We start from the raw sequence: 116,616 nt of genomic DNA on the forward strand, positions 1-116,616 counted from the left end.
TCTCATTTGGAGCACAAAGGAAAGAGCTAACTTACAATTCCTAGCATCCCATCTCTTAAAGCAACAGGGGAGAATATCGCCTACTTCTAGCACTCTAGGTAAAGGCTGCCTAGGTGGACAGAACAGAGTTTTTCTGCTAATAATATGATGATGATGATGACTTCTGATAATCTGCTCAACATCACCAACATTAAGCTTTCCTTTGGGAGGCCGTGCAGTGTGGCAGTTAAGATGCCATGATAGGACCGGGAAGACCCAGCTTCAAATTTCTGGGTGGCCTGAGGCCAGTCATGCTCTCATAAAGTTGTTGTAAGGATAAAATGGGATAACTACTGAGAGGAACAATTTCACCTCCTGTCCTCCTCAGTAGAGTTTTGCAGCCTCTGTGACTATTTTGTCACTCAGGTCTCATGACTAAGAATGATCCTTCAGAGGCAGGGGGCAGGAAAATCTTAGCTCTTTCTGGTGGGGTATTCTTGTTAGAATAACAAGCCAGCCTTGTTATTCAGAAATGCAGCAATTTTCTTTCCAAGTGTATATTTAGCATAGTACTTTGCATTCACACTAAAATAGGAGGGGCACGAGTAGCATGAATTAACATATCAAGCCTCCGGGGGGAGGTGGGATATAAATTTAATAATAATAATATTTTAACTACATGTCAAATTAGAGGGACTTATCTGTATACCAAATGTTCCAGGCTAGCCTAAACTTATCAGATCTCAGAAGCTTATGCTGAGTCACCCCTGGTTAATACTTGCATGAGATCACCAAGGGATTCCAGAGTTGCTACAATAGCAAATCACCTCTGTATATGTCTTTGCCTTGAAAACCCGAAGGGATCACACTAGGTCACTTGTGACTTGATAGCAGTGTTTGAAAAAAATACATAACACACAGATTCATGTAAGAAAATGTTTTCTTTTAATAAATTCAGAAGGAGATAGTAATGAAGAAGGGCATTTACCACTTTCCCCAGTGACTGCTTTTCTGCTTCAAATTACTTACTCCAATGCCTTCATCCTGACATTTCTGATGCACATTCAGCTCCCAGTAGCTTTTTAGCACAGAAGAGGTGACAAGCACACTTTGCTTACATATTACTCAGCTTTGCATGCAGCTCAAGAGACTGTTACTCATTTCCCTAGTTTGGTTAACGTGGTTTTGAAACTTTACCAATCATCAGATTTCAGTCGGTTTTTCACAATCTACTCATCTTGCAGAGATAGTATATCTGGTGAGAAAATAACATGGATGAGAAAATAGGTTACCTGCTATCCCTGTGGCTGATTGGCTCAAGTGGAGCTGGCTGAAGTCAAATCCAGCTAAGACAGATATCCTTTGGCTGTGGAGTCACCCCAGATGGGATGCTAAATTCCTGACACTGGTGGAGCCCAGCTAACAACTTTGGCAACCATTAAGAGTCTGGGTGTGACTCTGGATGTTTCCTTATCTCTGGAGGCCCAGGTCACAAATGTCACTCGCTAAGTGTTTTACCACTTTCATGGGGCGCAACAGGTAGCACCCTATCTTTCAATATCCAACCTAACCACTATGCTAGACTATGACAAATTACTCTACACAGTGCTACTCTTGAAGATGTTCTGGAAACTTTAATTGGTCCAGAACATAGCTACACAGGTCCTCACCAGGACCAAGTGGAGGGCCCGTATTCAACGTGCCCTCTCCCAGCTATGCTGGCCTGAAGAACAGATCAAATTTAAGGTTTTGGTTTTAACCTTCAAAGCCCTAAATGGTCTAAGACTGTTGTATCTGCAAGACTGCCTTTCCTATATCCTCCAAAGAATGCATAGGTCAAACAAGCAAAATCTGGTTAAGATCCCTGCCCTCAAAGAAATTAAACTGGCCTCAACATAGTAGAATGCTTTGCCTGGTGAGATCAGAACTATTTGGAACTGTTTAGTATCCTGCAGGGCCTGTGAGACAGAACTATTCTGCCAGGCTTATGGTTGAGGACTGAGGGACATAATTCCAGCTGATCTCTCTGTTCATATCCTGGTCTATACTTATATCTGTCAATCATATAAACCTATTTAGGAACTGACAAAGGCATTGTCCCCACCTCTTCTCTGATTTAATTGTGGCACTTGGTATCTTTATACTTTTTAGGAATGTATTTTGATAACAATTAGTAGGATTTTATTGTAACTCAGCCGGGCCCAAGAGCACCCTGTAAACCTCATCACTGAGCAAGGAGTTGAATCGATTTTCCTAGTCCAAGTCCTTGTACCAAACTGCCTGTCTTAACATTAACCACACAACACACTGAGGAAATAGTAGGTATTCCAGATTAATTCAGCTGGTATGAAACGTTATGAGGACGATTTATCTGATGTCCCCTGCAGAGCACTGCAGTCAGCCAATACCAACCAGTTGTGGGTCCCTGGCCCCCAGGAAATATGCTTGGCCTCAACCAGAGCCAGGGCCTTTCTGGCCATTGCTCCCACTTGCTGGAAGAAACTCTCAGAAATCAGGGTTCTGTTGGAACTTATTAAACAAGATGGAGCTTTTCTGTCACTTATGGTTGAGGCCAGCGGAAATACATCTAAGACAGTTGATCCCCCCCCCCCACTGTCCCCATCTCTGGAACACCAGTTGGAGCTGATATCTTATTTAATTTTTAGCATGTCTATTTTAACTTATTTATTATGAATTTTACTGTTTTAAATATTATGTAACCAGTCTTAGATTCCCTGTTGTACACCACCCTAAGATGGCTAGCCCAAGAGGGGCAGTATAAAAGTTGAAATATAAATGAAAGAATGCCTGCCATGAGAACAGTTGCTTTTAAAAGGATGTCATTTTTAGTACAGCCTCTCCTAGTTCAACTAAATACTTCTCAAACGTTCTGCAAAACTTACACTTTCTACAGTTTCCTGTCTGATGTTTATATTTGTGACCTAATTTACCTTGCAATTTAAGTTATAAAGATCCATTACCTCAGCAAGGATTATATAATAACTTTGGGAGGGAAACTGATAAATAGGAGGGTGATTGTGTAAGAAGGGAGCATTAGATTTGTTGACATCTAACTCTTTCAAAACAAGAGTGATCAACCAGTTGTAAAATATCCAGGGAAATTCCGTCCCATTTACTACAATATAAGCATGATTTAGTGTCAAGCTTCCAGTTGGAAAACATCCCATTCACAGACAGTCCTGGGTCCTGTATAGTCTTATGTTGTCTTCTTACAGTGTGTGAGACAGTCTAATTTCAGAACATAGGGCTGCTATAGTTTGTCTTGCAAGGCTCTTGTGCTTTTAACAGCTGCATGATAGCCATCCAGCAAACATTTCCAGTGTTAAAATGCTGTGATGGGGAAAGTTGCAGTGGTTAAATTCAACAGTTAAAAGTACGAAAACGCTGCCAGAAGTAAGATATCAATCTGCTAGAGGCCTGTGTTTTTGATGGAAAGTTGAACTCTATGGAAAAAACAGCTCTCTGTGTTTCAATACACATTTAAACATCAAACTAGTATTAGAAATATGAAAATACATAGAAACATGTCATACCACAATACCATATAATGTAACTTCAACCTACACTCTCAACCATCATATCTGAAAACATTTACAGGCAAGGTTCAGTCACAGTGTCTAGACTCTGGCAAGACTATTCAACTTAGTGGCTAAAGCTGTCGTCCTGAGGGGATTGCAGTGCAATCACTGGAGCCTGACAGGGGCCAATTGTGGAAGCAATTGGCAGAAAAGAGGAGGGGTACGCAAACCCCACCTCACCTTTCTACCCAGGAAGTCCTAGGGAACTCTTGGGGCCGTCTCCAATCCTTTAGGGAATTTATCTCCCAGGATTACAGGCTGTCAGCATTTCAGGTCAAGAGGACAACCACCATATTCTATCTTGGATTTTTCTTTTTCTTTCTTTCTTTCTTTCTTTCTTTCTTTCTTTCTTTCTTTCTTTCTTTCTTTCTTTCTTTCTTTCTTTCTTTCTTTCTTTCTTTTTCTTTCTTTCAGAATCTGCCTTAACCCTCCACCACGATTTACTGCAAATGAACGCTGTGGAATGAGGGGAGGACAGCATCTATCAGCCTCACGAAAACCATCAATCAACGCACAGAAACTCCAAGCTAACTGCAAGTATTTCTCCGTTTTTTCGTCTCTCTCCTTCCTCCCTCTAGCTCTGCCTGAAGCAAACTCGTTCTGAGGCAGGCTAATTCTCTTTCTTAAGGAGAAGAGGGCTTAAATTAACTCAAATTAATTAGCAATAGCTCTTACTGCAATTGTTTTGGTTTTCTGAGATAAGAGATAAGAGCCGTGAATGGGAAGATCCCGCGAGAACTCTGTGCCAGAACGAGATTATCTGCTTCACTGACTTCAAAACATCACTTACTAGTGCCAGGAACGTCGGAGGACAAAATAGACTTTTGTTCTCGCCTGGGACTATATAGGACCTCTACTGGCTATTTGTAAAATTGTCTGAGATTGGTTGCTGACTTACAAGCCTAAAACATGTCCATGTTAAAAAGAATGGCTCATCTAACAGAGAAACAAACCCAAGATTTGAAAGCATTCACAGAAGGATTGCTTAAGAATATTTTCAAGGAGATCCAAGACGGCAAGGAAGAAGTTTTTAACAGGAATGATGGATCAATAACAGTGGTTGATAATAGCTCTAAACAAGGTGGAAAACCAGCAGCAGAAGAGAAATCTGAAATTTTGGAGATGGAAAAGGGGATGTCGGAGCCTTGCAGCCTAGATAAGGACACCCTTCTTAAAAAGACATACAGCCATTTCAAAGCAACAGTACACAAGAATCAACCAAAAGATATATGGATCTGCTTTGAAAGTAATGGATTTAAAGGAGCTTTTCGGGAAAAAAATTGTATTGATATTGATATCGGAATCCAGGAGGTGCAACTGCCTCAAGATTCATCGATGCATACTCTGCGAGAAAGAATACAACTGCACTTTCTACGCCAAAGGCCAACTGGACAGAACATAAGTCTACGGGAACAACAAGATGCAGTAAGCCTCGATATGAGACCCCCTTAAGAAGACCGGGGAAGGGAAAGGAGAAGCAATGTTTGAAATTTCTTTCTTTCTCTATTTTTCTTCCGTATATTTCTAAGGCAATATAATCGTAAGTGCTGGAAATGTCATGATAAAACAGGGGTTTCACCCCTTTCTTCTTTATTAGTGTATTGTTATAGGGCCAAAGTTCATACTGTTCTGCAAAAAATGTTCAATGTTAAGCATTTAATTCAAATCTGAAAATATATCTGTCAGGATGGCTCTTAGAATGTGTCAAGTATAAAATGTTTTATAGATGTATGTGACACCAAAAGTGACTGTAAAAATTACTAAAAACCATGTTAACAAAGGTTGGAAATGTGGTAACAAAGTAGGCTCCTTTTTCTATATGTGGCGGAAATGTGAAAAAGCTTATTAGTTTTGGGCAAAAGTTTATACCATTGTGTAGTTAACGTGGGGTCTTAGATTTCTTATGTAAGTTGAATCTGTATTATGGGAAAGGAGAAGCAATGATTGAAATCTTCTCGTTATTTTTTTTTTTTGTATGCTCTCAAGGCAATATAATTGTAAGTGCTGGAAATGTCACAAAAAAGTGGGGGGGTTTCCCTTTTTTTCTCTCTCTTTATTAGTGTATAGGGGCAAAGTTCATATTGTTTTACAAGAAATGTTCAATGTTAAGCATTTAATTTAAAAACGTGGGGTCTAAGATCTTCTAAGTAAGCTGAATCTGTATTATTAAATATATCTCCGCAGTGCTTCCCAGCCTAAACTTAAAGCTTAACTAAAAAGAGCGAGCAGAGCGAGCTTAACATCCCTGATGACCACAATGGGGTAGTTACTGACCTGGAGCCAGACATCCTGAAATGTGAAGTCAAATGGGCCTTAGGAAGTCTGAGCAACAATAAAGCTAATGGTGGTGACAGCATTCCAGTTGAACTATTCAAAATCTTAAAGGACGATAAAGTAAAAGTGCTACACTCAATATGCCAGCAAATTTGGAAAACTCAGCAATGGCCACAGGATTGGAAAAGGTCAGTTTACATTCCAATCCCAAAGAAGGGCAATGCCAAAGAATGTTCAAACTACCGCACCATTGCACTCATTTCTCATGCTAGCAAAGTTATGCTCAAAATCCTACAAGCTAGGCTCCAGCAATATGTGGACCGAGAACTTCCAGAAGTACAGGCAGGATTTCGAAGAGGCAGAGGAACTAGAGATCAAATTGCCAACATAAGCTGGAGAAAGCTAGGGAGTTCCAGAAGAACATCTACTTCTGCTTCATTGACTATGCTAAAGCCTTTGATTGTGTGGAGCACAACAAATTGTGGCAAGTTCTTAAAGAGATGGGAATACCAGAGCATCTTATTTGTCTCTTGAGAAATTTATATGCAGGTCAAGAAGCAACAGTGAGAACTGAACATGGAATCATGGATTGGTTCAAAATTGAGAAAGGAGTTCGGCAAGGCTGTATACTGTCGCCTTGCCTATTTAACTTGTATGCGGACCACATCATGAGAAAGGCGGGATTAGAGGAGTCACAAATTGGGATCAAGATTGCAGGGAGAAATATCAACAACCTCAGATATGCAGATGATACCACTCTAATGGCAGAAAGTGAAGAAGAACTAAACAGCCTGTTGATGCGGGTGAAGGATGAGAGTGCAAAAGTTGGCTTGAAACTCAACATCAAGAAAACAAAGATCATGGCAGCCGGCCCTCTCAATTCCTGGCAAATAGATGGGGAAGAAATGGAGATAGTGACAGATTTTATTTTCCTCGGCTCCAAGATCACTGCAGATGGGGACTGCAGCAAAGAAATTAAAAGACGCTTGCTCCTAGGGAGGAAAGCTATGGCAAATCTAGACAGCATCCTAAAAAGCAGAGACATCACCCTGCCAACAAAAGTGCGTTTAGTCAAGGCTATGGTATTCCCAGTTGCAATGTATGGCTGCGAAAGTTGGACCATAAGCAAGGCTGAGCGTCAAAGAATTGAGGCTTTTGAACTCTGGTGCTGGAGAAGACTCTTGCGAGTCCCTTGGACTGCAAGGCGAACAAACCGGTCAGTCCTAGAGGAGATCAGCCCTGACTGCTCTTTAGAAGGCCAGATCCTGAAGATGAAACTCAAATACTTTGGCCACCTCATGAGAAGGAAGGACTCCCTGGAGAAGAGCCTAATGCTGGGAGTGATCGAGGGCAAAAGTAGAAGGGGACGACAGAGAATGAGGTGGATGGATGGAGTCACTGAAGCAGTAGGTGCAAACTTAAAAGGACTCCAGGGAATGGTAGAGGACAGGAAGGCCTGGAGGATCATTGTCCATGGGGTCGCGATGGGTTGGACACGACTTCGCACATAACAACAACAAAAGGAGACACCTAATGGAGTGGGTTTAAGTATAACAAATGATGACTATATTTTACTCTTCTTTGTAAGTTCATACCATTATGTAGTTAATGTGGGGTCTTATATTTCCTATGTTAGATGAATCTGTATTATTAAATATATCTCCGCAGTGCCTCCCAGTCTAAATTTAAAGCATAACCAAAAGAGGGGTGTAAATGTAACAAATGAAGACAATATTTTACCATTCTTTGTATTAACAACTTATACTGTCCCTCTTTTATATTTCTATCTTTATGAAAATAAAATATATATATTAAAAAAAGACTATTCAACTTAAAATGCCAGTACGAGGGTAGGTCCCCATCTTCCCAATCTGTACACAGAGAGTTTCTAACTTTTAATGGGGCTAGTGTTTCTTTTTAAATTATAGTCACATTACAACTATTGTTTTCCATCTTCAGTTGTTTTAGGCTGGGTGGGGACCTGAACCCCTTTCCTCCTCTCACACCTAATCTAAATCAGATCCCTGTGGCATTTCAAATTAAAGTTTCCACTTGAAGCTCACAGTTGGAAGTCCTGGCAATCTTGTGTTACATAGAACCCAGGCCCCGTCCACAGCAGCCATCTTCCTGAGTTAGAAGAGCTGCTTTATATACCCTGTTTTTCACAACCTGAAGGAGATTTAAAGTGTAAAGTGGCTTACAGCCACTTTCCCTTCCTCTCCCCACAATAGACATCCTGTGAGGTAGGTGAGGCTAAGACAGCTCTAAGAGAAACTGCTCTGTGAGGACTATGACTAGCCTAAGGTCATCCAGCAGGCTGCATGTGCGGGAGTAGAAAATCAAACTTGGCTCTCCAAAATCAAACTTGGCCTCCACTTTCAACCACTACATTAAACTAGCTCCTGTTTGTAGAAAAGAGTCAACTCACATTCATTTTACGAATGAAACTGGGGACAAGTATGTGAATAAATGTGAGGTTTAAATCAGACATACATTGCACATGTACTAAATGTAATTGAGAACAATGTACATATAAAAAATTTAATGAACCCAGTATACAGACTACATGTGCATGGTAACGATCAGTTATAGTTCTTTCCTTCTCTCCCGCCTTTCAAACAGGTCATACCAATATTTCCAAGTATAGTTAATTATTTGACATGAGTTGTAAGTGTATCAATGAACACAAAAACTGATGTTGATTTATAATGTTTACCCCCAAAACCTACTTCAAAAGGCATGAAAAAAGATTTTTTTGTCATTGATGCCTATTTTAATAACTCTTGAAAACACGAGGAAAGGCTTAATGGATGTATCAAAATTATTTAACTCCTTTCCTTCTCTCTATCATTTTCCTTCTGCCAGCAGGCAAAATCTTATATTTTTCATGTGATATTACTTTACTGATCCTCCTTCCTGTGTATGTGTTTCTAACTGTATATGTTACCCTTAAACCAGATGGTAATACCGCACAGAAACATCTTTACACCGCTCTGCGGGAGCGGTATAAATAAAACAGTAAGGGGTGTGGGGGAGGGCTCAGTCCGGGATGGGGGAGCCAACGACTGGCCCTTTCCCCCCGGACTGATGAGTCGGGAGGTGCAAAGCTTCCCTGCTCCCTGCCACTTCCCTGCCCCCAAACACACAGCCACCCTTCTCAACTCCCAACTCTTCCCCCCCTTGCCACTCACCCCTGCGCTCCACCGCCACCACTTCCCTGCCCCCAGACACACAGCCACCCACCCTTCTCAACCCCCAACTCTTCCCCCTGCCCCTCGCAACTCGCCCCCACCCAACCTGTGGACCCTTCCCCCCCTTCATTCCACCCCTGCCCCGTCCCCTTTCATGGCACCTGCCTGCCTTTCTTCCTTCCTTCTATCCATTCAACCACCCACCCCATTAGCGCCCACTGTATTTTTCGTACAGCGGGCTTAATTTCTAGTTTTAAATAAATGGCTTAACGTGCATACCTTGTTACAGATTACTACAAACTCTGATTCACCATGACATGATATGTCTCTTTTAAAAATAACATTTCCCCCCATCAAATAGTTCACACAATATATTTAAGAGATACAATGTTAATAAAATAACAGTGCAATCCTATGCTTAGTTACTTTAGACTAAACCCACTGGCATTAGTTGGTTTAGGCTACAGCAAATCTGCACAGGATTATCTTAATCTCCAAATTTGCAGACATCTATTAAAGAAATCTATTTTGCCTTGTGTTAAAAAATAGTGGAGATGTACCATATTCTTAACTGGGTCACTTGTTCAGCATTGAGAACCACCAACCAGGCCGATCAAAGTATGTGTAGATGCTAATCTCATTTGGTGGAAATGTGCACTAAATAGACACTGCTGCTCTAAATTCTAACAGAATGCTTTAGGAGGGTTCTTTGAAGTTGCTGTGTGAGTTGAACATATTAATAAGTCATACATTTATTAAATAATTTACAATCTGCATATAACTCATCTATGAATTTACAAAAGACCTAGGTTAGAGTATGGTATCTAGATACCTCTTCAGTCAATACTTTCTAATTTAACTAGTCAGCATAAGGTTATTTTGGAAAATCTTCCTGCAGTCATTGGTTTGAACATATAAGATGGCAAGAACTGATGTAACTTTCAGAGGTTTAATTAATACCTGTATATGCCAGTCCTCATGTAAAAAAAACCCAAAAAGTTTGGACTGTGTCACATGAAAATTATTTAATTAATAGTTCAATCTTCCTGCAATCCATATATGCAAGTATTTTTTCTTGTGTTTTCTTTCTAACTCTTTGAAAGTTCAGGCCTGACATCATGGTACCTGCATGAACAAAAAGCCACAGAGGGGTAAAGGAAGGAAGGAGGCAAAGCTTCTGTTGGCAGAGCTACATTGATGGAAGAAGCTGAAGGGGCAATTTTCTGCCATTTCTCCATCTCCTCACTGCCAGGGTTGGAAAGGACTGCTAGAGAGAAAAGGCAGCATGAATAAGTTGTGTGACTGTCAGCACTTTCTGCTAGCGGTTCATTGGTTCCAACCCCATAACTCTAGCAAGACTACTAGTAAGATAGTGGATTGTATCTAAATTTTATGTATATTACAGAGAAACAAACCAATGAAGTCAGGCCAGTGATATTTTTTAGGTAACTATTACTCCAAAGAAACAAACTGTTAAAACAGATATTACCTTTTTTACTCCATGTATCTAAAATTTAACAGTATTTTCAAAATTACATTTGCAATTCAGATCCCCTGCAAAAAAACAAAACAAAACAAAAAAACACACAAAAGGCCAAGACTTAAATTTAGTTAACACCTAAAATATTGCTAAACGAATACTGACTTCTGCATCACTAATCTTATTTTTACCAAAAGTGAAAAACCTTTGGCTCCCCATACAAAGTTCTAGTATGTTTGGGAGAGATCTGATGGGACACACCACCCTGGCATCTAATCATTTATTCAATGATGGCTTTCACTAGATATTGTTGATACAAATACTACAAGTCTTCTGCAAGTCCTTTTAAAATAAATGGAGATTCTGTTTACAAATGTACAAGGAATTGACAATTTGTACAGCATCTTTTAAGTGAACCGAGATACTTTGGTATGGAGAAGAGAATTTAAATTGATGCAGGCGGTGCAATTCACAATATGTAGTAGTCCAGAAGCTGATTAAAGAAGATCCGTGCTCAAAACACACACATACAATAATTATTCAGGTGAAGAATTCTTAACCCAGAATGTTCCAAAACTTTAAGCAATGCTTCTGGAACAGTTTTATTATGTAGTTAGCTGTTTTTTTTAAGCCATGCTAATATCTATTTAAATATTTCATTAAATTAACGAACAGGCACCTAGCTTTGAGTGACAAATGTTTAAATCTAAAAAAATAGGTTTAGAGTTAAGGCTCATATTCCAATTTTCAGAAGTATCTAGTGATCTTGATGCACAAAGGCTAAACACCCAAATTGCAACAAGGGGATAGCTTACTAAAAGTTATGTGGATTCACAGTTCAAACACCAAGATCTTCTAATATACTTCAGGTCAGGCATCCTATCTAGTTAGTTTAGAAATCCTTGGCTGATATTCAGCGATTATTGAAATAACTTTTACAGGTATTACAGAAAATTATTATTGAAATTGAATGATAATAAGTTCAACAAAAAAGCAAGTTGAATTTTCTTCATTTTTCAGCCAAAAACCAAATGGTTATCATACCAATGCACCACATCTCCAGTTGTTCTCTTTTTCAGATATTCTCCCTTATGGATTTGTGTAGAAGAAATCACCTTGGTATATCCACTGCCTGCAATGGGTCATCCATCACCTTCTGTGAAATGTTTAACAGAACTAGATAGCAATCTTCAATGCTACACTCCAAAACTAAATATTTGTTCAGTTCTTGTAAGTTCAAAAGCTTTTCTCCCCATCTCCAGCTCCATTGTTTTATTCCTTTGAAACACAAGGCACAATTTTGGAGGGGGATAATACAGCAGAGTGATTGTCTTATATAGTCTACAAAAATTCTCAATCCAACAGATTAAGATCTCTGTCCTACAATCAAGCAACATCTTCTAGATAATCCGCATCACCACTTAACTGAGAAATGGTAAAGTCTTGTGTGAGGTCTTCAAGCTAGGAAACAAAAATGAAAGTGTTATTATTTGATTTCAAAATCTTTTATAGTTGTTATTTATAATCCTGCCATCTTTTAAAAAGTATTATCAACAAGATCTTAGTTGTTTTTGAATAGCTACTCTAAATTTCCAGCAAAATAAGAAAACAGGACTCAGAAGCATCCTACTACAGCTCAAAGGAAATTCTTCCAGCCTTGGCAGATCTTCCATTGAAAGAAGAACTATTCATGTTGAAGGAAGGCTTAAAACCTTTCCCAGTGGAGTGATTGGATACAGGCCAATGCATTAGAACATTATTTTAACCACCATACCAGAGGCAGATTACTCAGCAGATAGTTGAAGACATCAATTAAAAATCCCATGCAATCAAATACTAGGTTATCCATTAATTTTCAGCAGTGGCTAAAACAAGGGAAATTAGAAGAATGTTGATCTCAAGCTTTATTCAGAGCATGTGACAATAGACAGGGACCCTATTCAAGTTTTGGTTACTGATGCAAATCTCAACCACAAATCTCTGGACATATGCACAACTTTACCACACGGCAAAGCACAGGATGTGCTTAGTTAAATGCTTTACTTCACACTCAAATTTCAATTTAGTGAATGCACTTGAGCCACCTAGGAGCTCACTTTACACATTACTTTCTTTGCCCAGTTGGGCTCTATGAGTTGGTATTTGCCCTGAAAGAAACAAGCAAACTGAAACAGATATAATATATCCAAAAAGAGAACTACATGTCTAGTTGCTTCATGGGAGTTAGCTGTTTTAGCAAATTTGTTACTATTCACATCTTTTGCTTCTTCTACATTTTTATTGTTACTGATAGGAATTTGTCAGTTCCTGAAAATGCGGCAAGCTCAAAGTTTACTATATTTAGTAATAATTCATTTTGTAGAAAGGATTACAGACAGATGGAATAATGATTAGAATTCTTTTGATCAATATAATTTCTCAGAATGCTTGCAAGGCACATGTAAGAGAATCAAGACAAAAATAAATATATAACCAAATGGATATGTTATATGGTGACAATGGCATGTCCACCCATGCATAAAGTAAATTCATACTTTATCACTAGCATTGAACTCCTCTAATTCCACAGAAATATCTTCTATTTCTTCACCAATACTGGCTTCGCTTTTTTCTGATCGCTGACTGGCACTAAGGGGAAAAGTTCAAATAATAGAAACAATCAATAATTATGTGTCACCATATTCAAATTACTTGTTGATTGAACCAATTAAAAGGTCCAAATAGAATAAAGTTAGCAAAATGGTATCTCAAATCCTAGACATCTTTCTTGGAAGTACAAATGATCACAAAGTATACTTCCATAGTACATTTACTGAGTATTGCTGAAGTAAATATTTAAGCAACTGTAACTGCTGACTTCAGAGTAACCTTAGTAATAAAAAGCTATATCAGACTGCTGCCTAAAATGTCAACAGTAAATTTTACATTGACTGGTGTTACTGAGGTGTTGCATATATGACTATATGAAGCAAAATGAATGTCAAGAAATTAGTAGACAGGTAAATCTTTCAAGAGTTCTTTAAAACTCCATTTGTTATTTCTGTAAGATGTAACTGTATGGAAATAAGAGCACTTCAGATATAGCAGAGATTATTCTAGCTTAATCTAGAGCTAATGAATTGCTTGCATGGAAATTCAACATTCCAGGAATTAATGTTTTCTTCTCTCTTACCTGTTGAAGTCATCAATATATTCCTCTTCATCCCCTGTTAGTAAATAGAGGATCATTTTATTAAAATACACACACACACACACACACCAAATACAAAGTATGTAATGGCTAATATCTACTAAAAAAAACAGATTGTTGGGGTGTTTTCTAAAGAAAAATGAGAAATTCAAGCATAAGGCTAGTGGTGACACCAACCTGAGCTCACATGTTTTTGTGAAGAAAGGAAACACAGAAGTGTTTAATACAAATTAAGTGAGAGGTGCTTTCAGTGTGATGCAAACAGTGCAGCAAATTTTGCGGCACCTCACAGCACTTGAGAGCCATGTTTCAACAATGCACTGAATTAAACATTTTTACCCAAATAATTACAGAACATTTGGAAGTCATGTCAATCCAAAATGAAAAGTTCAGCATGCTGTCCTTGTGAAAAGCTACTTGCCAAGTTCAAGTGATCCAAGTTTAGAATTCATCATCTTTATGTCTTTCAAAATTGAGTTGGCATCTGCAAATCAGAAATAAAAATGATTAAGTGTGCTTCTTACACAGTCTGCTGAACATTTAACTAGATGTAAGAATGAACATGTTATGCCTCCTAAATTATACTATTACACTATCTAGTTAATGTTATATTTAAGCAGTCACACTGTTACTTTGTATAGTCTTGGAAAACATAGCTACTTTATTGAACAAAATTAATAGCCACAATTGAAAAGTTGCATTTTAAAATACACCAGTAGTAAACTGGGCTTCTATTTTAGTTTAATGGATGGACTTCTTAAAATTCAATTTGTAGTCCATTTTCATCTATTATGTTGGGAAAGGCAGAATAGAAATGTAATAAAATTAGTCGTCATTAAACTTTCCAAAACTAATACAAACGATATTTATTTCTATCCCATTTTACTGACCAGTCAGAATCTTAAGGTAACTAAGAATCCTATAAAATACAGTATTAAAAGGACAATTACAAACAATAAAATTAGAGTCCAATTTAACAAATTGCTTCAAATAGCCATCCCCACTGTCACCTACAAGTCTCACACTGAGTCTGACATCTGCCATAATCATTAAACTCCCGATCCCTTTTTACTCTTAACAGATATCTCACATTTCTTTCAAAACTCAACGCAGGTATCTCACATTCTTACGAAACAGGAACTCAAAGTCCACCATTCCTACTACACAATTAACATGCTGGTCTCTCGATTCATGAAAATTTAATATTGTAACACAAGTTTTATTATATTTAATTCATGAGAACGTAATTTCTTATTCCTGTATTCCTCTCCAAATACAAAAAGAACTTAAACATTATACTTACTGTCAGGCTCCTTTAATGGAGATGCTCCAGTTAAAGAATTAAGACCACTATTTATGGGTGGCGCATCAGAAAGAGATGCAATATTTACTTCTTTGCTAGAGTCATTTTTCCTTTAGATAAAAAAAGGAGCAGTGAGGCAATAATATTCCCACCATTTACCTTTCTCTTATAAAGTATCATTCAGATCAGCAAGCAAGCTATACATTTGTATATCAAGCCAACAAAAGGACTGCTAGTAATATCCAGTGAACAATAAACAATAGCTCCTACTACCAGCTCCTACTGCTTGTTGAAGCTCTGCACAGGATTCTTACCTCTCCCATGAGTCCTGACTGCCTTCAGTTACAGGCAGTTTATTGGCATCTTCCACAGTATCACTATTCATGTCAGAGGATTTTTATAAATCCATTAAGTGAGAGAAACAGCCAAGAGGAAGAGATTCAGATGCAAATATGAAACTGTATCTTAACCAATGTTTAATTTTGAATTAATTTTATTTCAGATGAATAAGCAAATCTAAGGGAAGACAAAGTCTAGGAAATATATCACTTGAAATTATAGAAAATGCTCTCCACAGAAATCTCTCAGTTTGAGCTGGAATCAGCTTCTGAAGCACTCAAGGCTTCATTTAGAAAAGAGGTCATATGAACTGCTGAATGCATGGAGCTTACTAGCTAAGGCGATGGCATCTGGTACTGGCAACTTGTGCACACACTTCGAAGCCATTAAGACTTCCATATGATCAAAGTCAACTTCACACATAGTAATGGGATTACTAATTCTACATCCTAATGTTTCTTGTAAGTAGAACATTATTTCTTAATTTTGATTTTCCATGACCTAGCCAAGTGAAGGAGCACATTAATGGGTAATTGCAGGAATTTCTTATTAATCCAGCAATCTATTCATTTCTGTTTTCTGTGCAATACAGAATATCCTAATACAGATATTATGTTCCAAGCGATGAAATAACAGTACTCTCCAGCTTTAAAATCCTGACAAATTCATTGCCTATAGGAAACATTTAAACAAATACTTCACTTACCAGCCATATGGTTGCTCTGGTTTTGGTATGGGATCATCAAAGAAGGGATCTTCTTCTGCATTATCTTCCTCTTCACCTAGATTATTCTTTTCTTTGGTTTTTAGGTCTCTGATTGGTTGAGAAACTAATTTTGCTTCATTAGGTAAGAAGTGAATAATGCCTTTACTCTTTGTTTCTCCAGATGAGATGCTTGTATCGCTTTGACTGTTTTCAGTAACCTTAAAGAAACACACATTCTCTTAAGTCATATAGTGTTTCTCTTGAGCTGTAATCCATTTAAAAGTATGGAACCAGAATGCACAATCTCAATGTATTTTCTAACAACCTGTTAAAATTCTAGAATCTTGTAAGGAAACTTCAGGGGCTTAATGAATTTTAGTGCATATTCTATCCCTGGCCAAAGATTTCTAGATTCCATTGATTTCAGTAGGATAGAGCCCTTAACTAATCTATCAAAGTTGATTTTAGATCACTTAACTTTAGCGGAGTTGAAACTATTTTCTACAAACAGAAAAACTGTTTTAAAAGAAAATAAGTATTGCATAAAACCACCTATATATGCAGTCAGATAAATAATTTGAGTACAGTATAGGAAACTGTGCTATGCACATAAGACTATGGTTACTATACTTACTGTAATTATTTATTGCAAGTCTACTTATTGTAATAAGTACTTATTGTACTAGAGCCTCTTGTGGCGCAGAGTGGTAAGGCAGCAGAAATGCTGTCTGAAAGCTCTGCCCATGAGGCTGGGAGTTCGATCCCAGCAGCCGGCTCAAGGTTGACTCAGCCTTCCATCTTTCCGAGGTCGGTAAAATGAGTACCCAGCTTGCTGGGGGGTAAACGGTAATGACTGAGGGAAGGCACTGGCAAACCACCACATATTGAGTCTGCCATGAAAACGCTAGAGGGCGTCACCCCAAGGGTCAGACATGACTCTGTGCTTGCACAGGGGATACCTTTACCTTTTTAACCCCCAAATCCATTTTGCATGACAAACATGAATACCCCTAATAGGGAAAATTCTATTTATGAATCATCCTTCTACTATATACGTGCCTGAGCTGATGTACAAATGTATCTTTAAAATCTACTATTCAACAAAAGTGTAATTAAAACAACTTAATTAACAGTAAACTTAACAGAATACAATAATCAGTAAAATTGCTGAATTATCCTAACTGTATTTAGGAGTTTCAGCTAGAATTCAACAACTCTTAGTGCAACTTCTATATAAATGAGTTTGGATTATTTTAAAACAACATTAAACACTCGACTTTGCTATATAAAGTAGGAATGCACAGATGTTTCGGGGGAGTGGGGGTGTCAATTTTCACAAGGCTACCTCCCTACGGAGAGCCTCTTGTGGCGCAGAGTGATAAGGCAGCCGTCTGACAGCTTTGCCCATGAGGCTGGGAGTTCAATCCCAGCAGCCGGCTCAAGGTTGACTCAGCCTTCCATCCTTCCGAGGTCGGTAAAATGAGTACCCAGCTTGCTAGGGGGTAAACGGTAATGACTGGGGAAGGCACTGGCAAACCACCCCGTATTGAGTCTGCCAAGAAAACGCTAGGGGGCATCACCCCAAGGGTCAGACATGACTCGGTGCTTGCACAGGGGATACCTTTACCTTTACCTTTACCTCCCTACGGAGAGAGGTGGCATTCTGATTGCTGTCCTTGGGAAATTTCTCTATTGCATTCCAGGAACTTGCATTTCCAATCCCCTAGATTCACACAGAATGTTTCCTATGGGTGGTGGTCAGAAAGCGGCAACTGGGAGTTCTAACCTCACTCCTAAAACAATTTTAGGGCTGAGGTGGAGCCAGGTACCAATGGGGAGGGGGACTTCTGAGCTCCAATTAAGATCATTGTATTTTCCTTTTCACATTGATTTGAATATAACATGAAAAGCAACATATTGTTCAAGTACACCAGTCTAAAAGTGAAAAAACTGTAATGTTCAAAATTACTCTGCTGTTCTTCCAATAATACTGTTTTATTGCAATCTACTTCCCCACAGTCCACCTCCATAAAGCAACACACCCTCCCCTTCAGGCCTTCTGTGAAGGAAGCTTCTAATGTCCACTGACTGAGGCGAGGGATGTGTTTCAGTTGGCTGACAGGGAGGCCACAGAAAAGCCCCTTCTCACTTACAATATTGCTGTGGTTGATCTTGCTCCTGGAGGGAACATGTAGCCTAGCCATGTGTGTCTCTTCTCTGCCACTCTCTGAACATCTAAGGCTGTAGGCCTGGGTTGTGGTGCACATGAAACTGGATGCTACTGTGGGAGCTCTTTTGCCTCCTGTTTCATATGTACAACAGCCCTGTGCAGTAGGCCTCAAGTGTTTCATCTCCACAACAACCTGTGTTGGAGGCCTGACATGTTTCTTCTGCACAACATCCCTGTCCACCCCCCAAAGTAGCTGTTTCTGCCTTGACAGCTGATCTTTATAGTATGGAGATGAGCTGTAATTCCAGGAGATATCCAGGCCCCGCCTGAAGATTGGCTACCTGAGTTGAAAATATTCCTTCAAGCTTGGAGGTGGGACCTCCATCCTCCAAAGTAGCATTTCTGCCTGGGAAGCTGATCTTTACAGTCTGGAGATAAGCTGTCATTCAGTTAAATCTCCAGGCCCCACATGGAAGTTGGCAACCCTAGAGTTGGAAATATTCCTTGTGATTTGGGAGTGGGGCCTGAAAAGGGTGCTATGCCTCATAGTCTACTGACTGTCTGCCTGCCCTTGTATGTGTCATGCTGAGGGGCAGCCATCGCCACCACTCTTCCAAGAGCAATGCAGGGGGTGTATATGGCCATGTGCATTCCTTTTGAAGGGACATGCATGAGGGGGGAGAGCTTTCCCCTTCAGCCTAACTGCCTGGAGATGAGCTGTACTTCTGGGGGATCCTCAGATCCCACCTGGATGCTGGCATCCCTAAACTTCAGTGGGGTAAAATGCTAGAGTCCTCCTTCCAAAGTCATTTGCGTGGGGACTTTATAGTCTGAAGCAGTAATTCCAGAAGATCTTCAGGCCCCACCTGGGTGGAAAATATTCCTTGAGGTTTAAAGGTAGAGCCTCCAGAGTAGCGATCCCCAACCTGTGGGCCGCGGACCACATGTGGTCTTTCGACTAATTGGAGGTGAGCTGTGAAGGATGCCTTCTCCCCCCCCCCCCCCGGCCCTTTACAACACACTTTGGGTGTCATTGTCTCCCATCACTCCCAGATGGGACTATCTCGTTGCAGAGAAACAAGCTCAGGGTTCCCATTGATTTGTCATTGTCATGAGTTAAAATTTCCATGAAAATAAAATGTTCCTTATGTTCATTGTTGTGGCGTGTCTGTATCTTATTTTGAAGGGATGTTTAAACATTACCATAGCGATCAGAGAGCGTTAGGGCAGTGGTTGAGTAGAGGAGTAAACTACCCCCCCCCCACAGGGCCTCAGTAAAAAGCGTTGAGTGGTCCCCGGTGAGTGGTTCCCAGCGTTGAGTGGTCCCCGGTGATAAAAAGGTTGGGGACCACTGCTCCAGAGGATATAATGCCTTCACAGCCACCCAATCAGCCACACAGCACTCCCTGGTCTATTTTAGGTCGCAAAAAACATTGCAGAGAGGAGGTAAGGTTGCCAGGTAGATGTAGGTTCATGTTCTGGCATTCCACACTTCCTAGGTGTGCTTGAACCTGACTTGGGTCAGGACTGTTGTGCACAAAGAGACCACCCCATAGGGTTGCCAGCTTCCAAGTGACAATAAAATATTCAAATGGGATTTATATAGAGTTGTCTGTCTTCAGTAATTCTTTTATTCTTATTTCACACAAGTCCCGACGTGTTTCGCCTTACAGCTTTTTCAAGGGACAGTCCCTTGAAAAAAGCTGTAAGGTGAAACGCGTCGGGACTTGTGTGAAATAAGAATAAAAGAATTACTGAAGACAGACAACTCTATATAAGTCCAATTTGGATATTTTATTGCCATATTGTTTTCCCAGTGCGTCTGTATTTTTCTATATTTGTTTCTTCACTAGGACCCACCCCTCCCAGTTCATTATTTTAGCTTCCAAGTGAGGCACTAAACCCACACCAAACCATGAGCTAGCACCAACTGCATTATATCACACAATGGGCTTTACTACTAATATTATTGTTGTTAGTTGTGAAGTCGTGTCCGACCCGTCATGACCCCATGGACAATGATCCTCCAGGCCTTCCTGTCCTCTACCATTCCCCGGAATCCATTTACGTTTGCACCGACTGCTTCAATGACTCCATCCAGCCACCTCATTCTCTGTCGTCCCCTTCTTCTTTTACCCTCAATCGCTCCCAGCATTAGGCTTTTCTCCAGGGAGTCCTTCCTTCTCATGAGGTGGCCAAAGTATTTGAGTTTCATCTTCAGGTGCTGGAGAAGACTTTTGCGAGTCCCTTGGACTGCATGGTGAACAAACTGGTCAGTCCTAGAGATCAGCCCTGACTGCTCTTTAGTAGGCCAGATCCTGAAGATGAAAAATATTATAGTACAAAATAATTAATTTTAATTATCTCACTAGACAGTTGAAAAAATATTCTTGGCCTATGTTTCCCATCTGATATTTAAAAAAATGGGACCCTCAAGTCAGGAGCACCTCAAGCCCATGCCTTGATTCACCTGCAGTGATACTGAAACAGCTTAGCAGTGGTGTGGCACAAGCCCTTAAGTCAACACACAGAGGCACAATTCTTACCTCATGTTAAGGGTTCACATAAATCAGTGGTCCCCAACCTTTCTGAGGCTGGGGACCGGCAGGGCATCGGGCCACGCCCGCGCGGACCACGCCCATGCATCGGGCCGCACCCGCACTGGCCACGCCCACGCATTGGGCCGCACCCGCACGGGCCGCGCATGCGCGATGCGCGGTCTGGCCCTGATTTCCTCTCCCTGCCCTCCCGCAGTAAGAAGCTTCCCAGGCCGCAATCTTGCGGCCTGGCAAGTTTTTTACTGCGGGGGGGGGGGCGGGGAGAGGGAGCCGCGGCCCAGCGCCATGGCCTTCGCGGCCCGGTACCGGGCTGCGGCCCGCAGGTTGAGGACCACTGACATAAATGCTCACTATACGGCAGAAAGGAAGAGCATGCTCCATTCCTTCACTGGCTATTTCAGTGCTATTCCAACTGCATTATGAACTGGGCTGTCACTCTGCATATGTTTCCTTTCTAACAAGAGAATGTAATCATCTACATATAAGCCCCACTTGGCCTATTTGGGAATCCTGTGCACACTTGTTCCCAATAGCACAGAATATGAAAATAAATGGCAGCACTTGCCAGTACAATAGAGGGGTGAGGGGCAAAAACCCACGTGTAATGTAAAAACATCCAAATGAACACACAGTTCAAGTTTGCAGTCTCTTCAGAAACTTGAAATAAGTACGGCTGATGGTTAAAGTAGAGTGTCAAAGCAGGACTACAGCTGAACAGCAAGATGACAGAAGTAATTACTTGGTTCCATCATCAACCAAAAGGTAGACTGGAACCAAGAAATCTTGAGACTGATAGTTCTTCTAAAACGGAACTAACTACTTGCAGTTTTTCAAGGTACTTGTATTAAAAATCATATATTTAAAAAAAACAACAACTGCTGCCCAGTACAGAGGACACTTTTCTTTCTTAGCAAACAGGCTTCTTGTTGCAAAAAGTCATGGGGAATGAATTTTACAAATGCCTGGCAGCCCTCACACCATCTAATACTTTTCCCTAGAAAATTGAAACTCAAAAAGTGGCTAGAAAGTCATAACAGATTGAGACTAATATTAATATATTTGATTTTGCTCAAGAATATTCAAAGATTTATAACAACAACAACCATTTTTATAGCCCACCCTTCCTGGTTGGCTCGGGGCATGTAACAACATTTACATTACTTGATTATTTGCAATTAGACAAAATATTCAATATTTACCCGCGTTCCATGTTTCTATTACTTGTTCATTTATTAAGATTAGAGGCATTAAGTGTGTTTTAAAAGTGTTTTATTTGACAATCTCTGCCCCACAGGCTTACGGTATAAAAAATAAAGAACTAATGGCCAAAGATTCATAATCTTACCACCTTCCAAAGATAGGCACTTATAGCCCCAGACGCTAGATTCTCATTAATGGCATTTTTCATAGCCAAATCTAAACACTCATCAGCAGCAATTATTAACTGAAACAAAATTTAACCAATTCAAAACTAGCAGGTCCTATCAATTCAAAACAAATGATCTTGTTTTTTAAGTAGCAAGTAATATAATAGGAGGTTGAAAATGGTACAGACTCCAAGAGGAGTACTACTTGTCAGCCAGACAGTACTTCCATATATTAGGGTAGCAATCCCGCATACACAAAACCCTATTACCAATTCCAAGAGGGCTTAATATTATTCAAAGAGATCTATGCTGCAGTCAGTTTAATGAAAGCAAAATATCTTCAGAACCTTGTCTACTCTTCCAATACAGAAATACATCTGAAGTGCAAAATAAACATAATTTGCACATACATAAAATGCTGGTGTCTGACCCAAGCTCTTGGCAAGCTGCTTGAATGGCTGCTAGCTATGACTGGATAATGGTGTTTGAGGATGAATCATTCTTCCTCCCTGGTCTTATAAGGATTAAAAAGTGAAAGACTACTGATCAGCTTCAAATGCTGCTGCATGATCCCAGCCATTAGTCTTTGGGCTGTTTCTAGTGCCATGTGTAAATGACCACTCAAATAAATAAACAGAGTAAATAAACTAAGCTGATCTATTTAGAGCAGAGGCCCCCAATGTGGTGCCCAGGGATGCCATGGTACCCACCAAGTTTTTTAAGGAAGTGGGTGAGGTAAGGCAGAGGTTTTGCCGAGTAGTCTGATTGGCTAAGTAGATTTTTTAAATGTTGCTTTTGAAGCTGTCATCACCACTGCACAAGGATCTGCACTGTGTTACTGAAGTTAAGATGTGGCATCCATCCAAATGTGCTCGCAGGCTCCACAAGGTTGGGGAGCCTAGATTTAGAAAGCAAAATACTGAAGAAAAAAATTATATTATCTTACAGAATGTATTTAAAGGCCACAAGGGCCAGCTGCAATCTCTCATACATATGCAAACACATACATGCACACTGAGATTCATAAGGAACAAAACACAGACATGGTTTTAGTGAGTCTTTTGTAATTTTTGTATGTTATTTCTTGGAATACCCTGTGGATGTTTTAATAGAAGTACTGTATTCTTTAAAATTAAGCAAAAGTTTTAAATAAGTATATAAGTTCTCAACCTGGCCAAATCTGCGGATACTTAAATTCAAACATTGTAGCCATGGAAATTCAAACATTGTAGCCAACACTACAAACATGAAAAATGCCCCAGATACGCAGGAAAATGTGAGATCTAACCTGCCCACCAAACAGCAGCACCTGTAGCTTTAAGAAATTAATGCCCTCACTAGCTGTTGCTAGGCAACCACAACGGTATCACCAGCCTTCAAACCTTGATTTCTAACAGTAAAAGGCAGAGGGGGAATGCCCTTTCCAGAATTGCTTTGGTGTTTCAAAGATGATTCACTGAGACCAGGCCCACCAACCACTGGGTGATTATTACCTCTGGACTCACCCAAGCCTGGCTGCTTGCTACTGTTCAACAAAAGCCACTACATGAACATAAGTGTGGTACAGCAGTTAGTGTTTCAGACTGGGAAACCCAGGTTTAAATCCCCATTTGGCCATGAAGTATACTGGGTGACCTTGAACCAATTACACAATCTTAGCCTAACTTATCTCACAGGATTGTTGTTAGGAATGGTGGAGAGAAGATTGATGTAAGCTACTTCAGGTCCCTATTGTGGAGAAAGGCAGAATATAAATGAAGTACATAAAGAAATACAGTTGATGATGAGGCGAACAAGTAGGTGGGTAAGAAAGAGAAAGAAGCAAATAAAGTGACGGTATACCAAAGTGAGGGGAAGAGGAAATACTGTGAGGAGAGGGATACAGGGAAAAGGGAGGTGTGTCCCAGAAATCCTTGCAGGTTTCCTCCTTTTCAACTGTATTCCACCTAGTAATAAGCACCATGCAACTGAGGCACAGACTGCCATGGGAAGGAAGGAAAGCTGAAGACCAAGGGGCAAATGAAGGTAGACTGGCAGGTTGGTGGGAGGGAAAGGATATCATAGAGTATTTCAGGGAAAAGAGAGAAAATAATGGGGGAGAGGAAAATGAAAAACCCTCCACAATTCCTTGCAGGTACCCTCCCTGTTTGGCATTGCAATACTATTAACATTATTTGGTTAAACACTGATGAAGACTTCATTGTTGAAGCATGTTTGTTTAAAGTTTGTACATTTAGTTATTTTACACAATCACAGTATTTGAGATTTTTAGATTTTTTTTTACACATGCATTCTATATTTTTTTGTTTCAGACCAGTTGGCCCTTCTAGTTTTTTCATATCTTGTAAATTAAAAAAAAAATCTTCTTTCTTCAATATTTTTGTTTCTCTGATTTTGGGGTTAATTGCAGGTTTCATTTCCCTTTTTTTACATTATTTGTGCTTATATATTCAAAGCATCCAAATGCTAAGTCAGTTTAACTGCTCCATCACAACATCCAGGAAAAAGCAGGCACGACACTCCATGAATATCTGTAAATTTGATTTAACAAGATGGTTTTTTTTGTAATATACACAGAATTGTGAATTTTGTGCCTTGGAATCCATGTTAGTTCTGTATATGTATGTAATTGGTTTAACAAATGCATTGAGTCAGTTGCATTGATTTTAGTGCAAGCTGCTCTTTCTGAAAAGTGTTAAGTAGAAACACCTGCCAGTTTCTTCTCCTCATGCAGTTTACCTGCTCAGCCGTGTCCAAGAACTGTTTCTTTTTACGATGTCCTTTATACCTTGGTATCTGAGCACAAGAATAAAATAATGGCACAAAAATGAAAATTTAAATGTGGTTTGTATTGCATGAATCTAGATTCAATCAAGTTATATATAAGGAGACAGTGTAGACATATTGTTGAAGCTTTGATTCTCTTTCTGTTTGACCAGCAAAAGAGGTTAGAATATCTTCTTAACAGAAATGAGTAGCATTTAAAAGAAACCACTGTCTTAAACATACACACAACATATATAAAGAGGTGCTGTAGATCGGGGGTCATCAACCCCCGGTCCACGGCCCGATACCGGACCGCCAGCATGCCGGCGACACAAACGCGCATGCACACAGTTGCCACACATGTGCGTATGCGCTTCCTGGTGGTGAAAACATGCATGCGCGGTAACTGCGCACCTACGCGTTTGCGCACAGCTGCCGCGCATGTGCGCGGCATCCGGGCCGGCGGCTCTCCCCTCACCCCTGGAGGCGGTCCCTGACCTCGGAAAGGTTGGGAACCACTATTATAGAGACTTGAGCAGACAAAAAATTTCAGGAAGCCTGATCTACACAATTATCTTGCAAAGTCAATGGATTCCTATTTCATCATATACTTTACAACTCAATCAACTTTGCTGCATATTAGTTGCACTAAGATGACAGCATTCATATTTGACAGTGATACAGTCACCTTGCATATGATTTCAACCCTACAACTTGGATAGTTTTATTCAGGTATATCTGTGAACTGTGAATAGTTTTATTCAGGTATATCTGTGATGTCATTGCAAAGCTATATGAATAGCAAAAACCTTGAAGGATATGGACAATGTCACCTTAAAATGTTCTTAAACTTTATCAGCAAAATCTTACCAGCCACTGGATATTCCAACTACACATTTGTCTTCCACATAGTATTAATATCTGGCCATGGTCAGAGGTACAAGCCAAAGGGCAAGAACCCCATACCAATGAATTAAGCTGATCACTGGGTTAAGAACCTGTGAATGGATTGACTTTGTATTTTCTTATGTTTAGTCTGCTTAATTTTTGTGTATTTAAATAAGATATTGTGTAAACCTCTTTGGGCCCCTATCAGGGGAAAGGCAGGATTATCTTAAAAATGATTTCTAAGGGGAAATCTTGAAGCCATCTAAGATATAGTTATTCTGCTAGCCCATCAACTTCTGCTGATACAGCTATGAATTGTATAAGTGAGGCAGTACAAATATGAAAGTGAACAGCTATGTCGGAATTACATCGTTGACCAATTGTAGAATTATACCTCATGGTTACTAGACAACAACTGGTAATCATTATTCAAAGTAAAAATATTTGTTACCCTATAGCAGTGGTCCCCAGGCCGCGAAGGCCATGGCGCCGGGCCGTGGCTCCCTCTCCCTGCAAGCTTGCGGCCCGGGAAGCTTCTTACTGCGGGAGGGCGGGGAGAGGGAATCAGGGCCGAAATCGCGCATGCCCGGCACTTTTGCGATTTCGCGATGCGCGGGCGGGGCAGTTGCCCTGCCGGTCCCCAGCCTCAGAAAGGTTGGGGACCACTGCCCTATAGCATTATTTGCTTTACTTTCCTAATAAAACACTGCTGTATTTCTCAACTGTGTTTCTCAACAGGATGTGAAATTATTATATAGCTTTCAGCAATACTTAGAGAATCCCTTTCACATGCTAACTCAGGAATATTCAGTTGGATTATTGATCTGAAAGACCCAGGTCAGAAACTCATGCCAGGCCATACCTAACCAGACTATTTCAATAAAACACTCCTATCATTCACTATAAGAAGTCATGACCATAAAGCTAGATGCAAACTGGTTTATGCAGTTTCATGTTAAATGACTTTAGTGCAAATGTCACATTACAATCTCTCACCAGACTGACTGAACATTACCACCAATTGTTTCATTTTTATTGCCAATTTTTCACATTTATTTATTTATTTTTATGTTTGTTTGTTTATTTGTTTATTTATTTATTTATATTTATGGGCCACCCCGCCCGGCAAGCCAGTGTTAACAACATAATAAAGATTACATAGAGTTAAAAACTAACAAGATTATAGCATTAATGAAAACAAAAGGGATTAAAACATTTCTTTAAAATTCTGTTGCCACAATAGTATCTGAGCAACTGCCAATAAATATTCTTCATTTCCAGGGGAGGTTCATCACAGTACGGGACCAACTCAGGATGATACTGATGATTGGTTATTGGCTCAAACCAAAAGCCTTTTTGCAACAGTTCAGCATCTTCTAGCAACCAAATGATCGATTGTATATCCTTTGTTCTGTAAATAAAAGCTTCTTGCAATCTATGGTGATTTCTTCATTAAAATGTGGCCATTTAGCCATAACCCTCCAACATTTGCATGTTGCTGACAACTGATTGCAACATCTCTTACTTCCAGAAACACAAGCAGGAAAACATTACTAGCACTTTGGGAAGTTTAATCATCATTGTGTTCCCAATGAGTTGCAGAGTAGTAAAAATGACATTTATATTACTCGCCATAAATGTTCAGGGCCCTCAAACTGAAGCATAAAAGGAGTGTTGGGCAGTCTTTTCTCTGATTTTTGAATTTTTCAAATGTACTGCCACCTTGCAGTTAATATTTTTACCACAACAAGCAGCTTTTTTCGGAGGGGAGAAATATTTTATAAAGAACTTAAAATCCTTACGTGCTGTACAAAAGTGCAGCTTATTTTGTAATTCTTGCCTGCAGGCTTACAAAGTACTGATCGTATATTAACTAAGATCTTCACGTTCATCTGGATCACATAAAGTTGCTCAGGAAATAAAGGAGGAACAAAATCCACTTTGTCCTCCATAAGTACATAAAGTTTTCTGTGTAATGGTACTCCAGGTAAAATATAGATAACAGAACCATATTCTACAACTTCCAATAACTGAGATTCATTAAAGTCATATCTAGCAGTCAACTGCTATAACTAAAATTATGTCAGCCTCTTCAAAAAGACTAGGGACAATGTCTCTGCAATAGGGTTGTGAGTGTCCTGCATAGGGCAGGGGGTTGGACTAGATGACCCAGGAGGTCCTATTATTCTGACTAGAAAATAAGCCCGCTGTACTCGCAATACAGCGGGCGCTAGCGGGGCTCGGGAGTTTCTCGGGGCAGCTCTCCGGGTGTGCTGGGGCAGGGGCCGGATCCGAGGCCGGGTGTGGGGCAGCTTGTGAGCCGGTGGCGGTTTGTCCTGACCCCCCCCCGCGTCGCGGCCTACCTGGGCGTGTGTGGGCGCCGGAGGAAATGTAGGCAGTGGAACAGGAGGCGAGGACGCTGTAGATGGGCCGGTTGTTTGGCGGAGGGCGGAGCCAGCATCACGGGTGGCGGCAGCGCGGCCTGCGCCTCGGCAAGTGGTCCCCAAGGCGCCTCCGCCGGGCAGGCCGCTGCGTGACGTGGGCCGGGGGCCGAGCGGGTCTGTGTGCGGGCGGGCGCCACCGCCATGTCCTCGTGCAGCAGCGCGGTCCACTCCCGGCCATGCGGGCCGGGGGTGAGGTGTTGTGCAGGCGGCCGCGGCTGGAGGCGGCGCCATGGCTGGCCCGTCCCGGCGCGCGGCGAGGCTGCGACCTACTGTCTAGAAGGCGAGGCAGTTAATGGCGGCGGCCAGCTGCATTTGGGCGCATTCACGGCTCACAATTGCCGCCGGACTGACAACTGGAGGGCCCAATCGGCACAAAGCGCTGCCGATTGGGCCCTCTGATTGTCAGTCCAGGAGAAGGGGCCTATTGGTACCCTTCCTCATCTCAGACAGTGCCCGCCCTCGGGGCCTTTATTGCTTTATTTAAAACGCTCCGCTAGGAGCGGTTAAAGATTCATTCATTTTTAACTTGTACACAATAAAAATGTAATTCGTGAATAAATTAAACATGTTTTAAAATGATTCATAATATAGATCTGTCAGGGAGCCAGCATTTAGCCACAGCCTCTTAACTTGTGCATGCCAGCTGACAAATGATTGCTTTGGGGCAACATTTATAATAGCCCTTGCTTGTAGGAACATGGTCATTTCTCTTCCATGCAATGGGATGTGGCTAGATCTTGCACTCATAAGGCTCAATCTCTTGCGTGACACAGCTGGCAAAAGTCATCTCATCAAATATCTTCTTCCTTTATTCCTACAAAAATAAAGGTAGTTTGCTTTGCTCTCTATCCCTTCTTCAAATATAAAATAGATTACCACTTTTCCCTGTCCACAACACCTTCTTCCCTACCACATGGCAACACTTCCAGGCACATCTTCCAGTTAATAGAAGCATGGTGCCATTGTCTCTAAAATACAGATTCTAGATCAATTGTTTGCTATCCTTACAACATTTTTTCTCTGATTCCTTTCGCTCTGGGCATAAAGATTTCTTGACCAACAGATCCAAGCAGCAAGCATCTGTCTGGCCACTGCTGCAAGAAAATGCTGGATGCAGCAGCCCGGGGCCTGATAAAGATCCCTTCAAGAGATCATATTCAACCTATCCTCCAGCAGCTGTACTGGCTACCAATCATATTCTGGATCAAGCTTAAGGTACTAGCTTTGATCTTCAGGGCTATACGTGGCCCGGGCCCTGTGTATCTAAGGGGCCGTCTTTCTGAATATGTCCCCAGAAGAGCCTTGCGCTCTGCCAAAACAAACAGGCTAGTGGTCCTCAGCCCAAAATAAATTTGCCTGGCCTTGGCCTCATTGCCTGGAATGAGCTCCCAGAAAACACCAGGGCCCTGTCGGATCTCACTAAGCTCTTCAGGACCTGGAAAAAGGAGCTCTTCCACCAGGCCTACAGTCAAGGCCAGTACAATAGTTAACATCTATATTATTAGATTAACCTCCCTCCTGTATTGCACCCCACCAAGGATTTTTGGCTTTTATACTTCTGGCTGAAATGTTAGAATTCTTTTAGAATAGTTATAATGTGATTAAATCGTATTGTGTACATAGTGTCCAATGCCCTGAATCCGCTGCAAGGGAGAGGGTAATTTCAAATTCAAAGAATAGAGACCGATTCAGCTTGTTCAGGCTGTCCCCCCTGCCCTGTTTCCATTATTCCTATTTTAGGTACTAGCAAAGAACCTACATATTCTAAGCCCTTTCGAATCTAACCTTTTATCTAAACATTTGCTGAAACGCATATGTTGCTAATTCATTTAGCACTCAAAGTTCTTCAAGCTAGTTTATTTATGACATAAAGCACATCAAAAGAAGAAAGAAGCTAGTTTACTCTCTGCCTTGGGTACCATGTTAAATTTCCACTAATGAAAATGGAGGACAATTCCTCCTCCCACATCAGACTTGTAACTCACCCTTTATGCTGATCCTAGGAACCCCCTGTCCCCTAGGAGGAGCATTTCAGGCTTCAGTACGTAAGCAAGACCCATTCCAACAGAAATGCCTTTTGCTAGCAGAGATTTATTATAGGATCCAAGCCAACGTGTGGTGTCTTCACACAGGTCAGTAAAAAGAGAAACAAAGGGGTTATACATGAACACACCAAGCCACCAATATTTACATATGTATATTAATAAATAGTTAGTAAAGAAATGCACCTTGCATCCCACCCCAATCCACCAAGCACACATTTAAATAAGCTAGTCTGCTGGGAGGGCGGTATAAAAATCAAATAAATAAAATCAAAGAGAAGCATGAGTTGAAATGCATTCCTGCTCTGTATGTACAAAATCAAATTTGCTGCTGGAGAGCTTAACAAGATTTGATTTAGCCAACACAACAAAAACTTGACACTTATCTTGTTGTAATCCGATGCTCTGGACAGGCAAGATCAAGATCTGCAAACCTCACCTCCTACAACAGAGCTCACTGACCATGTAACTCCGGGAAAATACCAAACTTGTATTACACGCAAATACATAAAGATGAGCACAGCTCATCAAAATCTTGATACTATGCTGACTTTATTCATTTACACATTTCTATGCTGCTTTTCCACCCCAAAGCAGGAAGATCATATTACAAAATTACAACATTAAAAGTAAAGTGCTGATTAAACAATTCAGTAAAACACACACAACACAACCATGGAGAAGGACCAGCAACAGTTAGTGTGAAAACACCAAAACAAAACAAGTCTTCACCTGTTGGCAGAAGACTCCGACAGACAAATCTCCCAGGGAAGGGAGTTCCAAATTTCAGCACCACAGCCAAGAAGACCTTTTCTTGAATTCCTGCCAATCTAAACTCAGATCGCAGCATCACCCAAATCAGGGTCTCCAAAAATGAATAGAGTGAATGTGCAGGGTCATATGGGAGTAAGTGATCCTTCAAGTATGCTAACCAAAAGTCATATAGACTTTCAATGTTCATTACCAGCACCTTTAATTAGGCCTAGAAAGTATAGATGGAACAAGACAAGAGTGATATAATCCCTATGACCCATTCCACTCAACATTCTGGCTGCATCATTCTGTATCAGCTATAGCTATCAGCTGTATAGGTGTACTATAGCAACCTATGTTACCAAGGCTGGCACCAGAGTGGCAAGATTTTTCCTGCTCAGGAAGGGCTGCAGCTGGCTTACTGCCAGGCACCTGGCGGGCTCTTTGCTGTCCTGAGGGACATGGTTGAGGGGCAAGGGAACATTAAGTGGCTGCTGGGGGACCTCAGAGAAACTCTCTGTCCCCCCACAGCCTCTCCTGCTTGCCATCCAGTGGGGGTTGAATGGGGGTTGCCACAGGGACACCCTGAATAGCATGGGTGCCCTACTGGGTAGCACAGCTGGCAGTGAGTGAAGGGCACCAGCACATCCATTCTTGTCCATCATGGGTCAGATGAATTGCATCCAAGGATACTAAAAGAACTTGCAGATGTAATCTCTGAACATTTTTACACTTCTTGGAGAACAGGTGAAATGTCAGATGATAGGAGATGGGTAAATATTTCCCCATTTTCAAGAAAGGGAAAAAGGTGGATCCGGGTAACTATCGACCCATCAGCTTGACATCTGTAGCTGGCAAAATTTTTGAGAAATGACTACCTTGCTGAATCAGGAGAAAGCTGTCGACATAGTTTATCTGGATTTCAGTAAAGCTTTTGATGAGGTTCCATGATATTCTTGTTGACAAGTTGGTAAAATGTGGTATGGATCCTAATTCTGTCAGGTGGATCAATAATTGGTTGACAGATTATATCCAGAGGGTACTCGTTAATGTTTCAGCACCCTCTGGGAAAAGAGTGACAAGTGGAGTACCCCAGGGATCTGTCCTGGGGCCTGCGTTGTTCAACATATTTATAAATGATTTGAATGAGGGATTAAATAGGATACTTATTAAATTTGCAGATGAGGGATAGCAAACACAACAAAAGACAGAATCAGAATACAGGATGATCTTGATAGGCTCGAGAAGTGGGCTAAACTGAATAAAATGAAGTTTAATTGGGACAAATGTAAAGTTCTGCATTTAGGTAGGAAAAACCAAACACACCAATATAGGATGTGGGAGACTTGTCTTGGCAGTAGTATGTGCAAAAAGGATCTAGGAGTCTTAGTAGACCATACATTGAATATGAGTCAGCAGTGTGACTCAGTGGCTAAGAAGGCAAATGGGATTTTGGGCTGTATCAAACGGAGTATTGTGTCCAGATCACGGGAGGTGATGGTATCGCTTTACTCTGGTATGGCTTCGGCCTCACTTGGAGTACTGTGTTCAGTTTTGGGCACCCCAGCTGAAGAGGGATGTAGACAAACTGGATCATGTCCAGAGGAGGGCAACAAAGATGATGAGGGGTTTGGATACCAAGACATATGAAGAAAGGTTGGGAGAGCTTGGTCTGTTTAGCGACTGAGAGAGGATTTGATAACCATCTTCAAGTACTTAAAAGGGTGCCATATAGAGGATGGGGCAGAGTTGTTCTCTCTTATCCCGGAGGGACGGCCCAGAACCAATGTGATGAAATTAATTCAAAAGAAATTCCGTCTGAACATCTGGAAGAAATTCCTGACAGAGCAGTTTCTCAGTGGAACAGGCTTCCTCGGGAGGTGGTGGGTTCTCCATCTTTGGACATTTTTAAACAGAGGCTAGATAGCCATCTGATGGAGAGGCTGATTCTGTGAAGGCTCTAGGGGGTGACAGGTTACAGTGGATGAGCGATAGGGTTGTGAGTGTCCTGCATGGTGCAGGGGGTTGGAATTGATGAGCCACGAGGTCCATTCCAACTCTATTATTCTATGATTCTATGTCCTTTGAGATCCCTGGTTGCTCTGTATGTTCAGTGTCCCTGTGGGTTAAATAGTTGATGCCCCCCTCTCCAATGACAGGTGGCCAGGGCTTCTAATGAGAGATGTTCCTTTTGGGAGTATGTGTGCTGCTGACCCCTGCCAATTACAGATGCTTGATTCAGTCCCCACAACTCATGGCTCCAACTGGCCTTGCCTGCCCTTTCTAACAAGCCACCCCCACCTAGCAAGAATGTGGAGATGTAACACTGCAGCAGAAATGCCATGGATGCAACTGTGGAAGTGTCTGCCTACACTGATGGAGCACCTTTTCTTCCCATTCAGCCACCATAAAACTTTCCCTTTAGGGAGATGACTAACGGTGCCATCACAGTGCAGGTATTAGAAGATTGCTCTGTTCTTACTGCTTAATTACAAGACCAGGGTGCAACTTAACATCTCACCCTGTACCAGGAATTTAGGTATGATACTTGATGCCTCCCTTACTATGGAGTAACAGGTCACAAAAATAGCTCATCTGGCATTTTCCCATCTTTGCCAGGCAAGGCTACTGATGCCCTAACTGTCCTCGGAACATCTTGCCAGTGATCCATGCAATGGTCACCTCCAGGATTGACTTCTGTAACTCGGTCTATGCAGGCCTTCCCTTGTTTTCGACCCAGAAATTGCAGGTGTTGCAAAATGCAGATGCTAGGGTCCTCAGAGCCCATAGCCAGCTGGTCCTGAGGCAGCTACATTGATTGCCAATATGTGGATATAGTTCAAGGTTCTGGTGTTAACTTTTAAGGCCCTTCATGGTCTGGGACCCACATATCTGAGGGACCGCCTATGGACATGTCCCCCATAGGGCATTGTGCTCAGTGGGTATTAAGTTGTTGGTGGTTCACCTGGCCTCTACCCGGGTAAGGGCCTTTTTGGTACTGGCCCCAACCTGGTGGAATGAGCTCCTTGAACTGAGGGCCCTGAAGAAATTCTCGTGGTTCCACAGGGCCTGTAAGATGGAGATCTTCCAACAAGTCTTTGGTTGAGGCCAAAGCATGGAATATCTGGGGCCCTTCAATGCCTAAGAACATACTTAAGAACAACTTGTGTCAGAATGGCTGGCACACTGAGAATCCTGACCTGAAGAGTTTCTTGGGGTTGGGAGGAGGTGAGGCCTGTATTACTTTTTATTCACCACGGGGGTATGCTTGGGCTTTAACATTTTAAATTTTGGGGGTTTGTGACCCACTATGAGATGATCATCAATAGTGGCACATAATAAATCTAAATAATAAACAAACAAGCAAGCAAACAAATACTATTTTTACAAGCAGAGTCATAACAGCAAACCTTCACCCCACCCCAAAAGGGGAGCCTAAAAGTTGCTAGTAAAGTGATAGTGAAAAATAAATTAACAACAGCTGGCAGAAATTTCACCACACACAAAGTAGTTTATCTCTGTTAATGCTTTTATCTCAGGAGTGTTTTAAAACTGCAGCATCATTCTCATTCAATCCATTCCACTTGAATTTTCCAACCATGATTTCTTTAACCTATCCCCAAAAGCCTTACTCTCCCTCATAAAAAGAGGAACTATGGCCATTCTATGAAACCTTCCTAATTACACAGCTCAAATTCACCTCAAATGCTTTTGAGGATAAAATTGACACAACATAGCATTACAGATTTTACCTAAAATGTTATGCCACCTGGCATGATGCTAATACAGCACATTTTCCAAATTCAGATCCACCATGTACAATGGTACACGGGAGCAAGTTTTCAAGTTACATTAAAAATAAACCAACCTAATTACACTACGTTCTAACAAAAAGTTGGATGCTGTGCACAGTTCTAACCTCTAGAACAGTGGTCTCCAACCATTTTCGGGCTGGGGACCGGGGGGGGAGAGAGGGTGGTGCCTGCAAATTAGCAGGCGCTCCCCCCCCCATGGCACAGTACTTGCTGCACCAGGAGTGATCAGCCGCCTCCTGGTGCAGCGAGCGTTGAGCTGCAGGGAGAGAGGCGCTGGCGCCTGCAAATGCCCACCGGCGCCAACGCCCTCCTCCCCCGCAATGTAGCGCTCGCTGTACCGGGAGGCGGCAATCACTCCTGGCTCAGCAATCGCTCCTGGCGCAGTGAGCATGCACTGCAGGGGGGGGGAGAGGCATGCCTGCTGGCGTGCTGCCGCGCCTGCTGGTGCGCCTACTGGCGCACTAGCACCAGCGCCTCCCTCCCCACTGCCTCGGCCCAGTACCGAGGTCTTCGCAGTCCAGTACCGGGCCGTGGCCCAGTGGTTGGGGAACACCACTCTAGTGCATTGTTCTGTGGCTGCTGCTAAGTTACTAAAATATATTTTCCCTACAAAACTAAACAAATGATTCTGAGAGTTTCAAACTGGAAAATTTAAAACACGTTTCTTTCACTAATTATATTATGGTTCATTTTTTTGTAGATTTCACTCACCTTACTTGGCAATGGAGGTAAATTAAGCCTTCCATCTGATGATTTTGGAAGAGAATGTACGATGCCAGATATTATAGGAGCTACCTAAACCAAAGTTTCAGAAAAGAAAAACTGATCTGATTAGAACATGCAACAATTAAGAGTAGATATTAAACCAATGCTTTACAAATATTATTTAATAAACCTTCCAAAGTTTATTCAAAGTGCCTACACTAAGACATATAATTTAATTAGAAACCAAATCAAATGCTGTAAGCAGGTAACTCATGGGATCACATCTATCCTTTCTTGCTTGCTTGCCTGTATTGCTATTGCCTATCCCAACCTGGCTCCAGGGTCAGTAGTGACTTTGGCTTTTGCTCCCACACACAAACACAAAGGTAGCAGCTCCATAGAGACCCATGAAAATATTCATGGGAGAGTCTTTTATTTTCCGCTATTTGTTCTCCCCTTCCTGACCTACCCGACCGTTTTGCCTCCTTACATGTTCTCCTCCCTTGCACTCTGCCTGCCCAATTCCCTCCATGCTGTTCTACAGGGGGATAAGCAACTCCTATTCTCCCATCTCCTCTCCCACCCACCTTAAGTGCCACCATCTCTGTCCATCTCGCTCATTCTGTGGCCATTCTCCCATCCCCATCTTCCACTTGCATAGACAACCTTCCAGGACATAGTAGGGTGTGAGCTATGGATCACTGGCTTTGACAGTTTTATTTCTGATATGTCTTTGTGATCTACAAATGGGTTTGAGAGGTCTGATTGGCTGGTTTGGCAGGGAGTTATCATGTGGCTGTGTGTAGATTCTGTGACACAGTTTACTAATGTAACAGAATTAACTTTTGCTTACATATTCCTACTGTTATGATGGTCAGTTCTTAGTTTGATGAGGAGTGCTTGCACTCGAAAGCTCATGCCTTGAATAAATCTTTGTTGGTCTTAAAGCTGCTACTGGACTCTGATTTTATTATTGCATAGACAATGTTCCTTTGTTTGGGGTGATTCCCCCTCCCCAATTTTTTTTACTTCCCAGATTTTTCTGCAAACCTCAGCGTTACCTTAGATTGTTAAAATATCTCTTCTGGCTCCAATCTACAGATTTAAATATAGATATATTGATGTACTTTACAATCCTTACTTCTCCACTATTGGAAGCTTCTTTCTTCTGCTGACATCTTCTCACAACTTCCAGTAATAAGGGCCCATCTACTGTACCTTCAGCTTCAATTATTCCCAAATCTTGAGCTAAACATTCTCGAGCCTCAAGCCCATTTAACTGCAAAAAAGAATCATAAGCAGCAATACTTCAAGCCATCAATGCGTTACACAAACTTTTATTAATTTCTTTGTAAAAGGCTTAGTAACAGATCATCTGCAGTACCAGGAAGAATGACAAAAATTCTATTTCCTACCTATCTATGCAGAAAATCATGTGACTTATTTCTCCAAATTACAGTTATTATAGGTCTTTATATTTTATAATAATTGGATTGTTGTCAATTTCTACTGAAAACTGGGTTGTTATCAATTTCTATTTAATTGTTTTAAAACTCCATTATAAATACAAAAAAGTTCTCAAGCCTTAGCAATCTGAGCACTCCCGTTTTGATTAGATTTTGTTCTCAAACCTTCAAGCTCTCCATGTCTCATAGAGATCTCTATCAAAATAGAGATGAGATATCGAGTCCCTTCGGGCTCCCTTGTGGAGTCCCTCAGGGTTTGGTGCTCTCTTCAACATCTTTATGCGCCTACTGGCCAAGCGGGTGAGGAGTTACGGCTTGGGTTGTCCTCAATATGCAGATGACACCCAGCTGTATCTCCTGGACGGCCACCCGGACTCTCCCCCGGATCCATTTGCCAGATGTTTGGAAGCCGTGGCTGGGTGGCTCGAGCAGAGCCGCTTGAAACTCAACCCTGCCAAGACGGAGGCCCTGTGGTTTGGTGGGAGGGGGCAGCTCAGGAAGCGCGTCTACCCACCTTGGCCGGGACGCAACTTGTCATCGCATCCCAAGCCAGGAACTTGGGAGTGACCTTAGATGCCTCGTTAACCTTGGAGGCTCAGGTCAATAAGGTAGCGGGCCAGGCATTTTACCATCTTCACCAGGCTTAGCTACTAGCACCCTACCTGTCCCCTGATCACCTAGCCACAGTGATCCATGCAACAGTCACCTCCAAAATAGATTTCTGTAACTTGCTCTACTAGGGCCTACCCTTGCGTCTGATCCGGAAATTACAGCTGGTGCAAAATGCAGCTGCTAGGGTCCTCACAGGGACATCCTGGAGAGCCAACATCCAGCCTGTGCTGAGGCAGCTGCATTGGCTACCGATTGCTGCCTGGATCAGATTTAAGGTTTTGGTTTTAACCTTCAAGGCCCTCCGCGGTCTGGGACCCACATACTTGAGGTACTGCCTGGTGCCCTATACCCCCCGCAGGGCCTTGCGCTCTGCAGATAGAAACCTGATGGTCTTACCTGGTCCCCGGGAGGCGCTCCGGGCCTTGGCCAGGGCCAGGGCCTTTACGGTCCTGGCCCCCACTTGGTGGAATAAGCTCCCGGAAGAGATGCGGGCCCTGCGGGATTTACCAGCTTTCCGAAGGGCCTGCAAAACGGAGCTCTTCCGCCAGGTTTATGGTTGAGGCCGGCACCTCGATAGTAGATCGGACCCCACCCAGGGTCATTGGCAGTGATTTGTTTATTCCTCCTCGCGATATGTGTTGGGTTGTAGTGCTGCTGACTCTTGGATTGGTTGGGTTAGGTTGGGGTTGTTGGTTTTAGATGGATTTTATTGCATTAGAGGTTTTTAAGGGGGTTTTATTGACTGTGACTTGCCACGAGCCTCGAGGGAGTGGCAGGATATAAATCCAATTAATAATAACAACAACAACAACAACAACTATATCAGCTACACAGTGTGTTATACCACTGAATTACGATCCATCCACAAATATTAAAAGCATTTGGTTTTCAGCAAACTGCACTTATTAGATGCCCTGTGAAAAGCAAAAAGAAGGTATCCCCACAATGTTGTTGTTGTTGTTGTTGTTAGGTGCAAAGTCATGTCCAACCCATCGCGACCCCATGGACAATGATCCTCCAGGCCTTCCTGTCCTCTACCATTCCCCGGAGTCCATTTAAGTCTGCACCTACTGCTTCAGTGACTCCATCCAGCCACCTCATTCTCTGTCATCCCCTTCTTCTTTTGCCCTCGATCGCTCCCAGCATTAGGCTCTTCTCCAGGGAGTCCTTCCTTCTCATGAGGTGGCCAAAGTATGTGAGTTTCATCTTCAGGATCTGGCCTTCTAAGGAGCAGTCAGGGCTGATCTCCTCTAGGACTGACCGGTTTGTTCGCCTTGCAATCCAAGGGACTTGCAAGAGTCTTCTCCAGCACCTGAAGATGAAACTCAAATACTTTGGCCACCTCATGAGAAGGAAGGACTCCCTGGACTCCCCATCTATTTGCCAGGAATTGAGAGGGCTGGATGCCATGATCTTTGTTTTCTTGATGTTGAGTTTCAAGCCAACTTTTGCACTTTCCTCCTTCACCTGCATCAACAGGCTCTTTAGTTCCTCTTCACTTTCTGCCATTAGAGTGGTATCATCTGCATATCTGAGGTTGTTGATATTTCTCCCTGCAATCTTGATCCCAATTTGTGACTTATCTAACCCCGCCTTTCTCATGATGTGCTCCACATATAAGTTAAATAGGCAAGGCGACAGTATACAGCCTTGCCAAACTCCTTTCTCAATTTTGAACCAATCAGTGATTCCATGCCCAGTTCTCACTGTTGCTTCTTGACCTGCATATAGGTTTCTCAAGAGACAGATGCTCTGGTATTCCCCTCTCTTTAAGAATTTGTCACAATTTGTTGTGCTCCACACAATCAAAGGCTTTAGCATAGTCAATGAAGCAGAAGTAGATGTTTTTCTGGTACTCCCTAGCTTTCTCCATGATCCAGCGTATGTTGGCAATTTGATCTCTAGTTCCTCTGCCTCTTCGAAATCCTGCCTGTACATCTGGAAGTTCTTGGTCCACATATTGCTGGAGCCTAGCTTGTACGATTTTGAGCATAACTTTGCTAGCATGAGAAATGAGTGCAATGGTGCGGTAGTTTGAACATTCTTTGGCATTGCCCTTCTTTGGGATTGGAATGTAAACTGACCTTTTCCAATCCTGTGGCCATTGTTGAGCTTTCCAAATTTGCTGGCATATTGAGTGTAGCACTTTTACTGCACCGTCTTTTAAGATTTTGAATAGTTCAACTGGAATGCTATCACCACCACTAGCTTTATTGTTGCTCAGACTTCCTAAGGCCTATTTGACTTCACATTCTTGAATGTCTAACTCCAGGTCAGTAACTACCCCATCATGGTAATCAGGGATGTTAAGCTCACTCTTGTATAGCTGTATAATTTCGCCACCTTTTTTTAATCTCTTCTGCTTCTGTGAGGTCCCTACCATTTTGGTCTTTTATCATACCCATTTTTGCATGAAATGTTCTCTTCATATCTCCAATTTTCTTGAAAAGATCTCTGGTCCTCCCTATTCTATTGTTTTCTTCAATTTGTTTGCACTGTTCATTTAAGAAGGCATTCTAGCAATTCTCTGGAATTCAGCGTTGAGTTGGGTGTATCTTTCTCTTTTTCCCTTGCCTTTCACTTCCCTTCTCTCCTCAGCTATTTGTAATGCTTCCTCAGACAGCCATTTTGCTTTCTTGCATTTCTTTTTCTTTGGGATGATTTTAGTTGCTACCTCTTGTTCAATGTTGCGATCCTCCGTCCATAGTTTTTCAGGCACTCTGTCTATCAGATCTAATTCTTTAAATTTGTTTGTCACTTCTACTGTATATTCGTCAGGGATATGATTTAGTTCATACCTGACTGGCCTAGTGCTTTTCCCTACTTTCTTCAATTTAAGCCTAAATTTTGCAACAAAAAGCTGATAATCTGAACCACAATCAGCTCCTGGTCTTGTTTTTACTGACTGTATAGAACTTCTCCATCTTTGGCTGCAGAGCACAGTCAATCTGATTTCTGTGTTGACCGTCTGGTGATGTCCATGTGTAGAGTCGTCTCTTGGGTTGTTGGAAAAGAGTGTTTGCTATCACCATTGTATTCTCTTGGCAAAATTCTACCAGCCTGTGCCCTGCTTCATTTTGTAATCCCCACAATACATACCTTAAAATTCTTAGTAATAGCTTCTGCCACTGTGGCACATTTGATATCACGTCACTCACTGAAACACTGTACATAAAGCACTGTGGATGTGAATACAAATGTATTCCATAATTTATTGACACTGAATAAACCCAAAGCAAATTATTTAATTGCTAGAGATTCTATTAAATCAGGCCTTCTCAACAAGAGTTTCATGAAATTCTGGGATTTCTTGGGTTTCCTATGTGAGTGGGAGCTTAATTTAATTTAAAAAAAAATATATATATATATATATATATTTTAAATTTGCTAAACATTTATCGGGTGATATGGCCATATACAGTCTTGTCGACCCCCCCCTCCCAAAATGGCCAATGATGGACCTGGAGAGGGTGATAAGGGAAGAGGTCCCAGGGGAATATGTACACAGCTATGCTTCCCAACCATATTCTGCACAACTGTGCCACTTCTGGGGTTTCTTGAGCCTGAAGAATGTTTTAGGGGTTTCTCAATGGTAAGAAATGTTGAGAAAGGCTGTATGAAACCAATATCGGATTTGATTACAATGTTCAAACAAAAATGAAATAGACTTACTGTACTTGATTCAGGCTGAAAGACAGCCAAAGTAAAATCAAGATTGAAAAACTGAAGGAATTCAGTTACAAGGCCCGCCACTAATTGACCTGGAAAAAGAAATGCACAATGTTAAACATCCCTATACCACATATTATGTAGAAAAGTTGGATAGCAGAATTTAATCAACTAAATAAATTTTGGTTAAAAGGGAAGTTTATACAAGTGTTTTATTCATTTATTTAGATTAGATTTTTATCTCACCCATCTCCCAGAATAGGGCTCAGGGTGAATAACAACAGTACAGCAACAATAATAAAAACATATAATTTCAATAAAATCAAACTAAAGCACAGTACACAGCTTTGGGCATAAAAAACTCTATTGTATTGTTGGTAAAGTTCACCTAAATTACATCAGTGAAATGCCTGGCGGAATAATCCTGTATTACTTGAGCTGCAGAATGCAGACCAGTCCCACAGGGCAAGTCTCCTAAGACAAAACATTCCACAAGGTCAAGAACATGATGGAAAAGGCCCTTGCCTTTGTTGCATTCAAGCATGTGAAAGAGTGTGCAGCTGAATGAATACATCATGGTGGGTCATAACAGGAGAGGCAAACTTTTAGTTATGATGATCCCAGTTCATTTAGGGTTTAAAGTTAAAACCAACACCTTGAAGCAACTGAAAACCAGTGCAGCTACTACAAAATAGGTTGGGTGTGCACAAGCCACAATGAATCAGTTAACAGCCTGGCAGCTGCATTCTGAACAACCTGAAATTTCTCAAGCGACTTCAAGGGCAGCCATGCATACAGTGAATAGCAGTAATCTAGTTTGGATGAATCATTGTCGCGTCATTGGTAAGATCAGACCTGGTTAAGTAAGGGGACACTTTACCTGTCCGAGGTAAGTGATGCACCCAACCATATCTCCCAAAGTCTTCACCAAGTCCACTGGAATAAGATGCAAAATATCTAATGCAGGTGGCCACAAACCTCTCATTGGCCCAACCATCTCCAGCCATATGATTTGAGTCTTAGTTGGATTCAGATTCACCCAACCAAGGCATTCAGACAGCCAGTTAGCTCCAGCAGTTAGGACTAAGAGGCCCATCTCAGGATGTTTAACCATCAGAAGGAAGAGCCACATAGTGATGGCACTCGATAGCAAACCTCCTGACAAGCTCCACAAGAGGATACATATAAATAAAAATAGTAAATAATATTGGAGATATTCCAATGGCTATCCTCTACATGTGTCCTTAAAGTAATGAAATAAACCAATGTAAGGCAATGCCCCATACTCCCAGCAAGGCTAGGTTGCTGCCCAAAGTCAAATTATTAATTGCATCAAACATTCAGGAAATCTATAGGATCCATAATTCTCCATGAGTAAACAAAAATTTGCTCTCTGTCCTTGCAGAGATCTCTGCCTGAGCAGAAAATCAAATCCAGTGTATTAGCCTGCTTCATGTTTGGGGCTTCACACCACCTGGGAGAATCCCAGGGATGCCATGGAAACCATGAAATCCAAGGCAGAGCCAACCAGCACTGCATCTGCATAGTCACTGAAATCATTCAGGACTAATCTCTCCAAAAATGGGCTGGACCTGGTGTCAGCCATGGCAACACTCGGGCTCTCGCAATTTCTTGTTGGCCCTAACCATCAGGCAGGCCACACCCTGGACCTCATTTTCAGTGTGGGTTTGAATGCGGATCTAGTTTCAGCTGAGGCCAAGCCATGGTCAGACTACTATGCCCTGAAGGCCCGGCTACCACCCCCTCCTCAGGCGCCAATCAGATTTTAGCTCGCCTGCAGAGACGTATTGATCCGATTGGATTCTTGAATGCTCTGCGGGGCCTAATGCCTCCTGGCATTTCTCTAAATGGTCTGGTCAACAACTGGCGTGACAGAATGCTGGCCAGCATCGATGAAATAGCCCCCTGATGTAATCTCTGCCCCATCTCAAGCAGGCCTCTTGGTACACTGAGGAGCTCCACGAGAAGGAATGGGAACTGAGATGACTAGAGCGAGGCTGGAGGAAAAGTTGTGATGAAGCTGCAAGAACATCTTACAGAATGCAGTTAAGAGCCATCCTCCAGCAGCTGCACTGGCTTCCAGTCAAATTCCAGATCAGGCTTAAGGTTCTGGTTATTGCCTTTAAGGCTATATGTGGTTTGGGCCCAGTGTACCTGAGGGATTGCCACCCTGCCTACACTCCACAAAGAGCCTTATGTTCCACCACCTACAACATCCTGTTGATCCCTGGCCACAAGGAAGCTCACTTGACCTCAACCAGGGCTAGAGCTTTCTTCATCCTGGCCCCCACCTGGTGGAACAAGCTCCCAGAGGAGATCAGGGCCCTAATGGCCCGCCCGCGGAGACTCATGGATCCAATTGGATTCCGGAATGCTCTGCGGGACCCGATGCCTCCTGGCGACTCACTGGCGGCCCTGGTGGCGGACTGGCAGTCCCGCCTATCAGCTGCTATAGATGAGATCGCCCCTAAACGACTCAAACGGGCACCCTGGGACACCAGGGAGCTCCGGGAGAGAAAAAGGGAAGTGAGACAACTGGAGCGAGTGTGGCAGAGGACCCGCGACGAAGCTACGAGAACATCTCATCGCACGCTTATGAGGGCGTATGAGATGGCGGTGAAAGTGGCAAAACGGGAGTTTTTTGCCGCGGAAATCGCGTCCGCAAGCTCTCGCCCAGCCCAACTATTTAGGACAGTTAGATCCCTTACCGCCATTGAGGGGCGCCAAAATAGTAGAAAATTGGAATTAGGCTGTGAGGCCTTAATGAGCCATTTTGCGGACAAAGTCTTGTCGCTCCGCCGCGCTTTTCCCGCCAGTTAATACAGTAAATGAACTGGAGACCCGTTGGCCACCTTTGGAGGTGACGTTTGATGGCTTCAGACGGCTCTCCCTACCCGAAGTGGACAAGTTGCTAGGTTCAGTTAGGGCGACCACTTGCCCCCTCGATCCCTGTCCGTCATGGCTCCTCAAGGGAGGTGGCCAGAGGATAGGAGGCCAGCTCAGGGATATTATCAACCTCTCCCTGGATTCTGGGGAGTTCCCTGAGCAGCTGAAGGTGGCAGTGGTTCACCCTCTCTTGAAAAGATCCACGCTGGACCCGCAGAACGCAGACAGCTACCGCCCGGTATCGCATTTGGCGTTCCTGGGCAAGGTGGTTGAAAGGGCCGCGGCAGACCAGCTCCTGGCATTCTTGGAAGAAACTTCGGCACTCGATCCATATCAGTCTGGCTTCCGACCTGGCCACGGGGTGGAGATGGTGCTGGTCGCCCTGTTGGATGATTTCCACGACCAGCTGGATAGGGGCGGGTCGGCAGTGCTGGTCCTTCTGGACCTGTCGGCCGCTTTTGACACTGTGGACCACGAACTATTGGTCCACCGCCTCACCGAAACGGGGATACGGGGCACAGCTTTACGCTGGATACGCTCCTTTCTCCAGGACCGGACCCAGAGGGTAGCAGTGGGGGATGAGCTCTCGCGCTCCTACAGACTTCCGTGTGGAGTTCCACAGGGCGCGGTCCTCTCCCCCACATTGTTTAACGTCTTTATGCGCCCTCTGGCCCAGCTGGTACGGAGCTTTGGGCTGGGTTGCCACCAGTACACTGATGACACCCAGCTCTATCTCCTCATGGACGGCCGCCCGGACTCTCCCCCAGAACCATTTGCCAGATGTTTGGAAGCGGTGACAGAATGGTTCGAGCAGAGTCGCCTGAAACTCAACCCCTCCAAGACGGAGGTCCTGTGGCTGGGACGTAGGGGGCGGGAGCAGGAAGCGCGCTTGCCCACCCTGGGAGGGACGCCCCTTACCATCGCGTCCCAGGCCAGGAACTTGGGTGTGATCATTGATACCTCCCTGACCTTGGCACAGGTCAAAAGAGTAGCGGGCCAGGCATTTTTCCAGCTTCGCCAGGCCCGACTACTAGCGCCCTACCTGTCCCCCGAACACCTGGCCACGGTGATCCATGCAACGGTCACCTCCAGAATAGATTTCTGTAACTCGCTCTATGCGGGCCTTCCCTTGTCCTTGATCCGGAAACTTCAGCTAGTGCAAAATGCAGCTGCTAGTGTCCTAACTGGTACACCGTGGAGGGCCCACATCCAGCCGGTGCTCAGGCAGCTGCACTGGTTGCCAATTGCTGCCCGGATCCGGTTCAAGGTTCTGGTTCTAACCTTTAAGTCTATATGCGAGTTGGGACCCACATACCTGAGGAACCGCCTATTGCCCTATGCCCCCCGCAGAGCCTTACGCTCTGCGGGAGAAAATTTGTTGGTCGTTCCCGGCCCTAGGGAAGCACGCCTGGCCTCGACCAGGGCCAGGGCCTTTTCAGTCCTGGCCCCTGCCTGGTGGAATGAGCTCCCGGGTGAGCTGCGGGCCCTGCGGGATCTTCCATCGTTCCGCAGGGCCTGCAAGACAGAGCTCTTCCGCCAGGTTTACGGTTGAGGCCAAGGCTAACATCTATGCCCCCCCCCGGGACTCGGGATTTGGGATTAGAGATGGGTACCATCAATACCCCCTCTCCACTTGCTAGTAGGGGAAAAAGGTAGTGGATAAGCCAATCTTGCCGGGTTAGCTTGCTAACTAATAATTGCTGGACTGTAGTTGTTTTAACTGGATTTAATGGATTTTATGGGGTTTTAGAATGTTGTAACCCGCCACGAGCCGCAAGGGAGTGGCGGGCAATAAATCGAATAATAATAATAATAATAATAATAATAATAATAATAATAATAATAATAATAATAATAATAATAATAAAAACAGGTCCGCAGGTCATGCAAAAGAGAGCTCCTTCACCAGGCATTTGGTTGAGGTCAACCTGAACCAGCTACTTCCCTTTGGTCCCTGAGCCTTCCTCCAATGGTAACCACTGCCAATCCATCCAACCCACAAAGCCATCAGTATTTGTTGAATTAATGTTCTCTCCATTGTTCTATCATTCTAGTATGTTGTCTACTGTTACCACTGAATCATTGTTATAAATATTGAGTTATCTTTATCGTTCCTGTTTTATGTAAACCATCCTGAGCCTTCAGGAAGGGTGGTATATAAATATATAATAAATAATGCAACAAAATGACAGAGTGCCTTTAATTTACAGTTCCCAGGAATCATTTTATTTTCTTTTATATGAAAGTACTAGTGATCAAGCCTGCTGTAATTAAAATACAGCGGGCGCTAGGCTAGGGAGCCCCCGGCAGTCGGGCAGAGCTCGGCTGGCGGGGACTCCCTTGGCTGGCGGCCTGACACGTCGGAGGCGCTTTGCGCCTCCCGACGCGTCAAGACACCGGCAAGGGAGCAACTGCTCCCGCGGCTCGCAGTTGCTTCCTTGTCGGAAGGGCGGGAATCGGCCGGGCCGATCGGCAGGGTGGGAATCGGCCGGGATTGGCCCGGCCGATGGTCTGTCCGGAGGAAGGGGCCAATTAGGCCCCTTCCTCATCACGGACAAAGCCCGCCATAACTCCTCCCACCAAATGCTTAGCGCTTTATATAGTCCGCGGCGCCACAGCGTGTTAAGGATATTTATGAATTTAATTGAAAATCTACAGATGAGAATCTTACAAAGGGTGCTTTGATTTTCAGAAATGTATACCCTGAAAATCTTGCTAAGTTCTGAGGTGCTACTAGACTTGAATCTAGCTCTACTATAGATGGTTGTTAACCACATGCATTTTAACAACCAGTGGTTTGAGCAAGGCTCTCTCCCTCAGCCTTCTCTCCCTCACCCAAACTGCAATCCAGGGATAACTAACCATGCAGACTGCTGTAAGAAATATGCAGTATACTAGAAATATAGCCCATTGCAGTCTGAAATGCAATGGGCACTAGCATCCCCCAGGAGTGAGAGTGAGTATGGGGGGGGGGACTACCTGCAGTCCTTGCTGGAGTCCTGGGCTTTCGGCGGCGGCGGCCTGACGTTTGAGTCTGGTTGTTATGGGGTTGTTATGTATGAAGGCTGAATTTTACTTTATATGCATGTTCAATTGTCTGTGATGTGACTAAGAGTATGACTTGAAAATTTCCAAGAATATGCCTTGTAAAATTAACTAAGGGGGGGGGGCAAAATATGACCTAATGAAACTGTGCCTGTTCTTGAAACATTGAAATCTCCTAATAAGTAGAAATCTTCATCTGGTTTGTGGGTGGCTTTCTTATCATAAGATCAGCCACTTAATTATCAGATATAGTGATGAAGAATCATGAAGGTGGTAGGGAAGTTGGATTCTTTCTGAGGCTTCATCTGGAAAATTTTCCACTCTCTTTTTTGTTTTAATGGACACTGAATTGTTCTCAACATTCCACAAACATTTTAAGTACTTATCAAGCCATTTTCAAGGCTCCCCCCACCCTTTGATTTATCCACAAAGCCATATGTGGGTAGCTCCATTATACAGCTTTAGTAATCCACAAAAAAAGCAACTACTGTTTTATTAGATATCGTGGTAATTGCCTTTTATCCAAACAATGAGTGATACGTGTTGTTTATCAAATTGAAAGTTATCCTACTCTTCATTCAGTACTTCAACATGAACTCTATATTGCTGTTAACTGAGCTTAACAGGGCGTAAAGAGAAACTGCTATGTCTCATTCACCCCATGGAAATGCTTCACTGGTTTAGGGGGTATTTTTTATTTTTATGTTTGCCAAAGGAAACAAAGAAATCCCTGTCCCAATTCTCTTCTTACCTTGTTCTTTCTGGCATCCACTGTGTTTGCCTGTAGCTGGGAAAGCAGCCAATGCTAGAGAGGTGATTGCAGAACAAATAAGGAACAAGGACAACAGCTCGCAGCTATTTGGTGGGCAATCTGGTCAAATGCCTCATCAGAAGTTGCTGGAGTCCTGGAGTCAGGCCACCGTGCAGAGAGCCCCCGGCAGCCGCGCGACTGCCTGGGGTTCCCTCGGGTGGCAGCGCAGTTTTAAGAAGCTCTCCGAGCCCCGGGGAAGGCGTGGATCGCCTTCCCCGGGGCTCGGAGAGCTTTTTAAGGCGGCAGCGCAGTTCGGAGGTGGGCAGGAGGGGCTTCTGCCGAGCCGGGCGCTCCTTCGCTGCGGCAAAGGAGTGGCCAGCCCGCAAGAAGCCAGGAGAACGGCGGAGGTGGGAGGGAGTGGCTTCTGGCCGGGCCGGGGTGGTAGTGAAGGAGCGCCTGGGCCGGCCCTGGCAGAAGCGTCTGCCGTTGGTTCCCTCGGGCGGCGGCCTGACGCGCGAGTGGCGCTTTGCGCCTCTCGTCACGTCAGGCTGCCGGGCAGGGAGCCCCTGGCAGCCGCGTTCTGCACGACTGCCGGGGGCTCCCTCGGGCGGCGGCCTGACGTGGCGAGAGGCGCAAAGCGAGAGCAACTGCGAGCCGCGCTGTGCGCGGCTCACAGTTGCTGGGGCTGGGAATCAGAGGGACCAATCGGCAGCTGCTTCGCGCCTGCCGATTGGTCCCTCCGATTGTCAGTCATGAGGAAGGGTCCAATCCGGACCCTTCCTCATCCCGGACACATCCCGCCCCAGAACACCTTACTGTTTTATTTAGTCCGTGGCGCCCGCGGCGCCACGGACGTTGTACAGATAAGGCATTTTCAGCACTCTGTATCCTTGGTCCTTAGCATGTAAAAAGTTATTGGGCGGGGTGGTGGTAAAGAAATGTGTTCAGACAATGAAGAGAGTAGAACATTCTATGAATAGCATGCAAGGGGTCCTATTCATAAATATTCATTGTCACTTTAAGCCACCCCTTCAACAAGGGCAGCAGCAGCAACATCAGACTTGGAGGCTGGGAAATGGGAAGGAAACTGGAATTTAACTAGAAGAGGCAGAGAAGGGTACAGAGAAACAAGAATGACCTTTACATTGTCCAACGTGTAATGAAGAGGCAAACTGCTTAGTTTCAAAGCATACCAAATCCTATGGTGTATTCAGAAATCCCATTTTCTTCAACTGAATTTATTCCAGAGAAAGTGTTTTTAGGGTCGCTGCCAAGGTCTTACAAGATCAGAATAAACGTTAACAAGTCTGTAAGTACGAAATTTAAATGTTCTTATTAAAATCAGTGAAGGTTGATTGTCAATGGTGAAACCTAGGGTTTTTTTAAAAAAAAACAATCTTACTTCCTTATAACAACCATGTACTACAGTTTCCGTTTTATATGTGGGCAAATCACACTTTTCCCCAAGAACTCTGCATAGTAAATCTTTGGCAGAAGCGATACTTGAACTCTATTTCCCAGGCCCGAGTATAGTTGTTAATTCCTTAGTTCTCATAAGTTATCAGTCACATTTCTACCACAATGCTATCACAAGTAATTTGCAAAGTGTATCTTCAAAAAGGAAAAAGCTTACCATCTTTTGTGTTTAAAAACTTTTTCAAACTTTCATTTATCAGAGGAGTTTTGTTCTGTAAAAAGATAAAAATAATGTAAAATTCCCTTATTGGAAAGAAATAAAACAACATCTGATCCCACATCTCATTAATATCAACAGACTTTCAATACATATATTTGTCTTTAAGTCACTCCTGCGCCATACACTACCAGAATGCAGCAAGATTAACAGGAAATACCAGTACTCTAATTTTCTTACTGTACACATTTGCTGAAATAATAGTTCTGAAAGCCCTTTCAATTTATTTTATCAACCCCAAATTTGGGATGATAGGAAGCATTTCAGGAATGCCATCTGCTTCAGGAAAACTTAAACATTTGGTCAAAGAAAACGGTCAAAGAAAAAAGGTCTTGAAACTATGTTCTAACACAGTGGTCCCCAACCTTTCTCAGGCTGGGGACCGGCACGGCATCGGGGCACGCCCATGCGGACCGTGCCCGCTCATCGGGCCGCGCCTGCATGGCCCGGCCCTGATTCCCTCTCCCCGCCCTCCCGCATTAAGAAGCTTCCCGGGCCGCAAGCTTGTGGCCTGGGAAGTTTTTTACTGCGGGGGGGGGGGGGGGGGGAGAGGGAGCAGGTTGGGGACCACTATTCTAACACATAAATCTGCACCAAACCAGGAGTAATAATAATTTCCATAACTAGTATTGGAGGAAGGCAGGCAGTAGCTCCATCATGCCTGGATTCAGATCCATTTTTAATAAAACTATTGTTCTTAGCAACATTGGCAGAAAGATGCTGAAGAATGGTGAAGAGGCTCTGCAATAAGTGCTGTACACCAATTTCTATGTGGGTGTGGGTTGGTGATATATAGACTTTTAACCTGATTTTGTAAGCTGCTCTGGAAGTTGCACATGGTAATATATATATAATGAAATAACAGTGAAAAGTTCATTATTTGAGCTTCTTACCTCTACTTTTTCTTGTTCTTCTAATGCCAAAAATACAGCTGCTCGCAATTCTGCCTGTAAGTGAGACAAACTGTGTACTCAAGCTTATACTAATCTGCAGCAGCACAAGACACCAAACAGCTCATGAGAGCTGGAAAAGGCCCATGTGAGCCAATGGTCCCTGTCCAGACCTCTGCCCTCCCCACCCCCCACCAGGCCAGCAAGCCACCAAGGTGAGTAGGCCAGCCTAGCCAAGCACAAGCTATCAGTAGAAAAATGAAGACCACAGTGCCAAGTTTGGCTGCAGCATGGCTGCTGGCCAGGCAAAGGTGGCTGCTATTGCCTGGGTGAGTCACAGAGCAGCTGCTTAGCCATACTGTGTTGCTCCTGCCTGGCCCTGCAGAACTGCAGCTGCCAACTTGGATGATTCCATTCTCCACTGGAACTTTCAAGACTAATTATACACAGAAAAGATTTCCTTATTTTTTCTTTTTGTTGTAGGTCATTGATTTGTACAGTTATATTACATAGGGAAGAACCCCAAGTCTGTACTGAGGACTTTGCTCTGACAGGATTATGATAGATGCAAAGGAGATACTCTTACAGAAAACTGAAAATGCAAAATGAGTATGTCCATCAAATAATTTATAAACCACACCATTAAGTGATAGTCACATAACTGTAAGAGAACACAACTCCTAACAATTTAGCTGCAGTATAATAGAGTATATACCATCAGTTAATGCATGAATTACACTAATTTGCTTGGTGTTCAAGCCAATCCATGGCAAAAATGAGTTGGTTTATTTTCACATTCACCTTCCAGGGTGCAGAGAAAAGAATCTTTTCTAAAAGAGATTTCACCCAATACTCGTAATATTTTTACAGCTGACCAAACAAGTTCCTAAAATGCTAAATCACCTACTCTATAAATCACGTATGCTTTGTAAGAAGGAACCGAATTCTTCAGAATACACAATTATACTTGCCAAATGGCCGGTTTTAGCAGTTAAAAGTAACATACAGATTAAGTTCCAAGTGTGGATCAACAACCCATGAACTCTCCCTTATATAGCCCTTGTTAGGCGCCGTGAATTTGTAACGCTCCCCACGCCATACAGAAGGCTACGAAAAAGGTGGCCATGATGTGACAAATTTCTTCTGAAAAATGCGCCGACTCTGACAAGAGCCATAAGTCCCAGGGGGCAGCCCTCGTAACGACGCAGCCGGCCCTTCCAGCCCCACCCCCACCCCCCTCCCGCAAAGGGGTCCACTCTACGCACGCGCCCGAACAGTAGTGCACGTCAGTTGGAGGACCGTTAAGTGTCGGCTGGACCGCCCCCCCCCCTCCCTCGCGGGCCGCTCTGCCACGGCCACGCGCCCCTCCTGGCGTCATCCGAGTGTACAGCCCGAGTTTTTGCACGCCCGTCTACTCCGCTTCACCGACACAAATTCGTCCCCGGACCCTTCCGCACCTTTATTTTATTTAGCACCCCGCTGGACTCCAGCGTCTGCACGAGGAGATCCCTCAGCTCTGTGTCTTCTTCTGTCCCTGCCGCCATCTTATTTCACCCTGACAACCGCCTAAACTGAGCCGGCGATGGGTCGCGCCCCGCAGATTCGCCGCTGTGAAATATGGAAAGGCCTTTGCTTGGCAAGGCTGAGTCTCCACGGGCTTACTGGCAGACTCACCACCCTGCCTGGAAACAGGAGCCACCCAAGCCGCCCCGGGGCCCGCGCGTGCAGGCGCGCAGAAAGTGCGAGCGCGAAGCCACGAACAGCGACTCAGCTCCACGATTGGCTGGCGGGAACAAGAGGCGGGAGGTTCAGAAGGAGGTGGTCTGTCGTTAATGCCCTCAGCCGTGTTTCTAGTCCTGAACTAGTCCCTGCCTTGCATGACAGGTTATTTCAGAGCATTTGTCAGAGGAAAGAGGAACATAGGTGTGTGATGATCGTGCAAAAATCCCCAAAGATATAAATCTAAATTGTTTGTGTAGTTGTTTTATTTGTGCTCTTTTTAATGTATTTAATGTATTTTTGTTATCGCTATATTGCAAGCCTTAAACCTTGCTTGGGAGAAATGAGACTAATAAATACTTTACATAAATACATCATATTTACAGGTATCTAGGAGGGTCTGCTCAGTCTAGACAGTGCTTCCTTTAAGTGTGCATTTTTTAACCAAATCTAACATTTGTACAAGGATGGGTTGCCTGTCTGCCCCGAGTGCACTCTCCCCCATCCCCCATATCTTGTCCCTTTAATAGTCTTCATGAAACGCTGATTGGAATAAAATTGGTTCATTTCAAATGTGTTGGTTGGAGGAGAGTTTTTCTGATACCTTGGCCTAAACCACCAGAAAGACAAGTAGGTTCTAGCTCAATCAACCCGGCATTTACCCTAGAAACTAAAATGACTAAACTGAAGCTATCGTACTTTGATCACATTATGAGAAGATGAGACAAGGGAAAAAACACATTGTCTGGAAAATTTGAAGGCAGCAGAAAAAGAGGAAGACCCAACAGGATGTGGATTGACTAAACAAAAGAAGGTTTAGCCTTCAGTTTGCAAGACCTGACCAAGGCTTTTAATGATATTGTGTTTTGGAAGTTGTTAATTCTTAGGGTTGCCATATGTTGGAAGTGACCTGATGGCACGTAACAAATATAATAAGATGTTAATTACTGTGTGAAGTTGTTTATTTTCATGCAAAGTTATAAGTGCACATTTGTACACATTAAGCGTTTATTCAAGGAACAGGATGTTTATCTATGGGTCCATAGGTGTAGTAAATAAATGCCTTAACAAAGGCATAATATGTTATTTTGTATGTTCATTTATATATGGTAGCAATCAGAGCAAGAATGTGTGTTGGCTCTAAACATCAACATAAAAGGTTCATGCAGAGAAACTTGTATAAAATCTTTTATTTTGATAAACCTTGTGAAAGACAGAGTTTCTGGAGTGGGTCTCTGTTTCGAATTCTTCAGAAAAGGTCTAATGTTATGAATTGTTCCACAGATGGAATCTTCTTTACCAATAATTCACGACCCTGGGAGACTTGCTTGCCACAGCATGCACCTGTGCTCCAGTTGTAGTTTCTGTAGTTATGCTGCAGGTGGCACTAAAAACCTACACTTTAATGTAGTTTGAAAGCTACAGTATTCACAATATTTTATCATCAATATATATGTTTTGTTTTAAAATAAAAACCATACATGCTTGCCTTTCTCCCAGACGATTAGAACCCAAAGAAAGTAACAAAAATAAACCCATATAAATCTATTCAGTGGACTGAAACAGAGACAGCAGCATCTAGAGACTTATTTATTACTTCAAGTATTAAAGTCTCACTTCCAAACCCAATACCAGCTTTTAAATGTCTAGAAGTAGTGAGCAATCAACCGTGCCAAAGACAGCAAATAGGTACAAAAGGACCAATACTCAAGTATTTCCCTTCTCAAGTTGTACCTGGAGAATGTCCACCAGAATTTCCAAAATTATCTCCATTCTGTAAACTGCCCAGAGCTGTATGGAAGGGCGGTATAAAAATCTAAATAAATAAAGGATGGACCAAGGGCAGATGTGTTAACAAGATGTCTCTGAAGCTGCTCAACTACCATCAATTGTTACCCAAAAAGGGCAGATTAGAAATTATCCTATTGTTAGTTCAAGTGGGTAGCCATGTTGATCTGAAGCAGCAAAACAAAATTTGAGTCTAGTGGTACCTTTAAGACCAACAAAATGTTATTCAAGTTACAAGCTTTCATGTGCAAGCACACTTCTTCAAATACAGAAAGATGCAAAAATGTATACCTTGAATATAATTTTGTTGGTCTTAAAGGTGCCACTGGACTAAACTGTTGTTGTTAAACAGTAGTGCGGGGGGAGTAGAATTTTCAACAGAGGTCTGATAGCAATCTCCTTCACTGTTTTAAGGAAAATTCCCTTGACTAGTGTGTTTAGTATCTCTGTTTGTATGCAACTCCTTGTAAAATTGAATTGATCATAATGGATATGGGTCCAGGCTACACGTAGTGTCCCTTAATTTACTGGCCCTCACAGTACTCAGGATTCTGTCAACATACATCAGAGAGACCAAAGTGAAACAATCTTTACAAACAGGAGAAGCTAACACAGCAGACACATGCAACTTTATTGAACTAGCATCCATTTTTAAGTAGATCTGGGAGATTTTGTGAGCAACGAATTGTGCCAAAATGTCCCAGCTAAAAGCGACTCTCTTTTAGGAGTCATCAATATCAACATTTCCCTTTTAACTGAGCTGGATGTGGTACTAGAGAGCTATGCATTCTTTCCTACCTCATAGGCCCTTTAAATGAGCTGTATACTGTCAGATTAGACTCAAGATTTCTACCAATGCTCTAAAAATATCCCCAGCTTCTACAGTGCCCTCAGATTTAAAAAAGAAACAGAAATGGAGCCTAGAAGCTCCTAGAAGCAATGGAGCCTGTAATTCCAGGGTCTTATAAAGTGCTAAACTACATGTGATGTTTTTAAATTCAACAAGGGGCCCAATTTGGATTAAGACCGTGTCACTTAAAAAAAAAATGTTTCCTGTAGTTTCTAGGTGGTTGTGGGGAAAGAGATTTGGGTCTAGGGAACCCAGACTCCATTCATTTAGAAATGTTCTATTTTGATCCAAAGGCTCATCAGAACAAAGATTCAAGTGGATAGTCATGTTGGTCTGAAGTAGCACAACAAAATTTGAGTCCAATGACACCTTTAAGGCCAAAAAAGATTTATTCAAGATGTGAGCTTTCATGCACATGCACATGCACATTTCCTCAGACAATGGAACAGGGAACATAAGAGTATAGATATAAGGAGAAAGTAAATTAGTAGTAAATTAGTAAACAGCATCACAATGTCCAAATATGTAGTACGATAATTCTTTACTAGAAAAGCAAATCACTCCTTTGCACTCAGTTGTCATTCACAAAAACATTGGGGCAAAAAAGGGTAAAGTTAGTGATTAATGGCAAACACTTCCCCAGTTATGAAAAGAAATAATTAAAAGCGACTTCTTATTAGTCCCATCCATCTCCACCCAAGCATGGAGGCATCCTCACAAGTGACTAACCATGCTGAGTTTGTTATCTTGTCCTCAGAACAGAGTTAGATTCTGAATAGCATTACATACTTACATCACATAACAGTCTAATTGTCCCTAATAAAGAGAAGATGGGATTGTAAGGGATTCAATTGTTTTGTGTTGTAATAAATGGCATTTCTGCAAACTCGCTTAGTCAGTTCTTAAAGTTTCTTTGCAATAAAGCATTTACGTTGAGGTCCCTTATTGAATGTCCAGCGCATTTGTCCAGTGATTTACAGCCTCTACTGGAAGATGACCATTCTCTTTCTTAAGTTTTGGGGTACAAACCTTTCATTGTACACAGATAACCTCCCAATCTCAAACAACTCACCCACAAAAATGCAACATCTAATTTGAGCATGAATACTAGTACCAGAACTTGCAACAAACCCAGATGCCAAATTTGCTGCCATATACTGCTGCCACATACACTCCAATAAGACAAGCACTGGACCTAGCAACATCACCTACACCATCAAAAGTTCATTTTCTAACTTTGTATATGGCATTAAACGCCAACAATGCCCCAACTCAATCACAGAGTCATTCAATCAATCAATTGAGCATATGTATGATGGCTGACACAACTTGGGAGAATCCTAATGCCACGGCAGACTTACATGGAATTCTAAAAAGACAGAGGTTACACTAAATGTAGATCAGAGATTCTATATGCATTTACCTCGTAGTTAGCCCCATTGACCTTAGTGAAACTTACAAATTAAACATGTGTAGGATCAATATGCATGAATTTCTCAATCTGTTGTGCAAATTTGGATTATTGTGGTTCAGTGGGGGAAGTACAATGCAGAACATAAAATCACTTCTCAGCACTCCTTTGTTCCCTTTTCCTGCTCACTAAAGTGTCCAGCATGATAAGCACTTTAAATATTATATACATTTTAAGATAAGATAAAAAGGGAAAATGGAGCTCTTCCACCAGGTCTATGGTTGAGGCTGGGGCAAAAAAAAGATCTATGCCCCCCCCCAAGGAGGAGTATTCCACCACGTGTCAACTGTGGTATTCAGCTGTTCCCTGACTCCCAGCGGGGGGGGGGGGTAGGTGGTGGGTTGGTTGCCGCTATCTTTTGGTAGTTTGTATCTTAATTATTAGTTTTAGGAGTTATAGGGATTTTAGGGGATTGGACTGTTTTTACCTTGTAACCTGCCACAAGTCGGCTTCCCACCACTTTCAAACGACACATGATGGGTCATAATAACATAATAAAATCCCCAATAAAACCTCAGCTTCAACCAAACACCTGGTGGAAGAGCTCCGTTTTACAGGCCTTTCAGAACCGTGAAAGCTCCATCAGGGCCCTCTGCTCTCCCAGGAACTCAGTACCTATTTAGCAATACCTCTTATATACCACTTTTCTCTACCAGAAAGAGTCTCAAAGCAGCTTACAATCACCTTTCCTTTCCCTGCAACAGACACCCTGTGAGGTAGGTGAGGCTGAGAGAGCCCTGATATCACTGCTTGGTCAGAACAGCTTTTATCAGTGCCGTGGTGAGCCCATGTACAGTGTTTGGTCTACTAAGACCCCCAGATCCTTTTCACAAGTACTACTGCCAAGATAAATCTCGCCCACTCTATAGTGGTGCATATGATTTTCCCTACCTAAATGAAGAACTTTACCTTTATCACTATTGAAATTAATTGTATTCATTTTAATCCAGTTTTCTAACCTGTCAAGATCATCCCGTATTCTGATTCTGTCTTATAGTATGTTTGCTACCTCTCCCAGTTTATTACCATTATCATTATCATTATCATTATCATTATCATTATCATTATCATTATCATTATCATTATCATTATCATTATCATTATCATTATCATTATTATTTAATTTTTAGTTTAGTATTACAGGGCCCGCAGCTCTCCCAGGAGCTCATTCCACCAGGTCTGTCAGATTTTTGCTGATCACACCCTTTGATACCTGTTCCATTTTCTTCCCTGTGACAGATTCACTGGACTGTAATTTCACCTCCATTTTTTAAAAGTTTGGGATAACATTTGCTATCCTTAAGGTGACCAGATTTTAACATTGGTAAAGTGGGACACTATTGACCGGGGGGGGGGGGGGGTTCTTGATTAAAAATTTGGTCTATAAGAAACAACAAAAAGCTTCATAGAACGCATAGAATGCAAAAATAGTATTGTAATATATGTATTTTAATTGCAACATAAGTACAATTTGCCAGGTACCCCCAGATGTCCCTCCAAAAGTGGGACAATCTCGTCACCTTAGCTATCCTTCATTCTTCTGGCACATCTCTTAGAGGACTGGAGGTCCTTAAGATTAGCGGTCCCCAACCTTTTTCCGGTTGAGGACCACCTCCGGGGTTGAGGGCAATCTGCTGGCCTGGACACATGCATGCGTGTTTTCGCCAGCAGGTGGCGCTAACGCACATGCGCGTTTTCGCCAGCAGCCGCGCCTGCCTCTTCCCCCCACTCTCACAGCAAGAAGCTAGCCGGGCCGCAAGTGAAGCAGCTGCTTTGGCGGCCACTTCACTCAGGGCCTGGCAAGCTTCTCGCAGCGGGGAGGGGGGGGAAGAGGTAGGTACGTTTGCTGGCGGCCCAGCACCGAGGCCTTTGCGGCCCGGTACCAGGCCGCAGACCGGGGGTTGGCGACCCCTGCTTAAGATGATGGGCAAAGGTTCCACAAGCTCTCCAGAAAATTCTTTGAGCACTCTCAATACACACCATCCAGCCCAGGGGATTAGAACTCATCCAGGCGCTTTTCAACAAGCTCTCTGTCCATGTCCACCTGCTACTCAGACACAATACCTTTTGTACTACAATCCCTAGATGTGTCTGTATTCTTCTGGGGAAACAGAAGCTAAATAGGTACCGAGCCTTTCTTTCTTTCTTTCTTTGGATTTTTATACCACCCATTCTTTACAGCTCTGGGTGGTTTAAATGGAACATTATGAAATTTTTACATGGAACATTATAATAATTTAATCTATAACATATAGTTTCAATACGTCATAACAATCAAGTAACAATTTATAACACAACTTAACTGTTTTATCTCTGTCCTTTATCAGAGGTTCTACATCTTCACCTAATAGGGCTATTGCCTCATTCACCTCAGATTTGCTCCTCATATATCTGAAGAAGCTTTTCTTGTTATAGTGGGCTTCCCTGGCCAGTCTCAGCTTACTCCCAGCCCTGGCCTCTCTGACGGCAGACCTAGTAACTTGCAGATACTCTTCTTTAGAGGTCTGTCCTTCTGTCCATTTCTTGAACATGTCTTTTTTCTTCCTTAGATTCTCCTGAAATGTTCTGTTCAACCAAATAAGGCTTCTTGGAACCCCTACCATATTTCTGTCTTGCGGGAATAGTAATACTTTGAGCATGCAACAATTCTTGATTAAGGAGAGCCCACTCATCACTTACTCCTTTCTATTCCAGTTCCCTTGTGCATGGGCAGTATCACTCTTATCATGTTCCTGAATATATTAAAGTCTGTTTTACGAAGGTCTAGCACACACATCTGACTATGAACGTCCCTGCCCCTTATTCCAAAAGGAATTCTTGGGGGATATGGTCAATAAATAAACTATTACTATAGTTAACAAATAACTACTTGCTTATTTAGCCAGGGGGCTTTGAAAGACACTGAGTAGAGATGATTTGTCATTGCAGCCTTCCATCATCCAAATGGTGGCTGCAATCCATCAAAATTAGTATTGGTGTTCCCACTTGTTCAGATATTATATAAAACTGCCTGAAATGCTGGGTTGCCTAGCACCTGAAGATCCCCATGACCTGTGGGAGTGCTGTGAAAAAGGACAGATTACAGGAAGGGAGAACAATAGAGATTTCTTTTGGGGGGGGGAGTGGCAGGCAGCAGGGACTGAAAGTGTCCCAGACATATTTTTAGCTCCAAGCCCCTAGAACTGATTGTAACTTGGGACTTAATCACAGTCTCAGGCTAATGTGGGATCAACTGGCTGGAGGTTACACAACACAGGGAAGGAGCTGGCAGTCAATTTGCTAGAGTTCCACAAGACCTGGTATAGTATTTAACCAACTAGCAATCAGATATGCCATATTAATGTATATAAACAACCAAACCACTGAAACTGCTTTAAGTATTGTTTCCCATCACTGATCACATCTATTCAGGCTGGTGGTTGTTGACCCAGGTTTTCTCACACAGGTGTCTTCTAGGCTGGCTTGCAGTGATTCTTCTTTAACTGAACATGGCAAAAATTGGATGTTCTTCAATTGTTGTGGCCTCCTTCTGTGGGCCTCTTGAAATATCTTAATTCAGGCAGTGCGTCAAAATGAAGTAATAAAGTAGTGCAGTAATAAAGGAGGGGAGGATCACTAGGGCACAGTGGATGAATGTGAACAAAACTAGTGATGCAAATACTGGCTTTGATTTGGTTGGAAAGCTGAATGAAAAGCTGGAAAAGGTTGATAAAAGTATGTTCCTTCTGTGTTTCATTTTCCGAAATACTGTCCTGGAGTGCCTTTAGGGCATCCCACTTTTTTTGCGGTACTATTTTTTTAATGCCCTTTCCGTCATGTTCCATGATGCTCCGGAGGCATTTTAAGTGCACAGTATCTCTGTGTTTTGGTTCCCAAAATACTAACTTTAACACATCCCACTGTTGGTTATGGTACTGTAATCTGGTCCCTGGTTTTCCAGAGGTATTTGGCACAGCAATAGTTAATAAAAGTGGGAGGGTTCTGCATTCCCCCTCATAAAATATTGTTTTTGCGTTTATCTGTAATGCACCCCACTGTTTTTTTTGCAGCAACATTATTATTGAATGTGTGATGCTTTTCACTGTTTTTGCAGTACTATTGTTAGTTTAATGCCCATTCTGGCCTGCTCCAGAAGGTTCTGGAAGCATTTTGACACAGAAAGGTTAATAAAAGCACAAGAGTTTCAAGTTTTCTAAAATATTTTTCTCGAGTGTCTGTATTGCATCCCGGTATTTTTGTGTGGTCCTGTTATTTGTTTTCTGCCTGTTGTTTTTTGTTTTTTAATCGTGTGTTGCTACCATCTTCTGGCATAACGCCGTAGTTTCGAAATTTCATATGAAAGGTCACGCGAATATGTGTTGTGGTTTAAAAAACTCATGCACCAACTTCTGCAGTTATGCTCGCTTGCAGTTTATTAATGATCGTGTGGTTGTGGTTACTTTTTTTATTGAGTGCGCAACACTAGCAAATAGCGAGCTCAACTGCACGACGTGTGGGCGGGATTTAATCCTGAAGGAGGAAGTAGTGGCTGCTAGTGAGAGCGCCGCTTCTGCGAGGATTCCGGGTTGTTTGTCACGGCGGAAAGGAGGTGGGGAGAGCTTAGTTCCTCCAGCAGAATTAGTTATTAGCAAGTCCGACTCATTGTGGGGCTTTCAAGAACAAAGCTTACAGTTCTAGACGTTTAGATGCTGTTTACTTGATAGTAAGTTTCGCTGTCTGGTTCTGAAAACATGTGGGTTATAATTTTGGGTGTAAGTGGGTTAGGCTGTCCTCGCCGCTTATTTGGGTGCAGGTTTGGTTGGACGCCGTGTGTTCTACTTCTTCGTAAAAATAAATGAGAAGGGTCGCGCTGCTTTAGGCTTCTGTGGAGGGAGAGACGTTTAATGGCTAGCAGACGCGAACTTCGACCTGGCTGCTCGTAGGAGTAAATCTTAGTGAACTCAGCAAGGTTTACTTTAGAGGAAACCCGCATAGAATCAGGCTACATATGTTCGTGTATTTCTGGAATGTGTGGCTAAACTTCGAATTAGACAATTGTTTTATTTCTTTCTTGGGAGATTTGATTCTTTTCTAATAGAAATGGAATCAAACGCTCTGTAACTATTTCGTTGACAAACAGGGTTGAGGTGTATGTGACTTCTGTTAATGGTGAGTTCTCAAGATGTTTCAGGATACGTTATTGGTCAAGCTAATGGGTTTTCTAGAACTTCTCTTTGGTTTTATATCCTTTTGATGATGATGAAGGAAGGGTTGTTTGTCAGAGTGCTCTTGCTTGTTAAAAGTTGTGCCCGAATGGTATTAAATTTCACTTTTAACGTTTAATATTTCCTTCTCTTTCTCTGTTCTGTCTCATGGGTTGATGCATATTTTATTTGTGAATCCCATGAACTTATTTTAGCTGTGTGAAAACTAGTAGAGTGGATACAAACTTTTCTAGTATTGAGATGTGCAGATGTTGGAAGACATTTGTTTTTGTCCAACAGATTGGTAAGGACCCTAGACTCCTATTGGGAGGCGACCCCCCCCCACCCCCTCATGTAGTCTCTGAAGAGCCATATATAAATCTGCAGCTTAAGTACCAATGCAATGGCCCCTCAGTCCTGAGTTGCCAACCAGAGTCATCTGCCAGTCAATTCACCCCCCCCCCCAGCCTTGGGAACAGGGTAGATGGAAGATAAGGAGGGAATTGCAAGAGAAGAAGCAGTGCTCAATTGACAGCACAGCATCATCTCCACAGCAAAGATGGAAGAGGAATGTTTGCAGGAGCAGGGCTGAGGTGACTGGCAAGTGCTTGACATGATGTATATAAGCAGCAAACTATGATGTGGAAACAACTTGTTAGTTCACTACTGATCTTGCAGCCTGCACTCTGGTCTGATTTCCTAGCATATGACCCAGACTGTATCTTAGATACTCTGGTTTTGAATTCTCCTTTGGACTTGAAATTGAGTTACATCTAACTAGTATCTGACCCTTGGAACTGTATTCTGATAAACTCTGATGCTGAGAAACCATTTATTTATTTTTGTACCTGTATGCTGCCCTTCTCTGGTTCACAGTTTGTGACATGCACCATCTTAGAAAATTTCACTCTCTTCTCATACAGGAAGGAATATCTCTTCTAGACCAGAATATCTCTTCTAGGATAAGAATGTTCAAACATTATACTAAAAGAAAGAACATGCTTTCCTCTTCTTAAAGGATATGCAAACTTGGGTACATTTAAGTACATGCTCTTGGATTAAAACATAGTGCTTGCTTGTGATCAATTAATCAAAATGCTCTGCAAAAGGGGGGATTTATATTGGCTTGATACTAGCATTTGTATATGTGTTACCCTCAACGTGGCTACTTCAATCAGTGTGGTATAGTGGTTAAGAGTGGCAGCCAGGTTTGATATTCTGCTCCTCCACATGCAGCCAGCTGGGTGACCTTGGTCTTGTCACAGCCCTGATAGTGCAGCTCTCACAGAACAGTAATATCAGGCTCTCTCAGCCCCACCTACCTCACAGGGTACCTATTGTGGGGAGAGGAAGGGAAGGCAATTGCACACCTCTTTGAGACTCTACTAGTAGAGAAAATGATATAAAAAGGGTATAAATACTAACTTATCAATACATATGAGGAAAAATTAGTATCTGCTACTTCTACAAGATTTTTAGCCAAATTGTAATTCCATGTTATCTTATGGAACATTTTTCTGCTGCGATTATATTGCCATCTTAGTTTTAAACTTTTAAAGTTTTATATTGTCATGTAAAAATATTTTAACCTTTCTATTGTGGAGGTTGCTGTGTCATATGTAGCTGTATGTACTGGGATGTTATAGTGTTATAGTATTAGGCAAAGGTAAAGGTATCCCCTGTGCAAGCACCGAGTCATGTCTGACCCTTAGGGTGATGCCCTCCAGCGTTTTCATGGCAGACTCAATACAGAGTGGTTTGCCAGTGCCTTCCCCAGTGTTATAGTATTAAAACAACAATAATAAATATCACACACACACAAACACATAATTTTTCCACTGAAATGGAAATTGCCATACTAGAAAACTGTATACCATATTAAGGGTTTTCACAGTTTATCAGTTGCATACTTTGCAGTCTTATTTTAACAGTTGTTGATGTTTTTTCTTTCTAGGTAGTGTCAGAATGAAACCTATGACTCAGTACTGCTTCATCGTTTGGTGCTTTTGGTTTGCTATTTCTCATGGGTCTGCTCCCAGTAAGTTTGTTCATAGGTAAGTGACTAGTGCAGAATGTTACCAAGAATATAGCTCCTAATTTGATAGCAAGAAAAACTGAAGTGAAAGTTCCATACGGAAAAGTAGTGAAAATAGGTTCATTTCTGTGCTTTTAGTTCAATGGATATGTAGATTTCTTGAGTTGTAACACTCCATCCTTTCCATTTGTTCAAGGAAAAAAGTTAATAGAGTTGTCTTTCACTACATTGTTGCTTACCTATGGAGTTCCATCTTTCAGCATTGTTAATATCATGTCTGATACTTAAGTTTTCAAATTTCTGTATTCCTAGCCCTTCACTTCTCAGATGTCTAATTGCTGGGTGAGGGAGGGACTGTCCAGTGCATTAAGAAAGCATAGATACCAATTAGTTTTGGCAAAAGGACACAGCGTTTATTGAATATACATAATCACATGCACATGAGCGAAGGCAACCCTATCACAGGGGAAGGATCTGATGGCCGTCCCATCCTGTAGCCCATCAACTACAACCCCAGTGGAAGGGGAAATCCCATCCAACAGGCCCGCCGACGGGGTCCAAGCAACATGTCTGTCAAGCTCCCCCTCTCCATCAGGCCTACTGGTCTGCCAGAAAGGTGAAGCTTAGGAGAGGCCCATGAGCGTCAGCCTCTATTGGGGTCCTTGCCAGCCACCTCAACATGTGCGGCAGCCGTCTCCTCATCCAGGAGGATGCTGCTGCTTTTGCATGTGCACAGCCTCATAAGGAGGCTCCCAAGATTAGGCAGAGCCCGGCATACCTGCTCAGGCTCATTCCCAAAGGATCTGGTCCCCAAGTGGAACTGCCGTCACTGTGGCAAAATACTCAAACAAACATTGAGTAAAGGGAGGGAGGATGGTAGCAAGTAATCGTAGCGGTGGGAGAGTGAATGGGGAGCCCCTTTTAATTGCACCATGTTGATGGCCCTGCCTACAGAGGTCAGGCCGAGCCATGTGCTTAGCAGCTGCGCTGGCTCATACTCCTTGCCTTGGAGCAGCAATTACCACGTGTCTGCTCCCGCTTGAGTGCCTAGCCCTTGCCCACCCAAGCAATGGCCATTGGTCACCTAGGTAGTTGTGTGTGTGGGGGGGTGATGATCACACTTCTGTTGAGTGCAGAGATTTACACTGTGTAATCTGCTTTCTGTGAGAAAGGTGGACCATAAATATTGTGAATAAATACTTAGATTTAACTTTAGCTATGTGGAAGGTGTGGACCATTTACAAAATCTTGAGCTGCATCTGGGAATTTTATCCATGGCTAGTAGAAAGTCCCCCACAGTACATGGGAGTGTCCATATAATGTCATGGTCAATATGGGTACAACTTGCCTGGCTCCTAGTTCTTTGTCTCCTTTACCATTAAAAATAGCCATCTAATTTTCTTGGTTTAAAGGGAAAACCACAGGGTGAAGGTTCTGTGTGGACATCTGGTCAGTAGCACCTGTAGGGTAGGGATGGGATCTAAACATTGTTTTCAGAATACCTCAAATTCTAGGCTATACTGAAGGCTTACACCATAACTCAGGAGGGGAACTGAAAGGTGGGAAGCTCCTAGCTATTAGGGTGGGGCTGCCAAAATGAAAAGTCATGCAGCATCAACAAACGGAACTGTGAGGATGCCAACCCTGCCCAGTTACATTTTTATAGACGATATTAAAAGTACGTTATTAGCAGTGTGTCATTATTCTTTTGATTGTAAGTAGACAATATTGTATAAGTAAGATGTAATTATTTTGTTTGTTCAGTAGTTCTCACTTTCATGACTGGAAGAAATTCTACTTTGTTTATCATTGGCCAGTGACCGTATGTAAGGTAAGGTTCTTCCTTTTAAAGGAATAGATTGTTCAACTAAATTGACCCTATTTTGAAGGCTCATGGTAAATAACTGATTTTAACAGAGACAGCTTCATTGTTGATTACCACAGGTGGAGATCCAGTTTTAGATACCTACTGCTTGGGTAGAACCCAAAACCATAGATAGAAATGTTAGAGAAATTCCTGGTTGGTCTTGATAATCTGCTGTGACAGGAACTGTATCTATAAGATCTTGCTAGGTCTAAGGGCTTTGTAGCCATTAATGCAATTGGCTTATCCTCAAAAATAACTGCATGTTACTTGTGATCCATGAGAAGAGAGGACCAAAGCACAGCAAAGGCGTAACTTTCAATCTTATTTATAGCAGAATTTGTTATTGATGCTTGCTGCAGGCACAATACTACAACACAAGTCAGCTAAGTTTCTTGCAAATTTAACATTGTATAATCTGTACTAGGGTTGTACGCAGCGGCGGCCATTCCAGGCTGATGCAGCCAATGCTGCGGGGTGAGAGAGGCACAGGCACCGACACGCAACCCGGTGCTTGCACACAGGCATGGAGCTCTGCATCTGCTTGTTTGCAACAACTGACACGCTGGTGTCTGCACCGCCTCCCTTCCCCCCTCGCACCGCAACGCTGGTTGTGTCGGCCTAGAATGGCCGCTTCAGATGCCGCTGCGCACAACCCTAATCTGTACCTTACCAGTATGATGCAGTAACTAGAATTCTGAGTATCATTTGGGGAAAACCTAAACTCCAGTCTCCATTTGGGTATGCTCACTGAAGAATCTTAGTGAAAATTCATGGTTTCTGAAAAACGTCTCCTTCCCCTCTACAATGATGGCCTGTGTTTCAGAAACATCCAGAGGCTTCACTGCTTTCTGGGTGTCTCATGTCTAGAGGTTCAAGAGAAGCTCTCATCTTTTGGTGGGCTAAGAAGATTCATGTGCCCTTGGCAAATCCATCTCTGATCTCCAGTTTTTAATGATTTGGAAGTTGACTCATGATGGGTCTTTTCTACCAATATTTTTATTTTATTTGCCATCTAAGCAGTTTTGGGTATTAAAATGAGGAACACACAACAGCCGCACATTGTTGAATGATGTTTAGAATGCCCTGAGAATGAAATGTTACATAAAAATAATTTGGAGGTAACTGTGTTGCCCTGCAATAGAACAGCAAAATTCCAATCCAATACCACCTGAGGTCAAGAGCATCTTCGATCTGACTAAGGAAGTTTTGCCTCTCAAAAACTCATACTCCCCAAAATCTTTTGGGCCTCCAAAGTTCTACTGGGCTGGAATCTTCTAGCAGTACATATAACATGTTTACCATTAACTGTATACTTTGTTTCTGTAAAGAAACTTGTGAAAAATTGTCTGCTGTAGGTCATATTCTTGTTGGGCAATTTATACATGCTGAAGCAATCTGTCTTAAATGATTCTAACTGCAGGCAGGATCTTGTGTAACGGACTGTTCTCCTTCAGTGGGGGAAGTCCTCCACACTGGTTAGGTCACGCCTCCAACTGCTCCTTGCAGAGTAATGCAAATTAGCAAGCCTTCTGGGATCGTGGTAGGCTGACCCCTCCAGTCCTGTTGCCCTGCAAGCTCCGAGCAGGATCTTAGAAGCTGAGCTCCTTTTTTTTTTTTTAAATAATTTTATTATTTATTATTATATGAAGCATTTACAGAAAAATTAAGAAAAAAGCGACCAGCTGATATGGTTTGCCATCCTCTTTTAACATACATATTCAGTTCCCATCACATATTATTCCTAATCTAGAAGTTTTTACCATTTTTCTTAGCAACGTGATTGTTAATACATATGAGAATATGATCTATTATAAGAATATATTCTGTTATTATCTTAAATGATATAAGGTCAGTCCCCTTCATAAATTGGCCCTGACCTAAGAGTTACTGCTGCCGTCTTGTTAATACCTATGAAGTATAGTTTGTCATCCTCTTTTAGCATACATATTGACATACATATTCAGTTCCCATCACATATTGATCCTGATCTAGAAGTTATTACCATCTTTCTTAGCAGAGTAGTTGTTGATACATATGAAAGTATAATCTATTATAAGGATATATTCTATTATTGCCTTAGATGATATAAAGTCAGTTCCCTTCATATATTGGTCCTGTCCTAAAAGTTACTGCTGCTGTCTTCCCCACAGGAGACCAGGAGAATACTCCACTGTTGTACTCATCCTTCAGGTGGTCGCAGAAAATGAAATTGTGTTTTTTTCCATAGTAGAGTGCTTCTGATTGTCCTTCTGTCAGGGCCAAAGAAGTCTCTTACTTGATTCTTGCTTGCAGTCGCCTTTGAGTAGGCTCTGTATACTTTATCTATCTGGATCTCTTCCTCTGGTCGCTCAGAAATATCTCCTGATAGCTTCCTGGGTGCTGTCGCTTTTGAATAGACTCTTTTTATTTTGCTGGTCCAAATCACTTCCTGCTCTAAATAGACTTCCAGGTTTTCGGTGCTTTCCTTCCTTAAATCTGTTTTCCCAAGTTCTTCAAAGGTACTTTGAGTTTTTACATCCCTAGCTCTCTCCCCCTCCTGTTGATTAACTTCCAAACATTAAATTTTCGTTTGATTTATTGTTGGCTGAGCTGCGTCATCAGCTGCTCTCTCCAGACCATCGGCTCCGCCCAAAAGCTCCCCCTTAATCCCACGGACTTCCTTTTCCAGCTTATTGACTGCTTTCAGTATCTTTGAGTTTCCTTCGCATAACAAATGGAAAAGCTGTGCCTTAGTTAATTCTTCCATAGTTCTAGGCAGTCACAAACTATAAACAGAAAGTCTCGTGAGGTCTCGCAGGAGCACGAGCGATCCCAAATTATCAGTTTGTCGATCTCCGTATCAAGTCAGCTTCCCCCACTGAACTTTCACCAACAAAACTTCAAAGCTCTCTCTTTGTTTGGTTAGTGGGTATAATTAGCTGGGAGTCTTTCACTCGACGAAAGAGGGAATTCACTTGTAAATTGGTTGAGGGGGGGGGGGAGAGCTTGTGGGAAAAGAAAAGGAAAAGCCAGAAAGCTTTCAATCCTTACTGTTGTAAGCTTCAGCTCCTGTCAGTCTGGTAAAAGATGGTCTGGGAAGAATGTAGGGTCAGCTGGTCGTTTCAAGCTTAGAAAGTTGTTTGCGACAAGGGCGCCATCGTGACCTTGAGCACACGCCGCTGTTGATCCGGAGAGCTCGGTCTCCCTACCTCCCCACGGATCTGTAGGACCCTCAGGATGCCGTTCCCGGTTTCTGGGGTGACCGGCGAGCAGATTTGCGTATCTGCTCAGGTCAGCCAGGTGCAGATGCTCCTGACTCTCGGCATGGCTTAAGAGCTGGATAGAAGTCCAGCAATTACGGCGCCATCTTCAGTCGGCTCCGATTGATTCAGAAGCTGAGCTCCTTGATCTGCAAAACAAAAAGCAAACAGAATATGCAAAATACCTCCACTAAGAGGAAAACAGCCTCGGGGGCAGAATCTAGAACGAAGGAAAGGTCAAATCAATTGGAGGTGAAAGAGGCTGCAAAAGCCCAGAAACAGTCGGCTATGCTGAATTCAGGGAAGCAGCTTTCATCTTCTCCAGCTCCGTCTACAGGCTTGCAGCTGGAGAATTCCCTCACCCCCATTCTGGCTGAGCGGGGAGGGGAAGAAATCGCCTTGTCGGAGGCGACCGCATCTCCTCTGCCTGAGAGACGCAACGCCCCCGGGCAGAATACAGCCGCACCCGGGACCAGCACTGAGAGATTACAAACACAGGAACTGTAACAGGAACTGTGTTTGTAACAGGAACTGTGGCTGGGCTTGGAGGTGGGGCAGTGGGGCCCCTCTTTCTACAAACCTCCCTTGCTAGAGCAGAAAATGTGATGACTGCAGATAACACCAGCACACTGGTTTTTCCCGCCTTTTTAGCACCCTCACTGGCAGAGTGGGGGGGGGGGAACAATGGCAGACTTTGTGGATTCCACAGTCATTAGCTGCTCCTCCACAAGCCCAGACTGCAGCCAGGGTGCAATAAAAGTCCCTCCCACCCTCCCAAAATAGACGGAGGGAGTCCAGTTCCTCCCCATGCCCAAGTGAAGATACGGATTCCTCATCCACTAGAGGGAGCAGGGGATCCAGAAAGAGAAAAATATCCTCTTTAAGATCTAGGAGAGCTGCCTCTTCCTCTAGCAGGAGACCAAAGAGACTTCACACAAGGGACAGACATACCTTTCAACATTCAGAGGCAGAAAGGGAGGATCTTCAGTCAGCAGGTACATCAGTTACAGTGGCTTCAGACAAGGATGATGGGGAATGGTCAGGGACAGATTCTGACTGCAAAGAAGTCTCCTCCAGACTTTTTCAAGCAGAACATTTTCAAAGACTTTTGAAAAAGGTCACTAAAAGTCTCAATTATGAGGAGGAGACTATGACCAGTTCTGCTTCAGGAAAAACCAGGAGATCAGCTAACTTGGATGCAAGAGGTTTCAAGAAACCCCCCAATAAGCTGACAGTATGCCCATTTGCTGATGACTTTGAAGATGTCATGAGAGCTGAATGGGCAATTCCTGGTAGTGGGATATCCTTGCATTCTGTAGCCAAAAGATTTTATATGCTTCCAGATGAAACCATGCAGGATCTAAAAATACCACTGGTCGATGCTCCTGTAGTGGCTATGTTATCAGGAGCAGTACTAACCAAAGATGGAGATAACGTCCTAAAGGATCCGGTAGACAGAAAAAATGAGACTGTGTTAAAGAAAGCTCATGAAGCCAACTCCTTAGCTATCAGGGCAGGTGCAGTTCTTTCTAATTTTGCCAGAGTGGCAGTAGTCTGGACTGATGACTTGTTGCAAGATCCAGAGCCAGACCCTCTAAGGTTGAGAAGGGCTCTTTTAAAGATCAAAAGAGCCTGCCAGTTTGCTGCAGATGCCTCACAAGATGCAGTGCAGTTCTCAGCCAGGGCACAGGGGGCCAATATAGTAGCCAGGCGTAATCTCTGGCTTAAACACTGGAAAGTGGATACCCTATCAAAATCTAATCTGGCAACGGAAAAATTTTCAGGCAGACTTCTTTTTGGGGAAAGTGCGCTAGACAAAGTCTTAGTAGAGACCAAAGAGAAGAAAAAAGCAATGCCATCAACTTCTCAGAAGGACAAGGAATTCAAAAAGAAATCCTTTCAGTTCTTTCATTCGTACAAGTCTCAAAGTTCCCAGAGAGATAGTTTCAGAGGAAGACGTTCCTTCCCATACCAGTCTAGATACCAGAGACCCCAGTATCAACCCAACAAACAAAGGGATGGAAATACAGCATCCAAAAAATCTTCAGCATGACGCCAGAATAGGAGGCCGGCTTCAGAATTTTCTTCCTGCATGGCAGCAGTCCACTTCAGACAAGTGGGTCCTGTCAGTTGTGGAGCACGGCTACAAGATACAGTTTGTTCAGACACCTCCCCACAAATTTGTGTCGTCCCCTATACCAAAAGAAGAAGCGAAAGCTTCTTTAGTACAGGAAGCTATTCAACATTTACTGGACATTGGGGCGATAGAGGAAGTTCCAACATCTCAGAGGGGCAAGGGCGTATATTCTATACTGTTTATTGTGCCCAAGAGGTCAGGAGAATGGAGGGCAATTCTGAACTTAAAGGAACTGAACCTATTTGTCAGAAAACAGAAGTTCAGAATGGAGTTCCTTTGTTCCATTCTACAGGTACTTCAGGTCAACGACTTCATGGCTTCTTTAGACTTGAAAGAAGCCTACCTACACATTCCAATACATCAAACTTCCAGACAATTCCTCAGATTTGCCTTCAGGAACAAGCATTACCAATACAAGGCATTACCGTTTAGCCTCTCTTCCTCTCCAAAAGTTTTGTGACAAAGAGCTATTCACATTTATCCTTATTTGGATGACGTTTTGCTGAGGGGGGAGAGCCTCAGGGAAACGCAGAAGAGTGTAGAGGTTACAGTACGCACACTTCAAGAACATGGGTTCTTGATCAACTTTCAGAAAAGCAATCTGACACCATCCAGAGAACTGATTCACTTAGGCACTCTGATCAACACCAAACAAGCCAGAGTATTCCTGACTCCAGACAGGGTGAGGAAGGTGAAGGATATGGTGTCAAAGGTTTGCAAGACAAAAAAAGTGGACTTGATGCTCTTGGCACAACTGCTAGGCCTCTTGATAGCAACCATAGAAACAGTTCCCTGGGCAAGGTTACACCTCAGACCACTACAATGGACATTACTACCATTTCAACGTCAGATCATCAAGAAAAGACACAAAGTGATCTTCATCTCAGAGAGACTGAAAAAGGATTTAAACTGGTGGCTCTCGAAGGCAAACCTGACCAAGGGAGTGAAATTTATTCAGCCAGTGCCAATCATTGTGACCATAGATGCGAGCCTCAGAGGTTGGGGAGCGCACTGCACAAACCAGATGGTCCAGGGAAAGTGGACAAAAACAGAGTCCACCTGCAGCATAAATCTGTTGGTGTTAAGGGCCATCAGATTGGCGCTGGTAGCTTTTCAGGATCTACTCCAGGACCAGTATGTCCTAATCAAAACAGACAACGTGACAGCCAAGGCACATGTGAACCGACAAGGGGTCACAAGAGCGTTGATGCTTCACAAGGAGGCAGTGCTGGTATGCCAGTGGGCAGAAAGCCATGTCCAAGGAGTGAAGGCTCAGCATCTTCAAGGCACCCTGAATGTGATGGCGGATTGGCTGAGCCGCAAGGATGTGGATCCGACAGAGTGGTCAATCAACAATCAAGTGTTCCAGCAGATCATCCTTCGCTTTGGAAATCCAATAATGGATCTGTTTGCCACAGCAAAAAACAAGAAAGTGAACAGATTCATGTCCAGGTTTCCGGAAAAAGGGTCAGAAGGCATAGACGCTCTTCTCCAGAACTGGCCGAAGGGACTTCTCTATGTGTTTACCCCAACTCGACTGTTGAACAAAGTGTTGAACAAAATCAGAGAGGATCAGGCAACTGTAATACTATTGGCACCCTGGTGGCCAAGGAGACCGTGGTTCTCGGACTTAATACAACTATCAGTAGAGAAACCATGGACCTTTCCAGTGACTCCAGATCTGTTAAGCCAGGGGCCACTTTGGCACCCAGATTCTCAGTGGTTAAAAATGATGGCATGGAAATTGGTAGGGAAGCGCTAGTAGAGTCTGGCATTCCCAAAGAGATTGCGGATGTAATGTTTCATGCTAGGCGTCCAGCAACCAGGAGAATATATAATTATACCTGGTTGGCCTTTAAAATATGGGCACAGAACCGCAATTTGGACCCTATGAAGCCGTCTTATAAAGATATCTTGGCATTCTTACATGATGGTAGAAGTAAAGGGTTAAGGCCTAATATGCTGCGACGTCAGGTGTCAGCCTTAGCAGCGGTGTTGGAGTTCAAAGGTCTAAAAGGCCTTGCAAACAATAAACTGATCAGAAAATATCTCAAAGGGGCGGCTCAATTAGCAACACCTGTCCAACATAGGTTTCCGACATGGAACCTCTCAAGGGTGCTTCAGGCGCTTACGAGACGTCCATTTGAACCCCTAAAATCGATAGAATTAAAGTACTTGTCTTGGAAAGTGGCCTTTTTGATTGCAATTACAACAGCAAGAAGGGTGTCTGAACTGGGTGCCCTATCGATTGCCAAAGATCTATGTATATTCCGTAAACGGTCTGTTTTGTTAAGTACAGATCCTTCCTTTGTGCCAAAAGTCAATTCAGGGTTTCATTTGAACCAACAAATAGTGATTCCGTCATTTATTCCAAACCCTTCAGGGGAAACGGAAAAGAACTGGCACAAATTAGATGTCAGAAGGGCACTGAGATGTTATATCAAAAGGACTCAGGCCTTTAGATTAACAGAGGCCTTATTTGTGGCTTACGGCACAACAAACATAGGTAATAACGTATCAAAGTCTACAGTGAGCAATTGGATAAGACTGTGTCTCAAGCAGGCTTATGATTCACAAGGGTTGAGTTGTCCAAAGAATATCATGGCGCACTCAACCAGAGCCGCAGCCACCTCGGCAGCCTTTAGAACCAGAGCCTCGATTGAGGAGATTTGTAGGACAGCTACATGGTCCTCCTTTACTACTTTTGTGAGGCATTACAAAATTGAGGCTCAGGAGGAGGAATTGGTAACCTTTGGCAGACGAGTCTTGAAACAGGTGGCAGGTTGAATCTGTAAGACGTATATACATAAGCCCACCCTATTTAGCTTGGTTACATAACCAGTGTGGAGGACTTCCCCCACTGAAGAAGAACGAAACACTGGCCTACCTGAAGGTTTCTTCTCTTCAGTGGGGCGAAGTCCTCCAATATATTTACCCTCCTCAATAGGTTGAGTTGCAAAACTGGTGAAAAGCAGATATGTTATGAAAAGTTGGTTTTCATGTTAATATTGCTGTTCATGTTTAAGTTCAATAATTAAAGAAGTTAAATGATTCATAAAGTTGGTTGGATAAGAACATTATTGGTGGGAGCTTGGCTATTCCAGGCCTGGAGGGGTCTGCCTACCACGATCCCAGAAGGCTTGCTAATTTGCATTACCCTGCAAGGAGCAGTTGGAGGTGTGACCTAACCAGTGTGGAGGACTTCCCCCACTGAAGAGAAGAAACCTTCAGGTAGGCCAATGTTTCGCTTCCTCTATGCAGAATTTTCATAAATGTAGAGAACTAGCATGACAGGAAGCCTGGGACAGGAAGCCTCACTGGTCCCTTGCTTTCTTTGAATATGAATTGTTCTGTTTTTTAATAGAGAAACAATAATTCAGGTGAACCTTATCAGCAATCTGAAGAAACAGGTTTACCATTTCATTTCCTTTTAGGCTGTAAATGTGCAGATTTGTGTGTATGACACAGACAAAGCATGCTGCCAGCAGCTCCATCTGATTTGTTTGTTGCTTAAGTGTAGCATAGCAAACTGCAATTTTGTATGCTCCTCTCTAGAAAAATTTGACATGACTGGAAGAGGCCAGAACTTGTTGCCTTACTTGCTAATTCTTATGTATACAGTGTAGCCATTTGATTTTTCTCCATTCAAGGTAGTATGCTCTAGCAATAGATTAAATCTGGAGGTTGGACAGGACCACATTTTTGTCTGGGTTTGTTCACTGAAAGTGATGGCATAATTGGCATTAATAGGATGTTTTTAGAAGCACTTGAAATGGAAACATTGTTTTTGGTAGGAAAAAGCAGGGGAATCCTAATCACTGTTGGCTAATGCATATTTTATATATGCAAATACTTCCTTTATTTACTTGGCCTCCAAGATCGCTTTCTATAGAGGATTTTTTTTTAATGGCTTCAGATACAACGTAAATCTTGGTTCATCTTCTTGTGTTGGAGCAGCTAAGAGATGCTGGTGGCAAGTCTCTTCACAGCTTTCTGGTGTTCTTTCTGACTTGATGTGGACTACAGTGAACCCTTGGGAAATCTTGGAAGAGCAGCATTGGTTGTGTTTCATATACCTATAATCTCACTTTGTTTTCTAGTACTAATTTTTGGGGGGTTGCTTGCGTATTTAGTTATAGTGTGGAATGCAGAGGTTTCCCTACCCTGTGATTGGGTTGTTTGGCCTTTGTTTCCTCTGCACTAGTCTTATTTGGCAAGCATAAAGGGATATGTTTCTAGAAAAGGAATGTTGGCAGGATGCCAACCAAAACCAAACACTCAAAGCAATATTTGCAGGTGCATTTTTACATAATTAAATATTTCTTTCATTTGTTTCAGTAATGATGCACAAGATATGGGAGACTGACAATGAATGAGAATGCTATCCATGTCAAGGATAACAGGAATCTTTAGGAAACACAGCATATCTTGAGAACAAACATACTTGTGGTCCCTGTTTGAACTTGTGTTATATTTTCCTGTTTGAACTTGTACTCAAATACAGCTTTCTTTTTAAAATGAATACCACCTTTCCCATTATTTATAACTGTGTTACGCTATGTTTCTACATTCTATACCTCATTTCATTGTTGGTTCAAAGTGGCCTACAATCAAGGGGCCACATCTTTTTGTCATAAATGCTTGAGCCAAAAAGATTATTCATCAAGTACATATATGTAAAAGTGTTAGTCACCACCTCCTGCAAACTAACTTCCAGATCATCTCTGAGCACTTGCCAGAAGAAAATGCTGATTTGTTGCCAGGATCTATCAGCTGAGCCCAAGGAACTCTGAGTGACACCAGAGAGGTTTTGTCCTAATATAGCTTGGTTTTCCTTCAGATTTCCAAAGCAAACGATTTTGAGGGAGAGGGAGGGGTATGGAGAGACACCAGTGGCAGTTTGTAATACCATTTTCTGCATTGTGTAGCATCATGTATAGTACTTTCCTCTTTGTTTCAAGGGTCTGTAATGCTATTGTAATTGCATTGCTTATTAGATGTCACATGTTGATTGTGTTGGCTTATACTGTGTGATTCACCTTGAGGCTCAGTGCAAAAGGCAGAGTATAAATTAATAATTAGATATCAGAAGGGTTTGTGTTTGTGTGTGTTTGTATGTCACTCTCCTTTTTCTGTGAGCAGCTCTGAGTTTTTGCAGGCCACTTCCCACCCCATTTCAGAAGACCTCCAGCTGGGGGTTATTATTCAATACAGAAGCTTCTTGCTGTCTCTGATGGATAGTCCCTTCCACTTAAAGGAGTCACAGTGATTATAAGTTGGGTCAGAATCTTTGAGTTGTGGCCCTCAATCTAACCTAGCCTTATAGACACTAGTGCAGGCAATACACATTTTTGAAGATTAGAAGATGGAGGGCTTTATTGGAACTCTGATGCATAACAAAAACAAGTGAGGGAGGAAGGGAGAGCTTTGAGGTCTGCAAACAAAATTGCAGAGGGCATTCTTTAGTTGCTATAGTGCAAGAAGTGTTGTTTTAATATCACAGCGATATTATGTATTTAGTGGAAAGTATTGCATGCCAGCCTAGTTTAATTGCTGTTGCCCCATAGAAGTCAACAAAATGTAGGTCACTTTAAATTCTCAAAGCTCAGGTCTGGCAACAAGTTTGCATGTTGAACATTTGTGCTTCTTATACTTAAAAATGCATCAAAGTTGGCTTTCCGTAATACGGAGGTGTTCTCTTTCCCTAGATGAGTGAGAATGAGTGCAGCAATCCACCCATGTACTGGACAATCCATGGTCTCTGGTAAGACTTGAAATATTTAAAGTATCTCATTTTAATTTCAAATCACAGAATATGAAGTAATTCTGTATGGTGTCTAGGTCCGTTTCCAACCTGAGATGGGATACACTAGAACTTGACTAGGGTTACCAAGGCTTGGCATTCCTGTAACAGGAATTTTCTGATGATGGTGATGGGTGGAAACAATGTCACTGCTATCCTGTGGTTTCATTTCTGGCAAAAAGTGTGGTAACTCTGTAGGAACTGCACTGATTTTTGTGGTTTAACCATGGAGATCCAGGGAATTCCTGAAGTGTCATCTTGATGCAGTGGCCAGGAATGTCATCAAGGTGTCACACACTACTTGAGGGACCGCCTGATGCCCTACCCCCCGCGCAGGGCCTTGTACTCTGCGGGCTCGAATTTATTGGTCATACCCGGCCCCCGGGAAGTGTGTCTGGCCTCAACTGGGCCAGGGCCTTTTCGGTCCCAGCCCCTACCTGGTGGAATGAGCTCCTGGAAGAGCTACGGGCCCCATGGGAGCTTTCAGCATTCCGCAGGGCCTGTAAGACAGAGTTCTTCCGCCAGATCTATGGTTGAGGCCGGTGCACCAGGGAGAGCTGGTCAATCTGTGGCGGGTTGTTGGTTACTGTCCCTTCCCTTCCCCCTTGGCAGAGAGTGGGTGAATTGGTATTTTAGTCCACCGTCAGATATTTAGGATATGTTCTAATTATACATTGTTTTATCAGTGTCTTTATTGGGGTTTTTACTGTTGTAACCCGCCACAAGCCTTTATTTATTATTTATTTATTTGGATTTTTATACCGCCCATTCTTTACAGCTCTGGGCGGTTTATAGGGAATGGCGGGCTAAAAGTCTAAATAATAATAGTAATATAGTAATAATAATAATTTCCCTTCTTTGTTTCCACTCGCTGGTCAAGGCCAGGCAAATGTCCCAGGGGCCTGGGACAACCTGCTGATTTGTACCCGCAGAGCGAAGTACCCTGTGGGGGCCATAACCAGACAGGTGGTCCTGCAGATAAGTAGGGCCCAAGCCATGCATAGCCTTAAAAGTTAGAACCAGTACCTTGAACTAGATCCAGAAACAGACTGGTAACCAATGAAGATGACGCAGCTGAATATGGGCTCTCCAAGATGTTTCTGTGAGGACTTTAGCAGCTGCATTCTGCATCAGCTGCAATTTCCGGGTCAAGGAAAAGGGAAGGCCTGCATAGAGTAAGTTGGAAGAAATCACTCCTGGAGGTGACCATTGCGTGGATCACTGTCGCTAGGTAATCCAAGGACAGGTAGGATGCTAGTAGCCTTGCCTGACACAGGTGGAAAAACACCAGGTGAGATACTCTGGTGACCTGGGCCTCCATAAATAAGGAGGTATCCAGAATCATGCCCATATTTCTGGCTGCGGACAAAATGTTAATCTGCACCCAGGCCAGAGTTTTGTAATGTTGTTGTATTGATAATAGTTGGGTTTTTTTTTAATTGTGACTTATGTTACGTTCAGGGAGCTGAAAGCGTCCCCCCACCCCGCATGCTAACCACTTATGCTGTCAGCTTTTTAACAAAGGTGCTCTATTGTACTATGTAAAAGCTATTACCAGTTTGGCATGGCCATTTGTTAATTCATTTGGAGATTTGAGTCTTGCCAAATGAACTAAGCAGGTAATAACTGTAAATGCCCACAGAAACATTTCAGGTGTCTTCGTGGGTTTTTTTTGGTTTGTTTAGATGACAACAGCTAACGTTATGGCTCATGGTGCTCTCTTCTTCCCTGAGACAACACAAATTTGCAACAACATTTCCCATCTTATATCAAAACACTGACATTCTCTGTTCTCTCCTCCATACAATTCTTCCATAGGACTGATAAAGCAGAAGACTGTAATAAAACCTGGCACTTCAATGTAACTGAAATTAAGGTATGAATGTATGAAAATAGTTTTTCTAAGGGGGCATAATATAGTTTACATGATTAAAACCTGTTTACAAGTCATTTGATACTGATAGGCTTTTATTTTCCAACTTGGATTATTTATTTGTTTCTTTCCTGTCTCATTTCAAGAATTTGGGGTGGATAAAATGTCAGTTGATTTTTTCAAGGGATATTTTATGTAGTTGGTTTTAATGGATAGATCCAACCAGCCTAAGAAGCCTTCATCCAATGTAAGAGCCAATTAATATGGAGAATAACTCTTTAAATTGAGGGCGGGCTTCAAGCACAAACACAAAAGAATAGTGGAATATATTTTAATAAATAATTTTTGCTCAGCAGAGTGGTAGGATGAAGATGCACCCTGGTATTACACAAAAAATAGTTTCACATGCCTCTGTCATAGTAAACTGTGTAATTAAAAGTGACATCACTAACACTACTTCAGGCAAGTATGATACTTGCCTGAATTACTGTAGCCTGGACATCAGGTCTCCCTGGGAAAGGTTTGATATGCAGCTCTGTGAACTGTGTTCCTGCACCAAGTGAATTAGTGCAGTATACTTGAGTCCTTGGGTAATGTCCTCTTGTGGCCCACCATTATACGCTTCTATACCCCATGAGTTCAAAGGATTTAGAAGACTGTCACAGCTTAAGCTTGTGATGCTTATAGCTTGTATTGTTAGAAACTGCCTGCTGCATCCTTTGCTACGTGAAACTTTTCACCTGGCAAGGTACAAAGGGCAACTCTGGCCTTGAATTATGATCCCAAGAATAGTGGAATTGTCAGGATTTCCCACCTGGATTTCCACGCAACAGGATTTCCAGTTAGAAGAAATATTCTGGCCGCAGGGAGATGTTACTACTTGTTTGGGGTTGCTTATAGTTGTAGGTAATCTACTGAGTTTTGCTCTAACATTGAAGGAAGTGAGTAGAGAAAATGTAGTTGTCTTACATAGCACCTTAATTATGATTAGGGGAAGAAAAAAAACCCATAGACCTCTAGGTTCCCCAAGCATCTAGCACTGGCGTAATCCCTTGTCAGGCAAGATTGTGTGCATAATGTTGCTATACCCATTGGGTCACATGTCTCCACTTGTTCCAGGATCAGGGTCCCTGACTATGTGTGTATGTTTATGCAGAGTGAAGCTCCCAAGTTTTACAATATCAGTATTTTTCATTGCTAGGATCTCTTAGTAGACATGAGGCAATACTGGCCAGATGTGCTTCATGAAAATCGCACTAAGTTCTGGTGAGTTTATGAAACATTTAAAACATGATGACAAAAACATGATGGTAGCTTTATGAAGTACTGTTACTTTCTAATGTATTTCTCATCACTATAGGAGGCTTATAGGAGCAGGATTTTGAAGGAATTGATTTGCATGCATTTTTTTGCCATTCATACAGTTTGTAAAGTCCTTTTATGTCCCAGCATTCTCCCCTAAAGAGACTCACAACATTTTCCTCTGTTCCATTTTACCCTCACAACAGCTTTGTGATGTAGGAGAGTGTGTGATTAGCCCAAGGTCACCCAGCATGCTTCAATGGCGGCATAGGGATTCCGACTGTAGTCATAGCTATGGTGGAGGCCCATACAGTTCTACATGGAGCTCCAAGTGCAGTCTGCTTGGTTCAGGTAGCCCAGACATATAAGGTGAGCAAAGGTTGCAGAATAGGTGATGAAAAATAAAGAATGCTGTTTGTTGTAGTGTGCTCTGGTCTTTGATCAGTTCCTTGATATTCTCTCTCAGGGGTCTAGGCCTTGCCCTAAAGGGGTAAATGCCTTGTTTAAATGGTGAGCGCACAAAGCTCTTGCCACCTCTCATGTACTGATTTCTCTTACTCAAAAGGAAGAGACTCTTTAAAAGATTTCAGTGTCGACAATGCTCCCTGAAGGAGTGGGGTTCCGGCAATTAACCTTTCGTCCTCCTGTGATTCACTTAAGCTGGTGACATAGACCTTGATGTGTGACAAATGGAAATTTGCTAGGAACAAGGACAAGATAGCTTTGTTTCCTACTGACAAAATGAAAACATAGCCAGTTTTTACTTCATACAAGCTCTTTCAGGGCTCGTGGTTTCCATAGTTTCCAATTGCACAGGAAGCCAAAGAGGCAGAAACGTACACCTCTGCTTTGAAGTCTCTCCCCCCTCCCTTTTTTAAATAAGACTTATGTTGACAGATATGGAAGGGAAGCACTACCCAGCCACAAAAATATTCCAGTAACCCAGAATATATTTTCTGACAACTAGCAGGAGATCCAAAAACATTTTCAGGGATCCCATTTGCCTTTTAAGCAGGGGAAATAGCCTAAAAAACAGTCGTTTCTTCTTGTCACTGTTGATTTTATAATATAATATGAAAAATCATGATCATGGCAGTGCACCAAACATAAAGCTTTTCATGAAATACATCAGTAATCATCTCTACTGCACTGTCTTACAAGCTTCTTTCTGGATGAATCCACAATAACACATGCTCTAACAGTTCTCTGTATAAATGTTCATTTATTTATTACCTTGCTTTGTTGTCAGTATATATGTATTAAAATGCATATCTTTTAAATCATAAGTAAGAATCATAAACAGAACAAATCCCCAGAAAGGTTTTTTGCCAGGTCCTTTTCCTGCTGATATCATGCTGTGCCCACTGCCCATAACAACTGATAAGGGTTGCCGGACACTTGGAAACAGCTTGGAAAGTAAAATAATAGGCTGAAGCCAGAAGGGAGAAATCAGTAGGTGATACCAATATATATATATTTTTCACTACCAATTTTGTTAGAATGACAATCAGCAGTTCATTGAAAAAGCACTGTCACAAGAAGTTCTCACTGCTTGTGCATGACTAAATAGGAATTTTAACATTGGTCCCCCCAATCTTACAGCTACACAACTTACATACTGAATATTGTGTATAAATATCTACATGAATCTCAATATCCAGAGTAAATACTGGGTTCTCTGATACCATGGCCTGAAAATATGGTAGCCTGAGCAACCTTTATGATGCTACCTTGAGGCCAGCCACTGGGAGGGACAATACCCTTGCTGGTGTTTGCTTGAAGAAGAAGAGTTGGTTCTTATATGCCGCTTTTCCCTACCCGAAAGAGGCTCAAAGCGGCTTACAGTCACCGTCTCATTCCTCTCCCCACTACAGACACCCTGTGGGGTAGGTGAGGCTGACACCCTTTATGCACGATGGCAGCTTCCCTGTGCTGTTGCAGCGGGGCACAATGCCCCGCTGTTTCCCGTGTCCACACGGGAACGGGGCATGCTGGGTTGCTCCGCCGTTCTTTATGCCGGGGCCAGGAGGGCCGGATTGCTGCCGGCCAAGGTACGTGAAGCAGCAGGGGTGGGAGAGGTGGGGAGGGGCCAGGCCCCCTCCACACACACTGGTGGAGCCAGGAGGTGTCTTTAAGGGACACCGTAGGGTCTGGGCTGGGCCAGCCGACAGGCGATTATGCACAGTGCCGGCCCGCCACAGCCCTGGCTTACCCAGGGAGCTACGGAAGATCCCACGTTTGCTTAACGCGGGCCTTCTGTAACCCTGGGCCAGGAGAGGCCCGTGCTGGTGGCAGCAGTGAGTGTTATCAGGGATTTTCCCCGAAGCGCTGCTGCCGCCAACACGGGCAGTATGGCCTGTGCATAATGGGCCTGAGAGAGCCCTGATATTACTGCTCGGTCAGAACAGTTTTATCAGTGCCATGGCAAGCCCAAGGTCACCCAGCTGGCTGCATGTGGGGGAGCGCAGAATCGAACCCAGCATGCCAGATTGGAAGTCTGCACTCCTAACCACTACACCAAACTGGAGTCCTGCTGCCTCCTGAAATTTTTACATCTGTCTGCAGACATCCCCTTATTTTATGCATACATAGCTGTGTTGTATAGGGCATGAGATTATTGGTTGCGAAAAACCATTGACTTTGTATAAGACAGTCAGTTATGGTAACAGTCACAATACCTGAGTATGACAGAGGGAACTGAAAGTTCAGAATTCTGCTTTGAAGCTGGCTGGGTGACCTTATACCCAGTCTTTCTCAGCCCCATATTCATGACAGGGTGGTTAAAATGGAGAATGTGAGAACTGTGAGGTGGAGTATTGTGTATGCGTCCTTTCTCTAATCTGGAGAACTGGATTTGATTCTCCACTCCTCCACATGCAGCCAGCTGAGTGACCTTGGGCTAGGTACAGTTCTCTTAGAGCTGTTCTTGCAGAGCAGTTTTCTTATAGCTCCTTCAGCCCCACCTACTTCTCTGGGTGTCTGTTGTGGGGAGAGGAAGGGAAAGGTGTTTGTAAGCTGCTATGGGACTCCATCAGGTAGTGAAAAGTGGGGTATAAAAACAGCCCTACTTCTTGAGGGGGCAACAGCAACAGGAGAATAAGTTATCTCAGGAAATGGAAGAGTACCCAACATAGGAAGAGGGCATAATGGAAGAATGTGACACACACACCCAGGGCAGGAAAAACATGAGACATTCTGAGCCTCTATTGCAAAGTAGTTGGTTCCAAGATCTCCTCATAAATATTGATCTTTGGATCACTGGAACAAGGACTTACATCCCCAAGCCCCGCAAAATTCAAAGGAAATTTGCTAGGCGCATGGGGATTAAAAGACTCTATTGTGTGCCCCTCCTCCCCAGAGCTGTAAAGAATGGGCGGTATAAAAATCCAAGTAAATAAATAAATAAAATATAGAAAGATACATATGGTGGCAATTCGGGACTCCCTTCTGAGAGATGGTCTGAAATGTGCTACTGGACTCAAACCTTCTTCTGCTGCTTTAGACCAACATGGCTAACCACCTGAATAGATATTATATATTAAGGAAGAATTCTTAAGGGCTGAAGTGTTGTTTGTGTGTGTTAAAATTTAATCAGCTTCAGGTGTTTTGTTCTGAGATTTGAATGACATTTTTGTATAACAGAATTTTGTTACAGCTGCACGTAAATGGCCTCTTTTTGTTTTCTTCTTGCAGGAAGCATGAATGGGACAAACATGGGACTTGTGCAGCCACATTGGAATCTCTTAATTCCCAGAAAAAATACTTCAGTAAAGCCCTGGAACTCTATGAAAAACTTGACCTAAACAGGTATACGCTATCAACTAAGAATTTCTTCACCATTCACTTCTGTCTGTCCTGTTTTCCCTTATTTTCCACTTGTGTCTGTCCATATCCATATCCATAAGAGAGTGAATAAAACGCATCTTTGTTTCTTTTGAATGGCTATTTTGACAATGAAAACAACCTCATATGGTGTCCCACGGTAACAGATCTTTAATGCTTAGTGCCGGCTGGATCCAATGGATTAGAATTGGTACCTTAAGATGGCTTGTTGCACCATGCACAGTACCTGAATGTTGCCAGCAACTCAAGTGTAAACCATAGGAAGAAGAAAATAGCATTTATAGTTATGGAGAGGCATATGTTGTAATAATAGAATAACCATTGTTTGTGATGTGCTAGATACACTACCCAAGAACTTTCTATTTTCAGTAAAACTTTTCCTTGTGACTTTCTCAGCTGAGAAACCTGCCTCTTAACCATAGAATTACTGCAGTAGGTTCTGAGTATTCCATGATGCATTCTATTCACAGGTGTGCTAGTCAAGCCTCCAACTTACTATAAATGTGAGTGTGCCCTACACACCCAATATGCCCCTTATGGCTCTGCCCAGTGGTAGAGGTGGACAGCCTTCTCAGTAAAGACTAAGTTATTTCCCCAGATAACTGGTTTGATATTAATGGATTGCCACACTTGTAAGTAGCATAGATCATCCATAGCAGGGGTAGTCAACCTGTGGTCCTCCAGATGTTCGTGGACTACAATTCCCATGAACCCCTGCCAGCATTTGCTGGCAGGGGCTCATGGGAATTGTAGTCCACGAACATCTGGAGGACCACAGGTTGACTACCCCTGATCCATAGGATATTCAATACCAACCATTTAGTTTACTGGTTATTTGACAATGTTGGAAATTAATTAGAATTGTGATTGCTGAATGACTTGGGTATCCAGAACCATCTCTTGTTCCCCATCTCTCCTTTGTGTATGTCTGTGTGGATATATGCCAGGAAATTGAAATGAGCTGAAAGATTTCCCCCAGTTTTGTGTACCTTTTCTGTCTCATCTTCTACATATGCTTTAATTAGTATGATACAATAGAGCATTGACTAATTATATTGCAATTGCTTGTAATGTGTTAAATGCTAGTGTGCAGATGAGCATCCATCTTCCTTTTTCTCCCCTGCAGTTATCTTGTGAAACTGGGAATAAAGCCAGGCAATACTTACTACCAGGTAAGAAGAGGCTTGACTTTGCATTGTGTTATGCCATCAGTGTGACAAAGCCATAACACATTAATATTACACTGCAAGGCAAAATGAGCCCTTTGAATTAAGGCTTTGTGTAACTAACCTTTTCCCATTATTTCTTCTGAAAAACAACTGTCTTGATCATAAAACTGCTTCACTTTTGAAGTTATGTTTGAGTCTTTCAACAATATTATGTTTAAATCTTTAGTTGGGATCCATCAAAGAAGCTCTTACAAGTGTGTATAATGTAACACCAAAGATCCAGTGTCTTTCTCCAGAACAGGTATACCATCTTTCATTATTACTAATTCTCTAGTCTGTCTCTGCTTTTTTGGGGGAAGAATATTTTGAGTATTAGAATTTAGGAAGAAAAATACTTTTAGTATTTTGAAATTAAATATTTTTGCAGATATGCTCATAACAATCTCCTTTTCCTCCCTCATGTGATTAATGTTTAGCAGAAATCGCTGAACAATTGATTGTAAGCTGCTACCCCCCAGTTTCTGTTGAGAGAACTTTAAAATATTCTAATGCACTCTGAAAATCTAAAAACTACAGTTTTCTAAAAATCTTATTTGAAAGTTGAGGGATTTGGCTTAGCTTAGATGAGTTGTGCAGGTTATGTCTTTTTTCCTTGTCTAGAAGACAATTAGCATCTCATTTTCTCATCTTTGTCTGCTTTTGCTAACTCTACGAGTTAAACGATTTATGTATCATTTTACAGAGTAGATAATTTCTTTGTGAAAGAAGCAAACGTCAGAAATTAGATGTTTGAAAGGCTGTGGCTGAGCTTGGATTTACATTGCCCATGTCTGATACCAGCAATACGCCTGCTAGAGCCAGCTGACCCTCTGTGTCTGTGAAAATGTATCCTATCCTATAGTAGGAATTATGTCTGGGGAAAAGAAAATATATTCCTTCCTTATACATTGTTTTTTGATCAATTGTTAGAGGGGGATGCACACACCTTGTGAGCCTAATACCTCTGTTTAGCTTTCCTGAATTTGTAATTTGTAAAGGGACAGTGATAACAAGGGATCCCTCCCAATTAATTGAAGTATCTGTTTTCCCACAAAAGTGTGTTTAGTCAAGGCTATGGTATTCCCAGTTGCAATATCTGGCTGTGAAAGTTGGACCATAAGGAAGGCCGAGCGTCAAAGAATTGACACTTTTGAACTCTGGTGCTGGAGAAGACTCTTGCGAGTCCCTTGGACTGCAAGACGAACAAACCGGTCAGTCCTAGAGGAGATCAGCCCAGACTGCTCCTTAGAAGGCCAGATCCTGAAGATGAAACTCAAATACTTTGGCCACCTCATGAGAAGGAAGGACTCCCTGGAGAAGAGCCTAATGCTGGGAGTGATCGAGGGCAAAAGAAGAAGGGGACGACAGAGAATGAGGTGGCTGGATGGAGTCACTGAAGCAGTAGGTGCAAACTTAAATGGACTCCAGGAAATGGTAGAGGACAGGAAGGCCTGGAGGATCATTGTCCATGGGTCGCGATGGGTCGGACACGACTTCACACCTAACAACAACAACAACAATCTGTGTTCCCAGGGGAAGAAGTGGCTACTTAAGCTAAAACTGGCCCTTCCATCTTAGGGCTTTCAGTTGGATTTACACATTAAATCAGATGCAGGAGACTGATAAGTGTAAAGTGTTTGGGATACTGCTGTATAGTTGTATAGCTTCATGAAACATTTTAAAATAGGCATTGATGCAAGTATTAGTATCCCAGTGCTAAGAAATTATTCATCTTCCATCTTAATATTGCACTTATATTCATCACACCGAGGATTCATTGGATTACATTATCTGTGCAACTGACAATCTTTTTCTGTAAAATTAGGAGTATATCAGTTCATCAGCTGTGTGTATTCAAGTCCATGGACTTACAAGCTTAGTGTAGTGCAGTGTGTTTGCATTCTCACAGCAAATTAACTAGTATGCATCATCTTGAAAATTGTCCTTCTATTCTCTTCCCCCTCCCAAGATCTCCTTAGTGAAGCTCCAGCCTTGCTTCATTTTTCTTTTCTTTTTTGCTGTTCAGGGTGAAGAAGTACAGACGATTGGCCAGATAAAATTCTGTTTCACTAAGGATTTTATCCTGAGAAATTGTACTGAATCAAAGGTTGATTCCTATTTTGCACATGGGAACATGATCTTTGGAACTGAAGAGCTGTCTATCTGCAATGACACCTTGACAAATTATCCTTCACATGTGCAGCTTTCCAAGTGAAGCAAGAAATTTGAAGTACTTTGTCAAATACTGTTGACATTTTTAAAAATAGTGGTATCTGGATTAATCTTGTCTTTTATCTTGTCGTGGATCCTTTAGGCTGATCCTGCATTGAATAGGGAATTGGACTAGATGGCTTCTATGGTTGCTTGCAGTTCTGTGAGTCTATTCTGCAAGGGCATTGTTTGTTTAAAATTTGCAAGTTAATTGATTTGGGTGTGCAAGCATAATTTACAATTTCATACTGCAGATAATAGAGAGGTGTGACTACATTTTGGGTTACTGAAGTGTCATATTTTTGCTTAAACAAGAACATTAAAACTTTTTATGACTATTGAAGCCAATCTGCCTCCTAGTAAGCCCCTATTGAGCTTATTGGGACCTGCTGCTGAGTAAGTGTACATAATAATGTAGCTGGAGGAAAAGAATTTTTTAGTGGTGATGATAAATATGGATTTTAACAGTTTTTGTGCTTATTTGTCTTGATTCTCTGTGCCTTCTAAGAATACAACATTAGCTATGTGCAGTATTATAGGTACCACTCAGGTACTTAGTGGCTCCCATAGCTCGCTGCTTGCTTACAATGATATACTCTAGAGTTACCAAGCAAAGAACAGAACAAACAGCAGGCTCATTGCTTAAGAAACTGTTGTTGTGACTTGAACTAGATTTTTCTTAAATTCTGCATAATTGAAATAGTAATTTTAAATCAGGTTTTTGTAGGGTAGAAGTCTTTAAGTTTTGAGTTAGCAGCATGAATTGTCTTACTTCTGAGTTTTTAGTGGGTGGGGGCAGAGCATACTTTTATTCTAATATAAACTTTTGTGGACTTGGCCCATTTCATTAGATGCAATGCAGTGGGGCCCTCATTAGGCAGACATTCATAAGGCATCTCTCTCTCTTTCTCAAGTTATTTCCCAAGGCTGTTTCTGCTTTAGGAAGAAGAAAAACCATCTTATGGGGATGTAGTTCTGTATCTTAACTGAAGGTGTTGATAGTTGCAGATAGTGAGCAGGGACAGTGACAGACATCACAGGAAGGAGCACTGGCTCTGGAAGGGAAATCAAGGAAGGCAGCATAGAAAGCCAGAAGGCTCTTAGACATGCAGAAGGTTCAAACCCTGGCATCTCCAGTTTAAAAGGATTGGGTGGGAGGTGACGTGAAAGATCTCACCTGGCAAGAGCCACTGTACACCCTGTACCTGTGGAGGCTGTGTTCATGTAAGCAGAAAATTTCAGTATGACAGAACTTTTATCAACAGAATCTGACTTTTTCCACCAAACTTTGTTTTACATGTTAATCTGCTTCTAGCATAATTCAGCAATTTCAAATGCAATGGAAAAAGTGACTTTTAAAAATAGTTTCTTTGTAAAATAAGTGGACGATAAATATGACAACAAAATCAGCTCCCCCCAGCAATAATAGGGATTCTTCACAGAAACAGATTCCTTAATTGTGTGCTTTAAAGTTTTTTGTTAAAAGTAGTCCACAAATGGTTTAGTCTGGGGTTCAGTTAACACAATTACCAAATGTCAAACCAAAGAGTTATTGTGCTGCCACCTGTCCACTCAAGGGAACATCATAGTGACTCAAATAGATTCTAATAAAAGCACTGGAGGTAAATGTAATGAAATTTTTATTGCCACCAGTTTTCACACAGTTAGTAATATAACCATGCTGCAATACCACAAAGGCCTCAGATGTTTCTAAGCAAACTTTATGGGAAGGACCATCAGTATAGTTTGGAGTCATCTTGTACCCTCCTGGTACCACCTCCTCCACCGTCCTTCTGGGACTGTATCCGCAGGCTCTGGCTTTTTCCTCATTGTCCTACCTCTCATCTTCCATGCCATTTTACACCTCCTAAATCAAGAGCCCCACCTTTTCGTTTTTTGCTCTTTTATCATCCCACTCTACCTCAGGCAGACCAGACTGTCCCTTGTCTGCTGTGTCTGGTTGGCCAGTCCAATGGCTTGTTCCTGCCTGATGACCTCACTGTCAGCCCTTGCCAGGCCCTGTCACCACCATCCAGTTCCCACCCCACAGCCCAGGTGGCCATGCCTCATGTTACTGTTTGTCACTTCTTGCTGAATAGTATGGCTGACTGCCTGCAAGTTCTCTACTCTGTCAGTTTCTAGAACTCCTGCCATTCTTGATCTACATCCCTAAATGATGCTCACTTAGCATGGCAGCATACCCTTACAAATATTTTTTCTTCTTCTTGAATAAAGAGAGCCTTTGAGGTGATCTTACAACTATTTGCCTAGTGGGGACCTAGCAAATGGCATCAGACACAATAGAAAGTGCATTAGTCCTTTCAGTTTCCACAGTGCCCACTCTTATTTGAAGCAACAAAAATACTCACACTTCTGGGCTTAAGTTGCTGAGCAGGTTGTATTATTCCAACCTAGAATATTTCATCAAAAAGTATTATTGAAGAAGTCATCATCAACAAAGGCAATGCCAAAACAAAAACAAAGTCCTCCACTGTAGATGGGCACTGGCAAATCTTTCACAGGAACTCTTCTTATATTATGTTGGTTTCTACTGATGAAGTTTGTATGCTAAAATGATGCCAGTTTGAACAGAAAATCCAGTTTCTGTATGAAAATATTAGGACAATGAAAGAAAAGGGAGTACATATATGCTTGCGTATCCCCAATTTATGTGGCAACAAGACTTTCAAGAGCCATTGGAGATGGAGTTGTTAGCAGTGCCATCAACTAACAGGGATATAGCAAGTTAAGCTTGACTAAAATAATTTAATTAGATGATTAAATCTGCATGTGAATAAAACTAACTATGAACAAAATATACCTTAGTATGTTGCTTTGTATATGTATCAAGTACTATCTTAGTATCTTAAGGAGGAAGAAATGCCTCTTCAAACGTGCTGCCAGTCATCTGCAATTTTATGTATTAGACTTTTCTCAGTGGGATATTTTGTTAATAGGAATCATTTTCATTGATCAAGACTGAGGGAAGGGGCTGATGTGGAACAGCAATACAGCATCTGCTTTGTATGCAAAAGAAATCGGGTTCAATCCCTGCTGTCTTCAGTTAAAAAGATCATAAGAAGGACCTCCAGCTGAGACCCTGGAAACCCACTGCAAGTCAAGAGCAGATTCTGCTAACCCTGAGAGACCAGTGTTCTAACTCTGCATAAGGCACTTCATGTGAGCAAGTTTATTATCTCACTGTTGCTGTGGGGGGAAATCTAGCCTTTGTACATGATGTGTAAAATTGTTACAAGCAACTATAGAAAGGAGGGAAAGTTATTGATGACACAATATACCTTTTGGCTCTATTAGCTGCTAATGCATCCTGTTGACATTTTTAGCGATGCAATTTGGTGTAAGCAGTACAGCATATTTAGTAAAAGCTAAATGGACAAGTTTTGTTCTTTTCCTTTTGTGGTAAATTGTTAGGCTTTATTTAATTGAACACAGGGCTACTACATTTCTAGAAAAGTGACTGGACCAAGGTTTAATTGATTGATGCATCTCTCTGACTTTTTTCAGGCTTACAAATTAGTATGTAAATATATGCCTATCAACAGCAATTCTGAAAGAATTATGAAGAAAGGGAGGAAGCAATATAGTTCTCATTTATTTGAGACAGGAGTCGCTTGGGAAGCTCTGTGTTTGATTGAGGAAAATGATTTTATTTTAATCCTGTTTTCAACATTGAAGTCCAAAGTGGTAGGGGCAAAGTGGGACAGCCAGACACATCATGAAAAAAACATTTATTTTTCTTCAGGGTCCAAACATTAGGATGGGAGTTAGAATCCAAGGGGCTACACCAGGGTCACAAGCCCTTACTATTGATATGGTCTGTTTAGGTAGTTTCAGAAATTAAATAGAACACTGCATATATCATTAGGTGATAGTATCGATGCCGTGTGTTACCAGTTCATACTGGGCCCTGAACACTTTTTCAGACAGTATAACACAACAAATGGTAAGCATCGTTGCTTTGCAGAAAATGAAGGCAATTTTGATCAGTTGTATATTGTATCTGGTGTGTTGTAATTCATTTCTAGAAATACAGTTTTGATGATGTGGTTGATCCTAGCATATTTGCAGCGAAATCTTTTACTTGTAATCATTTTTTAAGATGCATTGTATTTCTTAGCTTGCTTTGATCACTGACCTTTACTACATATTCATCCACTGTGTTCCCACTTGCTCTACTTCGATAAAATTGTAATGTTATGTGATTTTTCTAAACAAGCCAAGTGTGAATTCAAAACGAGTTATCTGGAGTTCACCATCCAGATTGGAGTGCACCAAGGAGATGTGGCCTCTCCCCTAATTTTTAACATTGTAGATGCTATTATGAGAAAAGTATTCAAAAATAGGCATGGAGTTCAATATGGCCAAAACAACTTTGTGACAGATCTAATGTTTGCAGATGATAGTGCCATATTTGCTGATCAAAGGCTACTAACACCCTCTATGTCATTGCCTGCATCACCCAATCTTATGGCTTAAAATAAATGTGGACAAAACCAAAGTCATAACCACAGATGGATCACCAACAAATGTATACTTCATTGGAGCCCAAATTGAGCAAGTCAGAGAATTTAAATACTTAGGCTCATTGGTGCAAGAAAAGAAAGTATCATCTACCACTGAAGATCACAATAGGATTGGCCAAGCAACATTAGCATTTGCCACACCGAATTGGTGCCTTTGGAAGAAGACAGATATGCCTCAAGACCAAAGTTTGTCTCTTCTGGACATTAATCCTGCCAATACTCCTATATGGATCAGAAACAAGGTCTTTACTAAAACCTGACATAAACTCGAGACCTTCCAAATGTGACCACTGCAGCAGATTCTGGGTGTGTTTCTATGTGATCATAATCAAAATGAGACAATTGGGACAAAATGTGACAACCAGCCGCAAATTAAAGGACAGATCTAAAAGTGCACACTACACTGGTTTGGCCATATCTGCAGAATGAACACAGCAGACTGCCTCATAAACTTTTCTGGTTAGAACAACCAACTAAAAGGAAGATCCAACAACTGGTGCCAAAACAAACATGGCTTAAACAGATCTAGGAAGACCTAAAAACCAGTGATTGATCATCCACGTGGCCAAAGCTACTGCCACCAATTGTCAAGTGTGGAAACAAACAAGACAAAAAATCTAGCAGTAGCTACAGCAGTGTATTGGATGAGAGGACAACCTGCTCCACCAATCGCCAGCTAAAAGATAAAAAGATTTTTCTATAAATTGTTTGTCTTTTAATTAGCTGGATTCTAGCCTAGCACTTTCCATGCTGAATGTGGGAAAGAAGAAACAATCTCCTAAATGAAAGTATTGGAGAATTGCAAGTTCAACATAGCAGTCTGAATTCCCTCTTTGACAATTTACTTTGGGAAGTGTGAATTTGTTTAATTCTGCACACATACAACAAGAGACCTGAGCCTGCTGCAATAAATATGATCTTAATTATTAAATTTGGTGGGTTCCTATAATAGGGCCCCACCTCTCCACTGATAAACTGGCCAGTGGGAGCAGGAACTTACCCTGAAAAAGAGGGGGATTCATCCAGTGTGCAGTAACATATACACATCACTGCCCATGTTACCAGAAATGAAATTACCTCATCCAGGATATCAGGGTGATGCTCTGTTGTTTGGGCAAACACTCACTGGTAGAAGCCAAATTTACTATGGAGTTTCCCCCCAAATACCAGAACGTCCTCCTGAAGTCCTGGATGTGATAGCTTCATGTCCTGGTCAGGTGGATAGTGATGTGGAAACATCAATGTACATCAGATGGGCCTCCGTGCTGCTCCCAATAAGTTTTCCCCATCTTCTGCCAGTTGCTAGGAGGGACCTGGCAACTCTAACCTATATCTGTTAATTATTCTAAGATGGTGATTTGATTTGAGATTCCTTTTAAAATAATACAATAATCTGTGTCACATGACAAGGGTGGTGCATTCTCTTGAAGAGCTAGTTTGGTGTGGTTAGGAGTGTGGACTTCTAATCTGGCATGCCGGGTTCGATTCTGCATTCCCCCACATGCAGCTAGCTGGGTGACCTTGGGCTCACCATGGTACTGATAAAACTGTTCTGACTGAGTTGTAATATCAGGGCTCTCAGCCTCACCCACCTCACAGGGTGTCTGTTGTGGGGAGAGGAAAGGGACGGCAACTGTAAACCGCTTTGAGCCTCCTTCGGGTAGAGAAAAGTGGCATATAAGAACCAACTCTTCTTCTGTCTTGTGAGTAAGGCCTGTTGAGTAAACTAGATTAGAATTCAGAGACTTCCTTAGGGTTGTTTGCTAGCAGCCTAAAAAGATTCTAACCAAGTACCTTTGCCCTGTCCTGGATAGTCCAGATTAGCCAGATCTCAGAAGTTAAACAGGGTGAGGCTTGGTTACTACTTGGATACCACCAAGGAAGTCCTGGATTGCTACATAGAAGCAAACAATAGCACACCATCTCTGTTCTTTTCTTGCCTTGAAAACGCTACAGGGTTGCCATAAGTTGGCTGTGACATAACAGTACTTTCCACCCTTCTTCCCCTCCCCCCAAGCTCCCTTGAAGTCAAAGGGGCTTGAGATGGGACTATACATTTCCTGCCATAAATTTTTAACAGTCTCAATAGCGTTTTCTTGAGATTGGAATTGATTTGTAGCCTCATCTTAGCCGGGGTCATTCCTCCCACCCCAAACATATGTACAAACACTTTGTATAGAATATAGCAGCAACATATTGCCAGTATCCACATGGGAGGAAAAATAGGTGGGCATTCTCTGTGATGCACCTTCAATAGAATGCCCTCTCCAAGCCAATTCACCTGGTGCCCCATTTTAACTCTTAGGGACAAAATGAAAGCTGCTTTATTTATCCAGAGTTTTGTTGTGATATAAAATTATTTGCTTTTTTGGTGTAGTTATTTATATTTGCTTTAATTCTGTATTGTGTGTTTTGTTTATATTGTATTTTTGAATTTGAATTGTTCTGCCCATGTGTAGACAAATTTAATCAGCTGCAGTTTTCACCCACACTGTCCTTAGATGCCAGAAGTTGCACCTTGTAGAATTTTCCTTTTTGTGTAGCCCATCCATGTACATAAGCCCTGGCCACCTCCAGACCTATCAACCTAATAACACTGGTCTAAAAGCAGTACCTTGAGGGTAGATTGCCAACCGGATAGAGAAAACAGGACAATTTTTTCCAGGCCTACTAGCAACCTCGCATAAGGAGGAACAGCAACTGAGGGTGTTCTCTTTATTTAATTCTTCCTTTTTGTATCTCTAAAATGTATCTTCATTATAATTTAGATCATGATCATAACATAGTGTAATTAAGTTATTTCAATAGGGATTAATTCAGAGCACAGCAATACAACTAAGTATACAACTGTGTCAGAATATTGGATTCTCAGAAAAACATTCATTAAAAATTGTTTATGGAGAAACTGGTTTCTGAAATATTCAGACTCAATTGGAGGTAAACTTAGTGTTTTACAAAGGTTTAAGAGATCTAGTACTGTGAGGACCTACGAAATACATTAAGAGAAATTCAAAGAAATGTAGCTTTATTAATGTGTTAAGCAATGTTTTTTTAGGGCTTTTAAATACGTAGGTAGCCTTTTTGGTTCATTTGAAGGCTATTAAGGTTTTGGGTGTTTCAAAAAATTGTATATGTAACTGAGAGAAGAAATGGAACCACAGCAGTGGACAGTCAGGATCAAAGTGGCAGCAAAGAGGAATGGAAAAGATGAGCATTTTCAGCTGCAGGATTTTTTCCTTTCCCAAAACTGTTTTTTGTCCCCTGCGGCCAGTACTTTCACCAAGAAAATGAAAACAGAAATTAGTCTAGTCCTAAAAGAAATCTGAGATCTCACTCAACAATATGGATTAATACATCAGAACTGTGATGGGAGGATTGAAATAATTGTACTTTTAAAATGAAAACTTCATGGATTGGCCAGGGAAGCCCATTGTAAAATTGGCCAGGGAAGCCCATTGGAACAAGAAAAGATTTTTCAGTTATGTGAGGAGCAAACGTAAAGTAAAGGAGGCAATAGGCCCACTGTTGGGTGCGGATGGACAAACTCTAACAAAAGATGCAGAGAAAGCAGAAAGGCTTAGTGCCTATTTTACATCTGTTTTTTCCCACAGGTCAAAGTGTTTAGGCACATCTAGAGATGGCTGTAGCTAAAGGATAGTGTCTGGGTGGCAGGTTAACATGGATAGAGAGGTTGTCGAGAGGCATTTAGCTGCACTGGATGAGTTCAAATCCCCTGGTGAAATGCACCCAAGAGTACTCAAAGAACTTTCCAGAGAACTTGCACAGCCCTTGTCCCTCATCTTCAGAACCTCTTTAAGGACTGGAGATGTCCCGGAGGACTGGAAAAGAGCAAACGTTATTCTGATCTTCAAAAAAGGGAGGAAGGATGACCCGGGAAACTACAGACCAGTGAGTCTGACCTCTGTTGTGGGGAAGATAATGGAGCAGATATTAAAGGGAGCGTTCTGCAAACATCTGGAGGACAATTTGGTGATCCAAGGAAGTCAGCATGGATTTGTCTCCAACAGGTCCTGTCAGACCAACCTAGTTTCCTTTTTTGACCAAGTAACAGGTTTGCTGGATCGGGGAAATTCGGTTGATGTCATTTACTTGGATTTTAGTAAAGCTTTTGACAAGGTTCCCCATGATGTTCTGATGGATAAGTTGAAGGACTGCAATCTGGATTTTCAGATCGTTAGCTGGATAGGGAATTGGTTAGAGAACCGCACTCAAAGAGTTGTTGTCAATGGTGTTTCATCAGACGAGAGAGGTGAGTAGCGGGGTACCTCAGGGTTCGGTGCTCGGCCCGGTACTTTTTAACATATTTATTAATGATCCAGATGAGGGGGTGGAGGGACTACTCATCAAGTTTGCAGATGACACCAAATTGGGAGGACTGGCAAATACTCTGGATGATAGAGACAGAGTTCAACGAGATCTGAACACAATGGAAAAATGGGCAAATGAGAACAAGATGCAATTTAATAAAGATAAGTGTAAAGTTCTGCATCTGGGTCAGAAAAATGAAAAGCATGCCTACTGGATGGGGGATACGCTTCTAGGTAGCACTGTGTGTGAACGAGACCTTGGGGTACTTGTGGATTGTAAACTAAACATGAGCAGGCAGTGTGATGCAGCAGTAAAAAAGGCAAATGCCATTTTGGGCTGTATCAAGAGAGGCATCACATCAAAATCACAAGATGTCATAGTCCCATTGTATACGGCACTGGTCAGACCACACCTGGAGTACTGTGTGCAGTTCTGGAGGCCTCACTTCAAGAAGGACGTCGATAAAATTGAAAGGGTACAGAGGAGAGCGACGAAGATGATCTGGGGCCAAGGGACCAAGCCCTATGAAGATAGGTTGAGGGACTTGGGAATGTTCAGCCTGGAGAAAAGGAGGTTGAGAGGGGACATGATAGCCCTCTTTAAGTATTTGAAAGGTTGTCACTTGGAGGAGGGCAGGATGCTGTTTCTGCTGGCTGCAGAGGAGAGGACACGCAGTAATGGGTTTAAACTTCAAGTACAACGATATAGGCTAGATATCAGGAAAAAGTTTTTCACAGTCAGAGTAGTTCAGCAGTGGAATAGGCTGCCTAAGGAGGTGGTGAGCGCCCCCTCACTGGAAGTCTTCAAGCAAAGGTTGGATACACACTTTTCTTGGATGCTTTAGGATGCTTAGGGCTAATCCTGCGTTGAGCAGGGGGTTGGACTAGATGGCCTGTATGGCCCCTTCCAACTCTATGATTCTATGATTCTATGGATGAGAATTCATCTGTATAGTACATTGCATTACTGTATCTATATACTAATATCAAAGTTGGTCAGATCTTTGGATAACAATCTGGTGAACAGGGCTATGAACAGGCAATACATATCTTTTTTACAAACCTAAAAAAACCCTAGGTTTGTTGGAAAATGTGAAATCTAAAACACATACCCAAATACTGGGAGGGGTTTAAAACCTCAAATATATTAAAAGGAAGCCCTGTAACTTTAAGCAAAAGATTCCCTGAGTGGCTGTTGCTAGGTTCACACTTATTTCTATGACAATCAGGAGCATAATTTCTTCAGCTCTGCAGGAACTGAGTTCTAAGGAGTCAATAATCAGACTTCTAAAAAGGAAAAATCAGTTGGGAAATGGCAGTTTGAAAATTGCAGCCAAAGAAATGCAGCTAGAAAAAGGCACAGGAACTCAGTGAACATCAGTGTATGGAGTTAAAAGATTTTTTCATTAAATTTCCTCAGATGAACAAGGAACTGCATGAGGCAGTGAACTTGTAACTGTGTAGACAATAGGGTTTTGCTACATCCCATTAATACTGTGTAACCTAACATTTTGTCAATCCTTCCCTGAATTAGATAATTGGGTCATACAGGTATAAATTGAATCCATTCTCACAATTTGTCTGTGTGGTGGGTTTGCCTCACTTCATGCTTCAGCCACAGCCTTGGCATTTTTCAGAACCAAACCTATTCTACTTGATAAATTCCTGCAGACATTCCTGGATTGGTGTCATAGTGAGGAATAGATTTAAAGGGACTCTTCATGGTACGTTACAGTGACGTAGACCAGCATTTTGGAAATGAGTCCCAGGTCCCTGTATTCCACAAGAATAATTCAAGTGTCTGTCTGCCTTTTGTAACAACAGAGGCAAGTCCTTGTGCTCATCTTGCTAATGCTAAATTTGTAGAAATAAAGTCAGGATCAGCTTTCTCCTCTCTCAGAGGATAGGAGCTCCTGGTTTCCAAATAATCTCAGAGCAGTAACCAGATTAGTTGTCATGATCTAGTTGCTCAGCCCTAAAAACTATTATTGATTAAATGACACCAAGGAAGTTACTTAGATATAAAACAGCAGTGGTTTGAAGACTTATTTTCCAGTGCAAAGGATTCAGTATAAGTGATGGGCATGGGAGACCATTCACTGTTCGTAGACAATACAGCCAATTACAATTTTCGGTTCTATATCAGAAGTTTGAACTGTGGCTTTATTTTATTTCTATGAGCAGCTCTGAACGTTGTTTCTAGGCCTCTTCCTATCATTATTCAGCCAACCCTTGGCCGGAAGTTATTAACCAATAAGGAAGTTTCTTGCCATCTCTGGTGCAATGTCCCTTCCATTCAAGTGATGAGATTTATTAGATCTTGGATCAGTGAATTGTTTTTCAGCTGTCTTCTTGTAGGCCATCTGCTGGCAACAGAAACATGTTACTTGTTCTTAAAGTGTAGCTAATATGGCTTTTACCAAGACTGTCTTGAAGTTGTGTTGGAATGGAAGCCCCCATTGGGCATGGGCACTTTGCCACATGTACTTTGAGAATGGGGCATCTAGCTTATGAAAGGTGTCTGTGATGAATGGGAGGAGGACTTGGAATCCTGCAGAAAGTTTAAAATGGGAATCCTTGGACTGTTCAAGTTAGTGAATTGCTTCTGCAGGCCTGACTGCCCATTAGGAGCATCTAGGTGCTTGGATATAACTTTAGAGGGATGAAAGTATCAGTAGTGCCAAGCGGCAACCCAGAAAAATGCCTGCACCCCAAACACTGCCCCAAACAATGGTGACCTCTTGTACATCTAGGTTGGTGGTTCTCAACCTGGGGGTCGGGACCACTTTGAGGGTTGAACGAACCTTTCACAGGGAAGAAGAAGAGTTGGTTCTTATATGCCACTTTTCCCTACCTGAAGGAGGCGCAAAGCGGCTTACAGTCGCCTTCCCATTCCTCTCCCCACAACAGACACCCTGTGAGGTGGGTGAGGCTGAGAGAGCCCTGATATCACTGCCCGGTCAGAACAGTTTTATCAGTGCCGTGGCGAGCCCAAGGTCACCCAGATGGTTGCATGTGGGGGAGTGCAGAATCGAACCTGGCATGCCAGATTAGAAGTCCCCACTCCTAACCACTACACCAAAGCAGCTTGGCTGGGGGGGGGGGGTGCCATCTACACAACAGCCTTGTGTGCTAGATCGAGATAGGGCGTTTGTCTGTTTAGATCAGCGGAAAAGAGTGAGATCGGCATGGTGGGACAAGAAGCAGAACTGAACTGAGAAAACCCAGGAAAAAAATAGTTTATATACCATCATGAATAATGGATCTTCATGTCATTGGTCAGTTTTGGTTTAATTTCCGTGAAAAAACACTTGCATAGTTTAGCGGTCACCACAACATGAGGAACTGTATTAAAGGGTCATAGCATTAGAAAGGTTGAGAACCACTGCTCTAGGTCCTTGTGTAACAAGGCTTGGTGTGCAATGAGGAGGTAGGGATGCCTGACTAGCAGCTGGCTTACGGTACTGAAAACTCATGGGCCAGCCCTGAACTGCTGCCCTAGAACCGCCTCGAGTCAGCTGTGCTGGGATTGGGGGTATGCAAATGGAATAATAAATAAATTAAAATATAAAAAATAAGTCATTTGCTTGAGTACCTAATAATAGAATCAGAATCATAGAGTTGGAAGGGGCCATACAGGCCATCTAGTCCAACCCCCTGCTCAATGCAGGATCAGCCCAAAGCATCCAAGAAAAGTGTGTATCCAACCTTTGCTTGAAGACTTCCAGTGAGGGGGAGCTCACCACCTCCTTAGGCAGCCTATTCCACTGCTGAACTACTCTGACTGTGAAAATTTTTTCCTGATATCTAGCCTATATCGTTGTACTTGTAGTTTAAACCCATTACTGCGTGTCCTTTCCTCTGCAGCCAACGGAAACAGCATCCAGCCCTCCTCCAAGTGACAACCTTTCAAATACTTAAAGAGGGCTATCATGTCCCCTCATCAACCTCCTTTTCTCCAGGCTGAACATTCCCGAGTCCCTCAAGCTATCTTCATAGGGCTTGGTCCCTTGGCCCCAGATCATCTTCATCGCTCTCCTCTGTACCCTTTCAATTTTATCTACATCCATCTGCACCCAACAGTGGGCCTATTGCCTCCTTTACTTTATGTTTACTCCTCACATAACTGAAAAATCTTTTCTTGTTACAGTGGGCTTCCCTGGCCAATCTTAGCTCACTCTCAGCTTTGGCCTTTCTGATAATTGATCTACAGAACTAGTAACCTGTAGGTACTCTTTTTTTAGAGCTCTGTCCTTCCCTCCATTTCCTGAACATTTCCCTTTTCTTTCTTAGTTCCTCTGTTCATCCAAATAGGCTTCTTAGAGCTCCTGCAGTGCTTTCATCTTTCTGGGATAGTCATTGATTGAGCATGCAATAGCTCTTGTTTGAGTAGTGCCCACCCTTCACATGCTCCCTTCCCTTCCAGCATTCTCGTCCATGGTATGACATCATGTCTCTGAGTTTATTAAAGTTTGCCCTACGAAAATCCAATATCCGCGTCTGGCTACAAGCTTCCTTGCCTCCCCATCTCAAAAGGAATTCTATAAGGACATGGTCACTTCCCCCTAGGATCCCCACCTCCTTCACCTCATCCACCAACTCTTGCCTGTTGGTCGGTATTAAGTCCAGTATGGCTGAACCTCTTGTGGGTTCATCTACCATTTGATAAATGAAATTGTCAGCCAGGCAGGTCAGAAAGTTGCATGACTGAGGATGCTTTGCAGAGTTTGTTTCCCAGCACACATCTGGGAAATTGAAGTCACCCATGATGACAAAGTCCTGCCGCTTGGATATTTTCTCAAGCTGCTCAGAAAGTGCAGCATCCACATCCTCTCGCTGGTCAGGTGGTCGGTAGCAGACACCAACCACCACACTGTTTGTTTTCCCCTCGCTTATTTTCACCCAGATGCTTTTCACTGTAGATATGCTCTCCTTCACTAGAATTTCCTGACATGTAAGCTCGTTCCTCACATACAGTGCCACTCCTCCACCTCTTCGATCTATTCAGTCTGTTTGTGAAGGTAGATTTGGTTTCAGTCAGACATGTTACAAAGCAATAATATAGTGCTGGATTTCTGGGACCCATGACCTTTCTCTTGCTACACAATATATCATTGCCATTTGAACATCATCAGCAAATGTCTTTCTTAGGATCCTATGAACTTTAGAGTCTAACCTACAGCACAGGCTAGTATATATCTGGCAGGGACAACAAGGCTTCAAAAAAGGATCATGTTGTCTGAGGCTGGGCCTGTGATTACAGAGTTATAGGGGAACATCTTTATTCAAATCCCCTCCAGGGACAGACGTTTCCGCTGCTCCAGCCGGACTAAACTGAGGAGACAGAAAACAAGCAGGGAAGAGAGAAGTGCAGCACTGACGAGGTGTCTAAGCTGGGGTCACTGCAGTAGCCAGACTCCTTCATCCGCCATATCACACATGGCGCAGATTTTAATCTTCAATACGTTTTTTAAAAAAATAACATAAAAACAACTAATAGGGAGAAAGAAGAAGAAAAAACTAAATAGTGTTCCATTGCTCTTGTCTGGCAGCTAGTCAAGAAATACATGACGGTGCTAATCAAATGCAATCTTAAATTTCAAATTATATGGAATAAAAACAGAATACAGCATGGATATTACACACACACCTCTTATCTGAAGTCTACTTACAAATCAATCACTCTCGTCTTTCAATAATTAACTGCAGTAATCTTTCATCAAATTCAAGAAAACATGATGCATAGTCACATCACATCCTTTAATATGACAACCCTGCAGAAACAGAGATTCTGAAGGTACCAAACAGCAGAATGCCTGGTATGCATTTTCAAGTTACCAGTAGCAAGAAGGAGGCAAAGTTGCCAAAATTAATAAATATGAATTATCGTAAGGTCAAACATATTATTTATAAAATACAGTCAACAGTAATGGTAATCTTAACACAAAAACAGAATAGTCTGAATTACAGACCTGTAGTCTGAATAGTCTGAATGCTACAATTCAGTCAACAAATATGAAAAGGACAGCCGCCTTCTCTCCTACAGCCACCAGAGAGAGAGACAGACAGACAAACAAACAAACTCTAGAGAGGAGCACAGTCAGTTAAAGTGACTAAAGATAAAGCACTCATGTTATATTGCTGATAATTTCAAATCCATTCAGATATCAGTTTCTAGAATTGAATCTTCAAAAGCAAGGAACTCCATCACCCCTTTTTTCTTTTAAACATCATGAAGCAGTGTTCTAGCTAATTACTATGAGATACATGGTTTTGTCCCAGGTGTTCACCAACAGCAGCTCAGGTGAAAATTACTACCCAAACGAGTCCATTCTTTAATATAACGGACGATGCAAAACTCTAATGGAGGATGCAGAGAAAGCAGAAAGGCTCAGCACCTATTTTACATCTGTTTCTCCACAGGTCAAAGGGTTTAGGCACATCTAGAGATGGCAGTAGACAAGCGATAGTGGGTGGCAGGTTGACATGGACAGAGAGGTTGTCGAGAGGCATTTAGCTGCACTGGATGAGTTCAAATCCCCTGGGCTGGATGAAATGCACCCGAGAGTGCTCAAAGAACTTTCCGGAGAACTTGCAGAACCCTTGTCCATCATCTTCAGGACCTCTTTAAGGACTGGAGATGTCCCGGAGGACTGGAAGAGAGCAAACGTTATTCCGATCTTCAAAAAAGGGAGGAAAGATGACCCAGGAAACTACAGACCAGTGAGTCTGACCTCTGTTGTGGGGAAGATAATGGAGCAGATATTAAAGGGGAGCGATCTGCAAACATCTGAAGGACAATTTGGTGATCCAAGGAAATCGGCATGGATTTGTCTCCAGCAGGTCCTCTTAGACCAACCTGGTTTCCTTTTTTGACTAAGTAACAGGTTTGCTGGATCGTGGAAATTCGGTTGATGTTGTTTACTTGGATTTTAGTAAAGCTTTTGATAAGGTTCCACATGATGTTCTGATGGATAAATTGAAGGACTGCAATCTGGATTTTCAGATAGTTAGTTGGATAGGGAATTGGTTAGAGAACCGCACTCAAAGAGTTGTTGTCAATGGTGTTTCATCAGACTGGAGGGAGGTGAGTAGCGGGGTACCTCAGGGCTCTGTGCTCGGCCCGGTACTTTTTAACATATTTATTAATGATCTAGGTGAGGATGTGGAGGGACTAATCATCAAGTTTGCAGATGACACCAAATTGGGAGGACTGGCAAATACTCCGGAAGATAGAGGCAGAGTTCAACGAGATCTGAACACAATTGAAAAATGGGCAAATGAGAACAAGATGCCATTTAATAAAGATAAGTGTAAAGTTCTGCATCTGGGTCAGAAAAATGAAAAGCATGCCTACTGGATGGGGGATACACTTCTAGGTAACACTATGTGTGAACGAGACCTTGGATTGTAGACTAAGCATGAGCAGGCAGTAAGATGCAGCGGTAAAAAAGGCAAATGCCATTTTGGGCTGTATCAACAGGGGCATCACATCAAAATCACAAGATGTCATAGTCCCATTGTATACAGCACTGGTCAGACCACACCTGGAGTACTGTGTGCAGTTCTGGAGGCCTCACTTCAAGAAGGATGTAGATAAAATTGAAAGGGTACAGAGGAGAGCGACGAGGATGATCTGGGGCCAAGGGACCAAGCCCTATGAAGATAGGTTGAGGGACTTAAGAATGTTCAGCCTGGAGAAAATAAGATTGAGAGGGGACATGATAGCCCTCTTTAAGTATTTGAAAGGTTGTCACTTGGAGGAGGGCAGGATGCTGTTCCCATTGGCTGCAGAGGAAAGGACATGTAGTAATGGCTTTAAACTACAAGTACAACGATATAGGCTAGATATCAGGAAAAAATTTTCACAGTCAGAGTAGTTCAGCAGTGGAATAGGCTGCCTAAGGAGGTGGTGAGCTCCCCCTCACTGGCAGTCTTCAAGCAAAGGTTGGATACACACTTTTCTTGAATGCTTTAGGATGCTTTGGGCTGATCCTGCGTTGAGCAGGGGGTTGTACTAGATGGTGTGTATGGCCCCTTCCAACTCTATGATTCTATGATTCTATGAAATTCTATGAAATATTTTATTTCTGTGAAAACAGAAGTGATGATTATGAAAAAATTGTGTATTTTTCCAATTTTGAGTGCTCTGAAATTAAGACCTTACTAGTGAACATAATTTTTTTAATGGCAAGGTAAAATTTTAATGAATTATTTTTAATAATCATAATGCAAATTCACATTAGAAGGAATATGTAATACATTTTCAAGTGCAATAATTGCTTGATGAATTCAATTTTAAATCAGAATTAACGTATGCCTTTGAATATCAATAATCTGGTGTTTCCACTTTTAAAAGGGCTCACTCTTTACCAAATAAAAAAGCATCCTTTGCCAGGTAAGTTGGGAATGATCAGCAGTATTTTTTCAAGCTACCCAGTAGCACCTTAATAGCTAACAAAATTTCTTTCATCATGAGTTTTCATGAGTCAGAGCTTATTTCTTCATATTCATAGAAGTGTACATCTGCTAGGCTTGGTTATATGTCCAGCAGAAGGGTGTCACAAAACAAGACTAGTCTAAAACAAGATCAGAAGAGAAGCAGTTTTTATTTCAGGGAATCACTGACTTCTGCAGCACAGTGAGATCAAGAGCCTCAGATTTCAGTAGGGATGCCAGCCTCCTAGTGGGATCTGGAGATCCCCCAGAATTACAGCTCATCTCCAGACTCTAGAAATCAGTTCCACTGGAGAAAATTGATACTTTGGGGTATAGACTCTATGGGGAAAATGATGTTGCTACACTCTTGGTACACTTTGAGAGTAGATGATGTAAGATACTGATCATTTTAATAAACTTGATACCTTTATTCAGGAGAAATGACTACAGGAACACAAGACCTACCATACTCATTCTAACCAGTTCTTTTAACTTACTTAGCCAGCAGTGCCTCACACTGTGAACTGTGTTTGGGAAATGCTCTCTGAAATGGAGAGAGACAGCTAGGTTTTGGGTGTAGGATCATGTACCTCCTGCTGAAATGTAGCTAAAAAGTAGAGGTTTCTGATATTCTTGGTGAAGCCTTACTAAAACCAGTAATGTTTCTCCACCTTAGTTCCCTTTCTTTTAAACAGGATTAAGGACCTATTTTACAGTGTTCCTAAGACAGCATGTGAGATAAGGAATGCCAGGCACTAATAGTGCTGTATGCATAGTGAATAATTAATAAAACATTAAATTGAAAGAAAGAAGAGCAATCAGATTCTTATGCTAGCAGAAAGCCCAGTATGTGGATACCAAAAGCCAAACAAATACAACAGAAACACACAGTTGGTAGAACACAAGAACATAATTGTACAATGGTCAAATAACTTGTTAGGGAAGCTCAAGTAAGATAGTTATTTCTGTAAAATAGGGGATATAATAATGACAATAGAAGTTTCCTCAAAAGGAGGCTGTTAATTTATTTTAAATTTTGTATTCTGGTTCAAGTATGACTTTCTTGGGAGTTTCATCTTTCTTCTAGTAAAAGATGATGAGTGGCAAACTGGATATCTCCCCAATTGTTTAACACAGCCTTTTCCAGCCTTTTGAACTTGTGGAATTCTGACATAGCATGGTGGGCACAGCCACAAAATGGCTACCAAGACCATTTACGCACTGGGAACCTCCTGCCCCAGCTCCCATGCAGAAGCACAAATGGGGGGCAGATGAGGTGCACCAGGCCAAATGCTCCCCCGTGTAGGTGCAGGAAGAGGTGGGGCAACCTGCCATGACTAAACTCCAGCCTGCAGCCCAGTATGAAACCTCCAGTGCATAAACGATCCAAAGGAGGCAGACCCAGCAATTCAATGTTTATAAATCTCACTGTTAACATTTTTGTGCTGTGGTGGCAGTTGGTGTCAAAACAGCATTAAAAAAAAGAAAAAAAAGCAGTGCCTCCCAACCCACACACAAAGTTTTTTCTTCTATGCGACGACGGCAGCAAGACTAGAATTGGCCAAGAAATGGAAAACGCAAGAACTACCCTCGATAGAAGACTGGCTGAATAAACTAGCTGACTTTGCCAAGATGGCTAAACTGACACTAATAGTTAACGGAAGAACAGAAAAGGCCTTTCAAGAACAATGGGGCCCTTACCTGAACTATTTAAGAAAATAATACAAAAGGGATTGAAATGGGGAACTAAATGTATTAAATGAAGAGCATAACCCTTCTTTTTTCTGTACTAACAATGTAGATTGCATGTATTTCACTATCTTAATTCTGGAAAATAAAAATAAAAATCTTATTAAAAAAAACAGCATTAAAAAAAATCTGCACAACCAATCAATTCTCCAAAAGCCATTCAGAAGCCTTCCTGGGCAAAAGCCCTATCTGGTCCCACCTACTTTCTTAAAAGCATTCCTCAGGCTTCAAGAAACCCCAAGTGCAGAATAGCTGCCTTCCACAACATGAAATGATCATGCAGAATATGATTGGGACACATAGCTGTGTACAAGCCCACCTGGGGCCCCTCTAGGTCTATCATTGGCCGTTTTTGGAGATAGAGGGCAGGTCAACATGACCAGATATAGTCATATCACCTAATAAATGTTTAACAAATTTTTAAAAATATATTAAAATTAACTCCCACCCATTTGGGAAACCTTTCCAGGGTTGTCAAGAAACCTCCCGGTATAATGTTATGCAGTCCACCCACTAAAGCAGCTATTTTGTCCAGAGGAACAGATCTCTGACCTGGCGACCAGTTGTAATTCTGGGAGATTTTCAGCTACCACCTGGAGACTGGCACCCTTTATTTATAGGGAGGCTCATGCTGCAGATGTGAACTAAAACTTCGGGTGCACATCCAGGGTCTGACCATTGCACACAATGAATGAAATCAAGTTCACTGCTCCTGCAGAGTGGCATGAGTTACATACTTGGAAAGCAAGTGCAGGACTGACAACGAACAATACCTGTTGGAAGATTCTAACATCAATGCATCATGAATGTAACCCCGGACTTGTTGAATAGCTTCTCTTGGAATGCTAGTGTGTTGGTTGTGGGATGGGGGGGGGATTTTATTAGTGGTACTGGGAGTGATATTTGTCTGATATCTGATGAATTCACCATTTTACTGTACATTGGAACATATGGATATAGAGATCTCAGCCCCCCTCCCCCATCTGTTATTTCTCATCTCTTCTTGTTTGGTCTTGGCCTGTTTGTGTCTTCTTTCTGGGCTACTAATTACAGTGTGTACACCTTAAAATGACGTGGAAGATGGTATCTATGGTTTGAATGGGGCTAGTATGCGAGTTGCATTTCCATGCTGCTTGCCAGTATATACAAGCAGACCATCAGACACAGAGAACAAAATAACAAGCAAACAATAACTGCTCCTTATATAAAATCAAAACCCTCTTCCTGAAGACCTGGAGCAGAGGTCTACAGGAGCTACAGAGGGGGTCCACAGCTTCCCAATCCTTCCTTAATTGACTTGGCCACAAGCTAGGGAACTGGCCACTTCCCTCACCCCAGTCCTGAGCAGGAGTGAGTTCTCTCATAGTTTCTGTGCCTGGTATGAGGCGGAGCCTGCATGTCTACGCCCACCTTAAATTGCCTCCTGTTCCCCCCTCCCCCAATTCTCTTTGATCTCACCTGTTAACGTGGGTGCTGATGTCACTTCTGGTGATACATCACTTCCAGGGTGCGTGGCAGGGAGACATGGCCAGTCTACATCATTTCCAGGGCTCCTCAAAGTCTGAAACGTTATTTCAGGGGCTTTTCCATAGTAATACAGGTTGAAAAAGGCTGGCCTGGAGAAAAAATTCCTGTCACTTCAATATAGGCCTAATGTGTAGAAATGGGCAGCTGCAGCTTCTCAGGTAACGAAGGAAATAATATCACTTGGTAGACATCCTATTAACCCTCTGTTAAAGGGACAGGACATTTCTCTCTCTCTCTCTCTCTCTCTCTCTCTCTCTCTCTCTCTCTCTCTCTCTCTCTCTCTCTCTCTCTAGGCAGCTGATAGCATTAGCCCCCACTGAGCCAGCAATGTGATTGGTGAAATAACACCCTGGAAATACAAATCCATTACCACCAAACTCTTTGGATATTACAAATGGAGCACAAATGCAATAGAAACTTACCTTTGGAGAAATAACAGAAATGGATGTTATTAAATAACTTGTTAGGGAAACTTAAACAAGTGATGTGTATAACTTTTCAGACTGGCAAACATTCCTGTCACTTGTTCACTTGCTGAGTTTACTCTCTTTTCAAATTCCTTCTGATATTTTTGAAATCAAAATAATGCTATCTGTTGATACTAACAACCCTTATTAATTTCCAAACTGGAATTGTTAACTACATTACATAGCAGAATATATTCTGCTACTATTTCTTTTATCTTTGACTTTTTGTCAGTCCAGAATTATCACAATTTAAACTGCAACATTCTCTCTTTAAATAGCATTAGGGAAAATGCATCAATATTTTTTTAACTGTAGCTCATCTGGAAGGAGTGACAGAATTTCTGCCACTTTTCTAATGGTATGATATTTTCATTATTTTGTATGAAGTTCCTCATTTTAATTATTAATACTGTACACAAGCAAGAATGATACTTTTTCTAGTGAAGTTCAGATTATGGAACTTCTTTGGTGAACCACATGGACCAGAATCATTATGGAACTTGAAACTCTGGAGTAGACTTTGGCTCAATGGCAGAGCATCTGCTTGGCATACTGAAGGCCCTAGGTCCAATGGCTGGCATCTCCAATAAAAAGCATCATGCAATAAGTGAAGTGGAGAACCTTTACCTGAGACCCTGGAAAGCTATTGCCAGTCTGAGTAACTGACCTTGCTGAACAAATGGTCTTATTCAGTATAAGATTCTTCCTATGAAGAACAATTAAGAAACACATATTTAATTTGAACATTACAATTTAATGTATATATTACAATTATAAATTGTAAGAACTCTTGGGGTTGCAGAAAATACATGAGGAAAATGTCTACTCAGTGTGCAGCAGTGGTGAAAAAAGGCAAAATCCGTACTGGGAATTATTGGGAAAAGGACTGAGAATAAAACAAGCACAATTGTAATGTACAGAGCAATGGTGTGTCTGTATTGAGAATAATGATGATATTAGCCATTCAATTGAATCCAACTCTTGGCGATGTTATGGCTCAACTGTTGCCATGATTTTCAACCTTGCACTGCTTCTTTTATTTGTGTAATGGCTGGTGTCCATTTTGAGCATCTCTAACCACCATATTCTTTGTCAGCCTGGTTTCCTATTTTCACTGACCAATCTTAGCATAATTGCTTTCTCCATTGAATTGGATTGCATGATGTATCTAAAGTAAGTGAGCTGGAGTTTTGTGATTTTGCCTGCCAGTGATATATCAGGCTTTATGCACTGTAGTATTTCTTTGTGACTTTTGTGGTCCATGGAATCTGCAGAAGCCTTCTCCAACACCAGAGTTCAAATGAATCGATTCTCCTCTTGTCTGAATTTTTCACTGTTCAACTTACACAACCATAAGTGACTATGGGAAATATGATATATTTAACTAATCTGCATTTTGGTAATCAAGTTTATGTCCTTGCTTTTCCATGTTTGGTTCAAGCTCGTCATTGCTTAGTGACCCAGAGCAATTTGACTTTTTATTTTCATAACTGCAGTCACCACTCTGATCAGTTTGTGATCCAAGGAAAATGAATTCTTCACTCCATTGGATCTCTTTACCATCAATTATTATTTTGACATGTCTGTTATTTGCAGTGGTTATTATTTTTGTCTTTTTAGTGTTAAGAAAAAGCCAAACTTCTCGCTTACTTCAATCAGCTGTTGTGGCCCTTCCTTAGTATACAAGTTGAACAGGAAAAGGAAAAGAAAGTATCTGGAATATCATGTACAATTCTGGTTAGTGTATCTCAACAAAAGAAACAGAACAGGGCAACCAAGATAATCAAGAAGATTGGAGTACCTTTCCTAGTGAGGGAAGTCAGAAGGGTCTGGAACTTTTCAGTTTAGGGGGGGAAAGACAGCTGGGAGTGTTACTATCCTGAATATTAGATTGGGAAATCAAATTCTAGGAGACTCTTGAGCAAGAGCGGTAACAATCGAGATCTCCACGTAGGTATGCCAGGGTGTACCTGCCAGAAAAACTCATACAGAGGCCAAATTTGAATACAGCCAAAAACCCCTCCCTCCATTGGTCTTTATTCATGTTGTGGAAGGCAGCTATTAATCTTTCTTTGACCCAAACCTTATACCCACTATTGCACCATCTGAACTCAAATTTGAACTAACTAACCAAAGCACTAACTAACTAACCAAACTAACTAAGCAACCAAAGCACACACAGAGCTCAGACAACTGAGAGCACGTGGACAGAGCTACTGGGGAGAGTTGCTGCTAACCAGGTGAGGCTATTGTGCTGCCTGGGTGAGGTGATTGCTGGGTAATTGTTGGGAGGATTAAAAAGGGCTGCTCCTCGCCAGAGGCGCGAGCCGAAGGGCAAGAGACAAAGGGCTCTTGGCCTGTGGCTCTTAGCCTGGGGTTCTTGGCCGAGCAATTAGAATCAGTAGATTATATCAGTAGATTATATTTCCCTAGTACTTGCACTGCCTAGACATTACAGTGGACCTCCAGGACACTCATCCCATCATCTGCAGTGAGTGTGACATGATTGCCCTCCTCCCAGAAGACAAGATGGACTACAGATGCCCCAAGTGTAAACTGGTAAGACTTTTGGAGGAAAAGATTAGGGGATTAGAAAACAGAATTATTACTCTGACCCAAAGTAAGAAAGGGGAGGATTTCATAGACCAGAGCCCTGCAACTCAGAATAAAGAGAATACAACTAGTCCTGAAGAGGATAAGGAGATTGACCACAATAGGGAGCCTCTGCAGACAGTTTGGAAAAAGACTCAACGGCGAAGAGCGAGACAGTTCTCGGGACCTTTGGAGCTCCAGAATAGATTTCAGGCCCTTGCAGTGGAGGTGCAAGGGTCAACAAGGGAAGAGGTCCCAAAACGAAGTCCAAGACAAAGGGAAGAGGCCACGGGGACAGAAGGAAATGGAGTTGAGAAGAAAAAAAAAAGGAGAGTACTGGTAATTGGAGACTCCCTGCTAAGAGGAATGGATCGCCATGTGGCTGGGCCCGACCCCCTAACCCGAGAGGTGTGTTGCTTGCCAGGGGCGAAAATTAAAGATGTTTCAGAACGGCTGCCCAAACTCCTCAAATCTACGGATCGCTACCCATTTGTGATGGTCCATGTGGGAACGAATGACATGTCCCTGAATACCATCGCTCCATATACCATATTAAAAAAGACTACCAAGATCTGGGGAGGAAGCTCAAGCAAATGGGGTCACAAGTGGTATTCTCTTCAATCTTGCCTGTCAAGGGAAGAGGAATGCGTTGGGAGAGGAAGATAATGGAGGTGAATCACTGGCTGCGTAGTTGGTGCCGGCAGGAGAGATTTGGTTTCTGGGACCATGGGATAGGCTTTCTTGAGGAAGGCCTACTAGCGCCTGATGGACTGCACTTATCAAAACTGGGGAAGAATGTGTTTGGCAGAAACCTGGGGAGATTCATCAGGAGAGCTTTAAACTAAAGCCACTAGGGGAAGGAGACGATCAATATAGGGAGTGTATGGAAGGAAAATGATCGGAGGCACCCCAACCGGCAAGGCCAGCTCATAGGGAACCAAAAGTAAAAGGATTCAGATGTCTTTATACTAACGCCCGAAGAATGGGCAATAAAAAGGAAGAGCTGGAACTTCTCATGCTGATGGAAAGGAATGATCTAGTAGGCATCACAGAAACTTGGTGGAATGATTCTCATGACTGGAATGTAATGGTGGATGGATATGAACTGTTCAGAAAAAACAGAATAGATCGAAGAGGTGCAGGAGTGGCACTGGATGTGAGGAAAGGGCTTACCTGTCAGGAAATTCTAGTGAAGGAGAGCATATCAACAGTGGAAAGCATCTGGGTGAAAATAAGCAAGGGGAAAACAAACAGTGTGGTGGTTGGTGTCTGCTACCGACCGCCTGACCAACGAGAGGATGTGGATGCTGCACTTTGTGAACAGCTTGAGAAAATATCCAAGTGGCAGGACCTTGTCATCATGGGTGACTTCAATTTCCCAGATGTGTGCTGGGAAACAAACTCTGCGAAGTGTCCTCATTCATGCAAGTTTCTGACCTGCCTGGCTGACAATTTCATTTATCAAATGATAGATGAACCCACAAAAGGTTCAGCCACACTGGACTTAATACTGACCAACAGGCAAGAGTTGGTGGATGAGGTGAAGGAGGTGGGGACCCTAGGGGGAAGTGACCATGTCCTCATAGAATTCCTTTTGAGATGGGGAGGCAAGGAAGCTTGTAGCCAGATGCGGATGTTGGATTTTCGTAGGGCAAACTTTAATAAACTCAGAGACATGATGAGTGTCATACCATGGACGAGAATGCTGGAAGGGAAGGGAGCATGTGAAGGGTGGGCGCTACTCAAACAAGAGCTATTGCATGCTCAATCAATGACTATCCCAGAAAGACGAAAACACTGCAGGAGCTCTATGAAGCCTATTTGGATGAACAGAGAACTTCAAGAGGAACTAAGAAAGAAAAGGAAAATGTTCAGGAAATGGAGGGAAGGACAGAGCTCTAAAGAAGAGTACCTACAGGTTACTAGGCACTGTAGATCAATCATCAGAAAGGCCAAAGCTGAGAGTGAGCTAAGATTGGCCAGGGAAGCCCACTGTAACAAGAAAAGATTTTTCAGTTATGTGAGGAGCAAACGTAAAGTAAAGGAGGCAATAGGCCCACTGTTGGGTGCGGATGGACAAACTCTAACGGAAGATGCAGAGAAAGCAGAAAGGCTTAGTGCCTATTTTACATCTGTTTTTTTCCCACAGGTCAAAGTGTTTAGGCACATCTAGAGATGGCCAAAGCCAAAGGACAGTGTCTGGGTGGCAGGTTAACATCGATAGAGAGGTTGTCGAGAGGCATTTAGCTGCACTGGATGAGTTCAAATCCCCTGGTCCGGATGAAATGCACCCGAGAGTACTCAAAGAACTTTCCAGAGAACTTGCACAGCCCTTGTCCATCATCTTCGGAACCTCTTTAAGGACTGGAGATGTCCCGGAGGACTGGAAGAGAGCAAATCTTATTCCGATCTTCAAAAAAGGGAGGAAGGATGACCCGGGAAACTACAGACCAGTGAGTCTGACCTGTGTTGTGGGGAAGATAATGGAGCAGATATTAAAGGGAGCGATCTGCAAACATCTGGAGGACAATTTGGTGATCCAAGGAAGTCAGCATGGATTTGTCTCCAACAGGTCCTGACAGACCAACCTGGTTTCCTTTTTTGACCAAGTAACAGGTTTGCTGGATCGGGGAAATTCGGTTGATGTCATTTACTTGGATTTTAGTAAAGCTTTTGACAAGGTTCCCCATGATGTTCTGATGGATAAGTTGAAGGACTGCAATCTGGATTTTCAGATAGTCAGGTGGATAGGGAATTGGTTAGAGAACCGCAGTCAAAGAGTTGTTGTCAATGGTGTTTCATCAGACTGGAGAGAGTTGAGTAGCGGGGTACCTCAGGGCTTGGTGCTTGGCCCGGTACTTTTTAACATATTTATTAATGATCTAGATGAGGGGGTGGAGGGACTACTCATCAAGTTTGCAGATGACATCAAATTGGGAGGACTGGCAAAAACTCCGGATGATAGCGACAGAGTTCAACGAGATCTGAACACAATGGAAAAATGGGCAAATGAGAACAAGATGCAATTTAATAAAGGTAAGTGTAAAGTTCTGCATCTGGGTCAAAAAAATGAAAAGCATGCCTACTGGATGGGGGATACGCTTCTAGGTAACACTGTGTGTGAACGAGACCTTGGGGTACTTGTGGATTGTAAACTAAACATGAGCAGGCAGTGTGATGCAGCGGTAAAAAAGGTAAATGCCATTTTGGGCTGTATCACATCAAAATCACAAGATGTCATAGTCCCATTGTATATGGCACTGGTCAGACCACACTTGGAGTACTGTGTGCAGTTCTGGAGGCCTCACTTCAAGAAGGACGTAGATAAAATTGAAAGGATACAGAGGAGAGCGACGAAGATGATCTGGGGCCAAGGGACCAAGCCCTATGAAGATACGTTGAGGGACTTGGGAATGTTCAGCCTGGAGAAAAGGAGGTTGAGAGGGGACATGATAGCCCTCTTTAAGTATTTCAAAGGTTGTCACTTGAAGGAGGGCAGGATGCTGTTTCTGTTGGCTACAGAGGAGAGGACACGTAGTAATGGGTTTAAACTTCAAGTACAACGATTTAGGCTAGATATCAGGAAAAAGTTTTTCACAGTCAGAGTAGTTCAGCAGTGGAATAGGCTGCCTAAGGAGGTGGTGAGCTCCCCCTCACTGGCAGTCTTCAAGCAAAGGTTGGATACACACTTTTCTTGGATGCTTTAGGATGCTTAGGGCTGATCCTGCGTTGAGCAGGGGGTTGGACTAGATGGCCTGTATGGCCCCTTCCAACTCTATGATTCTATGATTTTATGATTCTATGATTCTAAGATGAAAGTAAAGGCTTCAGATGGTGCAATAGTGGGTGCAATAGGGGGGAGCAGCAAGACATCTGTGTGTGTGTGTGCAGGATGAGTGGTTTGAGATCCAGAAGCAACACATACATTACAATGGCCAAGTATCTCAGTTTAAATACTTAATTTCATGTCTGGAGGCTAAGGATGGGCAGCTATAAAATATATCCAGCTTATAAATTGTCACATTTTTCATTAAAATTTCCAGTGAACAAAAAAAAAATATTGGCAACTACAAGTAACCCATTCTAGTACCAGAAAAGAGCAGGGGCCCAGTGGCCCCTAAAAGACTAACCAGATTTCTACTACTGGACTCTTGCTCTTTTCCACTGATACAGACAGACTTACATCTTGATCTAACTACCCATCCTGATTTAACTCCTAGTGAGAGCCAGTTTGGTGTAGTGGTTAGGAGTGCGGACTTCTAATCTGGCAAGCCGGGTTCTATTCCGCTCTCCCCCACATGCAGCCATCTGGGTGACCTTGGGCTCGCCACGGCACTGATAAAACTGTTCTGACCGAGCCATGATATCAGGGCTCTCTCAGCCTCACCCACCTCACAGGGTGTCTGTTGTTGGGAGAGGAAAGGGAAGGTGACTGTAAGCCCCCTTGAGCCTCCTTTGGGTAGAAAAAAGTGGCATATAAGAACCAACTCCTCCTCCTCCTCCTCCTCTTCCTTCTTGAATAATAGAACACTGGCCTTGCAGTGGCTTCAAGCTCATCCCTGAACAGCTTTAAGTGAAGATACAGTGCTGCATATCAAGTGTTTATGAGGCACTGAGGAAAGTATTTTACCATGAGCTCAGCAAACATAATTTTTAATTTCACCTAATAAGTAATTTAGATGTTAGTAATCATCTTCTTTAAGTTCATTAAAAAATAACAGGAGGTGCTCAGAAATGTTCAGTAGTGATATTTTCTCAAGAGACAAATCAAAACTGTTTAGTCATTGAGTTGGAGCTGGAGTGCAATAGCGCTGATGGAATGGAACTTTCTTATCTCCCCCATGGCAGGCTGCTGTTATTCTGCAAAATTAAACTGGTGTGTGTGTGTGTGTGTTGATTAATGGATCCTCAGGAACATGGGCATTGCGAGGGTCTGCTGAGAAGGGAGAATTTACAGAAATATCACACAAGCAGAAGTGTTTCTTGTGTGAGTGGAAGAAGACTTAGAAGCCAAGGAATTATTGTCTAGATTTGGTTTTGCCTGATGCATCTGATACAGCCTGATGTTCTAGTTTTGTTTCTGAACAAGAAACAACACTGGAATCCCTGTTGATAGTGACTTCATTCAGTACAGATAGTGAAGTGGATGTCATGACTGGAGGAACCAGGCTAGCCCAGTCTTATCAGACCTTGGAAATTAAGCAGGGTTGGGGCCTGGCTACTACTTGGAAATCTACTAAGGAAATCCACTAAGGAAATCAAGGATTGCTACACAGAAACAGGCAATTTTGCTTTGAAAAGCTTATCGAGTGACCATAAGCTGACTGTAATGTGATGGCACTTTCAATCAATGCAGTAGACATGGCTGGCTTAGACATTTGAGTGAGTATGTGGTCTTGTCCTTTGAACCTTCTGGCACTGGCAGATTACTCATCCATTCAATCTTGAAGTTACTAATCCGTTCCATCCTTGAGATATGCTTTGGAGGTTTGTGTGTTTTCTACTTTTCAGAGCTAGAGCGATATCTTGCCTGATATCTTTGTGAAGTGGATGACAAGCACAACCACCTTCAGCATATCAAGGACGAAGAAGAGCTGTTTTTGTATCCCATTTTTTCACTACCCAAAGGAGTCTCAAAGCGACTCATAAATACCTTTCCCTTCCTCTCCCTACAAAAGACACCCTGTGAGGTAGGTGAGGTTGAGAGAGATCAGAGAGTTGAACTGTGACTGGCCCAAAGTCACCCAGCTGGCTGCATGTGGAGGAGGAATAGGGAATCAAACCTGGTTGCCTGCTAGTTACATGAGGCTGCTGGCACTCTGAAACTAGCAAGGGTATG

At 42.4% G+C, this 116,616-nt stretch overlaps 2 protein-coding genes across 6 annotated transcripts; one reads left to right on the plus strand and one right to left on the minus strand.

Moving 5' to 3' along the window:
* Nucleotides 1-10,516: 10,516 nt before the first annotated feature.
* Nucleotides 10,517-52,372, minus strand: CEP43 (centrosomal protein 43). 3 transcript variants are annotated; one of them, XM_077347724.1, is made up of 13 exons: nt 52,060-52,372; nt 50,606-50,659; nt 49,653-49,707; nt 41,320-41,408; nt 36,711-36,848; nt 35,576-35,659; nt 24,896-24,952; nt 16,062-16,279; nt 15,017-15,126; nt 14,135-14,197; nt 13,696-13,729; nt 13,058-13,151; nt 10,517-11,984 (listed from the first exon to the last, which is right to left on the minus strand). In XM_077347724.1, the coding sequence occupies exons 1-13, from the start codon at nt 52,144-52,146 to the stop codon at nt 11,910-11,912; spliced, it is 1,158 nt and encodes a 385-aa protein (XP_077203839.1). In that variant the 5' UTR covers nt 52,147-52,372; the 3' UTR covers nt 10,517-11,909. The 3 variants fall into 3 exon arrangements, with proteins under 3 accessions (XP_077203839.1, XP_077203848.1, XP_077203856.1); XM_077347733.1 differs by lacking the exon at nt 52,060-52,372 and adding an exon at nt 51,570-51,840 and having other exon boundaries at nt 50,606-50,655; XM_077347741.1 differs by lacking the exon at nt 24,896-24,952 and having other exon boundaries at nt 52,060-52,367.
* Nucleotides 52,373-60,933: 8,561 nt separating this feature from the next.
* On the plus strand, nt 60,934-87,601 carry RNASET2 (ribonuclease T2). 3 transcript variants are annotated; one of them, XM_077347760.1, is made up of 10 exons: nt 60,934-61,018; nt 63,568-63,667; nt 65,413-65,479; nt 76,600-76,655; nt 78,513-78,570; nt 79,769-79,833; nt 83,563-83,676; nt 84,839-84,884; nt 85,108-85,182; nt 86,947-87,601. In XM_077347760.1, exons 2-10 carry the CDS (start codon nt 63,579-63,581, stop codon nt 87,133-87,135), a joined length of 759 nt encoding a protein of 252 aa, XP_077203875.1. In that variant the 5' UTR covers nt 60,934-61,018; nt 63,568-63,578; the 3' UTR covers nt 87,136-87,601. The 3 variants fall into 3 exon arrangements, with proteins under 3 accessions (XP_077203875.1, XP_077203884.1, XP_077203868.1); XM_077347769.1 differs by having other exon boundaries at nt 60,952-61,132; nt 65,416-65,479; XM_077347753.1 differs by having other exon boundaries at nt 60,953-61,132.
* Nucleotides 87,602-116,616: the final 29,015 nt, after the last annotated feature.

The sequence above is a fragment of the Paroedura picta genome, chromosome 1 (assembly GCF_049243985.1).
Source record: "Paroedura picta isolate Pp20150507F chromosome 1, Ppicta_v3.0, whole genome shotgun sequence".
NCBI lineage: Eukaryota > Metazoa > Chordata > Lepidosauria > Squamata > Gekkonidae > Paroedura > Paroedura picta.

Excerpts from the sequence above, each read along its gene's own strand:
- CEP43 (XM_077347724.1), bottom strand. The coding sequence starts at position 52,146 with ATGGCGGCAGGGACAGAAGAAGACACAGAGCTGAGGGATCTCCTCGTG. Across the intron at positions 15,127-16,061 it reads CCAGAGCAACCATATGGCTG|GAAAAATGACTCTAGCAAAG; the intron begins GTAAGTGAAGTA and ends TTTTATCTAAAG. Across the intron at positions 13,730-14,134 it reads ACTTGGATCACTTGAACTTG|GGGATGAAGAGGAATATATT; the intron begins GCAAGTAGCTTT and ends ATTTACTAACAG.
- RNASET2 (XM_077347760.1), top strand. The coding sequence starts at position 63,579 with ATGAAACCTATGACTCAGTACTGCTTCATCGTTTGGTGCTTTTGGTTT. Across the intron at positions 83,677-84,838 it reads GAAAAACTTGACCTAAACAG|TTATCTTGTGAAACTGGGAA; the intron begins GTATACGCTATC and ends TCTCCCCTGCAG. Across the intron at positions 85,183-86,946 it reads AGTGTCTTTCTCCAGAACAG|GGTGAAGAAGTACAGACGAT; the intron begins GTATACCATCTT and ends TTTGCTGTTCAG.